Source organism: Notechis scutatus, chromosome 13, assembly GCF_049901735.1.
Source record: "Notechis scutatus isolate UNSWTSFEM ecotype Mainland chromosome 13, rNotScu1.2, whole genome shotgun sequence".
Classification (NCBI taxonomy): Eukaryota; Metazoa; Chordata; class Lepidosauria; order Squamata; family Elapidae; genus Notechis; species Notechis scutatus.
In genome coordinates, this window is record NC_142021.1 from 3,396,737 (window position 1) to 3,520,962 (window position 124,226).

Consider the following 124,226-nt stretch of genomic DNA (forward strand, 5'->3'; position numbering starts at 1 on the left):
GGCTTTCATGCCTAAGGCGGGACTAGAACTCACCATCTCCTGGAGCGAGAGAGACTTTTGGCTCCATGCAAGGAAAGCAGCAGAAGCCGCAGAAGTCTTTCTTTCTCTCCCCCAAACTCCGCCAGAAATGAGTCTTTGCCGGCGCAGCCTCTTGGAGCAGGAGGCCTTGCAGGGTCCCAAAAGACTCATTTCTGGCAGAGTTTGTGGAAGAGAAAGAAAGACTTTTGCTGCTTTCCTTGCGTGCAGCCAAAAGCAGAAGAAGGAAGAAGCGGAAAGAAGCAGCCCGATGACAAAGCAAAGCGAAGCAAAACAAAACGAATGGCTACAGGGAGGCAGTTTGAGGGTAAAGACTAACCTTTTTTCCATGTTTTTCTTGGGAGAAACTCTGTACATGCTTCCTGGTGGGCTAGGGATTAGGAGGGGAAGGATACCCACAATGTCTCTGTCTTAACGACTGCCACGGTTTTATCGATTCCTGTTCTAGCAACATAACACACAGTTCCCTGGGCGGCCGTTGTGACACAGAGCCATAAAAATTAAAATGCAACCATCAATCAGGGGGGAGGAAAAAATAATAATCACGCAGCATATAAATTGTAGCAGCAGGCAGTAAAACCAAGCCACCGAAGCCAAACTTCTTGGCCCAGAGCAGAAATAAAAGCAGTGGGAAACGAAGGAGGGGAAGAAAGAAGTTTGGCTGCTTAAAAACTAGAAGAGGTTTGAAGAGTACAGATAAGAAACAGTCAATCCAGGATTAAGGCCACTCGGGATGTAAGATTGACCCTGATTTAAAGCAAGCTCCTTCCCAATGATTCCTGATATTGAGTGGTTCACTTTCAATATCTATTTAACATGCTGTGTAAAATATTAACCGTTAGTTCGATACCCGTGCTTTGCTACGAAACTATGTGGTCGGGCTTAGTTTTGGGGGAGGAAAATAAGGGGAGAAAATTCTGCCTCTGCCTACCAGCATCCATCGGTATTCATCTCGCTAGCGTCCAGTCAGTGTGTGAGAGAGTTGAGGGCTGTTTGGAAAATGAAGGAGTATTTGCTGTGTGAGCAAGAAGGAGACAGCAAGGAGCCTGGGCATGGCTTAGCTCAACTGTTCTGTACTAAAGCTGCTTGGTGCTATGAAAGTAGAACTGAAACTGAAACTCCACTCCTCTGCTTGTGTTTTGCATTCGGAACAGATTTCTTTTCAGGTGGGTAGGGGGAGTCGAACTCCTTAGCATCAGAGCGTGTTAATAATAATATAGGAAATACTAAATGCTCTGATGGTCATTTCGAAAAATCCTTTCTTAGCCACTAGAAGCCAAGAGGATCATACGTGCCAAATTTCAAATTTGTTAGGCTTTACGGTTCTGGAGATTTTGTGATGATGCGTGAGTGGCATTTCGCTTTTATATATATATAAAAGATTTAATTAAAGGTAGATCTGATACAACCACTGTGGGATAGCAGGGTTAACACTGCCCTGGGTTAAAAATATAAACAAATGTTTTTCAAATTGGACCACTTTAGAATTAAAAGTTTCACTTGGAATTCTGCGATCGGTTTTGGTCAGCGCGATATAAAGAACATGTTGAGGCTCTAGAAAGAGTGCAGAGAAGAGCAAGAAAGAGGATTAGGGGGCTGTAGGCTAAAACATACCAAAAAAAAAAAGCTTGCAAGAATTGGGGATGTCTAGTTTAACGAGGAGAAGGACTAAGGGAGACATGACAACAGTGTTCCAATATTTGAGGGGCTGCCCCAAAGAAGAGGGAGACAACTTATTCCCCAAAGCACCTGAAGGCAGGACAAAAAAACAACGGATGGAAACTCATCAAGGAGAGAAGCAACCTGGGATTTAAGGAGAAGTTTGCTGACAGTGAGAACAATTAACCGGTGGGACTGCTTGCTACCAGAAGTTGTGGGTGCTCCATCACTGGAGGTTTTCAAGGAGAGATTGGGCAGCCTTTTCCCTGGAATGCTTGAGCAGGGGGGGTTGGAGTAGAAGACCCCTTTCCAACTCTGTCATTCTGTAACCTGTTTCTCACGTCACCCTTCTCTTACCTTGTACCTGCATGTTCAGCTTCTCGAGATCCACGCCCGTCATGTGAGAAAATCTGCAGTTGGAGCCAAAATCACAGTGGCCTGTAAGGAAGGGATCGAGGCAAGCATTAAAGCATTCATTAATTAATCAAGAGCCTCGGGGGGCGCAGTGGTGAGAGTGCAGTACTGCAGGCTACTTCTGCTGACTGCTGGCTGCCTGTAATTTGGCAGGTCGAATCTCACCAGGCTCAAGGTTGACTCAGCCTTCCCTCCTCCCGAGGTGGGTAAAACGAGGACCCAGATTGTTGGGGGCCAAGAGGCTGACTCTATAAACTGCTTAGAGAGGGGCTGTAAAGCACTATATAAGTCAAAGTGCTGTTGCTATTGCTATTAATCTACTGGGAGATTACCGGTAGAGTCAGAAAAAAAAACAAGCCATTATTATAAACAAGCCAGGATGGATAAATTCTCACGACCTTGCCAGGAATCAAAACATTCAACTGTTAACATGACATTAGCTTGTCCTGCATATCCCAAAGGTGCTCCCCCCCCCCCCCAAGAGGCAACTGGATTTCCTTGTTTTTCCTTTGAAGACGTTTCGCTTCTCCTCCAAGGAGCTTCTTCAGCTCTGACTGGACGGTGAGGAAGGGAAGGGTTTATGCTCCTTGCAGACAGCTGGTCATTTGCATCCTTTGAGAGGGTCGTTGAGACCACTTGGAGGTTTTAATCTATGTCCACAGACACTTGTTTGGCATACCTGTTTGCAAAAATTTCCGACAGGGTTTCTTTGTCTGTTCCTCCTGTAAGATGGTTGCAGCATCTGTAAAGAAAGAAAGAAAAAATCACCAACAGGAGGAGGAGGAAGAGCTGGGTTGTATTTTAAAAAGAGAACAGCTGTGATTCCAACAACAGGTTCTTTTGGTTTGCAAGCTGCCGCACTGCTCCCCCTTTCTCCCTTTCTGTTGGCAACTCTAAAAAGACCATAGAAATATTTTATGAGTTGACACTGGTGTCTGAAAGATATCGGCCTGGCCCCTCTCCAAGCCTGGTAAAGGTTTGTAATTGGGAACTATCGTGAAAGGCTGTTGGCCGGGAATTTGCTGGAGAGGAAATCCATTGTAAATCAAATAAAAGGGGTTGCTCGGGATGAGGACTCAACTTCGTGCTGTTGGGGGGAAACCTAGGTCAGAGCACTTACCTCGAAAGAGATCGTACCAGACTTTCTTGGATCTTAAATGCTGCACCCCATTCAAGTGCTTTTTCCTGTTGTGAAGATTGTCCTGGAACGTTCGGTCACAGTAATCGCAAAAGTACCGCTTCCCCATTCCGAATCTGCTAAAAAAAAAAACAAAAAAAATCCCTTGGGAAAAGCGTGCTTTTCAACCTCGGCAGCTTTTAAGATGCGTGTGGACTTCGATTCCCGGAAGTCAACATTTTAAATTCTCTCCCCCCCCCCCCCCATTTCCTATCTTTTTTTCCCTTCTTCTTGTACACTTTTATTTCAAAATTGTGATAGAAATGTGTGTTGTTGTTTTTTAAAAAAACTACACAAATACACGCAACTTTTGGCTTTGGCTGCCTAAGCTCGGAAATCATTAGCTAACACAAGGGCGATTGTGTGTTCCAATTTGTTGGGCTTCGATTGTAAATGGCAAGTTTGGGATTTGACGTGTAGGAACGCTGCTCCTAATTGAACTGCAGTGGTGCCTGCGGTTTGCAGAAAAGGGTTTCTCCAAACCACCTGCAGGGCTGAAAATTGAATCTGGAACTTCCTGCAGGCAAAACCAGAAGTTACCACTCTTTATCAGGATGACATTTTAACATCTAGTCCTCTGAAAGAAAGCCCTGTTTTGCTTTCTGAGCATTTATGTGCAGGTTAGCTGAGATGCGAAACAAGTACAACACATAGATTTGAATTATCATCATTGTTCTAATTGCATGGAGAATTTATTGTGTGTATTACAGCAGGCTAGATTTCAATTTCATGGATAAATAAATAAAATGGTGCATTTCGGTGCAGCATAGAATTGTACGTTCAGCCCTGGCGCTGCTTCTATTTAATAACGGCACCAAAGTGGGACTTGCAGAAATTAATACATATCGGGTTGTAAACAACCAGATCTGCAGGTCAAGAGTTCAATTAGCTATTTTATTGTTCATACCTATAGTACAGGAATCTTCTCAAGCTGACAGTTTGCTCCTGGGCCAGACTAGCTGAGCCCCGGGGAGTAGTCAAAGGAGGAATTAGCCTGGAATCTCTACGTAGGCATCGGAGGGAAACAAGCAACCTACAAGAAATTGCCAAAGAAGCCAAGAGAAAACAGCCCAACCAAAGAATCTCTAAGACCAACCTGCAACAACACTGACAGACAAGCCACTAGACTAGAATGTAAATGGAGAGCAAACCCCACTCCTTACTAACACTGATGATGTTACCTAGTTGGGTAATGAAACGTCTGCAAGAAAATCACCAAGCTCAGAGAGCACCAAGGACCCCACAGTCTTCTTCCTCTCCGCAAACCCCACTCCCTTCTAGCACTGATGATGTTACCTAGTTGGGTCATGAGACGTCTGCAATAAAACCAGCAAGCTCAGAGAGTACCAAGGACCCCACAGTCCTCCTAACTAGGACTGATGATGTTACCTAGCTGGATCATGAAACGCCTGCAAGAAAACAACCCAGCTAAAAGAGCACCAAGATCCCAACAACCCTCCTTCCCTTTCCTCCTCCTCCCCGCCAACCCCACTCCCTTCTAGCACTGATGGTGTTACCTAGCTGGGTCATGAGATGTCTGCAAAAAAACAACAACCCAGCTCAGAGAGCACCCAGCACCCTTCATTTCAACCCTGAGCTGCAAATATTCTCCTTTATTAATGATGGGAACTGTAGTACCTGCCCTACCTCTCGAGGACCCTGGATAACACACCAAGCGGGGTCCCTACTCAACCTCTCGCTCTGCGGTCCGGATGTCAGAATTGTCAGGATTCAGATCTCATTACTCCCAGAGGCCTCCACGGTCGGGCTTCGAGCCAACGAACGGCGGGGCATCTTGGGAAACGTGGTTCGGTTTCCCTTAAGGAAGAGCGCGCCCCCTGGGGGGGGCACCGGACTTCAAAGCCCAGAATTCAGCGCGGCACATTTTTTTTTTTTAAATATGCGGACGTTCCGGTCGCCTGCATTCCTGAAGGTAGCGGTGCACCTGCGCAGTAGCCTCAAGCGTCCAAGATGGCGTTCGCGCAGCAGCTGTACAATGTGGTGTTCCGTCGGACGTCCACGTTGGTTTTGACGGTCGTGGTGGGCGCCGTGATTTTCGAGCGGGGCTTCAACCAGGCCACGGAGGCGATTTTCTGCCGTCTCAACGAGGGGGTAAGTCAGCCAGGGTGGGCGCGCAGGCCCCAGCCGGGGACTTGCGTGAAAGGCGGCCGGAGTCAGTTGAAGGTCAGGCGGGCTGGCCTCCAACTCGAGGCCGCGGCTTCGGCCTATCGCGCTGCTTCTAGGTATCGGGCAGTGCACCTTTTGTGAAAGCAGGTGCTTCGCTGCCGCCTGCCTTTCTGGGGTGCCAGCTGTGCGCTTTCGGCTCCAGGTCTTCTGCAGCCTCATTGCAAACCTGCCGAAGCTGGGTGCCTTGGGAGTTTTTACCCGAACGCCATCACTCTGCTAAGCAAATAGTTCCCCAACACTGTCCAACTATTTACAAAGTCTGCACTACTATTACTATTAATCTTCTCATCACTCCTTATCACCCATTCTCTCCCACTTGTGACTGTATGACTGTAACTTTGTCACTTGTATCCTTACTATTTATATTGACTGCTTCCTAGTATGATTTGATTGCTTATTTGTACCCTATGACTATTATTAAGTGTTGTACCTGATGATTCCTGACTCTTGACGAATGCATATTTTCTTTTATGTACACTGAGAGCATTTGCACCAAAGACAGATTCCTTGTGTGCCCAATCACACTTGGCCAATCAAGAATTCTATCTTCTATTCTTATTGTACCCTGTGACTATTATTAAGTGTTGTACCTGATGATTCTTGACGAATGCATCTTTTCTTTTATGGACATTGAAAGGATATGAACCAAGACAAATCCTTTGTCTGTCCAATCACACTTGGCCAATAAAGAATTCTATTCTATTCTAACAGAGTTGGAAGGGACCTTGTAGGTCATCTAATCCAACCCCCCCCCCCCCAAGCAGGATGTTTTGTGAAGTTATAAGCAAGCATTTCCCAAATGTCATCCATATCTTAACTCCATGCTTGTTTTTGTGTCTCGCTGTGCAGAGACTGTGGAAAGACATCAAGCACAAATATGAAGTCAAGCAAGACTGAGGTACGGCAAGCAACCCTGGATTCCGGTCGGCTCCTCTGCCATCTTCACCAACAGCCCTTTGGTTTGTGGCCAGTTGTTCGTCCAGACGTTCATCCTTGTACGATGGCCCGGTGTACGCTACTCCCAAGTGATGAAAAGATTCAAATGACTTTTGGGATTTTTTCCTGAGAAAGCAGCTTAATAAAATGCACTCTCCAAGACAAGTGTATTTTGTACTATCTGTGTCACTTGGGAGTTTCTTGATTCTTGACGAATGTATTTTTTCTTTATGTACACTAAGAGCTTATGCACCAAAGACAAATTCCTTGTGTGTTCAGTCACACTTGGCCAATCAAGGATTCTATCTATCTTCTATTCTAATTCTATTCTTATTGTACCTTATGACTATCATTAAGTGTTCATTTTGTACCTTATGACTATCATTAAGTGTTCATATTGTACATTATGACTATCATTAAGCGTTGCTGATGATTCTTGACGAATGTATCTTTTCTTTTATGTACACTGAGAGTATTTGCACCAAGACAAATTCCTTGTGTGTCCAATCACACTTGGACAAGAAAAGAATTCCAATTCTAAATCAGTAAGTCACACCATTTTTGAGGAGCAGAACTTTGGCCCCCGGATTTTCTCTTAGGTTGCAGGAAAACGTCCACTGAAGCGAAGATTTCAGCTGAAGTGGATTGAATGCGATTTGCTTCTTTGGGAAGCAGTTTTGAGCCAATGGAAACAGTCCCCATCCCACTCGCAATCACACTTGAAATGTATTTATTTGCTGACCCATCTCGCCACGGGGCTTGCAAATTAAGACCACCAGAAGCCAACATTTTGCAGTGCAATGTCAAGTGGAGGTGGAAGTTTCACTCTGCTAGGAAAGACCCCCCAAAGGAAGAAACGTGATCCAGCAAGGCAGCTGGCTTCTCAGCAGGACTGGTGCTCTGCCATCAATCGGAGAAAGGAGAGGGAAATGGGTATACTTTTTATGATGCGAAATTGGGGAGGGGGGGGTTGACAGTTGAGGAAGAACAGAGGGGTTTAGAATCCAGTTCGTGTTGGCCTCCTGGCATCTTCAAGGCCCGTTTACCCTGCGTGGAATCTCACCAGCTCAAACACCAGCATTTCCCAAAACATCTCAGTGGTGCTGGATTGGCTACACAAGGGGAGGGGGGCTATGGGGGCAGGGTTAGGGGGAACACCAGGGGGTTCTGTCTGTCTGGGTGTGCAGGAACTTCAGGTTCTACCTGATTCTCCTGTAATCAGCATCTCTTAGTTAAAGTGCCCTTCCCCTTCAATCAAATGGGAGTCGAGGGTTTCACTTTCCTACGAGATCAGATTGAGGCAGCCCTGACAGAGGCAACCTATAGGACAACTCAAAACAGCAAAAGTTTCCGGAGGGACCGTTTAAAGAAAAGCATTTCTCAACAACGGACAATTTCCACAAGTTGCTCAACGCAGCCCTATTGCCAGGTCTGCAATCGCCTGTTATGTATGGATTTGTGCTTCCCGCCCTAGGAAAATAATCTTGCAAAAGGCAAGGTCTTCCTCTCTCTTTCTCCTGGGGGGGGCAGGGGGGGGACCTCCCTGAAAAAGGAGCAGTTCCAAACACGCCTCCCTGGCGCGCCACTGTTTCAAGACGGGATCATGCCTTTATTCCGCTTCCGGTCGGCCATTGCGCGTCTGTTGTGATTCGCCCTCGTCCCCTTGCTGGCTTCTTTCTTCCGTCGCTCCTGGACTGTCTCTCGGCTTTGGCCGCGGCCCTTGGCAACGCCCGTCGCAGCTACGGAGTTATCTGGCTTTTGCCTGCAAGAGAAAAAAAAAATGGACTGTTAACATCCACCAGCGAAATGTCACTGGGGTGACATGATATTTGGGTTCCGGCATCTCAGGGGCTGCCCCAAAGAAGAGGGAGTCAAGCTGTTCTCCAAAGCACCAGGAGGCAAGAGAAGAAGCAACGGATGGAAACTGAGGAGGAGAGAAGCAACGCAGCACAAAGGCGAAATTCCCTGATAGTGAGAAAAATTAACCAGTGGAACTGTTTGTCTCCAGAAGTTGTGGGCGCTCCATCACTGGAGGCCTTTAAGAAGAGACAGGACAACCATTTGTCTAAAATGGCACACAGCCTCCTGCTTGAGCAGGGGTTGGACTAGAAGACCTCCAAGGCCCCTTCCAGCCCTAGATCCTAAATACCTGGTGCCCTCTAATTGGGTGGGAACTGCTACCCCCAGACTACTAAGCCAGCTTGGCAAATCGCAATCCTAGGTTGGACGCCTGGAACTTGGCACAAAAATCAGGAGAAGGAGGAGGGCTTTGGGGTGGGGGATCCTTACCCTTTTCTTGCCAGGAAGGTCATCCGCCTGGCCTCGGCTCGCTCCCGCAGCACCGCTGGATCTTGAATGAAGTGATCCTGTTAGCCAAATGAGAAGAAAGATCTTTTTGAGAAGCAGGGATTCCATTCCTCCGCTGTCCCACGAAAACATCGGGAGCTTTTCCCCGACGTGGGACAGCAACGGGGACATAGGTGCGATCCTGAACAGGTGGAGAGGATAGAAACCTTTAGCACTTACAACTGAGAAATGGGTCATGGTGTGTATTTAACTTGATTGCGTATCTGGGCCTGGGTTCCAGGGATGGGGGGGCTGTAGAGGATGGGGGGGTACAGCAGCATCTTTCAGTTGGCTTTCTATATTTTAAGTGTAGTGTTTTTCGACCTCGGGAACTTGAAAACGGGTGGACTTCCACATCCCAGAATTCCCCAGCCAGCATTCTGGCTGAGGAATTCTGGGACTTGAAATCCACATAACTTCAAGCTCTGAGATTGACGAATTACTGGGTTACCATGATGACCGGAGATGCTTAAAATATATCCAGATATTTCATGTCCAGGGCAAAAAACAACCACCATATTACTAGTTTACTAACTGAGCCACGGTGGGCAGTGTTAAGAGTGCGGTACTGCAGGCTACTTCTGTTAACTGCCGTCTGACTGCAACTTGGCAGTTCGAATCTCACCAGGCTCAAGGTTGACTCCGCCTTCTGTCCTTCCGAGGTGGGTAAAACGAGGGCCCAGATTGTTGGAGGCAAGAGGCTGACTCCGTAAACTGCTTAGAGAGGGCTGGGAAGCACTGTGAAGTGGTATATGTCTAAGGGCCATTCCTAGTGCTATCCACCTTCCCTTCCCTCCCTCCCAAGTAGTTGGAATGCAGTATTGCAGGCTAACTTTGCCCACTGCCAACAGTCGAGTCTCACCGGCTCAAGGTTGACTAGCCTTCCATCCTTCCAAGGTAGGTAAAATGAAGACCCAGATTGTTGGGGAGGCAAGAGGCTGACTCTGTAAACCGCTTAGAGAGGGGCTGGAAAAGCACTGGGAAGTGGTATGTAAGTCTTAAGTGCTATTGCTATTATCAATTGCAGTGATTCACTTTAACGGGGGCAAGAAAGTTGATGAAATGGGGCAAAGCTCACTTAACAAATGTCTCACTTAGCGACAGAAAGCTTGGGCTCAATGGTTGAGGGCTACCTGTATATATATAAAACGCAAAGTTTCTTTTTCGTGTCTACCAGTTCCTCTAGAGACAAAGCAATCGGGGACTTCATAAAATGTTAAGTGCCAGCCTTTTGAGCGTCCACCATTAAATATTCTCCCTCCACGGACCAGAACTGTCAAACTTCATGGCATGTGGGCGCCGGACGCCAGGACTCAAGGGAGAAAGCTGTACAGCCACCCACTGGACCAGCTGCTTCGCGTCCTGAAAATCCAAACTTTTCCCCAGGCTGCTGGCAGCAGAGATTGTGTTCTGCAGGGATTGTGTTCTGCACCTTTCACAATTGCTTTGTCATGCTGGCCACCAGAGACAGGCAACCAGACACGGTGAACCTGGTCTTCCAACGCTCCTTCTTGTACGGTCAGAAAAGTTTCAGCCATGTCCCAGGGTATCTGCCTTACCGGGATCCAGCAAGGAGCTCATGCTGGAGCTAACTTAAGAGGCAGTGCTTGCCTAACAAGAGGGAAGGATAGGGCAAAAAATTCCTTGTCCCTGTCCTGTTCTGACCCAGGCTCCCCAAAATCGCGAAGCAGACCCCTCATTCCGACAAAAAAACCACAACCTTTTATTTAGGCTAATGTGAATTCTTCTCATTCGCATCCAGCAAAGTCCGGGCAAACAGTCTTTCAAGAGTGATTTACAACCACAGACCTTTATCAGGCTTGGAGAGTTGCCAGGCCGATAGCTTCCAAACGCCACGCTGCAGCAGACAATACTTGGCAAGGGGTCGGGCACAAATCTTCACCCTCATTAAATGAACTAATTGTCTCCCGCAAAGCCCCACTCCCCTTTTGCTCTTCTTTATTCCCTATGGGAGGAGCCATTCACCGTCTACTTGAGCCTTTGACCCTTGTTCCTTAACTGTTCCCTTCTCCTGGCAGCTCTGCGCATGTGCCCATTGGAAACAGGCTCCAGCTGTTCTTCTTCCCCACTGATCTCTGACTCTGAAGGCAGCTGATAACTGTCAGGCAGCCCTGGCCACATCTCTGCCTCTGACACGCAGAGCACTCATCCGAGCCTTCCCCAGACTCCAGGACTGGCCCATGTTCCTCCCCAACCTCCTCACTGTCTGAACCTGGGCCACATTTCCTCAGGTCGCCAAAGTTCTCACTCAAGATAACTTGGAGTAGCTGCCAACTTCTGATCTCGTCCGCTCTCTCAGGAGCTGCCTCTCCTTTCTCCTGTTCGGACCGCAGGATTGCTTCACCACCTCTTCCCTCCCTCCAGAATTCCAGGTGGCTCACCTTTGTTGCCTCTCTATCCTCCATCGCCTCTTCTTCATCCTCCTCCTCCTCCTGCTCCTCCTCTTCTTTGGGCCTCAGGACTTGAGGGATGGTGAACGGCCTTCAGGAAGATGGAACCACCACACGGTGAGACTCATCAAGAGTAGACAACTCGCCACAACCAATTGGCCCCAGCCAATTCACCACAAGCAACTCACACACACACCCCGCCATGGTGCAGGAGGCTGACTAGGCTACGCCCTCCAGCCAGGGGTGGGATTCAAATTTTTTAACAACCGGTTCTGTGGGTGTGGCTTAGTTGGTGGGCATGGCTTGGTGGTCATGTGACTGGGTGGACATGGCTTGGTGGTCATGTGACTGGCTGGATGTAGCCAACTCAACATCACTCATATCGAGGCATGCATCTCCTCGCCTGGCCTCTCATGACTGTGGGGATGCTGCAACAGTCGTAAGTGTGAAAAATGGCCATAAGTCCCTTTTTTCAGTGCCATTGCAACTTTGAATGGTCACTCCACACAAGCAAAGTACTAGCAAAGGAGGGGGAAAAAGCTCCAGAGACGTTCCAGAGACAGGAAGTCTAGTCCTGCCCAAGAATGTAATAAGGGTTAACGGAGAGGCAGTTTCTGTAAGCAACACCAGAATGTTTCCTTCCTGCCTTCCTTACAGGATTAGCCCAGTAATTTCTTCTAACAACCGGTTCTCCGAACTGCTTATAATGTTAACAACCGGTTCTAGCGAATAGGGGCGAACCGGTAGAATCCCATCCCTGCCCCCAGCCACCGGGCAGAGAACCCCTTGCTAAAATTTTTGAAGCCTACCTGGAATTAAGCACTGGCGCACATGGACACTGGCTTACCTTCTGCTGATCAGCTCGTCGTCTGAGTCAGCATCGTTTGCTCCCACCTGGTTGCCGTCATAGGTGTCGTCGTATTCGTCCTCGTAGTCTTCCTGGGAGAAGAGGCGATCCCCGCTCACCACGGGCACCTCCTCAACAATGACGGAGTATTGGTTGTAGCGTTCCCTCTGCTCCTGCACCAGGCGCTTGTCGTTCAGCAAGCTTTTCGTGGTGGCTTTGTCGCTCCTGCAACCATGGAGAGGAATACTGTTGTGGTTCGCCGGCAGGTGAGGAGGGCTGAGGTCTCGGAGAGGTGAGGACTCGGATGAGGGGCCTGCGTGGGATGCAGGGATGGGGCCAGGACCATCAGGGAGTGGAGTGCTGCCTTCGGAGATTGTGGGAGCTGGCAGCAGTGAGGAAGAGGCCCCCGAGGAGCCTGTGCCCAGTGTGCACGCACGCAGGGCTGCTCGAAGGAAAGAGCAGCTGCAGCAGGAAGGGCGACTCGGGAGTAAGGCTGCAAGGCAAGGGCCCCTCCCTTAAGGGATAAAAGCCAGCCCTCAGAGGTGGGATTCTTTGCAGGAAGCAAAGACGTTTTTGCACTCAAGTCTTGTGGACATTCGGAATACCTTGCTTGGTGTTTGGAGACTCTTTTGTCTTTGAAATCTTTCTTGGTAACTTTATCTAGTATTCTTGGCAGCCTTGCACAACCTTGGCAAGGCTCGTTCTTATCAGAGTCAATTAGTCTGAAACAGCCTTTTTAACCAAGAAGGAACGCAATTTGCAGAGAAACATTAAAGGTTTCGCTTTTATCTCTATTTGGTGTTTGTTTACTTGGAACAAGGTTTTGGTCAGAACAAATACAAACAAAACTCGGGTACACAACTTGAGGTCTTGGGGATGGGAAGGCTTCCTTTTAGTCGAACATTTGGCTTCTACCGATTGGAAAAGAAGAGCTCGGGGGGATGAACTGTGGGCTCCTTGGTGCTGTGGTGATGTTGGTTGCTTTCTTGCAGACCTGTCGTTACCCAAATTAGGTAACATCATCGGTGCTACGAGGGAGTGGGGTTTGTGGAGAGGAGGAGAAGGAAGAGGAGGAGAAGGAAGAGGAGGAGAAGGAAGAGGAGGAGGAGGAAAAGGAGAAAGAGGATTGTTGGGTACTTGGGGGTCTCTGAGCCTGACTGTTTTCTTGCAGATGTTTCATTACCCAACTAGGTAACATCATCAGTGCTAGAAGGCAGTGGGAAAGGAGAAGGAGGAGGAGGGCACTCTCTGAGCTTGGTAGTTTTCTTGAAGACTTCTCATTACCCAACTACGTAACATTATCAGTGCTAGGAGGGAGTGGGAGTTTTCCCTTTTCCCTGATGACGTTACCTAGTTGGGGATGAACTCGGGGTTCTGGCAGTTGAACTTCCCACACCTTTAAAGCTGCTACGGGGGAGGAACCCTGGATTGGAGGGGGAACAGCGCAAACTCACCGTTTGCCTTTCTGAATCCGAGAGACGTCCACCAGATCCTTGCTGAAAACATCAAACTCGTCATCTTGGAAAACGTTGCACCGAGAAGTGACAAGCGGAGTCAGGTCTGGTTTCACAGGCCTGGCAGGAACAGTTGTTTATTTTATTTATTTATTTTTTCTTAAAAGAACAGCAGCAATGAAAGTCTTCATTTCCGGAAATGCAAGACACAAATCTTTCGGGAAACACGCCCCCGTTTTTGGGCAGGAGTGTCATGAGGTGGTGGATCCCCCAGGAGGAAGCGGGGATGAGGCAACTCAGCTGAGATATCAGGTGTGAGAGAAAGGGGATGAAGAAGGTTCCTCCTTAACAGTTTCCGGAGTATATATTGTGGATATAGAGAGAAGAGTCGTCAAGTCTGGCAAGATTCTGTCTACCGGTGTGAATGATAAGGAACTCGGCTTGGAAGAATCACCCTGTGTCATTCTTGGCTTGGGACCTGAGATATGGTGACTGAGGAATCCCGGGAATTGAAGTCCACACAGGATAGGATGGCATGTATTAAGGAGGTGGGTCCTAGGAGGGAAGGGGTGTGTTCCAGAGGAGGAAGAGACAACTCAATCTGGATATTATGTGTGAGAGAAAGAGGGTGAGGGCAGCTCCTCCCTAAGAGTTCCCAATGTATACTGTAGATGCAGAGAATAGAATCCTCTTTCTGGCAAGATTCTGTCTACAGGTGTGAAATAAAGGGCCTGTTGATGAACACAACTACTAATCAGAAGACATGATGGAAACTCCTTTAATTTCACAACGCATCAACTGTAGTTTTCAACTGGGAAACTGTGATCATCTTAAATCAAACCAAGTCCAAAACCTTCAGAGAATTCCTTGAAGGCCTGGCATTCTAACAAATTGGCCATCAACAGGCATACAGAGATAAAGGACATCTCCATACTACTCAAAAGAGATTCACATAAAATAAAACAATATAATAATAGAATATATATATATATTGGTTTTGATAATATTTTTAGAATATTATATTAAGATAGATTTGGTATGATTTTACGATTTGTTATAAATTAACTAAATTATAGTTATCTCGCTTAAGCATGAATTAGTTAAATTATAGTCAAATGATTGTTTAATAAGGATATTAGGATATATAATTGTTGATTGATAATATGAGTTATTATGTAACATAATTATTATGATGACTATGAAATAGATGCACAAAAAGGAGTGATAAACCAACCGATACACTGTCTGTAAATTTATGAAGAATGACGATGTTCTTATGTTATGTTTTATGTTTTATGTATTTTTATTTGTTGTTAAAATCAATAAAACTTTTATAAAAAAAAAAAGAGATTCACATCCTGAATTTATTATATATATATATATATATATATATATATATATATATATATATATATATATATATATATATATATAAATGTATATATAAATGTATGTATGTGTGTTTTCATAGATGCCCAGCACACCAGCCCACACCACCAGTATTTACAGAGAGACGGCAGCTCCGATCACACACTGCTTGCACTGGCACGAAGCCGAAAGCACCAGCCTGAGGATGGCGAGTGGGACCTCGCTCAAATGTCACCAAGATACTCTTAATCTTACACTATAGACGAACACTATACAGAAGCCTGATGATGGCAGATGAGATTCTGCCGAAATGTTGCTACAACTTTAAAAGCACAACTATAATGACGTGGGAAAATACCCGAACAAAGCTGAATACCATACATATAAATACCAGCAAAAGCTTAAAAGAAATTATATGTGTGTGTGTGTATGTATGTATGTGTATGTATGTGTGTGTGTGTGTGTATATATGTATGTATGTATGTATGTATGTATGTATGTATGTATGTATGTTTTCTGAGGTTCTCGTGGGTATTTGTATGTGGATCTTTGGTTATTCGGGTTTTCTCCCGCGTAAGATTGGAAGTATCTAGGCAACGTTTCGATGAAGTCTCATTCATTATCTTCAGGCTTGTGTCTTCAGCTCTGTGCTTCTCAGAGTTGTAGCTCTGTGCTTCTCTGAGAAGCACAGAACTGAAGACACAAGCCTGAAGATGATGAATGAGACTTCATCGAAACGTTGCCTAGATACTTCCAATCTTACGTGTGAGAAAACCCGAATAACCAAAGATCCATACACACACACACACACACACACACACATACATCTCAATATAATCTCCTTCCAACTTTACCTAGGCATGGTTCTGTCAAGCATCTGTACGGAGGCCCCCAACTTGTCCTCTAGAAGGTTGTTGATGACATGCTCCACGTTGTAGTTGTACTCCTCCAAGCAGGCCAGGACAAAGCCTTCTCCAAGGTCAGGGAGCAGATCCTTCACCTGAGAGATCAGGGAATCCAGCTCTACTCCCGAGACGGGAGCTACAGGAGCTGCAGCTGCTCCAGCACACTAGACAGATCAAATCAATAAGCCATGTTAACATACACCAAGAGGATGAAAGAGTCCAACTGAGAGGCCCTCCACTGTGCCGCACGAATCTGCTGAGCCGAAAAAGGCAGGCATGTAGGACTGGGCGGGGGCAGCTGATCGTCACAGCTTAACCGGTCCAAACCGGCAGCATCCCACCTCTAAGAAGAGCCTAAATCAGCCACAAAGCTGCCATCTTGGCTGCAGGCTGCGGCTGTGCTCCAAACACTTACCTCCAGGTGATCCTGCTCCTCAAAGGGTTCCGTTTGTTCTGAGGCACTGGGGACTGTAACGGCCCCGGTTGCGGTTTCATAGACAGGTGGGCCTTGGACCGTTTTTCTCCTTCTACCTGTTTTGTCCCAGGCACTTTCCACAGCTTGCAAAATGTAAGATGTTCGGGTTTCGTCTCTGTCCAATGGTGTCAAGGGCAGATTCCCGATTCTCCATAGAGACAGAACGTTGGACAACGATAGTGCTTAGACTTATAGACCGCTTTATAGTGCTTTCCAGCCCCCTCTAAGTGGTTTACAGAGTCAGCCTCTTGCCTCCCAACAATCTGGGTCCTCATTTTAACGGCCTCGGAAGGACGGAAGGCTGAGTCAACTTTGAGCCAGTCAGGATCAAACTGCTGGCAGTGGGCAGAGTTTGCCTGCAATGCTGCATTCTAACCCCTGTGCTTCCGGGGGGGGGGGCGGGAGGGGGGCGGGAGGGAGGGAAGGAAGGAGGGAAGGAAGGAAGTAGAAGAATTGAAAGAGATAAAGAGAAAGATTATAAGGGAGAAAGGGAGGAAGGGGGAGGGAGGAAGGAAGGAAGGAAGGAAGGAAGGAAGGAAGGAAGGAAGGAAGGAAGGAAGGAAGGAAGGAAGGAAGGAAGGAAGGAAGGAAGGAAGGAAGGAAGAAGAAAGAAAGGAAGGAAGGAGAATTGAAAGAGATAAAAGAGAAAGATTATAAGGGAGGAAAGGAGGAAGGGAGAGAGAGGAAGGCAGGAAGGAGAAGAAAAAGAGAAAGAGAAAGATTATAAGAAAGAAAAGGAGGAAGGGAAGGAGAGGAAGGAAAGAAGAAGAATTGAAAGAGATAAAGAGAAAGATTATAAGGGAAGAAAGGTGGGAGGAAGGAAGGAAAGGAAGGATGAAGGAAGGAAAGGAAGGATGAAGGAAGGAAGGCAGAACAATAACAATAGCTTTTATATACCACTTCACGGTTCTTTCCAGCCCTCTCTAAAGCGGTTTACAGAGTCAGCCTCTTGCCCCCAACAATCTGAGTCCTCATTTTACCAACCTCGGAAGGAGGGAAGGCTGAGTCAACCTTGAGTGGGTCAGGATCAAACTGCTGGCAGTGGGCAGAGTTTGCCTGCAATGCTGCATTTTAACCACTGCGCCCCCAGGGCTGTAGCTCTGTTGCTACTGGTAGTTCTCGACGTACAAACAGTTCCTTTAGTGACGGAAGTGACAACAGCACAAAAGTGACGTAGGGCCGTTTTTTTCACCCCGGTGACCACTGTAGCATCCCCACAGTCCTGTGATGGAAAGGGGACAGAAGAACTGAGCATTCACACTGGTGCCAAAGGATACAGCACTGAAGAGGCTTGTTGGAGGAGGCTGACATCATCTGCCAGAGGGAAAAGCTCGTCGTAATCGCGGAGAAACCTGAAAACAGAGAGATGCAAATCCCATGATTTATAAGGATTAACAGAGTTGGAAGGGACCGTGGAAGGTCTTCTAGTCCACCTCCCTATGTCATTTCAGACGAATTGCGGTCCAGTCTCTTCTTAAAAACCTCCAGAATAGAATGGAATGGAATATAATAGAAATAGAAATAGAATACGAGTAGAGTAGAATAGAATAGAATAGAATAATAAAGAATAGAGTAGAGTAGAGTAGAGTAGAGTAGAGTAGAGTAGAGTAGAGTAGAGTAGAATAGAATAATAAAGAATAGAGTAGAATAGAATAATAAAGAGTAGAGTAGAGTAGAGTAGAGTAGAGTAGAGTAGAGTAGAATAGAATAGAATCTGGAAGGGACTTTGGAGGTCTTTTAGTCCAGCCCCCTGCTCAAACAGGAGAACCTATACCATCTCAAACAAGGGACTGTTCAGTCTCCTCTTAAAACCTTCCAGTGTTGGAGCATCCACAACTTCTGGTGGCAAGCAGTTCCACTGGTTAATCGTTCTCGCTGTCAGGAAATTCCTCCTTATTTCTAGGTTTCTTCTCTCCTTGATTAGTTTCCACCCGTTGCTTCCTGTCCTGCCTTCTGGTGCTTTGGAGAATAGCTTGACTCCCTCTCCCGTTTTATGAACCGAGCATTTTTTAATTCACTGGATTGCATACATTTCAGAAAAGGGGATTCATTGGATTTAAGGATGTGGCGTATATACGCAGCCTGAAACCCTGAAGCGTGGTAAAATTTGCAGATCACAACGTTCCAGAGTTGCGCCAAGCTCCCTCACCTGGTCTCCTGAAGCACGGAGGTGAAAATCTGCAGGAACTCTTCTATGTATGGCTGGATGTTGTCGCAGCTGCAAGAACAAGGTTAATTGTTGCAGATGATCTGTGGAAATGATACGGGCAGAAAATCCAGGTTTACCTATTTCTAAGGCTTTCAGGAAAGGGGGACACTAATTCTAAAATGGGGGTGAGTTCTGCTGCTGTTTTTCCCCCCGCCTAACTGCTAAACTGATCTATGAAGTCACTTCAGGCCGTGACTACAACTTCCAGAATCCCCAGCCGCACTGGAGGGAGAGGTTTGCTCTACTTATTTGGTTATAGTCAATATCCCAATTCTATATGGGAGAATTCTATTCTCCCATATAATTCTATTTGGGACACAAACGTAAGAACAGAATAATAGCACTGGAAGGGACCTTGGAGGTCTTCTAGTCCAACCCCCTCGTCAGGCAGGAAACCCTATACCATTTCAGGCAAGTGGTTGTCCAATCTCTTCTTGAAAACCTCCAACCCTAACCCTAACCCGTTCCACTGATTAATTGTTTTCACTGTCAGGAAATTCCTCCTTGGTTCTAGGTTGCTTCTCACCTTGATTAGTTTCCATCCGCTGTTTTCTTGTCCTGCCTTTGGAGAATAAATTGATGTCCGGTTCCTGTGGCAGCTCTTTTAAGTATTGGAAGACTGCTATGTCTCCCCTGAGGCTTCTCTTTTGGAGAATAAGTCAGTCCCTTCTTCTTTGGGGTAGAAGATGATATTGGAAGATTGCTATCATGTCATCCCTAGTCCTTCTCTTCATTAGGCTAAGCCGAGGGTCTTCACACTTGGCAATTTTAAGACCTGTGGACTTCAACTCCCAGAATTCCTGAGCTCACATGGACTGGAGGAGGAGGAATTCTGGGATTTGAAGTCCACAAGTTTTAAAGCTGTCCATGCTTGAAGACCTCTGGGCTAAACATTAACATTAGTTCCCCTTAGCCGTTCATGGCAGGATTTAGCCGTATCCTCTTTGTTGCTCTTTTCTGCGCTCTTTTTAGGGCCTCCATTATCTGTTTTGTATCATTTTTGTATTGTTGGCTTCAACCGGGAACGCAGCCCTCCTGAGGGGAGGGGCATTTCCCAACCTCTGGCCGAGGTTTGGCAAGGTGGGAAATACCTGCTTTCCAAAATGGGCTGAAGGCACAGCTGGTGGACCACCATATGGAACATCTCCACCATCTTCTTCCGAGAATGGCACAGCCTCCTCCATAAGTCCGACAGTACTCTAAAGGGCAGAAAGAGAATCCACACAGTCAGGGACATGACCACAAAAAGAACTTTGCGGCATTAAAGGGCAGGAGAACCTGATCAAAATGTGTGCCCACCACCACCACAGGGGTGGGACTCTACCGGTTTGGATGTTAAATTGGCATCTGGTTTGCCGAGCCGGTAGTTGAACTGACCAGCTGGCTGCGGAAGTACCGGAAGTTCAGAAACGGGCCTGTTTCTGGCTTCCGGAGGGCCTCCAGGGTCCGGGGGAGCCCGTTTTCGCCCTCCCAGAGGTCTGAGGGAAGCCTCCGGACTCTGGGGAAGGCAAAAAACAGCCCTCCCAGAAGTACCGAAATGGGCCGGTTTCTGGCTTCCGGAGGGCCTCCAGAGCCCGGGGGAGGCCGTTTTCGCCCTCCCAGAGGTCTGAGGGAAGCCTCTGGACCCTTGGGAGGGTGAAAAATGGCCCTTCTGGAAGTTTTGGTAGGCCACGCCCATCATGGCGATGCCCACCCAGCAGCTGGTCAATAAACCAGTTGCTGGGAGTTTTGAATCCGACCCCTGTCCCCCCCCCAAAAAAAAAAAAAACCCCAGCTGGCTCAAGCAGATTTTTGGTACCCTTCAAAGCCAGGCAGAGAAAAAAAAAAACGTCAGAAAGGACGAAAAACGAGGCCCTCGCTCCAAACCACAGACCTGCTATTTTCGGGGTGCCGTTTCTTGATAGCAGATTCCAACTCGGGGATCACCATCTCGTAAAAAGCAGCCAGCCTGCCAACCCAAGGAACAAAGGAGTGAGTGGGCTTTTGTGGAACAGCCAGTCCAAATGGCTGGAAGTAAGGAGTGGGTGGGGAGGAGAGAGAGAGTGGGGAAAATGTGAAGATGGATCTCGGAAGACGCTGGAAAAACTAAGAGCGCAGCCAGCTCTACAGGCAACGAAGTTCTAGGTATCTCCTCCTGAAGACACATCCCGGCAGGCAAAGAAGAGCAAGCTTCAGATCGGAGGTGTCCAACTTGGGCCACTTTAAAGACTTGTGGACTTCAACTGTCAGAATCCCCCCAACTTGAAGAACTTGTGGACTTCAACTCCCAGAATTCCCCACCAACTTTAAGAACTTGTGGACTTCAACTGTCAGAATGCCCAACTTGAAGAACTTGTGGACTTCAACTCCCAGAATTCCCCACCAACTTTAAGAACATGTGGACTTCCATTCCCAGAATTCCCCACCAACTTTAAGAACTTGTGGACTTCCATTCCCAGAATTCCCCACCAACTTTAAGAACTTGTGGACTTCAACTCCCAGAATTCCCAAATTTAAGAACTTGTGGACTTCCATTCCCAGAATTCCCCACCAAATTTAAGAACTTGTGGACTTCAACCCCCAGAATTCCCCACCATCTTTAAGACTTGTGGACTTCAACTCCCAGAATTCCCAAATTTAAGAACATGTGGACTTCCATTCCCAGAATTCCCTTCCAAATTTAAGAACTTGTGGCCGCCTTCCACTCCCAGAATTCCCCACCAATTTTTTAATGTCTATTCCTCCTCGAATGAAAACCTCCCCACCTTTAAAGGGGCTGCCTACGAAAAAGCTTTGGAAGGACCTCTGGGGAAACTCACAGCTTGGCTACGTTCTCAAGCACGCCCCTCGTACCGGATGCAAAACACCCCAGCGGCCTAAATGAATACCTGAAACAAAAATCGTGCTTCTGAAAAGTCTGGCAAGCCGAGGGAAAGATATCGAGGAAGGCAAACAGGGTGATGCAGCTGTCGCAGATGTACAGGACAATATCTTTCAGCTCCTGGGAGGAGAAAGAAAAGAGGCATTTCCAGAATTTGGGTTCCAAATATTGCCCTCTCCCATCTTTGGAAGAGCTTTATAGCTCCCACTACCTTAAGAAAGTTCAAAACATTCTCCACATTTAGGTAAAGGTTCCCCTTGCACCTAAGTGCCAGTCGTTTCCGGCTCTCGGGGGCGGTGCTCATCTCCAGCCAGTGCTGTCCGAAGACGTCTCCGTGGTCATGTGACTGGCATGACTAAATGCCGAAGGCACATGGAACGCTGTTCCCTTCCCACCAAAGGGGTCCCTATTTTTCTACTTGCATTTTTTACGTGCTTTTGAACAGCTAGGTTGGCAGAAGCCGGGACAAGCAACGGGAGCTCACTCCATGACGTGGCGGTAGGGATTCGAACCGCCGAACCGCCGACCTTTTCTGATCGACAAGCTCAGCGTCTTAGCCACTGGTCCCTGAGCCACATTTATAATGCCTGGGAATTTGGGAGGGGGGGGATTTCATGGAGAGATGGAAGGTTAGACTCAACAACATTCCTTTCTCAGAGAGTCAAGGACAACTTGCCCTGCACCTAGAGGGGAGTGACCGGAGGGATGTCCCCAGTTGGCATGAAGATTGGATTGGGCCATGTGATGGACTGATGGGTGCAGGGGATGGATCTTGGATTTCTCTTTTGGGAAGGAAAAACCTGGAACTCTCAGATTCGGGTTTTCCCAGAGGTGCCAATATGACAACTCTTAATAAAATGGAACTTGGAGGAACTGATTGTCTGAGTTTGTTGGTTTGGAGTTGGTTAGTTGGAATGCTGACAGACTTCCTCTGTTGCCTGTCTTGACATGCCAACCTCTTGAATCATCTCAAGCCCCCCACCCCATAAGATAACCACAGAGTTGAGACCCACTCAAAAACATGAAGGTTCCATTGTGGTTCTTTTCGTTTCCTTGGTGAGTTTGGTTTGTCCTCGTTTGTTCCCGTGAAATTGTCAAAAAGGAAAAAAAAAATATTGTGGTTCTTGTGGCTCATTCAGCGTTTCGGGCTCGCTCTTTGACCTCAAAGAAATCTTGTCTCTTTAACTTCTGAAACGCTCGCAGCCTGCGCCAACACGGCAAATCCTCTCCCTGTGCCTACCATTGCCGCCTTTCGTGCATCGTTCTGCGACGTGCGTTGGGAGCAAAACGACCCTTTTTTGCAAAGTCTTTCGATAAATCTGCACTATGCAGTGAGATCTTAGACGTGGACGGAGACCGGAATGGGAATCGTTTGGTTGAAGAAGAAAAAAACTGACTAAGCACATGTGATGGGGAGAAAATGCCTCACCCTTTGACTATATATAGGATAACAGAATTGGAAGGGACCTTGGAGGTCATCTAGTCCACCGTCCACCCCCGCCCAAGCAGGAGACCCTACACCGTTTCTGACAGATGGCAGTCCAGTCTCTTCTTGAAAGCCTCTGGTGATGAAGCTCCCAAAACCTCTGACCCAGTCACAGGATGGACAAGAGGAAGAATGACAAGTTGGGAGAGGGGGGAGAGGAAGACAGCCACCCTGCCGTTGGGGGGTCCTCACCTGCAAAGGTAGCCCCTTTGGAGTCATCCTGACCCATTCCTCCAGCTTCTGTGGACTACCTGAAGCCTCTTCGCCTTGCAAGCCACAGGCATGAAGGATGTTGCTGAAAACCTGGAAGGCAAAGGACAGACAGATAATGACAGAAGAGAATATTGGTAGCTGAGGGTTGAATTATGGGATCCTTGGTGGTCTCTGAGCTTGGTTCTTTTCTTGCAGGCGTTTCACTACCCTACTAGGTAACATCATCAGTGCTAGAAGGGAGTGTGGTTTGTGGAGAGGAGGAGGAGGAGCATAACTAGCAGGTATTATATATTGTCTCAGAGTAGCTCTCAAATATCCCCAGAGAAGCAAACTAACCTGAAGAATCGTAGGTATGGTTTCATCCAAATCACTGAAGTAACTTGACTGTTGGGTAAAGATGTTTCCTGAAGACAGGAAAGAGAGGAAAAAAAGAGAGAGAGAGAGAGAGAGAGAAAGAAAAGGCTAGTTAAATGATCAAAGGTTTCACATTAGCTATGAGCTGAAGTGGTTTCACGGAGCAAGGAATACCGAATACATATTCTGTGTAAGTATAACTTCTCAGAGCTGAAGAAGCTCCTTGGATGGGAAGCGAAATGCCTTCAAAGAAAAACTAGAAAGTCCAGTTGCCTCTTGAAAAAAAAAAAAAAGCACCTTTGGGACAACAATGACCTGGAGGACTGAGAACCTCCCTAGATATCTGGATTCTGTTGTGTGAACCCAATCAAGAGTTACTTACTCGCTAACAACTCAAGCACAATCACTGTTTAGCCGTGGTGAGTGAAGAGGCTGTTCTGGAGAAAGGTGTCAATAATTGAATCCAGCCAGGTCATGAGTTGAACCCATGAATACAGAATAACAAGAATTGGAAGGGACCTTGTAGGTCATCTAGTCCAACCCCCCCGTCCAAGCAGGCAACTCTACACTGTTTCTGACAGACGGCAGTCCAGTCTCTTCTTAAAAGCCTCCAATGATGAAACTTCTGAAGGCAAGCTGTCCCACTGAATAATAGAATAACAGAGTTGGAAACGACCTTGGCGGTCATCTAGTCCAACCCCCCGCACCCAAGCATGGGCGGCCTCTTTCAGAAATGGGGATTGATTGTTCCAAGGTCAAACATCCATCGATTTGGAGCAATGGGTTGTTGTTGTTTTTAACCAAATGCATCAATCAATGAGGAGAGTTCAGGCAAGGAACGTGGATTTAATTGAGTGACCTCCTGCCAAAAACCTACCCTTTCCTCATACCAAGATGTGGACTCTTGCATTTCAGAGACAAAGCAAAGCAAAATTAGAATCAGGTCATTTTCAAGATTGGCATTTAAACATAGCAAAAAAAAAAAAAAAACACCTCTATTTAAGTTTCTTGGGCTTGCTTGTTTGGTTGAAGAAGGAAGCACCTAAGCCTGCAGACTCCCGAGAGAGATGGAAGCAGACTTCCAAAAATGAGCAACATTATCTGATGTTTGACGCATGACTGAACAAATTTTTGAGCAGTACCTTGAAAATCCTGCTCAGCATTAATTCGTCTCAAGGTAGGGAGCTAAACAAATAATTGAAGGGACTAAGGTTGTTTCTTTAGTTCAGTGAGTGATATCCAAAATATTCGGTCCCGCTGAACTCAATAAATCATGCATTCCACTGAGCGATAGATTTTTGGGGTTGTTTTTTTAAATGATGGCTGGGTTTAATTTTCATCAGGATATTCCAGAAGGTGTACAAAACCCTTATTAAACTAAGCAAATGTATTCACTGGGCCAATATATTCCAGGCATGAAGCTGCCTTCCAGGATCAGTACAGATAGGTAAATTAAAAAAAAAAAATGTAATTACGCTCTTTTTAAAAAGCATCTCAATTTAGGGAGCCAAAAAAATAATTGAAAAGAGCAAGGTAGCTGCTTTAATTCAGTGAGGGATATTCAAATATTCAGTCTCACTGAACTAAATAAGCATGCATGCTTATCAAGCTGCAGACAATTTTTTATGTAGGCTATCTCCTTCCTGGACTTAAACCCGGCTACCACGCAGGCAGTAGCAAAATTCTGTGCAGCTGCAATGACCACAAGGAAAATTCAATTACAGAATTAAAAATGATGACATGTACCGAATTTTTTGTAACTCTAACAATTTTCAGAGAATTGATATTTACACACATGCTTACCAGCTCTCCCATCATGTAAACAAGGGCAAGAGCTACACTGTTTGATGCTATGAAGGACGACCAGAAGTCAAGGGGTGAGGTTCTCATTTTACCCACCTCGGAAGGACAGAAGGCTGAGTCAACCTTGAGCTAGTCAGGATTGAACTCCGGGCAGTTGGCAGTTAGCTTGCAATAGCACTTAGACTTATATGTCACTTCATTGTACTTTCCAGCCCTCTCTAAGTGGTTTATAGAGTCAGCCTCTTGCTCCCAACGATTTGGGTCTCCTTATTTTACCCACCTCAGAAGGAGGGAAGGCTGAGTCAACCTTGAATGCACACATTATGTCTTAATTTTAGCATAAAAGCCTTGTGTGCGTGTGTGTTTGTTGGTGTGTTCACTTGTTCCATAAAGACTGTTACTCACTGCTACGTCGTACAGGAGGATTTAAAGCTGCAAACTGCTTTGATAAACAAGGGGAGGGTTTAAAAAAAAAACATCTAGTATATTTCGGATAGATCAGAGATCTGTTTTAAGAGATGCTCCCCCCACCCCCCACCATCCTGTGAACTAACCAATCATCTTCTGGAGTAAGGAGCCATTGCCTTTTCCAAACAGCACGCACAGATCCAAGATCTTGGGAATGTCGAATAAGAAGTTATTGTAAAGGATCTCTCCAAATACTGATGGTGTGATGAAATGATCCTGCAGGAGAAAGGAAGGGAAGAGAGAGAGAGAGATTGGAAGACATTTATTGACAGCTGCCAAAATGGTCTCTCTTGTAGTGATGAGTGTAAGGACAATGTCTACTCAACAGAAAATAATATTTGCAGATTGAACTGTGGGGTCCTTGGTGCTACCTGAACTGGGTGGTTTTCTTTGCAGATGTTTCGTTACCCAGCTAGGTAACTCCATCAGTGCAAGGGAGAGTGGGGGTTTGCTCCTGAGCAATGTCTGCAAAACAACAGCCAAACTCAGAGAACACCAAGGGTTCCACAGAGTAAGAGAATATTGGTGGCTCAAGGTTGAACTGTGGAGTCGTTGGTGCTCTTTGGAGAATTTCTTGCAGGGATTTCATTACCCAATTAGATAACATCAGGAGGAGGAGGAGGAGGAGGAGGAGGAGGAGGAGGAGGAGGAGGAGGAGGAGGAGGAGGAGGAGGAGGAGGAGGAGGAGGTGATTGACTATGAGGTCCTTAGTGTTCTCTGAGCTTGCTTGTTTTCTTGTAGATGTTTTATTATACAAGAAGGCAACATATTCAGTGCTAGGTAATAGCACTGATGATGTTACCTAGTTGGGTAATGAAACATCTACAAGGGAACAAGCAAGTTCAGAGAGCAGCAATGGCCCCACAGCCATCTTCCTCCTCCTCTTCCTCCTCCTCCTCCTCCTCCTCCCACTGATGATGTTATCTAACAGGGTAATGAAACATCTATAAAAAAAAAGCAAGCTCAGAGAGCACCCACAGTCTTCCTCCTCCTAGCACTGATGATGTTAGCTAGTTGGGTGATGAAACAAGGCTGCCATTGTAGTCAGAAGAAGGAACATGTCTGTAAGGCACAAGGCCGGAGACCTCTCAAAGCATTCCATGAATCGGACGCCTCTTCTAAAACCAACCTTTTGATCAGAACAAAGCAATTTGAAGGACTCTTTGGGATTGATTACCGTGGAATTAGGAATTACATGCTTCCACATGTCTCTAAGAGAGCCCTCGGAGTGGTTGCGTGACTAATTCATAAAACAATAATTGACAGAAATGATCAAACATGCGAAGGGCCGGTCTTTGGGGAAAAGCCTTTGAACTTTTCCAAAACAAGGCTCAACACCCGAAGGAAGGTGTTGTTTTTTTTTCTCAGAAGGGTAAACAGAAAGCTGTCCTTCCTTCACCCCTTCTTTCTCCCCACACCGCCACCCCCTTATCCAAACAGAAACACGTCTAGGTTGTATGTTTTCAAGTTGTGTTTTTTTTTTAAAAAAAGGAGGAGGAGGGAGGGAGGGAGGGAGGGAGGGGAAGAAGGGCAAGAAGAAGAGGAGGAGGAGGAGAGGAAGAGGAGGAGGAACATACATTTGGAGCTCAATTGTGGTCGTAAGCCGAGGACTGGCAGTATAGTATTAATCATTGAATGATCACCCTAGTGAAGCTTCATCCTCCGTCACTTCCTTATTTGAGCATTATCCCAATTGTATCATATTTTTTGAGGAGGGGAAGGGGAAGGAGGAAGAGGAAGAGGAAGAGAAAGAAGAGGAAGAGGAAGAGGAAGGAGGAGGAGGAGGAGGAGGAGACAGGGAAGAGGAAGGAGAAGGAGAAGGAGAAGAAGAAGGGGAAGGAGGAAGGAGGAGAAGGAGAAGAAGAAGGGGAAGAAGGAGGAGGAGAAAGAGACGGGGAAGAGGAAGAAGGAGACGGGAAGGAGAAGGGGAAGGGAGAAGGAGGAGGAGAGAAGGAGAAGGAGGAGGAGGAGGAGGAGGAGGAGGAGGAGAAGAAGGAGAAGAAGAAGAAGAAGAAGAAGAAGCATTTACTTTGGATTCCTTGTGGGTGGACATCCGGAGGAAGGTTAGGAAAACGTTCCGGTGAAGATGCTTCTCGAGCTCCTTCACCTCGGCAGGGAGGTCCGTCCTGGTGTCGAACTGGCGGGGGGCGTGGCGCAGGTACGAATCCAGGCATTTCTGGAGCGACTCGTCAAAAATGACCTGGTGGGAGAAAGCAAAGGCTTCCTAGGTAACCCCATCAGCGCTAGGAGGGAGTGGGAGCTTTCCCTTCTAGCACTGATCATGTTACCTAGTTGGGTATGAACCAGGGGGAGGAAGAAGAGGAGAAAGAGAAGGAGGAGCACTGTGGGGTCCTTGGAGCGCTCTGAGCTGGCTTGTTTTCCTGGAGATCTTTTATGACCCAAACTAAGTGACATCATCAGTGCTAGGAGGAGGAGGAAGAGGAGGAGAGAAGAGGACGACGACTCTGGGGTCTTTGGTGCTCTCTAAGCTTCATGGGTGTCTCCCAGACATTTCATGACCCAACTAGGTAACACCATCAGTGTTACAAGGGAGTGGGGTTTGCGAGGAGGAAGAGGAGGAGGAGGAGGAGGAGGAGGAGGAGGAGGAGGAGGTCATCCTTGGTGCTCTCTGAGCTTGGTGCTTTTCTCACAGACATTTCATTACCAAACTGGACAACGTCATCAGTGCTAGAAGGGAGTGGGGTCTGCAAAAAGGGAGAAGAGGAGGTCTGTGGGGTGGGGGGTCATGAAACATCTGCAAGAAAACACAAAAGTTCAGAGGGCACCAAGGGATGTAAGTCTAAGTGCTCTTGCTAGAACAGTCCAGGCTTCCAAGAGGCCAGCCAGGAGTTGGCAAGGCTGGGAGAGAAAGTCTCCTATCGTTCTCTCTTTTCTTTCCACCTTTTCTCATTTACAACGACAAACAACCACCACCGCCGCCACAAACAGTACCTGGCACCAGAATTTATCATGGGGCAGAGACAGGAGCCAATCCAGATCACGTGCGATGAATCTGGCTCGTTCCGAAAACTCCTCCACCAGGGCCGGATCTTCGGTGCACGGGAGGGGCTTGTACACCACAAAAGACCGGTCTGTTTTATTTCGGGGTGCTGAAAGACAAAAATGGGGTGGGGGGTGAGGAGGGGAGGTCGGGAGCCCCAAGACAAAATGGCAGTCCTTGGGCCTGCTTTCTCGGTGGTCTCGGAGAGCATTTCATTGGCAAAGTCGTGTTTGCTCTTTTGGGGGGATGCTGGCCTGCTGCCTCTCTGCCAAAGGCCCTGCCGATGAGCATTTTAAGGTTACAGATGAACAGAGTTGGGAGGGACCTGGTAGGTCATCTAGTCCAACCCCCCACTGCCCAAGCAGGAGACCCTACACCGTTTCTGACAGATGGCAGTCCAGTCTTTTCTTGAAAGCCCCCCGGTAATAGAGCTCCCACAACTTCTGAAGGCAGGCTTGTCCTATTGAATATATAATAACAGAGTTGGAAGGGACCTTGAAGGTCATCCAGTCCAACCCGCCGCTCAAGCAGGAGAGCCTACACCAAGGGTCTTCAAACTTGGCAAGTTTAAGACCTGTAGACTTCAACTCCCAGAATTCCTGAGCTAACCTGTCTGGAGGAAGAGGGATTCTGGAAGTTGAAGTCTACAAGCCATAAAACTGTCAAGTTTGAAGACGCCTGCCCTACGCCATTGCTGACAGATGGCAGTCCAGTCTCTTCTCGAAAGCTTCTGGTGAGGGAGCTCCCACAACTTCTGAAGGCAAGCTGTCCCATTAAATACAGGATAACAGAATTGGAAGGGACCTTGGAGGTCATCGAGTCCAACTCAATGGGGGTGGGGGAGCCAGATTCACTTAACAACGGTGGTGAGAAAGGCTTCAATGTAGGGCAAATCTCCCTTAACAATTGAACAACGGAAATTGTTGGGCTACGCTGCAGTCGTAAGCCGAGGACTACCTGAGTTTACATCCGGGAATGTTCGCTCAAAACCCAAGAGAATTGAAGACTCCAATATTCCATGAGGGTTTACAAACTGGGAGCTGGCAACGGCGACTATGAATCCGTGTCCCTGGAAATACAGCTACCTGATTGTCCCTTCCTGGTATTTTTTAACTTGGTGGCTTCTGTTCAAATGGTTTTGGCAGCTCCCCCAATTTATGGCTGTCTCTGAGGCAGCCTGGAGGAGCCCCTTCTGAAGCCCCCCAGAGGCTAGAGAAGTCAACAGAACATACGGCAAATTGCCCTTTCGATGAATGGCCCCTCAGTCTGCAGCCTGCAAAACAACTTCGGCGAGGACACTGGAGTGTTTTCCAGGTTTGTAAGCAGTTTGTTTCACTTTTTCCTGAGCCTCATCCAGCACAAATGGACATCAGAGCCACAGAGACGATGCTTTGCACCTGGTCCTGTCCTGTTTTTGTTTTTTTCAAAAGCCGTGCCTAAGGAGGAGCGAAGTGGATTGCCATTTGTTTGACAGTATATCAAGAGTTGGAAGGGACCTTGGAGGTCCTCTAGTCCAACTCCCAGCTCGAGCAGGAGACTCCATATCATTTTGGACAAAAGGTGGCCCAATCTCCTCTTGAAAAACCTCGGACTTCTGGACACTTCTGATCCACGGATGAATTGTTCTGACTGTCAGGAAATTCTTCCTTAGTTCTAGGTTGCTTCTCTCCTTGGTTAGTTTCCATCTGTTGCTTCCTGTCCTGCATTCAGGGGCTTTGGAAAATAGGTTGATCACCTGCTCTTTGGGGTAGCCCCTCAAATATTGGAAGGCTGCTGTCATGTCACAACCCCCCCGAATCTTTTTTTGTTTCACTAGACTTGGCGCAAGACAGAATGACAGATAGATAAGATAGAGGCAGATGATTTAGATAGATGGATGGATGGAGGGAGGGAGGGAGAAAGAGAGATGATAGATAATTGGATGGATGGAGAGAGAAGATGGATGGATGGGTGGGTGGATGGAGAGAGATGATAGATAGATAGATAAATAGATAGATAGATAGATAGATAGATAGATAGATAGATAGATAGATAGATAGATAGATAGATAGATAGATAGATGATAGATAGATAGATAGAATTAGTTGGATGGATGGAGAGAGAGTTGATAGATAAGATGGATAGATAGATGGATGGATGGATGGATGGATGGATGGATGGATGGATGGATGGATGGATAGATAGATAGATAGACAGATATAGAAATTAGATAAATAGATGATAGATTAGATAGATTAGATGGATGGATGATAGATAGATAGATAGATAGATAGATAGATAGATAGATAGATGATAGATAGATAGATAGATATAATTAGATAGTTGGATGGATGGAGAGAGAAAGTTGATAGATAAGATGGATAGATAGATGGATGGATGGATAGATGGATGGATGGATAGATAGATAACTTCAAGATAGGTGGACTTCTCTGCCAGCTGGGGAATTCTGGGAGTTGAAGTCCACTGATCTTGATGTTGCCAAGGTTGGGAAACACCGCACTTGATGTGTGAAATTATAACTTTTCAAATTCTTCAATTAGAGGCCCTGTTGACTGGGAGATTCTGAGACGTGTAACGTGAACACCTATGAATAGTATAAGGTTGGGGACGGCCCCACTATACCAGGTCTTAAAAAAGCAATTTTCATTGAAAGGTTTTAAAAAACCCAGCTAATTGAAATAAAAAGAGAAGGCGAACATGGTGAAGAGGGTCTCACAGCCACACTGACATTTCAGCCACTGTGAGGCTGCTCCTAATTGCAAAGAGGCCCATCGTTAGAAGCCCCCCACCCCTGAACGGCTGAGCCGCAGGGCGTTAAACTCTGCTTACCAACGCTGGTAAAGTGTTTGTCTTCCCTGTCAGTGAATCTTTTTCCGTAAACTGGAGTTCATCCAGAGGCAAGACCGGCATGTTTCCAGGCTCTTTTCGTCTGAAAGGACACACACACACGCAAGGGTCACATCAGGAAGCGCTTCAGGAATTCATAGACTAAAACCCATGTTGATCCTGGTACAGTCGCCACACCTAGAAGTCTCCAAACTGTTTTTTGTACAAGAATGTGAGAGAAAAATAAAATTCTCAAGGATTTTTGGCACGAAGCTGGCATAGCAGAAGGTCAACCATCACAGCAGAATAGAGCATAGTATAGTATAGTAATATAGTAATCTCTCTCTCTCTCTCCCTCCTCTCTCTCTCTCCCTCCCCCTCCCTCCCCTCCATCCTCTCTTCTCTCTCCCTCCCTCCCTCCTCTTTTCCCTCCCTCCCTCTCTCCCTGCCTCCCCTCTCTCTCCCTCCCCCCCTCTCTCTCCTGTCCCTCCCCTCTCTCTCTCTCTCCCTCCCTCTCTCCTCTCCTCCCCCTCTCTTCTCTCTCCTTCCCTCCCTCTCCCTGCCTCCCCCTCTCTCCTTCTCCCTCTCTCCCTCCTCTCCCCCTCTCTCTGGAGTGGGCGGGATCTTAATTAGGGCTTATTTGGGGCACACATGTAAAAATCAAGCTAGGACTTTCAGGGTAGGTCGTATTTTCGGGGAAACAGCACACACACACACACACACACACACAGAGAGAGAGAGAGAGACAGCGTAGTATATCAACCTTGGAAGTTTGAAGATGTGTGGACTTCAACTCCCAGAATTCTCCAGCCAGCATAAAATTCTCAATTTTGGGAGGGCACGAAGCTTAAAGAGCAGAATAGCATCACAGTAGAACAGAGCAGAGCAGAATCTGGCTGGCTCGGCTTCAGAGGAAAATGGGTCTCTGCCTTCGTTCATGGGAACTGTAGTCCAACACTAATAGAGAAGCCCTCCTCGACCTCCTCTAACTGCCCTTCAAAAATCCAGAATTTCATAATTGGCTCCCCTCCCCAGAAAGGGAGAGCCAGTAAACCACGTCACCTCTCCAAAAACTGTCCCCTACACAACAACCCTGCAAGATGGACCAAGGAAGGGCCAGCTGGCATTCTCCCCCTTTAGCCCCGCCCGGACCACGCCCTCTCCCGCAGCCAACCAATCCCCTTCCTGAGCCGTGACGTCACCGCGCACCGGCCGGGCAGCTGAGCCACGTCGCGTCACAGCAGGCCCCGCCCTACATCCGGGTCTTCTTGCTTCCAGCCTCGTTTACTTATTCCAGGCCGAGTCCGGAGTCATGGAAGCCGAACCCGGGAGAGGGAGAGGCGGGACGTGCCACCGAGGCCCTCCAGAGCCCTGTAGTTTTTTTCCGCCGGTTCTTTTTCTTCCCGCTGGGCCACTCAAGAAATACCCCCGCAATTACCTGACACCGCCTTGGTGATAGCGTCCTGTAGGCCTCTCACTTCCGGTGCTGGGGACAGCACTTCCGGGTCGAGAAGGTCGTCAGTCCGCTCCCAGGCGCCCCCGGTTGCTTAGTTACGGGGGAGCTTGTTTGGGGGCCTATTTTATGAGTTATAGTTATTTTTCCTTTTTTATTAACTTTAACAATATTTATATTAGTATTTATATTATTAATATTTATTATATTTATTTTTATTATGATTATTACTATGTTACTGAAATGGTATAGGTTCTCCTGCTTGAACAGGGGGCTGGACTAGAAGACCTCTAAGGTCCCTTCCAGCTCTATTCTATTCCAAAAATATTCTACTTTATTCAGTCATCATTATTATTAGTGGCCAGGGCTACGGTTCTTCCTAGCCCTTTTTCCTGGCAGGGTGGGGGAAGAAGGGAGGCTGGGACTACAAGACCCATTGTTCCCAGCCCTTCTTAAGTTTCTTGATGAATTAGTCCTCTTTTCTTACTTTGGCACACCAAATTAAAAGGTAAAATTTTTTTAAACAGAATTTAAAGGTAAAAGAAGACAAAGCTATGTTTTTTCCCTTTTTAATTAAAGGAATAATAATTAAGAGGGCAATAGACATATAAGAATACCAATGAGATCCCAGGAGTTTATATCAAACCTCTGTTCTTTAAAGTTATATCTATATGAAATGCATTTTTACATACATCATTTCATAATATATAATAATTACAATATTTTATATTGTAATTAATTACAATATTGTAATTAATTACAATATTTTATATTTACAATATGTTGCATATTGTATGTACGTTTTATATGGACAGATAGATTGATCTCCATACAATATCCATGTATGTAAATATACAAATACATGCACATACAGGATTACTAATTATAAAATGAATAGCATTCTCCATTACTTGAGCTGCGTCAAATGATCTTTCCAAATAATCCCTTCCTTTGTAAGTAGGCAAAACAATGAGATAAAAAAACAAAGTTACAGAGAGAAAACAATGTTTCTGTCTCCCATATTTAAAATACACTTTACGTCTGTGACTAAGAATCCCCAAACCAGAAAGGCAGGTTCAGTCATTTCAACACTTTATTTATCTTTGGGCAGCATCAAGAGTAAATTCCCCACAGGAATTGTACATGTTGGAGTTTTATGCATCCTGTCCTTTAAGAACATCTCTGGCTAAACTTGCTTACTCTGCTGCTTCCTTTTTGTTTAATTCAAGCTGCTTGCTAGACACTTCTAATTACAATTTCCCCATTCCAATATCCCATCTAATTATCTCAATAAGTCATATGGATACCAATGTGGAGATGGCTGATTTAATTTTCAATTTCAAGTAATCCTCTGGTTCTGAAGCTCCATATTCTCCAAGTTAAGTTATATACAATGTGAGAACAAAGTTTGCTGGATGGATTTTAAAATAATGAAAACATTAAAGCTAATCCACCACAATATGCTTAAACTAGTCTTAATCCTAAAGTTGCAAATCTAGTGACTGCCTTACTACTGGTACATGCTCATTAACTTTTAACTTAAATTAATTTTTCTGAGATGTGCAAACCCATCTCACTTGGCTATTTTATGATACAGTGTAATGTGTGAGAGTTTAAAACTTAATTTAACCAAGTTAAGTGTTATGTGTAAATCCTAATTCTGTCTCACATTAATAGAAAAGAGAAAAAAGGTAATTAATAGTACAGAAAAATATATTTTTATTACTTCAGCATGGAGCAGGCTGTCGCTGAATGCAAAACTGTAACATTTATTATGCTATGAATAATCAAAAAGATGAGTATTTCTGCTCCTCTGAAGATGTATTGGTAGAGGAGATTATGTTGAGAGTTAAACATTAGTATATTAGAAAAAATATGTTCTCTGCCTAAGAATCTTAAGAGCAATTTATTTCATCCTACATCCACTTTTCAAATTTCCCCTATCCTTAATTTACACTTAAAAATCCTTAGTTTCAGAACATGCCTATTCCAAAAGGCATTTCTTATCATTTTCATTGACTCAATTTTAATCAAAATCAGTTTGCAGTTGACATATTATTATCACTTCTATTATCAGATAATACTGACCCTTGACTTTCTGTTGCTTTATTATTTTTCATGTTCCTAAAAGGCTGCCCTCTCAGAACTTCCTAACTTCAGCGGGATGTCTGGAATTCCAAAATGGTGAGGATATTTTGAACGTTGAGGGTGTGTGAAGTGTTGAAAAAAAATTGAGAACTAAGGGCGCGTTGCCTTTTTGTGTATGTGTGTGTGTGTGTGAAAAGCAGACCACAACCATTCTCTCTCATCATTCTGTGCTCTGTGGCCCTCAAACTTTGGGGCATCAGGGACCAGTTCCGTGAGGGAGGTTTTTCCATGGATTTGAGGGGGTCTGGTTTTGTTTGATGCCTGCATCCCTAAGATGGGACTTTCCTTGTTTGCATGGACCAGTTTCTGGCATGCTGTGCGGCCCAATGCCAGTCCACAGACTGAGGGATTGGAGACCCCTGCTCTAAGACCAACATGGTGGAATGGGGGGTCTCCTCAATCCATATCAACTTTCCTGATCTCTCCATATGAATTTCACAACCTGTAGACTGATAATACTCATCTATTCTATAGCATTGCTTTTCCATAAGGCGTGCAACTCTTGGTTGGAATTTTAAATGCAGTTGCTTAATCGCACAGGCCCACAAAGACTTGCCAACCATTCTAGATCTCTGCCTAGCTATTCATGAAGGCACGCACATGTAGTTTGATATGTATGTTGCCAGGCCTGATCTTATCATAAAATTGGATGCCACCTCAAAAGATGCAGCTACGGGATGCAGCAACAACTTCCCACTGTCCCTTATAAATCTTAGAATTAGCTTGTGTTTTGCCACCAGTGCAGGTGAGACAGATGTGGTCAAAGGAGACAAATGCAACTTCCTCAATTAACAAGAGATAAATTTCCATGATGGCAACAAACCAGTCTAGGAGCTTGGAAATGGAATGTCCGGGCGCCACCGTTCTCCAATCCCAAAGCAAACTGAATCCTTATTTGCAAATGGAATTGATAGAAAAACTCCCACTCCTATCTACAGATGAAAGTATTATTATGAAATACTAAATGATTTGAACCCCAGTGTGGCTAGCTTGCCCCAAGAAATGGCACAGAACCATTGTATAATTGTTCCAAAGGAATTCCTAACCCAATATTTGGAAGAAAATGTTGATGCATCTCATATTTGGGCATGAAGGAGACTTGGCTAGAATTTTAATAGAGTTTAAAGAAATGAACTATAGGCAATAGTGCAATTGATATCAAATCTCTTCTTGAGGAGAGAGAGGTTTTGGGAAGTTTTTGGGCACGACAAATGGCAACGCTTGAGTTGTTAGTCACCGTCTGCCAGTGAATGCTTCAGATAATGCCTCGGTGGGCAGGCTTTGACAGATGTACGCCACTAATCTTGGCTCTGTTTTAAGTGTTGGGAGAAACATCCTGACACAGCCGGTAACAGGGTACAAAGTGGCATTTTCCTTTCAAAGACAAGAGCAGAAACCCAGGACGGCAGATTTAAAGCCGGCATTTTACTTATGCTGATCTGCTAACGAAGAAAGTCCCCCAAAACATTCAAACTTTCTAGGCTGTTTCAAGTGTCAGAAGAGTCTTGCAAGGCTCATTTCCCTAATCTTAAGATATAAATCTTATTTTCTGTCCATGCAGAAAAGATTCTCTCTCTCTCTCTCTCTCTCTCTCTCTCTCTCTCTCTCTCTCTCTTTCTTTCTTTCTTTCTTTCTTTCTTTCTTTCTCTCTCTCTCTCCTCTGTTTCGGCCAACCTTGGTTGCGGTCAGATGACCTCTGTTCCTGAATGCACAGTAGCCACCATCCACTTGGCTCGCTTCTCCTGTTCCTCTTACTTTTATTTTCAAGGGAAATGACAAAGAAACGCTGGCAGAAGGAAGGGTTGTGAGTCATTGTGAGGCTTTGTCTCTTTTTTTTTCTCCCTTTTTTCTTTTCCACAAAGTAGGTCGAGGAACCTGGAAAGCATAAACAAGTCAAACTGTACATTCACTGGCAAGTTAGGTTATAAAACAGCACATTCAACAATGGAGGGGGACAAATTCCATGGAATTACAGAAGCTTTTCCATGGCTAGCTGGGCTTTTGCCAGCTGGGGTGGGGGAATCCCAGAGGGAAACCATTGGCCAAAGGCAGAGGTTGTTTTTGTTACTTTTCCAGTGACCCCCAAGGGGAAGGAAATTAACAGTGCTGCAGCTTTGGGGCTGCATAGTTTCTTGGTCTTTTTTCATTACACAGGTATGTGGGGTGGGGGTTGCATTCTCTGGCATTCCCCTGGCTTTGCAATAAGACTGTACCAGTGATGAAAGTTGTGTATGGGTGTTTATGGGTGTATATGAATAGGTACAAAAGACAGAGATAGTAGGGAATATCCTGTGTAGCAGGAAGGGGTTCCAATATTTGAAGGGCTGTCACAAAGAAAATGGGTGTGTGTGTGTGTGTGTGTCAAGCTATTCTCCAAAGCACCAGAAGGCAGGAGAAGAAACAATGGATGGAAACTAATCAAGGAGAGAAGCAACCTGGAATTAAGGAGAAACTTCCTAAGAGTGAGGACAATTAACCAGTGGAACAGCTTGCCACCAGAAGCTGTGTGTGACATTTATGAGTTGACATTGCACCTGCTCCATCCCTGGAGGATTTTAAGAGGAGATCGTACAACCACTTGACTGAAACAGTATAGGGTTGGACTAGAAGACCTCCAAGGTCCCTTCCAACTCTGTTGTTCTATTGTTCTGGGGATCAATTATACCCCTTTGTAATCTACTATGATTCATTTTAATGATAGATAACTGACAGCAGGAAAAGACCTAGTGATCCATGGAGTCTCCCCTTTGAGTATTTTTCTTTTTTCCTTTTAATGAATTATTTTTAATTATTGCCTTTACGTTTTATTATTTTTATTTTAGTTTTTGTCAGATGATGAACATGCTTATTTAAACTCAGTGACTGACAGTTGAGCCACCACCTCTGCTGGAAGTTGGTTCCAAGCTTAATGATTTGTGTGTGTGTGTAGTGTATATATAAAAATCAGAGGGAACAAAGCACAAAATACAATTTTGTAGTCCAGCACCATGAGTGCTTTGGGGTTAGCACATGAGCCACAGAAGATACTTTAGGAATGGATGAGGTTCCTCTTTAGCTAGCTCAGTAATTTTGCAATGAATATTGGACATATTCTCAAAATCCCAAACGTGCCAACCAGCAGAAAAGTATGGGAGGTTGCAGGTCTACTTGCACAAAACTTAAAAGCCTTACTTTTAATTTCTGAAAGAGTTCCTTATATTTTTCTGACGTGCCAATAGATGCCACCACCAGATCCTGCAACTGGAACTTCCCTGACCTCACAGACAGGATCACTCTTCAATCTCGTTTGGTTTCCTATCAAGCGTGGCCATTATTATCTCTTTGCAGAAATGCTTTTAGCAGAACCAGACTCGGGCCTCCTTTTGGCTCCTCACACCGGGCTTTTGAAATCTGTTCTTGCGATAATTCAAGTCCTCCTTGGGCAATCAGGATTGTGCTTTCCTTCCTGTTCCTTCTCTCTCTCTTCAGCCACTTCTAAAGAGCGGTGAATTTTAAAGAGTTTCCAGGTTGCTTGTTGAATCCAGGGGAGGTGGGCAGGGAGGCTGAAGGAGCAGGTTGGCTCCTACCTCAACTGCTTCTCGGAAGCAGCTTAACGCAGTGCTCTTCCAGCGGGAGGGACTTTTTCAGAAGGGACCGGACAACCAGTGGTCTAAAATGGGTCTCCTGTTTTGGCAGGGGGTTGGCCTAGAAGACCTCCAAGGTCCCTTTTGTAGAGTATCTTGGCCGTGCTGCCTTTTTGACTGAGGATACAAATCGGTATTGGGTATATAATTGGTGACGTAAAGCTTATTTCACTGGACTGGATGTTTTGTGTATGTTAATTGCGTATTATATTCTTGTCTTTGTGAACTGCTGGGCATCCTTTCAGACTGTAAATGGGATTAATAAATAAATCAGGACCCATCATTAACCAGGCAGTCTATTGCACGTATAACAGGTGATAAGTTCCATCTTGCTCTCATGCATATAACTTGGGAGTAAACACCAGCCTTATTTTTTCAATAAACCTTCAAAGGAAAAAACCAACGAGCAATCGAGTTAGGCATTAAATCAAAGAACAGGGACGGGCACTCCATCAATCCAGGATAAAATGTTAAATGTCATGTCAATTTCAAGTTGAGTTCAAGCATGTCCATGCAGTTTTCTTGGCAATGAGGCAGAAATATTGTCTTCTGGGGTGTGTTTTGGCTCCCCAGTCCTACCCTGGCAGTTTTCTGGAGGATTCCCATCAACTTGTAACTAGCTCTGATCCCGTTTAATATCTCATCACCAGAGAGAATCCAGTCAATGTTGCAATCTGCCGAGATTCAAAATAGGATAGGCATAGTTTAAAAAGCCTGGGAGAATAAAATGTTTGGTTAAAAAAAAAAATACCTCACCGATATCCCACAATACAGGATCTATGAGAGCTGAGACAAGCGAGGCAGGAACTAGAAGTTCCCAGAGCAGAAGAACCTCAACGGGTTATCCGTTCCCAAGATCAGTAGATGAGTCAGTTCAGAAAGACAGACAGACAGACCGACAGAAGGACAGACAGAGGGAGGAAGAAGCCTAGAGTTTAGAATGCAGAATAAGAGGAACAAAGAACATTAGAATAATACAGTTGGAAGGGATCTTGGAGGCCTTCTAGTCCAACCCCCCGCTGAAGCAGGAGACCTTATATTATTCCAGACAAAAGGCTAGTCCAGTATCTTCCAGAAGTCTCTGAATTTTGCAGCGCATTGGACAGTCAACTGTCCTGTTTCAGGCTTTGCTCATGCCAGCTCTAAGAATTGTGTTCTGGCTGAGCTGTGTCTGGGAATCTTATCACCTGTAGTCAAGAGCTAAACTAAGAATGGGTTTGGAAACCTTCACGGCAGTCCCAAGGTGACAGGGCCTGAGCCTGTAAACTGTAGGGAATAAAATAAATTTTGCTGGTCAGCGGGGGATCCTTGGTGCTCTCGGAGCTTGGTTGCTTTCTTGCAGACGTTTCATTACCAAACTGGGTAACATCATCAGTGCTAGTAAGGGAGTGGGGTTTGCAGGGAGGAGGATCCTTGGTGCTCTCGGAGCTTGGTTACTTTCTTGCAGATGTTTGTTTACCCAAACTGGGTCACATCATCAGCGCTAGTTATCTGCACTGATAACCAGCGCCGATGTTGTTACCCAGTTTGCACGCCATAACAAACCTCAAGGAAAAGTTGGAATAGACGATCACATCACTAACCCTGACGATGTTACCTAGTCAGGGTAGTGAAACATCTGCAAGAAAACCACCTAGCTCAGGGGGCACCAAGGACCTTAAATGACCCCCTAAAATTTTTTAAAAACATTTCCTTGACCTACTCATCAGGCAAACACACCTTTGCAGTCCTGGTGCACCACTAATTCATGGCCAGGATTTGCATCAAAGAAACCCCTTTCTGGCTTTTAAGACGGCTGTCTGCCTATTGCTGCAAACCTACCTCTCTCTTGGACAAATCTTTCAGCCTTGACCCAGGCCATTTCAGGACTGCTGCAATAAATCAGATTCCTGAAGGGAGATCATTTGTCTGGCTTAGCTGTGAGCTGTCAAGAGCCCGAAAGCAGAGCCAAGAATTCAGCCTGGAAAATATTATTGGTCAGGAAATCCCAGCCAGAAAGTCTTTTTTAACAATCCACCTTTTCCAAGTGGGCATCAATAGCCAGCCTGGATGAGTAGGGCTAGTCCAGCCCAAGGAATCGTTATCGGGGGGGCAGTTCCGATAGCAGATTGAAGGCCTGCATGGCAGTCCTTGATTTTACAACTGTTCGTTTAGTGACCGAAGTTAAAATGGTCCTGAAAAAAAGCGACTTGACTGTTTTGCAAACTTACAACCGACCATTGCAGCGTCCCCACCATTACATGATCAAAATGTGGACGCTTGCCGACTGACTCATATTTACGACGGGTTGCTGCTTCATGTTTATGAAGGTTGAAATGTCTCGTGGCAGAGGTGGTATTCAGGCGGTTCGGACCAGTTCTGGAGAACCGGTAGCGGAAATTTCGAGTAGTTCGGAGAACTGGCCAATACTGCTTCTGACTGGCCCCGCCAACCCCATCTCTTCTGTGCCTCCTGTCCCAGCTGATCAGCTGGGTCTTCTTTGGTTGCCCTGCACAGGAGAATGGAGCTGGAAAGCAGGTTAGTTGCCAGGATTCCGGCAGTTACCCCCAATTAAATCATGAGTCCCGAGCCAAACTTCCAAAACTTCAAAAGGATTTATTGGGAGTTAACATGTCCGGCACTGCCAGGGTGTATCGTAATTCATATTCTCCAATGAGACACATCCATAGCCCAGAGTCATCAATCATGCTCTCCAGTGAAGAATTTTGCTGTGGCAGAAACTTCAGTCACCTAGTTACTATCTTTGAAAAACTATTTATGGAATGCGCTTTCCTTTTCCAAGCTGCCGCACTGCTCCCCCCTCCCTTTCTGTTGGCAACTCAGACCAGAGAAATATTTTATGAGTTGACATTGGTGGGTTGGGGGAGGGGAGGGGATTTTGCAGTATCTTTCCCCTGCCATGCCCACCAAGTCATGCCCACCAAACCAAGCCACGCCCACAGAACCGATAGTAAATCTTTTTGAATCCCACCACTGTCTCGGGATCACGCAATTCCCTTTTTGCAACCTTCCAACAAGCCAAGTCAAGGGGGAAAATAGATTCACTTAATGCCCGTGTTACCGAGGTCAGAACTGCAGGTACCCCTGAAGGCAAGAAAGGTTGCAAGAGGAGGGAAAACTCCCCGAAGAGAAATTGTTGGCGAAAGACAAACAGGAGGTCGCAAAAGGAGATCCCGTGCCCTCAGGATACGGTAACCGTCATAGACACATGCCGGCAGCCAAGCGTCCGAATTTTGAGCACCTGTGGGGATGCTGCAACGGTCGTAAGTATGGGAAAAAAGGTCACATGTCCCTTTTCTCAGTGCCGTTCTAACTTGGAACAGCTGCTAAACAAATGATTGCAGATTATTCTCCAAAGCACCAGAAGGCAGGAGAAGAAACAATGGATGGAAACTAACCAAGGAGAGAAGCAACCTGGAATTAAGGAGCAACTTCCTAACAGGGAGGACAATGAACCAGTGGGACTGCTTGCCACCAGAAGCTGTAGGTGCTTCATCCCTGGAGGTTTTCAAGAAGAGACCGGACAGTCATTGGTCTGAAATGGTGTAGAGCTTCCTGTCTGAGCAAGAGGGTTGGACTAGAAGACCTCCAAGGTCCCTTCCAACCTTGTTCCTCTCCAAAACACCAGAGGGCAGGACAAGAAATAATGGTTGGGAATTAATCAAGGAGAGAAGCAACTTGGAATTAAGGAGAAACTTCAGGACAGTGAGGACAATTAACCAGTTGCCTCCAGAAGCCATGGGTGCTCCAACTCTGGAGGTTTTCAAGAAGAGATTGGACAACCATTTGTCTGAAGTGATATAGGGCTTCCTGCCTGAGCAGGGGGTTGGACTAGATGACCTACAGGGTCCCTTCCGACTCTGATCAATTGTACCCCTTTGTAGTCTACTATGATTCGTTTTAATTATCGAGAACTGACAGCAGGAAAAGACCCAGTGATCCATGGAGTCTCCCCTTTGAGTTTATTTGTATTTTTGTTTTTAATTATTTTTAACTATCGCTTTTACATTTTATTACTTTTTAATTTATTCTTGCCACCGGAAATCGTGGGTGCTTCATCCCTGGCGGCTTTCAAGAAGAGATTGGACAGCCATTGGTCTGGAACGGCCCAGGGTCTCCTGCTTGGGGTGGGTGAGTTGGACTAGATGACCTCCAGGGTCCCTTCCAGCTCCTATTCTGTTCTAAAGTCCGTAAAATTCATAATTACAGAAGAGATTACGACTGCAAGCCACGCCCCTCTCCCACCGCGCGCTCCCATTTGCCGGGACGGGTCCAGGCGCGCCCCGCCCACCAGCCGCCGGCCCCGCCCACCCGCCGCCGGCCCCGCCCTTCCCCGCCCCCGGCGTGAGTCCCGGCCGCCATGTTGTTTGGCTTGTGAGGGAGGCGGAGGCTGGGCGGGCATCGAGAAAGAGCGGCCGCCGCCGCCGCCACGGCCCGCCACGGAGGACCCCGCAGGGGCTGCCCAGCCGCCGACGGGACCGGAGGGCCGCCGTGCCATGGCCAGGAGCCGACGCCGACGCTGCCGGGTGAGCTTCCGACGGGCCGGGCCTGACGGCGGAGGGGGTGGTTGGTTGGTTGGGGAGGCCGCGCGGGCCTTGCGGGGGGATGGGAGGCAAGGAGTGGGGGTCTGGTCGCTCCGGGCGGGAGAGGGATGCTGGGGGCAGAGGGTTTGTGTGTGTGTGGGGTGGGGGTAAGAACTAACGAGGGTGAGCAGAACAAGCCCTTTTTGGCCCATTAAGGGTGATCTTAATCGCCCGGGGGGGGGTGGGGGGAGGAGGAGGATGGATGGAGGAGGAGGAAGAAGTCTCGTTCATTGATAGAACACAATGATAGAAGACGCTATAGAGAAGGGAACATAGGAGACAATATGGATAATAGAATAATATTGTCTTCTATGTTCTAGGATAGGGGAACCGAATATAGAGAATAGAACAAATATAGAAGACTAGTGAATAGATTATAGAAGACAACATAGGGAACATGGAATAATATTACAGACAATATAGAGAATAGAATAGAATATAGAGAATATAGAATATAGGACAATATAGAGGATATTGTAGAACACAGAAGACAGTATAGAGAATAGAATATAGAAGACTATATAGTGAATAGACTATAGCAGACAACATAGGGAACATAGAAGAATATAGCTGTCAATATAGAGAATAGAATAGAATGTAGAGAATATAGAATATAGGACAATATAGAGGATATTGTAGAACACAGAAGACAGTATAGAGAATAGAATATAGAAGACTATATAGTGAATAGACTATAGCAGACAACATAGGGAACATAGAAGAATATAGCTGTCAATATAGAGAATAGAATAGAATATAGAGAATATAGAATATAGGACAATATAGAGGATAGAATAGAACATAGAAGACAGTATAGAGAATAGAATAATATTGTCTTCTATGTTCTAGAATAGAGGAACAGAATATAGAGAATAGAATAGACTATAGAAGACTACATAGGGAATAGACTATAGAAGACAATTTAGAGAATAGAGTAGAATAGAAAATAGAATAGAATAACTTTATTATCACTTTGAATGCACACTAATCGGCATACATTAAAATGAAATTTTGTTGCATGCGGCTCTCAAAGGTTTATCACCTCCAATATACACTACATAACCATGACAGAATGAATAAATGCATAAATAAATACAAAATTATGCCTGTACTCACATATATTATTTTATGACACAGAGAAACAACACAGTCTAGTTCAGATGTATATTGCAATACCAGGTGATGCACGAATCGAAGAGAAATGATTAGGGGGAAAATAATGAAATACCACAATCTGCAAATTGAAGTTGAGCGATGGTGGAGGAAGAAACCAATGGTTGTATCAATAGAAATAGGAGGCCTTCCAGCAATATCCAAAGGGCTGCCTAGATACAGGGAAATTTTGAACCTATAGGATCTGAATATCCTGACTTTGGCAATAAACCACCTTATATATTTAGACATTACCTTAACAGCTCTTAGGTCCTTGGTTGGCACATGACCTGTTTAAGCTTTTACCTGTCCCAGACTGTGAATCGAATTGAAGATTACATCTTAATAATAATAATAATAAATCACCATCACTTCTGTCCATTAATAATTAGTCAGCGGAAGGAATAATATTCCCCCCTCCCATTTTGCCTTTGAATGAGAAGAGCCACCAGAAGGAAGAGGGTGGGGATGGAAGTCAGATGGATGCTGGTCTGCACCTGGGGAGGCAGAGAGGTGGGCAGAAAGGCTTGCGAGGGGGATCCACCCATCATTGGGGAGCATGGCGGCTGTACTGGAGGGGCCTAGGAAAAAGGGGGTGTGGGTTGTCCTGGAAAGGGGGTTACCAGCCCTGTGGACAGTCCAGGGAGGAAAGTCATGGGTTGGGGAGACGGGTGGGCTGATGGGGGCTGGAGTTGCGTAGCATCTGGGGGTCCTATCAGGTAGCTAAGCTCTGAAGAGAAACCCCTAAGGTCTTATGGGGGCTCATGCCCAGATTGGAGCACATAAGGTTGCTCCTTTCCAGCCCAGGCAAATGCACATTTGCTTAAACGTCCAATTTTAACCAGGAAGCAGGGATGCCACATCTGCTTTTGTGCTGCTTGTGTCTCTAGAAATTGGTAAGTAAAGAAGAGATGTAATTTTGCCTCTCCTAGACCGGTTGCAACCAGATTTGGGACCCGTGCTCCTTGCTTTCTTTCTCCCACACGATGCGTAGCAGCTTCTTTCTGTTTTGTTCCCCGGGTTTTGAGCGTTCTGTTTTTGTTTGTCTAGCTGGTCCTAACTCCAGCCAGTATTAACTAGCATTAAATCATCCTTGGGCTCAGTGGTGGTTAATTCAGAGTAACTCCCATCTCCCACTTCCTCGCTTCCATTCATCGTGCAGATTAGGCTACCTGGAAAAGGGTGTGGGGAGAATTCATCCTCCTTTGCCTCTCACTGTAATCTGGGCTGTGATTATTATGATTTAAGGGATTGGGGCAGGTTTGTAAAGTTTCTCTCCCCAAGTTGCATGTGAGGAAAAATAGCGCTGCGGCGTTGGAACAAAAGTCAGCTCCTAAAGTCTTACTGGCCACAAATGATTAAACACAAGTATCAGCACATTGGTTATTAAATACTGTGATAATTACAAGTAGTCCTTGAATTACGGCAACAATTGAGCCCAGGATTTACGTTGCTGAGTGAGAAATATGTTGAGGTTTGCTCCCGTTTTACGACTTTCCTTGCTGCATTTGTTAAGTGAATGACTGCAGTTGTTCAGTGAGGCACACCGTCGTATCTGGCTTGTCAGGAGGGCGCAAAAGGGGATCGCGTGACACTGCGACGGTCATAAATATGAGTCAGTTTGCAAGCATCTGGATTTTGATCACGTGACCACTGGGATGCCGCAACGGTCATAAGTGTGAAAAATGATCATTTAGTCCCTTTGTTCAAGGCCGTTGTAACTTATGACTTACGACCATTTTACACAGTTAATTATCATTGCAACATCCCCGTGGTCACGTGATCAACATTCAGATGCTTGCAAACTGACTCATGACCGTCGCAGTGTCCTGGGGTTGCGTGATCCCCTTTTGTGACCTTCTGACAAGCAAAGTCAGTCCATGGGGAAGCCAGATTCACTTTACGACAACCCTAGCAAGGAAGGTGGTAAAATGGGGCAAAACTCACGTACATTTCGCTTGGCAAGGGAAGTGGTCATAAGTCGAGGACTGTCGTTACTGCAGCCATGCAGGTTGACTGGTATTCCCTGTGGGAGACTGAATGCTTTGCTGTTTTTTTTTTATAAAAAGTTTTTTTTATTTTTAACAACAAACATAGACAAACATAAACATAAAACAACAAATAAACCTCCTTTCAGTTATACAGTGTGTCGGTTGGTACATATTTCTTGTGCACAATATCTATAGTCTTTTCCTCTTAGGTTTAAATTGACATTCATATTACATATTGCTGATGATTTTTGAAGTTGTGGAGTGCAGTTACCACATATTGTGCAGAGAGAAGACAGCTGATTTTTTTTATTCTGGCCTTCAATCGGCAATGACTTAAAAATGGGATGGTAGCTTGGGTTTGCACTCTTGTGCCATTTAATGGCAGAATATTGCCGATTTTGGTTATCTCTGAAGCTTCCATCTCATCCGTTCTGTACTGTAGTCTTTCCTTGCCTCTCTGCCTAATGGTCTCTTGTTACTGTTCAAAAATAGTCGCTTTAAAAGGAATCCTGGCTTGGGGGCCTGCAAGGTGGAACTGACTTTTGCAACTTAAGTCCAAACAAATGAGCACGTCTGGAATTGGCCTTTCAGCCAACAACGAGCAGTCCTTGGAAATGCCGTTTCTTATAGGAAATTCTCCAGTCTTTCCCGAGCGGCTTCCTTTCAGCTGACCGGAAGTATTGACAGAGGCTTAAATACTCAGTTCAGGTTCCTGGAGTTCTCCTTTTGCTGTTGCAAGCTGCTGGATTTTAATGGTCACTTGCTGTTTCTTTAGGTGGCTCCTTAAAAATCCAAAATGGAAAATTTGTAGGGGTTTTTGAAAACAGCAGAGAGATTCCAGAATTTTCAAAGAAGGGGAAGGAGAGGCTTGTGGCAGAGGTAGCGGCCTGGAAAAAAATGTGGCTAACAGTTGGAAAAAACAGCAGGAGAAGTAAGGATGTTTGGGGCAAGGTTTGAAGTCACCACCAACATCAAGGTTTTGAAGCGCTTCAGAGGACTGAATGCTCGGGCTAGCAAACTGCTGTGTCATTTCATGTGGCAGAAAGCAAAATATCTCTGGTGCCACATTGAGTTGTGCATTGCAATTATATAACTGCAGAGGTGTTAAAGAGGGAGGGAGGGAGGCAGAAAAAGAGCTAAGATGAATGCAAAAGGGATACTTTTTTTTTCTTTTTTGTTCAAGGGCAAAATTGCAGGTTGCTATTATGCTTATGGAACTGTGTAATGAAGTAAGAGGAAGTAAAGGCTCTCCTTTGATTTTTTTTTTTCAAATAAATTATACAGCTCGTTAAAGAGCAATTCCAGCTGGTTCTCATGTGATCTATCATGCTCATGTTGAAGTATTCAAAAAACAACAACCACCAGTCTTACTAGGTTTTGGATTTTTTGCAGGAGCCTGTTTGAATTAAACTGTTGGCACGTTTACTTTATGACTTCCTTAAAAGTCATTTTTGGGTCACAGATAGACATCTTTTCCCAGTTCTGCGGTAGGCATTATTTTGGGGAATGCTTTGCAGTTTGCTGGTTCTAGAACCAAGCTGTTCTAGAAAGAATATAGTTCTTTGCTACCCAGAGCCACCTGGTAGAGGAGATGGCTGGCATAAACATTTGATAAATAAAATAAATAGTTGGGTTTATAGAACATGCTACAGTTAGGCTGAAGTGTGTTTGGTTAGTTTGTGGATCATAGTTTTGTAGGAATCCAGCTAAGTGTCTTAACATACGGTAGGAACCACCATATAATATGGTGTGTTTCTCAACCTTGGTAAAGTTATGTGGCCTTCAATTCCCAGAATTCCCCAGCCAGACAGGGTTGACTGGGGAATGCTGGGAATCGAAGTCCACACTTAATGTTGCTAAGGTTGAGAAACATTAGTGTGAAAGTTAAAATGTTGGACTAAGTGTGAAGATCTGTTCCATTCTTAGTCACAGAAGCTGCCTGAGCGACTTTCTCTCTCAGCCCAGTTTGCCTCACCAGATTGTTGTTTCGGTGGGGAAAAAATTGGGAGAAGAGACTGCTGTGTGTATTGCTTTGAGCTCCCGAACAAACGGGATAAAGCATAGGCCTGATGAAAGCAATCAGGTCTGTGATTAATGGGAGGCAATAAAGCATAATGGGAACTTAGCCATGGTGGGGTTTTGAGGCTTGCGCTGTGCGAGCCCAGACACTCTGCCATTTCGATTTTACATTGCCTGTTTAGCATGTCAGACATGCCACAGACAAGCTTATTACCTCAAATGACTGACAGAAGTAGGCTAATGAAACAGTTTTAAATTAAAATGATATTTAAGGAATGTCAGCCTCCATAGAATGTAAATATTTCAAAACCCCCTCTGGGTATCAGATGCGCTTCCATGCCGCAGCCTTTGAAGGGGGGTGATGCAAAAGATGAACTGGAGAAGAACAGGAAGTAGTTCTGGTGACTTTATTGGAGAGGAGTGCAAGACCAACTTCCCTTCCCCTCCCTTTTTGGGGGAGGTTTAAGAATGGGAATGAAGGCCTCTGGGAGGCCTAGTATTTCTATCACACTCCTTAAAAAAAGATCCCAACTTCCTTAGTACAGGCATCCTCAGCTTAGTGACCATTCAAAGTTACAACGGTGAAAAGTAACTTACGGCTGTTTTTTCACACGGCCGTTGCAACAACCGCCTGGTCACAAGATCAAAATTCAGGCGCTTGGCAACTGACTCATATTTGTGACGGTTGCAGTGTTTCCCGTGGTCACCTAATCCCCTTTGGCGACCTTCTGACAAGCAAAGCCAATGGGGAAGCCAGATTCACTCAACAACCGTGTGGTTAACAACTTGCAGGGATTCACTTAACAAGGAAGGTTGAAAAACGGGGCAAAACTCGCGTAACGAATGTTATTTGGGGCTCAATCGTGGTCGTAAGACAAGGACTACCTGCATGGCTTGAAACATGCTGAAAATTGGCTTAAACTGGGGTATTGGGGATCCGCTAGTTGCCCATCCTAAGTGTGCCATCTTCCTTGGCATTCCTGGCACAGGAGTGAAGGGGGGGAAATGAAATAATTCTGGCATTACCTCTGCTTAGGTCATCCTTGACTTCTTCCTGCCTGCCTGCAGTGAGAGATGCTGAGGTTTCCCCCCCCCCAGGTTGCTGAGGCCTGTTTCAATTGAACAAACTCCCTTTCAGTGTGTTTATACAAACCAGAAGGTGTTTCCTCAGGATCCTAAATATACCAACATTGCTGGTGAAGAAAAGGAACTCTTCTTTCGTTCTTGGCTTCTGCTCTGAAGTGCGGTCCAGTGTTTGGGAATTTGTCTTCACTCCCTTCCGACCAGGTTTATGGCCGTCTCAGGACTGGGATGTCATTTTGATGTACAAGCCACCTTCCTACGTTTTTAGGTCACATATTTTACGTTTGCTACGGCTGCAGTGGTTCCCAGGGGGCGAGTTGGGTTGCAGTGTCTATTTATTTTCATTCTGTTCAGCACACTGATTTGTTTAAAATGTTGTCTTGTTTTGGTCTTAGTAACCTTTAAAATTGCCTATTAGGTTATATCTCAAAATAATTATTATTAAGCGATATTCATAAGAAGTGATTTAGAATGTGAGGACAGCTCTCTGAGGAAATATAAAGGAAACACCAGAGGGAAAAAAAGGCCATTTGAGTCAGAATAAATATTTATACACGTTCCTGTGTTAGGGCCACACAATATACCAGTATTGCTCATAAACCTAGTAGCAGTTCCTATTTGTTGAAGCTGTGATCAACTTGTCTTAACTTATTTATGCTCCAATTCCAATCTGGAGCATGTGGTTGTGTGTGTGTGTGTGTGTGTGTGTGTGTATGTGTGTGTAAAACCATCTTTTGCAAACCCTTCTGATAAGGTTGAGAAGTCCAAGAATCATTTGTTGCTATTTGGAAGACAGCAGTTAAAGGACCTTCAATTATTTCCCATTTCCCTACACTTTTCTGAGGTTGGAGAGCAGTGAGAACCAATCTTCTCACCCCTCCTAGTGTCATTGCCAGTCCATTTCCCTAAGGAATGTGAATTTAAGAAAAGTGTTGTATCGTATATTTTTTAAAGCAGAGGTAAACTTCTGAATTTGTCATTCCAAAGTCCTTTCTCCAAGAATCTCTGGGAAACCTGGCGCAAGATTTTAGGGAGGTTCACCAAAGACAGCTATGTCGGAAAAAAGGAAAGCCTTTCCTTCAAGGTATGTGTTTCCTGGAGATAAAAGATTCTCTTGCTAATGAAATTATTACACGCATTTAAAGGAGAAGGGCAATTAATAGCAACATTAATATGTTCAGCTTGAACATATTAATAGCAAACCTGTCTCGATTTAGTTTCCTCCAATGATAGGTTAAATTGGCTGTGGGAAACACGTATAAGCCATTTGCATGGATTAAAAATGCTAAGGGAATTTCCATACAGAGTTGATCGCTAATTGGTGGACTGGATGAAGGAACATGTATGAGGTAGGCTTGGTTCTTAGATGTTAAACATCTATCCTGACCATTGGACTAATTCTGCAGATCTCCCCTTTATTTAAAAAAAAAAAAAGCCTGTAGGGTGGTTTTGTCGTTCGGCGCTGTTATTAAACCCAGCCATTATATCTGAGCATGAGTGTATGAATCAGGCTATCACAGTTACACCATTGTGTGAGTTTATTGTCCATTGGGTCACAGAGAGCAAAACAGTTGAGTCAGCAAAGCTCCGTATTAATAGAAACTCCTTGATATTCAGCGAACATTGTGAATTGGACCGGCGGTCATTCTTCTAATTGCGTGGAATGGCATTCCCTGTTAAAGCTCAGGCTTTAAGGAGGAAGGCTTTTTCATAAGATTAATCCAGGGATTGGTGTGTGTTTTGAGACTCCCCCCCCACCCAAATTAAAAACAAAAGCCAATGTTTAGTTGTGTCTGGGGATCTGATTATCCAGGACATTGAATGCTTGGAAAATGCCTGGTGTCCATATCTTTCTTCCTTGCCTTTGCTCATATTTGCTTGGACATATCACTCACTTGTCTTACTTTTTCAGGAAATGGTGTTTAAAAAAAAACACCTGAATGTATGTACTTCATTTGTTATAGCTTCCTGCCTGTCCTTTCAAAATAATGTGAAGACAGGTTTGTGTTTATTTCTTCCAATGTTTGTCCCGTGTTTTTAGGCCTTCCATTGGAGAAAAGGGAAGTTTTTCATTCCCCCCCCTTCTCAAACATGAATTCTTCTTCTTGTTCTTCCCCTTTAATTCATTGTAGTTGAGATCTAAATTCCCCAGGATAGTCCTCGACTTACGAACACAGTTGAGCCCAACATTTCCGTTGCGAAGCAAGACAGTTTGTTAAGTGAATTTTGCCCCATTTTACCAGCAGGATGAATGTTGGAAGGTAGCAGCTATTACAAGATTGTCAGGTTTTAATGTGATTATTTCGCAGTAGACTGTCTTCCGTAGGATTGCTATTCTCCATCTGTTAGGATGGAAATGAGTCAGTGCTGACATCAGTTTGCAACAGGTAGAAAATTAATGTTATATAAAAAGCAAACCTTTAAAAACAGTGAGTATGCTTTTGGTAGGGAGTTCTATCCATAATTGATTTCCAGGATTTCCTGCTAATACAGGTGGCTGTGGATGAATCAAACTAGTATATTTCTTTATAGGCTGACACGGTACAAAGCTAAGCAGGAAGTTGCCAGTTCATTTTTTTAAAGCTGTTGTTTTTAGAGAACACTAATGATATTTCCCTATTAAGTGCAATATATTAGACTGTAACTAGACCACTTCTGGCGCCCTATGGGCTTATGGCATCCTTTCGAACTTTACCAAATGCATAAAATTTAACTGGAATTGTTTGTGGTAGAGATGATGTTCACTATCCGACCAAAGACAATCGTTCTGGACTTCGCAATAGCAGTGGAATAAAGTCTGTTGCATGCCGTCTTCTACTTAAAAGAGCACAACGTGGGGAAAATCCAGATATTCTGCTTCTGTCTTCGCTGTTCACAATCCCGGTAACAAGAATTTGCTGTGAACGGGGAACATTAAATTGTGGCTGGGTATTTAGCATGATCAAATTAGGTTCTTTTGTCTGTATGCAGCGAACCTTTCTACTTCTATTAGACAAGCTTTCACAGCAAGATAATGCCCTTTTCAGGTCGAACAGAATTTTGCTCCTGCCGCTGTTCATATTTAATTCTTTTGCTAAGTAATTTTTTTTTTAAATTTCTCACAATGTGCATTCCTGTAGGGATTGGGTTTGTGCATTCTGCCTGGAACACCAGATTGCTTTGCCCAGGAGCGCAGAGTAATTCAACTTTGGCTTCGCCTTGGAATCTCTTTCTGCCCTCACGTTTGAATGTCCTGGGATGCCTTGGGTTGCTTCCCGGCTCCTTGGTTTATGGTTTAAGAAACCCGATGCAGGTAGCCTTCAACTTACACCAGTTCACTTAAGTGACCAGTCCAAGTTACAACGGCGCTGAAAAAAAGTGACCAGTGACCGTTTCCCCACAACCGTGGCAGCCATCTAAATGCTTGGCCACTGACTCATACTTACGACGGTTGCTGCGTCCTAGGGATACGTCATCTTTTTGCAACTTTCTGATGAGCCAAGTCAATGGGGAAGCCGGATTCACTTAACAACGGTGTTACTAACAACAACTGCAGTGGTTCACTTAACAACTTATGGCATGGAAGATCATAAAATGGGGCAAAATTCACTTAACAGCAGAAATATTGGGCTCGATTGTGATCATTAGTCAAGGACTACCTGTATAAGAGAGATTAAAAATTCCATAGAAGTGAGCTTTGTAAACAGATGTAATAGCTATCTCGTTTATTCCATCCTTTAAAAAAAAGTCTATAGTTTTTCTGATGTGCCAGAAGTCTAGATAAGATGATTTATCTAATAATATTTTGATATTCACTTTGACTACAATATAATTAATCTTCTGTGAAAGATACATATACAAAACCACCTGGAACGATAGAAAATGTGCAGTACAGCCACTTCTCCATACCTTCATTTTGCCACCTATTTGCAGAGAAGAAAAGCAATCTATCCCGTAAAACTAGAAAGGTAGAGAATTGAAATCTACGGTTTGTCTTGCAACTGGGGAGAAGTTCAGTAGATTTTCGGATTGATCCTGCAGATTGACCCCTTAATCAAGAAATACGTTTAAAATGACTGTTTCTTTCTCAGAACCTCTGGCTGAACTCGAGAAACCCTTACCCGTCGATAAAATGAATGAATGCCTTTTGTCCATTTTCTTAATTAAATGTCTGCCTTGAATCTCATTTTCAAGCCGTCCTTCCACATTTTTCTGAAATGACGGCTGACTCTGGTTTGAATAATTACTGTGGATTGATTCAGTGGCACGCACACCCACCGACTACAGGCCCATGGACTTCTTAGGTAATGATTTTGGACAGCTTCTTCTGTATTTTTTGCTGAACTCTGTGTCTTTTCTTGACATCTCAATATCGCATTTCCTGATTGTTGTTTCTTGCTGATGTTCAGAATGTGTTTTAGGCCTGTCTCAAGCTGTACAGACCCACCTGTGACCATCTGTTGTTCAAGATCCCCACTTAATGGGGTGTGTCATGGGGGGGGGTGTTAAATGAACCAAGGTAACACTCCATCTCTCTCCCCCCATTCATCTTGCTCCCTTCCTCTCCATTTTGATGAATTTAAAACCCAAATTCCATGTTATTTGTTGTTTTAATGTTGTGTATTGGTTTCCATTCAGCTGACCTAACTCCACCCTGAATAAAGGGGTTAAAAGACTGTAAAAAAGAAAAGAAAAATCAGTGTTATTGATTGTAAGCCACCTAGAATCGCCTCCAGGGGAGATGGGAGGCACAGAATGAATGAATAAAAATGAATGAATAAAAATGAATGAATGAAAATGAATAAATGAATGAAATAGATACCATGACCATTTGCCCCCCTAGGATAATCAGTTCAAGTCAGAGATTTTTTACTTTTAACTTTACCCAAGTTAAAGTTACTCAGATTAGAGTATGGCCCTTTAAATTCCCATGCCCAATCCTTCTGAGGTGGATTAAAGCTGCCCATTTGTCCTAAAGAGCCCACCTGGCATAGTTTAGGGCATTATAAAATAACCAAGATTAGAAGGGGAAGGCTTATTTTTCCTCGGTGTTTACTTTATCGTACAGCGCAAGGCACTGTATTTTCTACCTAATGGACACCATCCTCAATTTGGGAAGAGCCCTCTTACTCCATTAAATTGCTGCACACTTGCGCCCAATGTTTGATCAGAAGGTTGGAAATTACAGAGCGCAACTGAAAATTGTTGATGTACCTCTTCAAGGTTTTGTTTGGGGAATTGCTGGAGAACGGGTGAATCTCTTTCCTGTTGATAGAAACGAGGTCAGTATAAATTGCCTGTGCTTTCTTCCTCGAAAGAGGAGCTGCCCCTAATTGTGTGATGATAAGTGTACATTTTGGAGCACTGCGAGCAAACCGTATCGGTGCCATTTTTAATAATATGGATAAAGGGCTCACTTAAAAAGAAGACAACTAAATATTGTGCCAAAAGGAAAAGAAAAGTTATCAGTGGAAGTTTTTCATGTGTTCCCAAATTCATGCCTTATGGTGTTTGTTTGTTTAATTTCTGTGTCGGCTATCTCACTTAAGTGACTCTGGGCAGTTTGAACACTATCATAAAGCCATTTAAATACACGAAGAAAGGTAACAGGTAATCCTCGACTTCCAAACCACAATTGAGCCCAAAGTTTCTGTTGTTAAGCGAGACAGCGGCTAAATGTTCATCAGCATTGAAAATCAACTTTGGGAGTTAAATCGTTTCTCTTCTTTCAAGCACAAATGTCTTTTTTGGGGAGCTCTGACTGTCAGATTTATTGATTTTATTGCAGAGTTTCTATTTTTGAAATTAGAGGGTTCTTCAAACAAAAACATTGTCCACTACTTTGATCCTAATCTGAGAAATCTGTTCTTTGGACTTTGTGTGGTCCTGAAGGCTGCAGCCATGGATGGGAAAAGAGATTGCTGAAATGCCTTTATGTGCTTCTCTTTGATGACATTTTAGGGATTGTGTGTGTGTGTGTGTATGTGTGTGTGTGTATTTCTTTTCCCAAGAAATCCTATCGTATCTAAAATTGGAAGTGGGGAAGAAACGTCTCAGAAGACGACAAGGGAAACCCATTTCCATACAGGTAGTCCTCGAATTACGACTACAACGAAGCCCAAAATTGCCATTGCTAAGCAAGACAGCTGTTGCATGAGTTTTGCTCCGTGTTATGACCTTTCTCGCCCCAGTCGTTAAGTGAATCATCACGGCACTTGCTAGTAACACGGGTGTTAAGTGAATCCGGCTTCCCCATTGATTTTGCTCATCGGGGGTTCGCCAAAGGGGAATGCTGCAACCATCATAAGTACATGCCAGTTGCCAAGCGTGCAAATTTGGATCGTGTGACCAGGAGCACGCTGCACCAGTTGTAGTTGTTTAAAACGCTCACTTTTTTTGAGCACCGTCGTAACGTCGAGCGATCACTAAGCAACTGAATATCTGTAGCTCGGGTGTATCATGAGGGTGGAGGTTTCGTTCTCCGAGCTTGTGGGTTGGTTTCCGAACGTTTTGTTAACCTGGCTAGGTGTCATCTTCAGCGGAGTGTAGGGGAGGTTGGTGTTCTTCTGTGGTTTTAATGCTTTGAAGTCCAGGATTTCCTGTATCGTTGCTCAGAAAACAAGATTAATTGGCCCGTGAAACCAAGTCACGTTCCACTTGAAGGAATTTCTCTTAAATTCTGATCGGAGCAGCACCTTTCAAGATGCCAGCTTGAATCAGCCAACTCACCGTGAAACGATTACACAACTCTTTTTACTGGCAGTCCTCAACGTACGACCCCAGTTGAGCCCAACCTTTATGTCGCTAAGTGTGACATTTCTGGAGGTTTTACCCCATTTTACGACTTTTCCTTGCCACGTCTGTTAAACGAATCACTGCAGCTGTTAAAATTAGTCACACGGTTGTTTTAGGGAGCCTGGCTTCCCCACGGACTTGGCTGGTCAAAAGGGAATCATGTGACCCCTGGGCACTACGACCGTTTCGTAAGTAGGAGTCAGTAAATCACCTGTGTAAAATGCTCGTAAGTCCCTTTTTTCAGTGGTGGTGTACCTTTGACTGGTCACTAAATGAGCTGTTGTAAGCAGAGGACTGTTTGTAGAAGATACACTTGGATTTGGAAGAGGAAAGGAGAAGACTCTGAGAACGTGTTGCTTTACACCGGGCTTAAGACTGTAGTGGATTACACACGTGTTATGTATAATCCGCTATATGTATACATGGAAAAACTGCTGGTGACCTCCTACCGCTGCACCAGACAGAGTATCTTAACTTACTGCACCTCTGTATGGTTTGCCAATTGCACCGTGGCAGATAGGACGATGCTCCAGAGGGTGAACGTCATTGCCCAGAAGATCATGGGTTGCCCTCTCCCCTTTTTGGAAGAACTTTATAGCTTCCTCTGCCTTAAGAAAGTTCAAAACATCCTCAAAGATCCATCTCATCTTGGGCACCCCCTTTTTTTTTTTGAACTATTACCATCTGGCAGACGGTACAGGATAATAAAAACCAGGACAAATAGGCTAAAAAACAGCTTCCATCCCAGGACAGGAACTCTATTGAATTCTACTGTATATAGTGCGATATGAATGCAACATCAGGGGTTTTCAATTCAATGTATGGAGTGTGAAGGATGTATGTTTGTGTTTATTTTCAGGGTCATGATGTGCACTAAAGATGGTGTTTGATTTCGTTGTACGAAGTGCAATGACAATAAACTAAACTAAACATGTATATCTGTACACAGGCACACCAGTTCAGGCTAGTCCCTTTTCATTGTTATGGTCCCTGGATTTCTGTTGCTCCAGAACCTAAGACATAAGTTTGAATGTGGGTGTACCGGATGTTTATTAATAGGCGAAGAAACTTATCAGAATCAGAGCAGGAGGGCACATGTTTTAACTTGTGTTATCACATGCTTCTGTTTGCTTGAGATACCGAAGAGGTTTGAGGCCGGCTTGATCTGCAACTCCAGGTTTGTTTACTCAGAAGTAAAGCCAGCCACACGCAGGGCGGGCGGCTTTTTGGCCAGATCGGCCGGCTTGGAGCTGGCATTTTTTTAAAAAAGGGAAGCTGGAATCTTTGTTGTTATCTGTAAGCAGATCGTATCTGCAAAGCTGGTTTCCAATCTGGAAAAGAGGGTAGGCCGAGAAGAAACACGATTTAAAAAATAAATAAATAAGGAGCAGATCTGAAAGGTAATTTGGATATCCAGCCTGTTGTTTCTTGAGCAGACTTTAGAAGGGATGCCGTAGGTTTTACATCTCTATTTCCATTTGATGCCTCTGTAAATGGAAGTCTTCCACAAACCTTCTTATATTCACTTGCAATAATCAGGTGCAGCTATCTGCCATTTAACAGTTGAGCCTGGAAGACCCAGAGCTCCAAGAACACATTCGCTGAAGGCGAAGACAGCTTTCGGGAAGGCAGAAACTTCCTCCAGAGTTGGGCAGCCTAGTCAGACCATTCCTTCATTTCCTGTCCATGGGGAGCTTTATCTGTTTTATTTTCATTTTTCCAGGGTGGGGGTGAGGAGGAAATTGGATTTTGTAAGGGAGAGATGTAGGTTAGGGTTGACTTGTAAAAGCCAGAAAACGTACTGGCAGGCTACCAGGAAAGATTTGACGGGAATGTAAGCACTGCCTCCTGACCTTGTCTGTCTTCTATACTGTCTCCCATCCTTGTTTTTAGCAAAAAAAAGTGGGGGGGGGGGGTGGAAATATCACATTTCTAGGATTGTCAGTTGAACACTTTAATTGTTCTGGATTGGTTTCCTGCATTCTGAGATTGCTGGAGTTTATGTCTAAAACAGATTCCCCGAGCTAATATTTGGAAGTTTCCCGACTTCCATTTCTTGCACTTAGCTCCTTTGTACCCACTTGGCAAACAGCAAGAACAATTCAGTCAAGAAATGAGGATCTCGGGGCTTTTGCCCGACCCAGAGATCTTAGCTTGTTGGGGAGCAACAAACCAGGGAGACCTTAGTTTGATTTAGCCCTGAGCTTTTGAGTAATTTGGGGTTTCCTAATATATAGACTTACCCTTTGCATGCACTTTGTCCTTGACATATGACTGAAATTGAGCCCCAAATTTCTGTGGATAAGCAAGGCACTTGTTTAAATGTGTTCTTTCCCGTTTTACGATCTTTTTTTGCCACGGTTGTTAAGCGACTCACTATAGTTGTTAAATGAATCCTGCAATCATTAAGGAAATCTGGCTTCCCGCATTAACCGCTTGTCAGAAGCTCCCAAGGATGGCTGCAAATGAGAATTCCCAGGACTCCGGGATGCTTGCAACCATTATTAATACACGCCAGTGCCAAGAACCTGAACTTTGATGCCGTCACTGTGGCAATGGTCATAAAGTGTGAGAACTGGTCATGAGTCACTTTTTTTCAGTGCCATTGTAACTTTGAACTGCCATTAATGGTTGTAAAATCGAGGATTACCTGTATTGACCAAGATTAGGAGAATAAGTTAGAAGCATTTTGCTTCGTTTTGCTGCTTAAATGTTGTTTTAGGATGAAGCTTATTCCCAATCAGTCGATGCAGTTTAATTACAGAATACTCTTTTTATCCTTTCAGCTGTCACTGTGAAATACCTGACAATCGTGAATCGCAACTGAAATCTGTCAAAGTGGTTTATTGTTGATTGGTAAGTTTACAGATCCTTAATGCCCAGCAGTTTTCCTTTTCCAGAATTGCTGGATTTTTTTTGTTTTTTTGTTTTAAATCCTGCTAATTATTTTGCATCATTTTGTAGCCAATCACTTACCTTGTTTAACTTTCTGTGTATTTATTATTAATTGTTTTGATTCTGCCTGTAGACAAGAGTGGAAGTATGCTGAAAGAGCACAATAATTTTGTTCTTTAACCTTTCAGATATTTGTGCTGAGTTGTTCAATGGTAGATAGCACTAGCATTTAGACTTCTGTACTGCTTCACAGTGGTTTTACAGCCCTCTCTAAGCAATTTACAGAGTCAGCCTCTTGCCCCCAACAATCTGGGTCCTCAATTTGTGGACCTCGGAAGGATGGAAGTCATTGCCATCATATTTTCAATCTCCCTCTCCTCCTTTTCTCCCAACACTTATTTATCCACAAATTGTGTGCTTTTTAGCATTAGGAAAGCCACAGTCTGGACCAGTGATTAATTTTCCTTTTTGCTCTTCAACCAAACCAGTTTTGTGTGGAGCCTTGATTTCATTAAGTCCTTAATTAGGAAAGATCCATATAGACTATGCATATAAATCTTTCTCTCCTTCCATCCTGTCTCTTAGTCAGCACCGACCTGAAGTTTTATCCGCCTTTATTATTTTTATACTCCTTCCTACTCCTGTTTTCCCCACAAGAACAACCTGTGAGGTGAGCTAGGCTGAGAGGGAAGGAATGGCCCAAAATTTCCAGCTGGCTTTCGTGCCTAAGGCAGGATTAGAACTCACTGCCTCCTGGAGATTGGCCTAAGTCACTCACCTGGCTTTTATGCCTATAAATGGCATCAGTTAGCCAGGACAGTGTAACATGCTGAGAGTTGTGGTTATTATATTTGTGATGCAACTTAGAATGTCACTGGGGAAGATTGAGTTTGCACTTCCAACATTCTCTTCCTAGCCAGAACCATAGCAGAAATGGCTGTAATAGATGCTTGACCTTCCCTGGTTTCTAAAATCCTACTTTCCTTGCATTTGGGACTCCATATATATCATGCTGAACGTACAGATCAGAGTATCTTGTCTAGATCTGTTTTACTGAACGCTCGCCTTCTTAAAAGGTGGTTCACATATCATACAAAGCCACGTTTTGTTCAATAATCTGCAGTTGGATAAGTTAACATAACCTACAAAAAACGTGATTTGCAAATGGCTGTGACAGATCTGCACGAAGCCCTAAGCCAAAATCCAACAAGCTACTTTTTACAGTTTACCATCTTCAGGAAATCAGACCAGAAACTTCAAAAAAAAAAAAAAAAAAGGGATTGTTATTGGAACTGATCCATTGACTGGAATATTAAGGAGACTTCTTAAGCTTGAAATATATAACTAATGGCCAACCTATAAAATGATTGGCTTAGGGTCGACTTTGCTTTCCGATGCCATTTTGAACAACAGTACCCATGATTCCCAGTTGTGGCTTTGCTGACTTATAGTTAAGATTCAGCAGTACTAGAGGACACTGGATCTCTACACCCACTTTAGAATTGTGATGTCAGCAACATAAAATTGAATTGAACATTACAGCAGTTGGACTTAATTAGGAAATAAATTGCCCAGAATCCAAGGAGCTGTTTTAGGCGTGCCCAGCAAATGAAATGCATTTTCTTTTTTACTTTTAGTCTTTGGCATTTGAACACCAAAAGGATTTAAAAGGGAATTAATTTGTAGCAGAAGAAACAGTTGAGAAACAGGTCAGATTTGTGGTTGACTATATTTATCATCATTAAATATATTATACAAGTCATTTTTTTCAGAACAGGTTCATTGAGTTGGATTCAAATTTGAACCCCAAGTGTTTTGAATTTTTGAAATTTTTTAACGTAGATTATATGTTAATTTCAAGAGTGTCTTACTCCTTTTGTTATACATAGCCACTTCAGTTAAGAGTTTTGAGTTGAAATGTAGTCTGTAAATATTTTAAGCAAAACATCATGCAATTAGTAATGCCTGCTTCTAAATTTTATCATATGTCCTTTTGGTCTGTGGGGTGATTCTAATATTTCTGATATTGTAATATTTCTTTGCAAATAATAACATATATTGCTCTCAGTATCCACCTTCTAATTTTGTCTTCCAGAGCTTTCCATGATATATAGTGCTGCGGAACTGGAAAGCAAGGGTGAAGGCCTTGCCTAGCAGCTGGGCTCTGTCATGGTACGTGCACAGATCCTTCCGAGTGGAGCACAAGGAAAACGAGAGCCAAAGCACAGGAACGCTGGGCATGGCAGCCCTTAGGTGTTGACAGCAATCTTGCAAAGTTTGATCATGCTAAACCAGTGTTTCTCAACCTTGGTAACCTGAAAGCTGGCTGAGGAATTCTGGGAGTTGAAGTCGTCTCTCCCCCCGTTTCAAATTACTACGGTGTCAGGGTTCCAGTGATTGCCCTAATTAAGTCATGACCATTAAATCATTGAAAAACTCTATGCTAAAGGATTATAACTCCTTCAGAAGATCGTTTTGACACTAGCAAAAATCAGTTAACTTCTGTCGGTTCTGTTGAGGACGTCATACAGACATTGAAAGAAGCAAGTTGAGGATTTAAGCTAGTCATTGGTATCCTTGGAAGCCTCATCCAGATGAAGCTGCTTCACCCCTTTTTTGGTTTTACCTGGACAGACAAAAAGACTGTTCTGTGTGCCTCTGTACCCTTGCTTCCAATTCACGGAGGGGAAAAAAAACAACAGGTGTTCAGCACAACAAGAGATGCTTCCAGAATTTCGGGTAGAAAAATAAATGACATCCTTAGTGCAGCTAAAGCCCTAGATTTGACTCGGTCTGCAGATTACACTAAGTTGTAGTTTAACCATTGTGTGTTGAGGAGACTGCCACTGGTTGAGGCTTAGTATCTCATGCTAAGGCTTAACCTGTGAATGTGTGTAGAAGCTTTTAGAGCAGGGGTGTCCAACCTAGGCAACTTTAAGACTTGGCAACTAGGCAACTTTAAGACTTTAAGACTCCCAGAATTCCCCAGCCGGCCTTTCTCTATCCCTGGAGGTTCTTGTCCGGAATGATATAGGGTCTCCCGCTTGAGCAGAAGATTGGACTAGAAGACCTCCAAGGTCCCTTCTAACCTTAACATTTTATGTTCTATGCTCTAAAGGGTTTGGTAGAGGAAGAGAGTTTCAGAATGTGGTGACTAAGAATGAATCTTTGTGATTATTCAGTTAGTAGAAGAAATGTGACTAGCATATACGAGTGTATTGACATGAACAGAATCATAAGTTTGGCTTCTAAACTTAATCATTCTCAGGATGAAGAGACTCATCATAGCCTTGAATGCATCCAAGCTAATCAGATCTTCCCCAGGAAGCAGCTAATCCGGGAGGACGAAAATCTCCAGGTCATCACTTGATTCTCCTTTGATCTTGCGGTGGGATCCAGGGGCTGTGTGGGATTTAGACTAGATCAGACAGCAGAACTTCAAGATGCTTGATTTGGTTTCGACCTGGAAGGTAAACGTTTTGGGTTGAAGCAGTGAGCTTGGTTGCAAAAATTCTGAATCTAGACAATCCTTGACTTAGCACTGGCCCCTTAGCTACCTTTCAAGGCTACGCCTGAAAAACAGGGGACTTACAACCGGGATTCAAAGGTCTGATGGTTGGGTCTTTCCACCATCAGGTTTCTGAACATGTTCTAAGGTAATGTTGCAGGATCCAATCTGGGTGGGGCACCGAGACCAAAGGTTTTGTCTTCAGGAGCTTGCAAGAACACAAGCGAGCGGTTAGACAAGGAGACCGGAACTCATGGGGAGCCTCACATTGCAATGAATGAAGACACGCATTCAATTTTGCAGCTTACTGAGTTTGTTGGCCGAGCAGGTACAAAAACAGCCAGGGAAATGATTGAAGTCCGGGAAACGGGCCAGTTAACAGGGGTGCTGAATTGCCGCCAGCTTATCAAATACTTTGGAGCCGAGTGCTTGGCGGCACAAGGAAACGATAGCCATCAACACACCAGTCAGCCAGTAGGAAGGCACCACATAAACACGGTTCACAGAACAACCCAAAGCACCTATTCCAGTAGAGAGGAATTCCCTGGAGATGGGCTCCAGCGTGAGTCCGAAAGCTCGGAAGGGTACATCTCTGGTCCCCGGCGACCGACCCAAATTTGATCTCACATCATTATCCTGGGACACGTACATTTGCCTCCCTTCACCACTCGTGTCTTCCCTGAAGCAGACATCCTTGGTCTTGGGAATACCACCTTCCCCCTGTAAAGTAAACAAATCTTTCCGCTGTCCCTGCAGGTCCCATTTCTCGAACTTCACGGGGAGAGCACCGAGTATGTCGGCCGAGCCGATGATGCCGTCATTGCCCTGTCCAACTACAGGCTTCACATCAAATTTAAGGAATCCGTGGTGAACGTAAGTTGTCTCTTCTGAACCAGAAATTTGGTGGTGAGGGAAGCTGCCAGTTCGGGTAGGCCTTCAGTCCGAAACGGGAAATATCTGGAAAGCCAGTGTGGTGGTGCTGGTTTTGCCTCCCTTGTAACATTTTGGGCAACATCTGTCATTGGTGGCATTTCAATTGCTTGCCCGTCAACTCTCGTGCCGCCTGGTTGTGGACGCCAGTGCAGAGAGGCGGGTGGAATTTTAAAGCGATCTCACAGGTTTTGATTCAAAACAGGTGATTGACAGCAAGGAGAGCATCCCTGTTTAATTATTACTACTGTATTATGTTAACCCTCGTGCATATTCTGCTGCAGAAACTTCCCTTGTCAAAGTCAACACCTCTCCTCCTCGCAGCTGCGCAGCCGCAAGAGTTTGGTCTTGTTTGGTCTCTCCCATCACCTCAGAGCAAGGACCCAGGGAGAAGAAATGTAATAGAATTAGAATTTATCCTGATCATGAACTCAGCCCGGGCCTTGATGCTAACCAATCCCCAACTTAGTTGTTCCGAGTGGAGCTGTTGGGACATTGTAAGCAGGCTGTGAGGTTCTGCCATGCAATGCTCAAAATCTCAAGCAGGGCGCAGCACCTGGGGAACCTTCCTTTATGGCAATAGCCCTTAGGCTTGTATACCGCTTCTCAGTGCTTTACATCTCGCTTGTAAGTGTTTTACAGAGTCAGCCTCTTGTCCCCAACAATCTGGGTCCTCATTTACCAACCTCAGAAGGATGGGAGGCTGAGTCAACCTTGAGCCAGTCAGGATCCTATTTGGATCCCTCCTCTTCCCTCTCCACCTGCAGCCCCCCCAGCTGCCATGTCATTTTTGAGTTGCTCGGCCTGTTCTCAAAGAATGTCCTAAACAGCATCAATATTCTTATTTTATTTTTCCCAGAATGCTCATTCTGTGGATGTGAGACTCGGAAGCCTTTTGGGGAATAAAACTGAAGTTGGAGATTGGTTCTTTGTAGCAGGCCTGGCAGCCATTTTTTGCTCTTCCACCTCCTACTTTTATCTACAAACGTAACTGTAAAATTGGCTGGGCTGAAAAAGAAGGTCACCCACCTGGCTTACATGCCTAAGGCAGGACTGGAACTCCCAGCCTCCTGGTTTCTAGTCTGGTTCCTTACCAAACTTACGCTAAACTGGCTCTGGTTTATATCTTAATATTAAGCCAGGTTTGGGCAGGTTTTTTTTTCCTAGGCCCCACCTTCCACAGCCTGCCTTCGCATGATCAGCCATAACCCAAAGTTAGCTGTAATCTCTTTCTTTTCCCCCTTCTTTTTTTTTAACAGGGCCCCAGTGCTAATCCATAATGTATAATTCTGTAATTGAACAGAATTATGTTCAGACTTGGCTGGATTGGTTTCTCTCTCTCTTTCCTTTGCAGCTGCGAGTTCGTTTTCATTTTAGCTGATTCTTGTGTTTGATGTGCAGCGAATCAGTTGCAAAGTTAACCTCCCAAAGAACAAAAACGTTGTTTGTATAGCAGTTGACAGCATTCTAAGTAAAGAATGCAGCTGCGACTGATATGAAATTGAGTTATTGCTCGGCTATGCGAGAGTGAGCGCTTGGAATGGGTACCGTCTCAGACGGTTATGTAATATTAGATGAATTTATACTCTTAATATCGCGTGGGGATTACTGCGATGAGAAAACCTCTGGCAACTACAGCAGAAGGTAGCAGCAGTTCAAGAGCTCCGGTTGTGAGCTGGTTTGTGCAACACACCAAACTCCCAACCTCGGTTCACAAACCATACAGTTGTAGTGTGCCTATAACACGGCGAGCCGAAAGCAAACCGTAAAATGGCGTTAATGTGGCCTGGTTTGCATAAAATACAAGGACAGCGGCTGGGTTCCCACAACATCTTGGACCCCTCCATTAAACCACCACAGTTTACACAGTGACAATCATTTTGGCTAGGCTAGCTCTTGGGCAAACACAGCCAACTAATTATTTGTTTGCAAGGGAAAGACCAGGGAGAGCTGCGATAGTTGCTTACCAAGAGCTGCGGTGTGGAAGAGAGATAACCACTAATAAAAGGAGAGTATTGGTAGTTCGGAGTTGAAATGAGGGGGGTCCTTGGTGCTCGTGGAGCTTGGTGGTTTTCGTGCAAGACATTTCATTACCCGAACTAGATAACACCGTCAGAGCACTGGGGATTTGACCTAGTTTGCAAGAAAACCACCAAGCTCAAGAGAGCACCAAGGACCCCCTCAGAGGTGGTAGCATTCTCTGCAGCAGTTGGGCAAGGCAAGGATGTGTGGGCTGAGATTTTGAGAAAGGAGGTTCAAATAGGAACCTTGAAATACGTGGCAACAAGGCCCGATCTGCAGGGCTGCCTTTCCCTCCGGACATCCACCTGACCTACCAGGTCTGCAGGCTCCTGGTCCCTTCCCCTAAATATTGCTACCTGATGGGGAGCTAGCCAGCCTCTTCCGTAGCAGCCCCTGCCCTATGGAAGACCCTGCCCCCTGAAACCCACCCACCCCTAGCCTTCCATAGAACTGTGAAGACCTGCTGGCTCCCCCCGCCCCCCAACCCAAGCTCTGGCTTAAGATTAGGTGACTGCACATCGGAAGGCTGGCTTGGCGCCAGGTCTGTGTTGTTTTTAATATGTCTAGTTTTGCAGTTCTGATATGGCTTTGATGCTCTTTTAACTTTTGATTGAGAGCCGCCCAGAGCTGGTTATAAGATGGGCGGCTATATAAATGTTTTAAGTAAACAAGGGAGGCAAAGAACCCTGGAAAACGGTCTTGAAGAGAAGACTCAGAAGCCGTGGAAGAAACCACAGCTCCTGGAAAGTGTCCTGCTCTAGCAGGGGGTTGGACTAGAAGACCTCCAAGGTCCCTTCCAGCTCTGTTATTCTGTAGTCTGTAAATCAGATAGCGTTGGGAAGTGGCTCGGGCAGATTCCTCTGTGGGGTAAAAGAAGGAGGGGACTTGCAATATTCTGTTACTCTGCCCTATCTTAGTATTTCTCAGACTTGGTCACTTTTAAGATGCGTGGACTTCAACTCCCAGAATCCCCCCAGCCACTTCTTAAAGTTGCTGAAATTGAGAACCCCTGGCCTATCTAGCCTTCCTGTGGAGTTACTGATTGGGTCTACCTCACAGGGGCGACGGATGAACATTCCAAGAAAAAAAAAATGGTTAGGAAATCAAACTGTCGGCCCAGAGCAGGAAGGAACTCTTCCCAGCTACAGTTTTTAAGTACTTAGTAGGTGTTTAAACGGGGCTGGAGATTTCATCTCGGAAAGATTCTTGCAGGGCGTCAGTTAAGATGATCTCTCTGGTCCCTTCTGACTCTCGCGTTCTGCAATTTTATAATGCTTTGATTCTTAAGTGGTGCGGCTGCAATTTTCAGTACTTTGGAGAGCTCTTCCCCCTCCCCCCCCTCTTTTTTTAGTATTTTTTTTTTATCAGTGGAGTTAACTGAACAAGTTCAATCCTTATATAGGCATTTCTATCTTGGTTAGCTTTTATCTCACAGCCTCATTGAAAATGGATCCCCTGTCTCTTTCCTTCTTGGTTAGATAGCGTCTCCAATGCAATGAACATGAATTTGTGTGAACTCCAGTTGATATTGGAGAACAGGGGAGCCTGGCGTGCTATGGGGTCTTGAAGAGTCGGTCGTGCCTCTGAATCACAAAAACAACTTTTCTTGTAACACTGGGTGGAACTTCTTGAGTTTTTGCTTCTGAACGTCTTGTCCAGGCGAAAATTAGTAGCCCAAAATTCACTTCAGTTTCACCAACTTTGCTTTAGCAGACTGCCATGGGAAAAACAGGTCTATACTTTGTGTCCTTCCGGGGATGCATCACTTGTCCTTCGTAAGCACAAAAGGTGTGAACTCCATGAAATACACAATCCCATTCTGCTTTAATAGACACCGCTTCCCTCCAATCAGAACATGCGGTTTAACGGGCCCAGTGTTCGGTTTGCATTTGTTAAGTTACTTAGCCAATGTAGGTTTATATCCCATCTTTGGTTTTTGCCTAATTTTGTTCTTTATTTGCAATTCATTAGAATGTCTGTAAGTTTGCCGCTTATGAGATCTCAGTAAGTAGAACATTGTTGTTCAGCATTTGTACTGCCGCACCTTTGCTTGGAATAGTGAACATGTGCTGACTGTGGCTTGCAACATAGGCAGGCATGCATGGATCATGTCAGAGCATGAAGTTGCCTCCCGTATAAATAAATACCTGAATAAAAGATTCAGTAGACCCAGTGGCCAACTCATGGAATGATGGCTTCTCTGACACACCCATCTCTTGAGAACAACTATATTCAACAACGATACCTTATGCATGCATGAAATGTAAGAGGCTTCTCTCTTGGTTGTCCAAATTCGGTTGCTCCCAAAAGTTATGCATTTGAACTGGGCTTGATCCTAAATAAGTCTTGGATAAGTTCACTCAGTTCCAAGGGTTCAGATTTGACGTTGAGTTACACCATAGTCTTTCTTCCCCCATTTGGTTTAATCTTGAAAAAAAATTAATTAATTCCCTTCCTGGTGGTGTATTTTTGCCAAAGTGACTCTTCCCAGCCACAGTACACAGCCAGTTCAGAAGCTTCTAATATCTTTAGGAGATTGTTTATTTAATTACAGGCAATCAACATTCCTAGAGATTATACTCTGTGAAATGCCAGGGGTAAGCTTGACTAGTTCTGCATGCTCATTCATAACCAGGAAGGTAATTGGTAATGTATGGACCAAACTCACTTTTGGAGGAAGCGACTTTATGAAGAGCACAGAAAAGGGGGCAGGAATAGCCGAGTCAAAGAAATTAAAGGGATAAGATAAGACAAAGAAAGGGAAATGGGACGAGATCTAATTTGCACCACGATCATTAACTATTTTTTTCTGTAGCCCTTTGCCAAATCTTCCTGACTTCTGCCACACCCATCATGCTTTTTTGTTCATTAATCCCACTTCTCAATTTTGGAAGACCTCGTCAGCTTCATGCAGGGGTGACTTTGGGAGGGGTCCTTGGTGGTCTCTGAGCTTAGTTGCTTTCCTGCAGATGTTTTATTACTTAAACCAGGGGTCCCCAACCTCAGAATTCCTCAGCCAGCCATGGGAGTTGAAGTACACAAGTCTTAAAAGTTACCAAGCTTGGAGACAACCTTTCACCCTTGCTACCTTCCTTCCTTTCTTTCTTTTGGAGGGGAGGGTAAGGTAGAGTTTCTCAATCTTTTGGGGCCACCTTGAGATCTGAAACCTACAAACCCCCTTTGTAGAAAAGTACATTTAAATGCACACACAAAAAAGAGTGAAGTTACAATTCTTTTTCCCCCATCCAATTTATGGACCTCCAATTTAGAGGAGCAATCCTACGATCCTTTTAGTTGCTGGGCGCAGATGCAATCTTCACGCTTATATTAAACACTCTTCCTACGCAAACCACACCCTTCTTCTCTAGTTACAGCATCTACACCTGCAGCCTATTACTTTCAATTTTCTCACAGTCCTGCTTTCCTTTTCCCCAATTTTTCTTGATCACGGACAATTAATAGCATCCATTTCAGTTCCACTCTTTGACATGTTCCTGTCATTTCCATTTAAATTTCTAAAATACTCCCTTCCTGCTCATTTTTATCCTGGCATACATTTTAAAATTGTTGTTGTTTTGCTTTTCTCCTTGGAAGTTTGTTCTTTTCCTATTTCCAAAGGGTTTACATTCCCCCCACCCTTCTAAACAGTTGATTCATTATTTTATTAAATATTGCATTTTGCTAAAAAAAAAAAAAATCAGCAAATCATTACTGGAGGCTGGCACTAATTATTGACCTGCATGGTATGTTTTGATTTGTGGTGATTTTCAGCATGGAGATTGCTCGGGGAATGGGATATATAATGGCAAAAAGGCAGAATCCAAAGGAGCATGAAATGCCTTTCCTAGGGAGTAAATATGCCATTTTTAATGGAGAGTAATGAAGTACATAAAGGAAATTGTTCAGAAGGAAGGAAAGCGGAACAGATGGAAAGAAGGAGCTGAAGAAGTGACAACCGAGGGGGCTGTAAGTGTCAAAGAGAAAACAGAGAGTCATTATTACGAGGAAGAAGTCAAGACAAGAATATTTAGTTCAGTGAAACATAACGAGGCCTTTGACTTCTAGATATCATTCACTTTTAAAGCCCTTCGTGGCTCTCTGGGGGACAGCCTTCTTCCCAAGACATCAGACTGGTCCATAAATTCTAACACAGGTAAATCCTCGACTTACAATAGTTTGCTTAATGACTGTTCAAAATTACAACAGCCTTGAAAAAAGGTGATTTGTGGCTGTTGTTCGAAGTTACGACAGTTGCAGTCTTTCCATGGTCATGTGATCAAAATTTGGACTCTTGGCAACAACATGATGACGTTCTCTCTCCCTCCCTCCCCAAAATTGGTTAATCCTTCAACCTGGGACCAGGATTTCTAAGACTTCTCTGTTCGATTACAGGTAGTCCTCAACTCAACGACCGTTTGTTTAACGGTTTGAAGTTATGACAGCTTCGGGGGGGGGGGTGAGTTATGACCATTGCACTACACACACACACACACGCACACCGTACACCTGTCACGTGATCACCAATTTGACAGTCACGGCAACCGTCCCCAACTGGCTTCCACCAAGCAACTTAGTTGGGGAAACCTGATTCACTTTAGTTCACTTAACGTCCATGGTGATTCACTTAATGACTGTGGGTAGGTATGGTTGTAAAATGGAGTCTGGACATGTGATAGCCCACTTAATGGCTGCAGAATCAGTTAATTGGTGCTCATCCTTGAAGCCATAGTTTAATGAAGCCACAATAACCTATGTGAGCCTGGGCACGCTTTTAAGTCTTTGGGGAAGTCCCATCACATGTCTTTGGAGAAGTCAAGCCAGACTTGGATATGGGGAAGTTTTGCAAGCACCTTCTCAATTTCTAAAACGCTGCGTCTCTTCCTTGTACGTAGTTAGGTTTTGTTAGAGCTCTCAGAGTAATTTTGAAAGTTAGTGAAGCAAGAGCTGTTGAAGAAAGATAGTTGTTGGTTGCGAAGGCACCTTCGACCCTCCTTGGATGAGATGTTTTCAAGGGGAAAAAAAAACAAAGAAAGTCCAGTTGCCTTTTGGAAAAGCACTTTTGGGACAACCTGGATGATTGAGAGTCTCCAAAGATGTTTGTGCGTCAACTGTCCTCATTCCTTATGGCCAAATTCAGAGACATGTACTAAAAGGTTGGGAGTAGAATTGAACTCAACCCCATTTCACCCAGGTGGATTTTAGATCAAATTGAGAAATGTGTCTACATGCCATGTTATGCCATCGCTTTACTTCATGATTTAACCTTTTATATAATGGGAGGGAAATGCTACCAGTAATTGCTGGTGTGAGTAATGTTTCATTCCAGGACTCCAGCGGTCTACTAAATCCTTGTGAGAAAATGGGTGTTAGCCTTTCGGAGTAAATCTATGTCACCTTTTCCGTCACAGGTTCCATTGCAGCTCATAGAAAGCGTGGAATGTCGGGATATTTTCCAGCTTCACTTGACTTGCAAAGATTGCAAAGTTATCAGGTGTGTATGGTCCCTGTACAGCACAGTCCTTATTTCGTGTTAGTTAATGCAAGTGTGGCCTTCCCTTCCTAAATGAAATACAATTGCCTTTTGAATCATTACAAATTACCCTTTAACTTTAACAGCTTTCCTCCTGACTCTAGACTTTGTGGTACCAGTAAAATACTGGCAGAATAATCTCAGAAAGTTTTAGTGTATTAGTGGATGGCAGTGCAATTTCAGAAATAATGGCTTGTTATTTATCCATCATTTTATCTATTATCTGCCGCCTATCTTGCCATGGGGTTACTCTAGGCAGCTTACAAGAATAAAATGAAAGAAAAAGAGGGGAAAACACAAGAGAAATAAAATAATAGAACAATAAAATAAGCCATGAAAAAGAAGAAGAATCCATCCATCATCCTCATCTTTGTTCTAGCCCCTGTCTATCCACTGCAGGATGAAGGCTGGGAGTTGGGAGTCCACAAGTCTTAAAAGTTGCCAACTTTGGAGACCCCTGACCTATCAGAAAATCAGCACATCATCATCATCATTATTATTATTATTATTATTAAAATAAGTTCTTCCTAAAGGTTAAGCCTCAATAGATAATTTCCTTCCGGTCTGCTCTGACCTTAGCCACCCATTTCATCCATCAGCTGAAAATTTGTGAAGGAAAGTTAAAACATTCCTTGCCTTTAATTGGCTTTACATGGGTTGTTGTTATTATTGTTATTTTTTGGCAGGTGCCAGTTCTCTACTTTTGAGCAGTGTCAAGAGTGGCTGAAGCGGCTGAACAACGCCATCCGGCCCCCTTCAAAGATAGAGGATGTTTTCTCTTTTGCTTACCATGCCTGGTGCCTGGAGGTCTACGCCAGTGAAAAGGAGCAACATGGGGATTTGTGCCGCCCAGGTACGATGGGTCTTTTGCTTGCACAGCAACAGGCTAGGACTAGGACAGGGTTATTGTTGTTTTTTACAACAACCATTACCTAGTACACTACAGGCGGTCCTTGAGTTACAACCATTTGTTTAGCGGCCATTCAGAGTTACAGCCACACTTAAAAACAAGTGAATTGTGTCTGGTGCTCACACTTACAACCATTGCAGCTTCCCCAACAGTCGCATGATCAAAATTCAAGTGCTTGGTGGTTGCACTATCTCACCATTAGCTCATGGCTGGCTGGCTGGGGAATTCTGGGAGTTGGAGTCCACAGGTTTTAAATAGCAATAAGCCCGTACAGTAGACTTATAGACCGCTTCCCAGTGCTTTACATCCTTTTCTGAGCGGTTCATAGAGTTGGCCTCTTGCCCCCAACAATCTGGGTCTCCTCATTTTGCATTCTAAACCACTGTGCCACCACGGCTCCTAAAGCCAAAGTTGCCAAGATTGGACACCCCTGGTATAGAGGAAGGTTTGACGTCCCACAGTGGAGTTGATGACTCTTCGAAGATAGGCTTGTGTGCAAGGTGAGGGTTTTGACCTTGTGGAGCACCTGGCTGGATGCAAAGTTAGCATTTGCATTGTACTTCCTACATGGCGCGATCCCATGCCAGGAATTGTTCTGCTTCTCTTCAAAGACCAGTGGAGCAAATAAGACTTTACAGCAGGGACATCCAGCTTCAACTCTCAGAATTCAGCTTAAGGTTGTCAAGGTTGGACATCTCTGCTTCACGGAACGTTGTGTTTGCTGTTAGGCAGGGATTAAGCAGCTTTTCAAAGTTCTGAATAGACTCAGGAGTGAAGATGAGTTCAGGAATGTTCTGCTGTTGTGTTCGGCCATGGGGAATATCTCACTCTACAAACACACGCACGGTTTCTGTTTGCTTCTCACTGTTCTTCCGATACCTAGGCGAGCACGTGGCGTCGAGATTCAAAAACGAAGTGGAACGGATGGGTTTTGACATGAACAATGCCTGGCGGATCTCCAACATCAATGAGAAGTACAAGTAAGCCCTTTAGACAGTCACAGAGGCTTACCCTTCAGAAGGCTACCTGCTCTGGTCAAAGCCCAACATTTCTGGGCATTTCAGCTATAGGTGGCCCTGGCTGTGATCGCAAGGCCAATACTGCTAATTATTTAAAGCAACTTTTGACATTTTGGGAACAGCTGTAATGTCTCCACAGACAGATCGAAGGAACCTGACATTCCATTGTCGGTGTTCTATCAAGCTTTCATAAGCTAATCAGCGAAAAGATGGACGCAACTATCACTGTCATCTTTCTGGTCTCAAAAAAGCTGGACTTTTGACACCAGCTACATCACAATGAGTCCGCCTTTGGCTTTTAGCCATCATGTGGTTTGTTTTGTTTCAATACATGCAGGAGCCCAGCAGTGAGTTTTGGCTTAGCCAGTTCTATTCAATAAATCCTGGATAAGAAGCTGTTATTGTACCACAGCGAAAAACAGTAATGATCACTGCTTTTCCCCAAATGGAAGCTGCCTGCCGAGACTGAGCAAATGAGGCTAGGAAGACTGTGTGGGATAGGAAAGAAAAGTTTGGAGTTTTATCTATTTATTGAGAAAGAGAAAGAACAAGTTTGGTCTAGCGGTTAAGACACAAGGCTAGAAACCAGGAGACGGTGAATTCTAGTCTCACCTTAGACATGAAAGCCAGGTGGCTGTCTGGACCAATCACGCCTTTGCTATGAAAGATAGTTGGGTGATCTTGGGCCAATCATCAGGAGACGATGAGTTCTAGTCCTGCATGAAAGCCAACTGGATGACTAGGCTAGTCAGAGTTTAGTTTTACTGTGTACCTGCATTTTCCCTTGCTGCTCTTTTCACGTGTGCAGCAGCGGGGAAGGAGAAACAGGATGTGCCTGCTCACACGTGGCTTGTCCCTTCCCTTCCACGTAGGCTCTGCAGTAGCTACCCTCAAGAACTCATTGTGCCTGTCTGGATAACGGACAAAGAGCTGGAAAGCGTGGCCAATTTCCGATCTTGGAAGCGCATCCCTGTCGTGGTTTACAGGTCAGGCCTTTCCGGAGGCGACTTTTTTTTTTGCGGGTCGGTTTGCTGAATCCCAGGATCTCCCGGATCTCGGAGAAAATTCTGGGAGATGCTTTTGGCTGTCAGAGTGAACATCCTTTGGGAATAGAAGGGGGAGGATTGATACACCTAGTCCTTGACTTAGCAACCATTTGTTAAATGACCGTTTGAAGTTACAACGGCATTGAAAAAAGTGACCGATGGTCGGTTTTTGTAGCTAACGACTGTTTGCAGTATTACCTGGTCACAGGGTCAGAATTTGGCCACTTGGAAACTGGTTCAGATTTATGACAGTTGCAATGTCCAAAGGTCACTGTGTATTAGTGTACATTTAAAGTGACAATAAAGTTTTTATTCTATCTATATTCCATTCCAATTCCTATTCTGTTTTTTAATTTATTCTGTTCTATCCTATCCATCTGACCCCCTTTTGTCACCTTCTGACAAGCAAGGTCATTGAGGAAGCCAGATTCACTTAACAACTGCAGTAATTCATTTAACAACTGTGGCAAGAAAGGTTGTAAAATGAGGCCAAGTTGACTTTAAAAACTCATTCTCAGCAATGGAAATGTTGGGCACAATTGTGGTCACAAGTCAAGGACTATCTGCATTCCTGTCAAGGCGAAAAGAAAAAGCTTTCGAACAGGCTGTTACCCGGTTAAAAATAAGGATAGTGTTATAATAAAAGCAGTAATGTGACACATAGCAAAAGTTAATTTCCACTTCTGTACGAAGAGCAGCTTTCCCCCTTTCCAAACAAGTTGGCATTTTTCAGGCTGTTCTGCTCTGGATTCCTCCTTCAAATCCAAGCTCAGAGAGGCAAGACTAAATGCGGTTTCATTTTGTAGAAATGGATGATTATCCTCTGCAGATTATCACCTACAGCAGAAGTCTGCAAGGGATCATTATAACGTTTCTCAGGTCTCGTTTGCTAACTTTGGACCCTCACAGGTTACATAAACGCTAGTCGAGTCCCTCGGTTCTCTCGTTTTTGAACAAAAGGCAAGTCCAAACTGCTGACGTGGCTACTCAGCATTAACCCAGCTACTGACGGCTGACCTCGAGTTCTAGATAGCTCTGGGTTATTTCACACTTCTCTGCAAAAGCTGATTCAGTCCTTAGTTTTTGTTTTTCTTTCTCTTTGCATACTTTTCAAATGTTTTGTGGGTGTGCTGTTCATTCCTAGTTGTTGTTTTTTCCCCAAAAAAACAAGCCAAACTCAGATCCTCCTAAGTACTCCGATATATTTAGATACGACCTCGCACCATGTTCCTTCGCCAGTGTCCACAAAACTTGTTTAAATCCCAGTGGACGTTCATGCTTTTTTATCACAACGGTGGCCAATATTGAGAGTTGTTCCACAGGCTATCAAGTTAAATAGACAAAGCCAAACTGCCTTTGGAATTCTCCAGAGAGCTTCCTAAGGCTCTTAAGTCAGTGGTCCCCCAACCTTTCTGGCTTTGCCAACTGGAGAGGGGGCCAGGAAGGGGGGGGTTGCATGAGTGGTGGGCAAGTGAGCACGCAGCTCCATTTGTGTGAGCCGTGCGTACACCCACCCACCGCTTGCACAAATGGAGCTGCACATACTTGCTGTGCCGCCCCTTCTGCAGCCCAGTTCCGAACAGTACCACGCCTGGTACTAGGCCACGGCCTGGAGGTTGGGGACCCTTCCTCTAAAGTGCTTGTTTGTCCTCTGTGGCAGTTAGTTCCTGTTACAATGGTGCTGGGTTGTTTCCATGCAGGCACCAGAACAACGGGGCGGTCATTTCTCGCTGTGGGCAGCCCGAGGTCAGCTGGTGGGGCTGGAGAAACGCTGACGACGAACATCTTGTCCAGTCGGTGGCCAAAGCCTGTGCCTCCGATTCCAAGTCGAGCAGCGGTAAACTGGTGAATGGGAACTGCTCGCGAGAGTTCTCCAATGGGGGAGACTTCTCCGACGCAGAGTTTGGTAAGCTCGACTTGGTAGCCTCGCTTTGTGTCCAAAAGGTTGGCTGTTTACGCAGTGCAAATGGCCAACATCCACTGAGGTCAGGTAGGCCAGACAGGGAGCGGGACCTGAGGAGCTATTTGGCAATAGCCCTGAGACTTATATATACTGCTTCACAGTGCTTTACAGCCCTCTCTAAGCGGTTTACAGAGTTAGTATATTGCCCCCAACCATCTGGGTTCTCCTTTTACTGACCTCGAAAGGATGAAAGGTTGAATCAGCCTTGAGCCGGTGAGGATCGAACAGCTGGAGGCCGGCAGTTGGCAGAATTAGCCTGTAATACTGCATTCTAACCTTGGCACCACCACGGCTCTTACTTTCTACTTTATTGTAAAGCTACATGAACAGAATCTTGTAAGTGCGAAGGTACAAATCTCCCACCATTCTTTTTGACAACCAGATAAACTGAAGAAGTTTCTTTCCAAATTAGCCTGTTGCACATCCATCGGGACACTCGCTCCCCTTGTTGTGCTCACTATGAATTCTGAAAATAGCAGCCCTGCACATCTGGAGGACTCCAGGTTGATATAAGGCAGTGTAACATTGCAACCGTGGCCATTTTAAATTGGGTGGACTTCAATTTCCAGTATTCCCCAGCCAGCCCAGGCATGGGTGGATTTCAGCTCCCAGAATTCCCTAGCCAGCTATGCTGGGGAATTCTGGGAGTTGAAGTCCACACATCTTCAAGTAGCTGAGATGGAGAAACACTGATAAAAATGGGTGAGCGTTAGGGAGAAGGAGGGCCGTTTGTGCTAGCTACCTTGTAATGATCTCTCCTGTTTTGCCTGTTCCTTCCCCAGATTCTTCCATTTCCAATGCTTCGGGAGCAGAAAGCTTAGCCATCCAGCCTCAGAAGCTTTTGATCTTAGATGCACGCTCCTATACAGCTGCAGTCGCCAACAGAGCCAAAGGAGGGGGCTGTGAATGTCCAGGTAAGTTTACATTTGTCTCTAGGTGCTTGTGCATTTATACACCTGAGGGGGCCGGCTTCAGAAAGGTAGGTAGTTCAGGAAGGAGGACAGTGCCATAAAAATATTGAGGATCTCCCCCCACCCCCAGCCCCACCCTCCACTCCTGTTGCAACTGATGCCAGAGAGGGCAGAGCTGGGATCCTCTCCAGTTAGCAGCTGCCGTGCTGACACCTTAACCGTTACTTCCCCGTTGTTATTTGCTCACAGTGCCAGCGAAGCCAGGAAGGCCTCCAAGTTCATTTGCTGGCAATCAGAAAGACTGGGTTTAGATCCCCTGTTATTGATGGTGCCCACTGCTCCAGGCCCAGGGCAGGGGGTAAACACGTGTTCCCTTTACATTGTGTTGGAACGATTCCCTTGTGTTGTCACCATCTCCTTTTAAACTCCCAAGAGGCGGGAGGCGGCTAAGTACGGGCCCCAGTTGGTTGCCAGCGTGTTTCTACAGTAAAGCTTGTAATTTAGTTCATCTCGGCCTCTTACCTGAGCCACTTTCTCTTCTCTGCTTTTGAACAGAGTATTATCCCAACTGCGAAGTGCTGTTCATGGGAATGGCTAACATCCACTCTATTCGGAAGAGTTTTCAGTCACTGAGGCTGCTCTGCACACAGATGCCGGACCCGGGAAAGTAAGTGGCCCCTACAGGCTCTTCCCCCACTCCTCTCCTCTTGGCCACTTGTAAGACCTGTGGACTTCAACTCCCAGAATTCCCCTACCAGCATAGTTGGCGGTGGGAATTCTGGGAGTTGAAGTCTGCAAGTAGCTGGCTGGGGAATTCTGGGAGTTGAAGTCCTCGACACAAGACCACAGTTGAGCTGGAAACCGCCGTTGCTAAGCAGGATAGTTAAGTGAGCTCTGCCCCACATTATGACGTTTCTTGCCACAGTTCTGAAGTGAAGTCCCCCACGGTTGTTAAGTTAGTCACATGGTTGTTAAATGAGTCCGGCTCTCCCCATTGACTTTGCTTGTCAGAGGGTCACAAAAAGGGATCACATGACCCCCGGGACACTGAAAGGGTCATAAATATGAGTCAGTTGCCAAGCACCTGAATTTTGGTCACGTGACCATGATGCTGCGGCAGTTGTAAGCCTGAAAAATGGCGATAAATCCCTTACTTCAGTGTTGCTGTAACTTGGAACGGTCACTAAATGAACTGTTGTTAAGTCAAAGACTACAATAAGCGTTTTCACCGCTCTCGCTCCTTTATCCCAGACTCCTTAGCGCCCCCCTCCCCCGAATCCAAGGCGAGCAGCGACCTTCCTTCCAGGAAAGGCACCTCTCGGTGCTTTAATGGCCCATCAGAGTCAGGTCGTCCTCTTGTCTGCCTCTGCAGCTGGCTGTCGGCTCTGGAGAGCACCAAGTGGCTCCAGCATCTCTCTGTGCTTCTGAAATCGGCCCTGCTGGTGGTTCACACGGTGGACAGAGACCAGCGGCCCGTCCTGGTCCACTGCTCCGACGGCTGGGATCGGACCCCGCAGATCGTGGCTCTGTCCAAGCTGTTGCTGGATCCGTATTACAGGACTGTTGAGGTTTGTCACTCCGGAACAGGTCTGGATCCGGGAACGCAATTCGGCTTTGGGTTGAGAAGAGGCTCTGAGCTAGAATGCGTGTGGTGGGGCTCACTGGATGGAGGGGCGGCAGAATAAGGGTGAAGGGTTTAGAGAGTACCGGGAGACACAGAGTTGTGTCCCAGGATGAGCGAAGCCGGTGGAGCCCTGAAGGGACTTAGATTAATGCTGGAGAAGGCCAAGTGACAGAGATCTGGCTCTTGGAGACATAACCAGAAGTGATTCACACACGCAGCCCTCTTTGTTGCACTAAAGCAGTCGTGGTGTGTTGACGCTTCCCCAGAGATTTCGTGGCGGTTTGATTCCATGTAGATCAGGGGTGTCCAACCGTGGCAAGTTTAAAACCTGTGGACTTCAACTCCCAAAATTCCCCAGCCAGCATGGGGAATTCTGGGAGTTGAAGTCCACAGGTCTTAAAAGTTGTGACGATCAAACTCCTCTGAAGCAGATTGTCAGATGCATGGAGGGTTACCGTTGTGTCAGAATGGCTTCGGTGGGATCCAGGAGCTGAAAAGAGGATGGGCTTGTTTCCCGCAGGGTTTCCAAGTGTTGGTGGAGATGGAATGGCTGGACTTCGGCCATAAGTTTGCAGACCGCTGTGGCCATGGCGAGAACTCGGATGACCTCAACGAACGCTGCCCCGTGTTTCTGCAGTGGCTCGACTGCGTCCATCAACTCCAGAGGCAGTTCCCCTGCTCCTTCGAGTTTAACGAAGCATTCCTTGTAAGTGGTTATTTTTCCCGCAAACAATTCCCGCGTCAACAGTTTTCATGTGCTGAATCTACACAATCTGGCTGAGTGTCCAGATCCTACTTTGGAGTAAAAGGAGGGCTTTCAGTTCATCTCTGACTCTGCTGTTTACTCTGGCAAAAAGAGTTTTGAGTGATGAATCGCCGTTCTCAGGCTCTTCTCTTAATCTTTGTCACAGTTTGTTCCATTGTTGTGGGTTGTACATTGTGTAAGAGGAAGCTGCACCCTCTGTCGGCAAAAATTTTGCAACTTGTGGGTTCCTTTGAGATATCCCCCAGCAAAAAAAAACTGTTAGAACAGCAGGTCTTGCAAATCAAGCTAAGTCTAACAGACAAAACTAGAGGACTTTGCAACCAGTTCTCAAACAGTTCGAATTCTCACAATTCTTTCTGTCACTGTATTTTAGACAGCTCCCCGTGAGACATTTTCATTTGAATAATTTATCATTCAATAATATTCTTAATATTGCAAGTGGGTGATGAGTTCTATTAAGCTGCAGCTTTGGGGTAGGTCCAATAACTTCAGTAAGACTTGACTATATAGAATTGTAGGTGTTGTGTACCAATTCCTAACACAAACTATCAGAATGAGGCACATCTTTAAAATAGAAGGATAACATTCCGGGGATTTTTGTATCTTTCCTTATCTTGTTTTCAACCACCTCTTGAACAGGAATGAGATAATTGTAGTTAACAGCGCACGGTTTCTTTTTCTTTCTTTGTACTTTTAAAAAAGTTTGTTTCGTCAAAGATGGAGAAGGCTGCCATGGGGCCAATGGTTGAATCCATTCATATGTGTATTTCCAGACCTTGAGGGGCTCCAAGTAAGAGTGAATATATAGTCTCTCCCTTGGGGTTCGACTCTGCCAGCCCAGGTCCCAGGACTGTCCTTTTTTGTAGGTCAAGCTAGTGCAACACACCTACTCCTGCCTCTTTGGTACATTCCTGTGCAACAATGCGAAGGAGAGAGGCGAGAAGCACACCCAAGAAAGGACTTGCTCGGTGTGGTCCCTGCTGCGAGGAGGAAACAAAGCCTTCAAAAACCTGCTTTACTCCTCCCAGTCCGAATCTGTATGTACTGGTTTTCATTCATTCTTTATTCTTTCTTCCAAGGGGCCTAAGCCACCCCCCCCTGCCCCCTTTTCCCTGTTTAACTGTCACAATTACCCTGTGAAGCAGGTTCAGCGGAGGATGCAGCTGCCTGTTAGGCCCCCAAGCCCAGACACAACGCAGTGAAACCCAGCCAGTCCTTTATTTCTGTGTGCCTAATGGGCAGAATCTTGCCAGACTAAAGCTATAACTTCTAACTTAATAGATAACAGTATGGCAAGCTAACTCGGCCCACTGCCAGCAGTTCGATCCTGACGGGCTCAAGGTTGAGCCTTCCATCCTTCTGAGGTCGGTAAAATGAGGACCCAGATTGTTTGGGGGGGGGGGAGGGGGCAAGAGGCCGTAAAATGCCCAGAGAGTGTTCTTGCTACACCCTGAGAGGTTCTAGAGCAGAGGTGGGCAACTATGGAAACTTTATGACCTGTGGACTTCAGCTCCCAGAATTCCTGAGCCAACCATGCTACAGTAGACCTGTTGAAGTCCACAGCTCATAAAAGTGGCCATAGTGGCTCACCCCTCCCCTGAACCTCATCCTTCCTCTCCCCTCCAGCTCGGAAATGTGCATTCTCCTAATTTGGTCTCCTCTCCAAAATGCACCGCCTCCTCCCTGGAAAACCATGGCGGTCCTGCCAGAATTACCTTCCCAGGGGCCCCATTCCTCCTCTTCCAGGTGCTCATTCCACCACACCAACTGAGGTCACCCAGGAAGCCCCATTATGGGTGGTTTCTTCTCGGGCCTCCTCCAGCCTTACCTAATTTGTTTTTCTGCATTGGTGCTTTATTGGCTATTTCTACCCTCTTTGGAGTTGTGGGGGGAATATCGCTTTACGCTTGTACCTGATTAGAGGAAGGCAGATATTTTATTTATGTCTAACATTTCTGTGCGCCTCTACACTCAACAGCTGAGAATTACACAGACAGAAAACGATCAACAATATCTGTCATACGGATATTGACCAGCAGGGGTCAGTGTCAAAACCTTAGCGTGCCTGAAATTTTCTTTCCCAAACTTTTGAGCCAGTTACTGGCTCAGGAAAGAAAAATATATAAATATAAAATATACATATATATAAAACCATAGAAATTACTGTTATTATATTTTATACGGAACCACTGGGAGACCTTTATAACTTTCCACCCCCAAATGAAGGGGTGCTTCTTTGCTTCTGATAATAATAAATTACAATTTACATAACCTCAACTTCGTAATGCTTTACATCACTGCAGTCTTAAATACAGGTAGTCCTCGACTTGAGCCCGAAATTTGTGTTGCTAAGTAAGAAATTTGTTAAGTGGATTTTTCCCCATTTTACAACTTTTGCCAGGTTTGTTAAGTGAATCGCTGCAGTTAGTCACACGGTTGCTAAGTGGACACTGTAACCATCGTAAATATGAGTCAGTTGTCAAGCATCCCAATATAAGTCACGTGACCCTGGGTATTCTGCAATGGCTATAAATGTGAAAAATGGTCATAGGTCACTTTTTTTCAGTGCTGCTTGAACAGTCATTAAACAAACGGTAAGTTTGGCTTGGGCTCAGTCTCTGGCCGTCTTTCTTAGGTGCTGTATCCTGTGTGCCACGTGCGCAACTTAATGCTGTGGAGTGCCGTGTACCTGCCTTGCTCCTCACCTTCCACCCCTGTGGATGACACCTGTGCCCCTTATCCCGTCCCAGGCTCCAACCCTGAGGATCAGCCTCTGAGCAGGTGAGCCCGGATATCAGGAGATCTGACGTGCCCCTTTCACTGTCCACACGTTGAACCAACAGCAACAGTGTATAAAATGTAAAAATGTACTGGTTTGTAGAAAAGCACCGCCTCCAACAACTCTCCTACAAAGTTCAACTTACGTGTGTGTATGTGTTTATTTTGTTTTGTCCTAAAAAGTAAAATACAAAACAGAAAAACAGACAAACAAAATGAAACAAAAGCATACATTCAACCCTAAAAAATAAAAATGGGGAAAAAATAGTGTATAAAGAAAAAAGAGGAAAAAGTGTTCAAGTAAATTTAACATTTAACAAGAACGATCTACCCTAGCTGGGTGGTGGGAAAAAAAGAAAGAAAACAGTAAATTCTCCTCCCCCTTTTTATGTGTGTGTGTATGTGTATGCCAACACACAGACACACACACACACATGTAAAAGGGGAGGAGAATTTGCATGCGCGCGCACACATATAAATTAGAGAACGGGCGTTACACCAACCTCCAAATCTTTCTGTTAACCCTCTCTCATTATATTTAGCGCGTAGAAAGTCCACCAACGGTTTCCAGCCTCTTATATAAGAGCTGTATAAGAAAGTTAAACTTATCTTCGATTGTTCTTGCTGTTCTTCTGCAGGCTACCAAAGACCAGGTCCTTTGACAATCTGACCACAGCCTGTGACAGCAGCATACCCACCACCAACCGGCGTAGCAGCGACCCCAGCCTCAACGAGAAATGGCAGGAACATCGCCGATCCCTGGAGCTCAGCAACCTCGGGAACCCGGGAGACGACCTCTTTGAGGGCGAAAGTTTGGGCAAACAAGGCAGGACTCTGATTGGAGCAGAGCTTTCGGTAGCGGTGGCCGAGGGGCAGATGGAAAACATCTTGCAAGAAGCCACCAAAGAAGAAGGGAGCCTTGAGGAGAATACGAGGTGTAATCAGGGAAGGGCGGGGAAGGAGGGTGAAGGGGATCTCCCGCTAGATAAGGAACACAGGACTGAATACCTGGCTGGTTCTGCTACTGTTTGTGAAAAGTCCAACCCGGATGCAGAAACCTTATTAGACAATCCAGTTTCTAATCAACAGGTGGTATCACAGGGTGCTTCTGAGCTCCAAGGGCCTGAGGAGGGTCACCCAGCTGTCCCTTGCACGGTCCAGAAGCCATCTCAGGGGGCAGAGCTGCCACTTGGCTTTTGGGACAATCCTGGAAATAGTGAAGTTTCAAGAGAGGAGGAGGAGGAGGAGGAGGAGGGTGTTAATACCAGTAGTAGTTCAGCAGAAGCAGAAAATGCTTCTAGTCCTGCCCATCCCATCCCACTGTTGCCTGTAGGACTTGAGGTGGCCACACCAAATATGGAGAGCTCGACCGAGACCTTAACAGAAACAGGAGCCAGGGCAGAAAGCGCACAGAAGGTGCCTTCCCATTGGCATCACCCCGCGGGAAACAGCGTCAGTGATCTTTCCCAGATGGTGGAGAATCGGCTGGAGAGGGAGGACTGGATGGATGCACACAAGTTGGCCGCAGCTCTAAATAGGACTCCTTACAGCAGCAACCCTTCCCTGTGTGCCTTGCCTTTAACGGACTATAAAGAGGTGGTGTGCAATGGAGACCTGGCATCCGAGAACAAGATGGCCGAGAGCCCAGCAGGGTTTGCTGCTCCTCAGAAATACTCCGCGCCCAATGGGCACTGCCTGAACGGCGAAGAAAGCAGGGTGAAGGTTCCCCCCGGCCGGCAGATCTCCACCCCACCGCATCTAAGGAACCTCCACCACAAATGGGTTCACGCCATCCCGGGTCGGCAGCAAACAGGAGGCAGCCCGGACCAGCCTGCCCGGAATCACCTAGATGACGACGGGATGCCCATCTACACCGACGTCATTCAGCAGCGCCTCCGACAGATTGAAAGCGGGCACCAGCAGGAGGTGGAGAGCTTGAAGAAGCAGGTGCAGGAGCTAAAGAGCCGGTTGGAAAGCCAGTATCTGAACAGCTCACTGCGCTTCAACGGGGAGTACGGGGATGAAGTGGTAAGTATGTACAAGCGTTTCTTCTTCTCGGCTCGGCTCGTGCCAACCGCACCATCCAGGGCAGAAATGCAGCACTGAGAACAGCCCCAAACCAAAGGCTGCATGGACACATGGAGCCCATCGGTGACTTATCACTGATTGATTTGGTTTATTTATTAAATTTATATGCTGCCCCTCGCTGTTGGAGCAACTCCGAGCGCCTTACAAAATGATGACAAGGTTTAAAAGAAAGATAGTATGAAACAATGGAGATTAAATGAGAAACTAAAAATTTAGAGGATAGGCGACATGGGAGGGGGGAGGGTAGAGATTTTGTCTACCCTGTCAGCCCCCCCAAGCATAGAGCACAGGGGTCTCCAGCACTGAAGGCCACCCAGCTGAAACAGCTCTCTGGTTTGGTCCTTTGGGATGAATTCTCAGTCATTTGGGGCATCTTCAGAGCTATTTAAAAGGCTAATTGCTTTATTTTGAAGGAGGTGTATGCGTTTCATCAGTAAATGTTTGGTTGGGGAAAGATATTGTTTTTAACAGTGGCTTCATTTAATTCTTTCATTTAGGGAAAGGGGTGTTTTTCTAGCTTGTTCAGTCTCTAACTGGTTCCTCCTGTTTGGTTAAGGCGAACTTCACCAAATCAGGTTTGTCAAATAAACTAGAAATTGGTTGAGCTGAACAGAGGATTCTGGGAATTGAAGTCTGCACGTCTTAAATTTTGTAAGGTTGAGAAACACTGATCTGCATTTATGTAACAAGTAAACTTGGATTAGAAAGCCAGCTGGCTGGTCTAACAAGTTAGATCAGAAACAACATTCTGTTGAGTCCTTTGCGTAAGACCATCATCTGACCAGGATCCGCTCCCTGCTGAATTCTTTGTCCAAGTTTTCTCAGTATACTTTCTGCTGAGGTTTATACAGATCTTCAAGACAGTTGTTTGCTTTTCGGATAGCGATGTGTATTTGGTTCACTGTAAGGTTTTTTTTAATAGGTGGATGGCTGGATAATAGATGACAGATGATGGATGGATCAATGGACAGACAAATAATAGATGATGGATAGACGGGTAATAAATAACATAGACAGACAGACAGTCGTGACAGACAGACATCAGTCTCAGTGTTCTGCAGGAGGCCGTGTTCCAGAGCTTGATAGGATCAGTTTTCCCACCCTGCTTTTCCCAACCTCTGATCTGATTGCTCCCCACAGCAGATGTAGAAGAGGCCCTGTTCTCAGCTGCTAACCCCTTCCGTGGACTGGGAGTAGGTTGTGCTCAGCTGTGTTTGTTTGCCAACAGACTTCAGTGCCCGACTCAGAAAGCAATCCGGATCACAACTGCTTGTCTCGCTGCAGTACAGAGATTTTCTCTGAAGCCAGCTGGGAGCAGGTGGATAAACAGGACACAGAGGTACAGGCCTCCATCCATCTCCGGAGCCCTCTCCTTGTCTAATCGGCACACAATATACTAACGATGCCGCTCTGTGATTCCCTCCCTCTGGTCCTAACACTGGTCTTGATAAGCTTTCCTCCTCAACTCTGCAGCTGTCTCAAAAACGTTTCCCCCTCTCTGCCCATGTCAAAGACTCGCTTACTTTCCACTCTGCATCTTTGGGAAGTGATGAAAGCCATTTTGGGATTTGGGCACTTGCCTGCGGAAGGGAGCGTGTGACGGCTTTCTCAGAGATCGAGTCACCTGGGTTTGGGGTTTCTCTGCCAGAAGAATCTTCAAGTGTTTCCTCCTCCTCTTCTTTCCTCCCTCCCATCTGCTGGAGCTTCTCAATCCGTTCATTTTTCGCTTTTGTCTCATTGCTTTGATGCTGACGTGTTGGTGTTACATTTGAAAGCAAGGGCTCTCTTGTCTTTGTAGGTGACACGGTGGCTTCCCGATCACCTGGCTGCACACTGTTACGGCTGTGACAGTGTCTTCTGGCTTGTCAGCAGAAAACACCACTGCAGGTATTGTGCTTCCCAATGCAGCCCGCCTTGGTGCCGCCAAGACAGCACTTTGCAATTCCCACTAGGCCTTTGGACCTCTGGCCAACATCCTTCCCTGTTAGTGCAACTCCCTAGCCAAACATCCAGCTGTTCAGCAAGTAGGACAGCAGGCAGATGTTGCTCTCCGGTGCTTTCACCACCCGCATCAGCAGCAGCTCTCCCGATAGTGAATAATTAGCTCTCGTCGCTTCCCTCATCTAATCTGTTTTTCTGGCTTATGAATAAAAGTGCAACCCTCTTCTGTTGATGGAGCATAGTTTCAAACGTTCAGGGTGTTTCTGTTGGAAATACTTTCAGATCCCTGCAGTAACAGATATCTGTATTTTACCTCCACATTGCAAGGGTGGCCTGAGGCTGAGAGTAGCTTGCCTGAAAGCAGCCTGTTTGTGGTTCATGGTCAAAGTGAAGGTTGAGCTAGAGCCTTCCTGGGTCTGTAGTTACTGATTAATTGGAAGATCATCTTCCTAGTCTGTCTCTTTGTATTTCTGTTTGCGCCCTGAGCAACAGCTCCCTTGTTGGGTTTGTTTGTCTGAATAATTTTGGCCAACATTTTCCACTAGTGACCTTAGCAACTGTTACGAGTGTCCAGGGCCTGGACTCCTTGGTGGATCTATAATGAGAATTTGCTGATTTAAAGCTCCCGAAGTCTTCTTAGACTTTGGATTGTGCAGGCTGGTTAAAGAACAGCCCTCACTGGGCACCACCTGTGTTTCTGCATGGGTTCTTGCCTCCAGACTGGAAATAGATGAGCTCAGAGTTGCTGCTATGTAGAGGTATAGCAGAGAGCCTCAACGGGTGGATAACATGGGTGCGTAAGAATCTTTGACCTGAACGTGTTCTCCAAAGCTCACCGCGCAGAGTATTTCCTTATAATGTACGATATGGAGAAGTGACCAGTTTCTTTCTAAAGACTGTATAATGCCAACTCTCAGGCAAGTTGGGAAGCCAAAGCCCTTCAGGCACCTCTGCATCCTTCATTATTGGTGATGCCGGCTGAGGTTTCCGGGACCTGAAGCTTGCAAGACCTGGAGAACCGCAAGTTCCCCACTCTAGGCTAAAAAACCCTCCAAAGGCATCAGTGGTACTTTTTAAACTTCTCTGGTTTAGTGCCTGCTCTGAGCTTTTTCTCCCCTCCCTGCAGGGATCCCGAACATGTTGATCAGAGTTGGTGAGCATTTGCATTGGCCTCTGTTGTCTTGTCCGCCTTTTTCCAGTCAGCTCTCCAGACTAACATTTGCCTCCCCCCCGCGCTTCCTTTTTCCCAGAAAGCATAAACCACAAGCAGCCGATAGGATGTGGAATCCACGGCTTTTTGTTTAACGTTGGGTGCTGCCATTGTCTTAACCCGTGAAATGTTTCCCTTGCAACAGCAGCTGGCTCATGTCCACTGCTCCATCAGCAGATTATTTTGGTCTTGGTCTTCTTGGTGTCATGGGGCAGCTGATGGTAGCTCACGGGTTCTGGAACAATCAGGCCCAAATCGAAAAGCAAATAAAAGAACTAAACAAACTTTAACACCAAGGGATAAAATTTAACTAAAACGTAATGGTTGGGAGATAAAGCAATAATGTCCAAAGGTTCCCCTTTGCTAGTCATGTGGATTATCAAGGACTCTGACTCCCTTCTATCAGTCCCAACAGCCAGTTTTAGGATTTGGGCAAAAGGATCAAGTTAGTGGGCCTGAGTCTTATTTGGAGGTAATATGATCTTTTTGAGATTTACTCAGGCAAGATTCCATTAACAGCCTTTGCTTCTCAAAATATCACAGAAATAGCAATGCTGATTTATTTAAGAAGAGAATAACTTTAGGATTGCTTTTGCTTGGGATGTTTTTCCTTCTCTTTTACCAAAGTTCCCCTCCTATTCGTTTTTTTTTTTTAAACTTTTCTTTGTAATAGCAGCACCTGTTTGAATCCATAAGAAGGCTCTGGTATAATTTATCCCAGCCTAATTTGTATTTCCTAGTAGAAAGATTTCAGCTCGATAATATATTTAAAGGCTCCCTTTGCTTGCAGTTAGATTATGGATAACATAAAACAAAATCACAGCCAAGTATTAAAATTTAAACCAAAGGTGCGGGGGTGGGGGAACACTTGTTCTGTTACATCCTTTTCTCCAGCATCACATCTCCCTAGGAATAAAACTTTGGGGCGAAACGCAAAAGGTCTTTTTTCAGTCCAGTTCGGTTTGAGAAAGTGGCGCCATAAGCAACGAAGGTGCATTGTCTCTGGTGACCCAGACCAGGTGCATGTGCTAGAATGGCCCTGCTGATTGACCACTGGCTAGTCCATTCAGCTGCTGCATCCATCGCTCACGACACGTGGACTGCATCTTGTTTTCCCTTGCAGCTTTCTGCGTGACTTTGCATGGCAGATTCACGTTTTCTGGTACTGAGGCCTCGGTGTGCTGCAGTCGACTCCCTCCGAGTCCTAACAACTTCTCCCAGGCAACGTGATTTGCTTGCCATCATCAGGATCGTTTGGTGCTGATGTTGGGGAGTCACCTGGAGGCAGAGTTCAAGTGTCCCACTGCAGCCAGCAGAGACACGTTGACGACCCAAAAGGGATTTCCTGCCTCCTGTTCACTCCTCCTGCTCGTGACCCTTGCATTGCAGGAATAGGCGCATCCCTGAGGGGAAGGAACTCAGGCCTCCACTCCTGGGGTTCTCCTCTCTCCAGGAAGACTCCGTTCTGCCTAATTTAAATCGGGCTTTTTCTTGTATGGAAATTGTGTTTCTGCGTTGCAAGCTCATGTTCGTGTTTTTTCTTCTTCTTCTTCTTCCCGTTTCTGACCAAAGGAATTGTGGAAATGTGTTTTGCTCCAGCTGCTGTAACCAGAAGGCGCCGGTCCCCAGCCAACAGCTCTTCGAACCCAGCCGGGTCTGCAAAACCTGCTACAGCAGCTTGCACCCCAGTAGTGCCAGCCTTGACCTCGAACTGGACAAACCCATTGCTGCCACCTCAAACTGAGGCTCCGGCCTGGAAGGAAAGCTGGGAGGAGACAAAGCTGCCTTTGTCCCTTGAGGAGACACACCGATTGCCGGTGGACTGAAGCTGGTAGGATTGGAGGAGCTATGCACTTTGAGCTGGAAGTACAGGTTACTGCTCAGAGAGAGAGAGAGAGAGAGACAGAGAGAGAGACAGAGAGAGGATGATGGTAGGTAGATTCCGACAGAGCAGTCCTTCCCCACTGTTACTTCCCATTCCCTTCCCATCCTTCTCATGTAAATTTAGTGTGGATTTTGCAGGAAGACTGTGAAATGGGTCTAGTGGGGGAGTCTCCCTGCCCTGCACCGCAGGCAGGCTGTTCTCCCTTTGCGAGAAGAGGGGAAGGTGAATTGCCAGAGAGATTGTGAATAGCTGTAGCATTAGGACTAGTGCTTTCAGTCACTCCTGTGACTTCTCAGCAGCCCCTTGCTGTTTGGAGAGTTGTTGCTGCTAGAAGAAACGGAAATGGCCTTCTCAAAAGGACTCTTTTCCCCTCTCTGTCCTCCAGGAGCGGGCTGGATTATTCTCGTTGCCCAAATGCAAGGGGTGGATTGCAGATCTCCACACTGGGCATTCCTGTGTGGCCGAGGGCTAAGAAGACGCCTGCTTGCTTTGAGAGGAAGCGAGAGGAGAAGGGGTGCCTTTAAGCCAGCACCCTCGATGTAAAATTCTGTACATCCATTTTTATTTTTATTTTGTAAAGGAATCGGTGCCTAGGCTTTGACGGTAGCTTTTGAAATGCCTCTCCTTGCCCACATTTTAAACCTAGTTTACACAGAAAGTAGAGCTGCTTCACTGCACTCAGTAGGCTATGTGCAAAGTCAGGTGGCCTAATGGCGTCGAGGTGTCCTTTTCACAAAACAACCCCATGAAGCAAGAGTGGGATGGTTTTACTTTGCTCTAGAGCTGGTTAGAAAAAGTAGGTTTGCTGGTGCCCCCAAAATGAGGCGTTAGGTAAAGACATGGCAATCTGAAGCTCTTTTCCTCCTGCTAACTTTGTCGTCCCGTCAGCAGAGTCCTCCTATTTTTCTAAATTTTGTATTTCCCCCCCTTCACTCTTTAAAATATGCTCAGTTTATGGTTTTGGAGTGGGAGGAAGAATTTTAATAGAGAATTTATAATCTGTGATAAGATGCTCGAATCCATCCGGAATCAGTTCTCTTCTTTTTGTCCTAGCCTGCTTTGTCTTAGAGAACTTAGATCAGTACATGCAGTTCCTTTCTTTCTGTGTCAGCACACTTCAAACATCTTCCATATACCTTCTCTGCAACATTTTCACACAGCGCAGATCTACACCCTGGCCTTGGGAGGTTCCCACACCCATAACTGCCATAAGCTCACGAAGCTCTGCAAGAGCCAAAAAGAGCAAGCTACACAACAACAGGCGTAAAAAGAACGAGAAACACAACACCTAAGCTATTCTAAGCGTTTGTGCGGCAATAACTGGACTGGCCTTCCAAAGGGAAACTGGTTTAGTGAGCCTGTTGCCAAGGAAGAAATATAAAAGTGAGGCTTGTCAAACAGTTTTAGTTTTCACACTGATTCCAAGAAGGAAGATGTTTGTCAGTCCGTTTCATTCTTGATGTTTCAGTTTTCCCGGGTTGGTTGTGAAGGATGCATGTCTTGCATTGAATAAAATAATGCAGGGAAGACATTTGAAAATAAGGATCCAAATTCCAGAGGCGCTGTCTCCTTAATGCAGGCAGGATGTCATTTCTTGGCACTCCTTGTCGTCTTCCAACTGGGAGGCCGGTACAAAATTTCAGTGTGGTTCCCCCCCCCCCTCCGCCCCAAAGGAAGAAAACGCTCTGAGAAAATCAGCAGAGATACACAGTTCCAGGTTGGGAATGTGGAAACAGGTTATTGAAATGACATACAGCTGGCTAATCTATGTTTTTCCAATGCAACTGGTGTGCAGCGAGACATTTTAAAACAAACAAACAAACAAGAATAAAGGGGAATGGTATTGTGTGACGCACTTAAGCCAGTGTTTTTATGGTACAAACAGATGGCGAAAAGAAGGTCTAACATTCAGCAGTTTGCAAGAGGTGCCAAGGGGTTCCAATACGGGTTTTGGGGGTCTGTGATGTAGTGTGAATAAACGCTTGCAGCTCTTAGTCTTTTGAATCAATGGAGCACTTTTTTATTCATATTTTCTCCCATTGGATGTGAAGCAGGAAACCCAGCTCGCTCGCTTACTCACTCTGTGTGTGTGTGTGTGTGTGTGTGTGTGTGAGAGAGAGAGAGAGAGAGAGAGAGAATTGCATAGATCTTCAAAAGAGGAGCAAAATTACTTTTATATTTTTTACTTTTTGTCAAATGTAGACTTCAATACTCTAGAATGCTTAAATATATATATATATGAAAAAATGAAATAAACTTTAGAGATTGCATACAGGAACAATTGTTGAGCTACTTCCTAATTTTTATATGTCCCAATCCTTGTATAGGTCAATCTGGAGGTTTCTGTCTTGCTCAAACTTCCCTTAATTTCAAGGCCATCACATTTAAAAACTAACCAGACAATTTTATTTTCCTAGATCGCTGTAAGGAATCCTCCTTTCATTGCTTGAAACTTAGACCAGATTCCCTTCATTTCTCATTTTGGAATAAGCTAGTAAATCTTCAATGGGGGTCTGTTATCTGTTCATGGTCCCTATTAATCTTCTTCCTTGCAAAGTTTGCGGGATTGAAAAATTTGGTGTCCTCCTTTGGGACTGAAGGCTGGGTGGGGGGAGGACTTGAATCAATTTCCTGAGAATTGTTGAACGTAGTTTGAAAAGACAAAGTTAAAAGCGCTACAATCCTCACTTGTGAAGAGACAATGGCATGTCCAGTATAACGACACCACAGCATCGCTCTTCTGTTTTCCCAGTTAATTGTGCTAACCACACCTTCCATAGTTGGGGTTTCTCAAGCGACACAATTCATATTAATAAACAAACTTTTTTTCTCTCCACCATTTGTACTATTTGGCAAATCTCACGTTGTTTAAAACCTTCCTTTGCTGCCTTCTCTGCTCAGCCGGTTCAGTGTACACACATAGGTGAGACTTCTTGTGAATGTGTGGGTCTGGCAAAGATTTGCATGCTGCAACTCTGCAGTCACTTGGAATTCCACAAAGAGGAATACAGTTAATATTTCCAGTTTCTCTGGATTTCCAATGATCAGGAATCCTACCTGGCTGAAAGGACGGTAAGTCATTGAAGTTTTTATGGAAATTTCTCCCAGGCCACTGAGCCAGCCAATCGGATTAGTTCTGTTGGGGAGGTGGACTTTGTTTGGGGGTGGGGTATTTTACTGGGACATCATGGGTTTCTCTTGTTATGATTGGGTGCCGATAGTTTTATACTTTGGTTCTGGTCACTGCGGTGAGAACCCAACAAGCCAGCCAGCTTCTGGACGAGTAAATGGCAATCAAAGGCTTCCATCTGAGAAAGAGGGTTTAATGAAAGACTGAACATCCACAGTAAAAGTTGTGCTTAATGCTGGCATATGACCTTTGTAACCCAATTTAACTTAAGGTCTTTTGTGTTAGTTGGTTGCTTTTAGCTGGTTTTTTTTTTTTTTGGAACATCCTTTTGGAAAAATTGTTCTTGGTGCTTTTTGTTTTCTTTATCAAAACATTGGAAAAGTGAAGCTGTTCTGCACTAGTCAGTTACGTTTTTGGGCAGCTGTACCTCCCATTTTTGTTCTTATACTTGGTGTCAGTAACTCAACCATTACAGCAGGTATCCATTGATATTTTGGGTGAATCTTATAACATCTAAACGGTACTAGCCCTTACTAAACAGAGGCATCCATTTCCCCTCAGCTCAGTAAACATTTAAAAGCAAGCTCCCTGCAAACAGAACTTAGATCCTCCACTATCCAGATCTGCAAATAATTCCAGTAATTTGGGACTTGCTTCATCAGCAACAGCTGACCACGGGAAGTATGACATTTAAATTTCTGGAAGTTTTCATGGTTGACGTCTAGATAAAAGGAATGCAGGAACTCAACTCAAAAGGAAATCAACAGTGGATCTTCATGAAAAAAATGTGGAATACAGTATAGCAGAAGAGTCAGAATAAAGTTTATTTTTATGGAAATTATATCCAAGAAAAGGTCCATTGCATCAAGTCCAGGATCAGCAAGTCCAATGATTTTTTTTTTTAAAGAGCAAAGGCACTACTATTTGGTATCCAGTTGTCTCCATTTGGTTACTGTAGTTCACATTCTTGTACCAATTAAAATAGTTTTTAAAAAATTAAAAAAATGGAACTGCTTTAAGTGCTTCATTACTCTCTGTTCTGTTAGTTGTAATGCTAAATAGAGGAGTTTCAAAGGCTGCCAGCAATTGGATTACTAATTATAGTAATAGCAATAGCACTTAGACTTATATACCACTTCACAGTGCTTTCCAGCCCTCTCTAAGTGGTTTACTGAGTCAGCCTCTGCCCCCCCCCCCAAACAATCTAGGCCCTCATTTCACCCACCTTGGAAGGACGGAAGGCTGAGTCAACCTTGAGCCTGGGGAGGTTCGAACTGCCAAATTGCAGGCAGCCGGCTGCAGCAGAAGTAGCTTGCAGTACTGCGCTCTAACCACTGTGCCACATCATTATGACAACTAAGTGCCAAATTCGTTGCTTGGAAGAAAAAAACTAGGGAAGGGATCCTGAACATATCTCGGTCTGAGCCTGGATTAATGGTTTGACAGTGTAGAGCAGGGGGGACAGCTTTAACGAAAAGGAAGATGAGGCACTACCAAAGCAAAGGCCAGATAAAATGGGCCTTGAGAAGGGGCCCCAAAAGGTAATGTGATAAAACATCTTGATCTAGTCCCTTCCTGGTTCACTCCAAGGGACGGGGAGGAGAAGCTTATTCAGATTTGCAAGATTCTGTTACTATAGCTTTACAATAATAGTAGCACTATCTTTCCAGGTCCAGACCCTTTCAGATGTGTTGTCCTTCAACTGCCATTGCCTAGTGGATAACCTGTTCTATGAGACATGAGAGTTGAAGTCCAGCAGATCCAGAGAGCAAGAAATGGGAAAGATTGCTTAAAATTATATATTTAAAGTAGAGCAATGACACTGTTTCTACCTTTAAAAATTATTTCAAAAATCAATTTGTGAGTTCAGAAGCCAACTGACCATTTAACGTACAATGGAGGTGCTTAATGTTAATGTGGGAACATTGTCTACATGGGTCCCTTCAAAACTTGTTTTGAAAAGAAAACTTGAGACTCGCGTATACGCATACATAATACAGACACACTTCTCACCCAGGTCATGTCTTTCACCAGATGGCTTCTTTCACACTCCTAATACTTTGCTACAGTTTTCCTCTCAGAGAAGAATACCCATCATAAACCAAAGATTTATCCAGGGAAACTGCTTCAGAGTTGTAAGAACCAGCCTTCTCTTCTCTGTCCACAAGGCAGACACCCTCCTGACACCACCTGTAGAAGAGAGAAGAAAGCCTTTTGTCTTCAAATTAAAACGGAATTTCTTAGTTTCAGACCCATCTACCTGAACGTTGCTTCCTGCTCCTATGATTGAAAGGTGATGGCACATCTTAACTACTGATGCAGGTCTGCGACAATCAACATTCAATAAGAATATAACACAAAGCTTTGATTAAGCCTTGAGCTTAATGACACATATATATCAAAAAATTGGAGAGAAAGGTTTTGGCTGAGCATTTTGAGTTGGTGTAAACAAATTATTGCATACCCGCTCATTAGGACAGAGGTGAATGATTTCCCCAGAACCCAGGAAGGGAACTTGTTCACACAACCAGTTAGAACAGAGTTTCCCAATGTTGCCGGCTTTCTGGACCGGGGCGGGGGAGTGGGGAGAGGGGATGTTCCATGCGAGCGGCCAGTGTGCACAAGCCCTTGCCGCTCACTTAAATGGCGTGTGCATATGCAAGTCAGGATGCGCGTTTCCCACGTTAGTGTGTGCAATCTTTTGGGTTTCTCCGTCTTGGCTTTGGTGTTAGATTTAATGAATACCTCTGAGCAGCGTAGATGTTTGTGTCTGATGCACCAGCCCTGGCGGCATGCTCCAGTAGAAGGACTCCTGTGGGAATTAAACACACAGTCTATGGACATGTCTGATCCATCATCCTAATGAGATCTATCCTGTAACCTGAATCAGCTCCACACTTGACCACATGGGGAATTCTCCACTGTGGGGAATAATTTGCAAGATCCTTTTAAAGTCTTCTGATTAATCCCCATTAATGGCATTCCAGGAACCCCTTTCTCCTAAAGAAAGGTCTTCCTGCTGCTTCTTTTGCCACTGCCAAGCTTGGATTTGGGGAGAACGGTTCACAGCATGAGCTATGGAATTAGGAAAGAATACTGAGCTTGTTAAATAGTCAGAAGTATGCCTAGGAAGGTGATGCAGCAGCTAAAGGTGACAAATAAGAGGCTTGGCTGAGCTCTTGACTTAAAACCCCAAGGGTTGCACTGCTTCAAATCCCATTTATAGAAGAGGAGACTAATTTTGCTGATGTCAAATTTAATCCCAGCTCAAAATCTGTGGGTTTTCCTGCCTCCTTGTAGAGTAGAGTAGGCAATTCTTTCATTACCTTCATAGGTCCATGCCAAAGTATAGGAAAAGTCTCTCGCTCCAAGCTGCCAGCCAGCTTCTCCCTTTGAGTCCATTCTTCGAACAAACTGCTTGAGTTTTTGCAGATTATTCTGAATTATTTGCACAGAAGCCTGCAGTTCGGACTGCTGAGTAGCTGCCTCCAACTTGGTCTGCAAGGAACCCCCAGAACAAACACACCTAATAACTCACAGTACGTCCGGCTAGCAAAAGAGGTTACTCGGCTGCTACTTCTCTGAAAATAGGATTCTCTATTTCCCCGCAAGATGGTTGCCAACAAAATAAGGATATGTTTCGTGGCACCTCAAAATGAGCTGGTGACCTAAGTACCTGTGGAGATCAGCGTCACAGCTTTGTTCAGGCTAAGGACCGTGCTGGTCTTTTGAGGGTTACCTACCCAAAATTTGTGGGTGGGCCTAGCAGGACTGATCTTAAATCATTGGCATTTAGCTCAGATTTACTTAATACAATGCCTCCCCAATCATATGTTATTTTTTTTTCTTCTGACACATTAAATGTTGCTGTGGAATTGTCATTTTTAGAAGTCTCTGGGTCTGCCTGTGCTTTAGATTTAAGACCCTTGGACTGGTTTCTACTATGGCAGATGAAGGTTATATTTTTCACCCTGACTGTAGGCAAAATACCATAAGTAGTGGCAGTAAATTTGGACTGTGCTACTTAAAAAACCAATTTCTCTCATAAACTAATTTCTGTTAACTATGAACAAGATGAAAGAGACTGCCAACTGCATCGAAGTGAGTTCTGAAGTGGCAATAGCAGCACATCAATGTCAACAAGGACCACCTCATTTTACATGAGGCTGACAGCCTATTGCTCCTACGAGGTGCATTTGAAATTTTAACATTTATAGTTAGTGTGAGAAACTCATTTATTGGTGCTTACCTGGGCAGTGGAGAAAAAGACATCCAGCACTTTTCCTCGGCTCTTGAAAATGCAGCGCAGAACATCCAGGCACAGGATGTTCGTGGTTCCCTCCCAGATTGATAGCGCCTGGCAGTGAAAGGGAAGCAGAGCTCAAGAAACAGATGCCAGAGCACCAACCTGGAGGGGTAAGTTGGGCTGACCAGGCATAACAGTCCCAAAGTTTCCCAATACTATTGTTTTTTTCAAAGGAAAATATTCATTATAAGCGACTGCATTCTTTAAGAAAGATCTTTCTGAGTATTCAGAGGCCTGAATTACTTTTCCCCCTTTTCTTCATGATCTCAGAACTTTGCGATAACAAGCTAATATCAGGAAGAAAAGGTGAAACAAAAGGAACTAAGGTGCAAGTTTCTCTTCCTGCTTTTTCTCCCTAAAATAGCACCAGGCTGCAAGAAAGAAGGAAGTAGAAGAAGCAAAAAAAAAAAGTCCAGTGCTTCTTTACCTGGATATCCCGAAGAACAACAGGCAGTTCTGTGTCTTCCATGAAGCCCTGTCCTCCGAAACACTCCAGGCCTTCTGAGGCCACAGCGATAGCCTGAAATACAAACTGACTTGTTTACACCCGACAAATATGCCAGGCTGGGAGAAGCACAAACAACAGCCCACCAGATACGTAAATGTTTGAATGTTTTTGTTTTGTGCATTTGATCTTTAAAGGCAGGAAAGACACGTCAGCCACGTTTACGTGAAGATTCAGGGGTCTGTCTGCTTATGGGCTTCAGCCAAACCAAATAACCAGGAACCCATTAGCTCCTCTTCTGACAAACCCATTTCATTCAAAGGCATCTGAATTCATGACTTTGTGACTAAAACTGATGCCTTTGAATAAATGTTAGGGGAAGAGGGGCTGACAATGATTCCCAATTCTTTGAACCAAGAGACTCAATGGCCAAACACCCGGTCAGAAATAGAACAGCCTGCGCAGATTTTTCCTCCCCTCAGCTCTCATGAACATCTGCCCTGTAGAGGTGCCCTCTTTGCCAGTCAGGGACACCACGGCTTATCCCATGGTATCAAACTGAGTGTGACCTGTTTTGCAGTATAAAGTTTAGCGAGAGGGATGAGCAGCCTCAGCATGTGCTTCTCCTGCTCCGTCGCCATCTTCGTTTCTTCCAGGCCAAGCAGTCTCGCCAGCTCCATCGCCAGCAGGAACGCTGCTTGGGTTTGCACCTGCACAAGTGGGAAGGCAGTTTGTCTAAGCAAGGCTGGCAACTTCCTCCTTTCCCCCTCCTGCTTCCTCCCTCTACAACCACCTGGAGCAATAATCACATGGTAAACTACAAAGCAGGAATTATGGGTGGCAATGGCAGTTTCCCTGTATGTGGCAAGTTCCTGGACAAATTCAGGACAACATGCTTGAATCTTTCCCAAGTACACCTGGACTCAAGAGTGCATGTGCTTACCTCCATTCGTGCCAGAGTTTGCATGTGCAAAGGGTGATCTTTAAGGGGTTTTCCAAAGGCTTCCCTTTTGGTGGCGTAATCCCGTGCCAGGTCAACAATTCTATGGATGGGAACAAAGCCAGCCACAGGAATTAAATGTTGCCTTTGCTCCTACTTCAAATGTATTTCTGCTATTTCCCAGAATTTAATTTCATTCTTTAATTAAGTCGTAACATCAGGGGAATCAGTATATAATATTATACACTGGAAGTCAACATATAATGTTATACACTGGAGGGGTATAACATTAATATAATAAAAATGCTAAGAACTTTTCCTCTTTATCAATGCAACTTCTAGGTAGCAAAATTATTTCCATTTCTCTTCATACAGACTACAGGAACAACCCCTCCACTCAGGAACATGCTGCCAATATTGGAGAACAAAATGGGTATTTTTCTTGGCATATTATTTTTGCTTAAAACAAAGTTCACAATTACATGTGGGAAGATGTTGAAATACTTAATACACCTGAGTATTCCTTTACTTCAGGTCTTACTGAAGACCTGAAGACCAACATTTTCAAGTGACGTCACATCTCCCATGGCCTTTATAATAGCCTTTAGGGACAAGAATTGTTTTAAAAATAAAAGCTAGCCCTTCTCTGTAAGAAAATGATTATCCCACACATAAATGAAGTCCAATTTATGGTCAAGTCCCAAATCCACTCACATCTGTAATATGCATAAATAAAACTGATCCACAAGCAGACTTTTATTTGGAAAAGTTAAAAGATGAAAAGTTAAAAAACTCCACAAGAGTATTCAAGTAGCAGTTTGGAAGTCAGGAGATTCCAAACTACATTTTCAAATTGATCATGCCAATTAAGCTTTGCCTAATTATCCTTCAGAACAGAACAGAATTGGTTCTAATTTTGCCCAGTCCTTCCTAGTTGCTTCCACTTTTCAGGGGGTGGATTGAAAATCACCTTCTCATATGATGACCTGCAAAGATGGTATTATAGATCCTAGTGATGTTCAACATGTTGGCAATACAAGCCATCCCCATGCCTTCTGCAGAGATCTGCAAACATAAACATTTAGTTAATAACCTAATCTTTTCCAATAAGCCGCACCAGACACTAGAGGTGAGGATCTTCCCCTGTGTAGCTTTTCCCCTCCTCAGAAGTGTTCACGCAGAGCCTGAACATCTGTCTGTTGTGAATGCTTCGACCTTTAATCCTTTCCTAGGCTAGTCTCTGTGCTCCTCTCAATGTACTGAATGGAGGAAATACTTTTCTCTGTGGTTCCTACCAGATGTGCTCGAGCTCCATCCAGCAACAGCTCTGCAGTTGGCAACGCCCTTGTGCCCAGCTTCTCTTTCAGCCTCTGTATTTTTATGCCATTCAGCTTCCCATCCTCATATGTTTTCAGGTAGAAGAGAGAGAGGCCTCTGGAGCCCTGCCACACAAAAGTTGCTGGCGTGAGACCAAATAAACGGAGCTGGAATTCGGACATTAGTAATCGCGCAACTACTTGCAAGCTACTGTTTCATATTCTTTGGGTTGACCTGTTGTATCTGCCCATCAGGGCCCACGATCCTTGCCAATGTCAGCGTCATGTCTGAATCAGCAGCTGATGTGAACCATTTGAAACCATGCAGACTGTAGGAGCCATCTGGAAGTTCCCGTGCAACAGTTTCTGTTCCACCTCCTGGGAATAAAAAACCACATTTTTGTGCTGGGAATTTTTCCCTAAAAGATGACCACTAATTGATTACTTAGGTTTTGATCCTGCCTTTCATTCAGGAATTTATGGTGACCTTCACAACTCCCTCTTCCAATTTTCCCCAGCGTACCCTGTGAGAAAAATAGCCTAAAATCTTTAAATGCAAATGCTGTTGAATAAGTCAGCCTACCCAAATACAGTATTATTCGCTAAACTGTATGGCTCCCACGTTGCACCCCCTTACCGACATCAGAGCCGCCTTTGCGTTCCGTCATCCATTGGCCAGAGATCCAGAAGGTCTTGGGGTCACTTGAGGTCAAATGAGCATAGGCTTCTTCCAGGGGTTTTGGGATACCTAAAGACTGGTGGAGTTGCAAGCAAGAGACAAAAGGCAGGTACTGTATATAGATGGGTGGAGAGATGAAGTATCTGTCAGCCCTGCCTTTAATTCCCATATGAGATGGGTTGACGCAAGCAAGAGGAATACAAGTACACGGTGGTCATCATCACCATCAGGCACCGTTGTGCATCTCTTGCACTGAAGACAGTCAGGAACCCCTGGCACAGCAGGACAGCTGCCAAACGGGGTCATGGCAACAGTCGCTGAGCGGCAAAGTTGGGCAAGGGAGCTTCTCCAAAGATACTACTCCCACAGGTCTCAAGGGTCATGGCCTAAAGCAAGCACAGTCACCAAGGCCTTTGTACTCTATAGGACACAGCAGAAAGAAACTAGGCCAGAATCAATATCTGCTAGCACACAAGACTCTGGGCTGGATTAACCCATGCAGCCACTCAGCCAGTGGCTTCCAATTAAAAGACCCAGAGGGGCCCCAATGCTTCCTTTTGAGACAGGGTGCCCTGGGTTGCTCTCCTGGGTGGCTCTTCGGGATTAAGAATGCCAGATGAATTGGGAGTAGGGAGCTGCAGCCCAGGCTATAAAACCTCTCTGGTGGAGGCCTGGAAGGGACCCTTGTAAGATGGCTTGACAATTGGGGGACCTTTTATCTGCAGAAATTCAACTGGAGCTCAGACCGGCCTGGCCTTTGACTTCTGGCCTTAGCAAATCAGCCATCAGCGGGCATAACTACACTTCTGCTGACTCCACCCACAGTAACAACAAATAGGCAGCAGTTGAAGGATGCTGTGGTCCAACCAGCTCTTCTACTCAGCAGCCAAATGTTCTCCTCTTCCCTGTCAAGACTATTTTCAGGATCTATTGTTAAATTGCATCATCAACTGGGGCTTATTTCATAGGCCCAATGTAGTTGTACGGGCTCTGGGAGTGACAGGACATGATTCATTATTTATACTTACTTAAGGAAATTTATATGGCCTCCCAATTCACTCTCAGTGATTCTGGGTGGCTTACAAAGTAAAATGATCTGGAATTGGAGCCAGACCCTGGGAGAGTATTATTGGGGGCCGGGGGGAGAATCCAACTGTCCTTTAGGGGAATTGTTTTGATGGTGTAGATGGAAAGAGCTATGATTATCCAACAGGTACAAAATGAATGTGACTTCCCAATTTGTTGGCATAACAAAGAAAGATAGGACAGAGAGATTTTTTACAAATATTACTAAGGACACCTGGGGGTTTTAAATAACAAAAACAGTCACTTAGTCCAGCAGTTCCCCCTTTGCATTAAAGACTTACCTCAATTACTTTTACTGCTCCATCAGTCATGGCTAGAGGGCATCCATAGCAAGCAGAAAAGGGCATAAAAAGATACACCTTGGCAATCTGACAAACACGGCTGTGAAAAGAAAAATACACGAAGGTGTACTTGGCATTCCTCCCCAAATGCCTATATGGCAGATTTGAAACACTGGAAACTGAAAAAGAAGGAAACTGAAAGGAAACCAAGGAAGCTGTTGGTGAATTGAAGAACAAAGAGAGCAGAGCCAAATATCCAAAAAGCAGTTACCAATTCAGTTTATTGTGGTAGTAGACCAGAAGAAGCACAGTGGGGTGTGTGTGTGTGAAATTTATCCTAGTAGATGATAAAAGAAAAAGTTAAAATAATAAAGGACCTAACATCTATAAGTGAGAAGAAGCAACACGGCCAGGTTTCTATCAATCTTTATTATGGTCACAGACCAGGACAAAAATTAAACGTTAAAATAAAACAGGACAGGACAGGACATTATGTAGTAATATATAGTATTACAACTGATGGATAAAATCATCAGTGGGTGATCAAGGACCGCTTAATTTTAAAGACAAGTGTAGCTTGGGTAAAGCAGACAGGTCCTGTTGACCAGAAAAGAAAGGACTATAAGGTTGGGTTATTAGGTTAAAATATATGTTGTTGTTTCTGATAACTCTTAATGGACTTTAATGAAATGGATTTAATCAGTTATTATTAAACAAAAACCCTACCAAACTTTAAGCCAAGCTAGGATTCAAGAATATGCAAGAGAGACCCAAACAGGTTCACATGGCTTTGCACAGCTCCCATAAATCTCAGCAGTACCTCCAACTGGAATATCTCCTTGTATAACCTTCAGCCACAAGGCTCTCCTCAGCACAGATGTCCTTCAGCCTCTTCCAGGCTGGGCAGGTGATCACTTGGTCCACACGCTGTCCCCAGGCATCAAAATGCAATAATCTAGGAGGGTTTAGGTCACACTCACGGCCCAAGAAGCCAATTTCATCTCTCAAACGAGCTCCAAACCGTTCCAGATCAATGTTCACCTCGGCAAACACCTACAAGGTCAATGCATGAATATGGAACGTGAAGAGGGGTAGGACAGGAACCAGAAGGTCATTTTGAAAGGAACAAAAGAAGCTAAGTTGAAGGGCTGCTGGTTTCTTTCTTATGTGGCCAGCAGTTTCATCCGGTGTGGCTTCTTCAAACAAGCTAAGTTTGTGGTTAGTTCTTAGAGCAACCAAGTTGCCTCTCAGTGTCTTTCCTAAAGAACGCTCAGAATGTATACGAGCTCAGTTTCAAGCTCAGTTCACTGTATTCCCATCATCCTTTCCTTGGGTAAAACAATTGATGAAAATACAGCATTGAAGAGGGATATAAGAATCTAAGTTTTTTGTGGTTCTCCCAAGGCTTCCAGAGCTTGTTTAGCTCTTTAGCCTGAGTGGGAATCTAATGCATGATTTGTCTTTGGGCAGCTGGAGGAAAAAACAAATATAAATGTACAGCTAGTTCTTGGCTTATAAGCATTTGTTTAACAACATTTCAAAGTTATGAAGGCCTTGGAAAAAGTGACTTATAACCTTTGAGCTGCTAGTGATATGGATGGTTTACTTGTGGTGGAATATTACAAAATGTGTGACATTTGCTGTACATAATGATTTAACAATTTTGAGGTTGCACTACATAAGGAAAAGGTGGTAGAAATTGTCACTCACTCAATGTGGCTGAGCCAGAAACTTCGAACAGCCTTAGCCACCATGGCTAATGGTGTGAACTGCAATATTAAAAGGACCACAGGTGCTTAACTTGTAGATGCTACAAGTTAAGATGTGTTTTTGTATAATTTGTTTGCAATGGTATTGTATCGTATTGAAACCCTATTGCTGTAATCTAATAAGTGAATTGGATCATTGCTGTTTTTTCAAGGCTGCAAATTTGTGTTTCCAGAATCAGGATGTTCATGTAAACATTCCATTCCATTCTCCTATTTATTAACTGCCCATCTCCCTCGGATAAGCAATGGTATGCAACATATAGGTATTTGCTTAAAGATTTTTCCTTTTGATAATATTGCATTACACAATTTGTCTGAATGAACAGCAGAGACAGCATATTCTAAAGGTAGTCCTCCCTTAATGAACAAGGACTTAATCAGTGAGTGTTCAAAATTATGACAGGGTCCCCAAAAATGGAAATATCAAAGTTTAAAACTACTTCAGGAAAAACATGATCCAACTCTGCCATCATAACTCAAGAGGAGATGGAGCTCTTCTCATGGAAACTCAACTTCCCCCTTCCCCAACATATGAAGTCCCTAATCAATTTCTACTGATTTAATATTCTTCTGCCAGTTTTCCTTCCTTCCCAGCATGATGTAAACTGTCCCGTCCTATTTTGTAACCTCACACCAGCTGGCTGGGGGAAGAGAAGTGTACAGTAGCACCCCTTTGAAGAAGGTTAGAGGGGACACTCTTACATAAGAGGCAGAGATCCAAGTTAAGGGAAACAGCCTCTCCTATGACTTAAGGCCCTGTCGGGAAGAGAGGAAGTTTTCTTCATCTTCAGCATTAAAAGGGTGCAAGCTGTGCTTGGAAGAGGAATGGGAGATGCTGGGGAGAAAGGCTATTCTGGCTGCTAAGGCAAGGGAGCACCTTTTGCTCTAGTCCCAGGAACAGGGAAGGGTCCGCCACTCCAGGTATTTTAATTTCTCCCTTTTTGCCTTACAACAGCAGGTGGGAAGTGCTCCAAAAATCTAAACTGCACAGAATTGGAGCTTTCCACCGCCCTTGGCTCTGCCACAGAACCATTAGAAGGAGCCTCCGAGGTCTTCTAGTCCATCCCCTTACCCAGCCGTGCGAGGGTTCCCAACCGGGTGCGCATCTCACCCTCCAGTCCCTGGCCGGTCAATGGACCTGGGCGGTGACAGGGAACGGAGGAGCAAAAGCGACGAGGAAGCGTCCACAGGCAGCAAAGGCGGCGAAAAAGCACCGAGCCAGCCCTGAGGCCCCCACCGCCGAGTCCCCGTCTGGCGCTCACGCACCTGGGCGGGCAGGTGGGCTCTCAGGTATCCCTGGAGCAAGGGGTCTTCCAGATAGAGGTTCCCCATCCGAGGCGCCTCCATGGTTGCACCCTCGAGCGCTCGGCAGTTTCCCGGTTCCCGCAAAGGCTCCCGCTGGAGAAGTGCGCCGGCGGCCGGGGCCAAGTTTTGCCCTCCTGCAGGTCGTTTCTACACGGGTTTGGGACAGGCGGGTGCCCCGGGATGTGGGGTGGGGAGGTTCTCACGGTTCAGGGAAGGCGCGAGTGCGAGAGAAAAGGATGGCGAGTTTTAAGGCAGCTCTTCCACCCCAGGGACGTTGCGAGAGCGGCTCTGGGCTGGGCCAAGAGAGGGGGCGGGGACGCCTAGCGATTTGCAGCTAACTCTTCGGGCTGTTCTTTGCTGCGGGGCGGCGGGAAGCCCCCCGACTCATCCTTCCCCATTGCAAAGGGGGGCAAAAGCCGGAGCCGGGCAATCTCTGCAGCGCCTCTGCAATCGCAGGGCCGGCTCCCCGAAGTCCGCCCAAGGAAGGAAGCGAAAGGAGGTAAGGCCACCCTTGGAATACTGCATCCATTTGGTCGCCACGGTGTTTTTTTTGTTTTTTTTTAAAGACGTTGAGCCTCTAGAAAGAGTGCAGAGAAGAGCAACAATGAGGATTAGGGGAAGCTAAAACATACGAAGAATGTTTGCAGGAAATGGGTATGTCAAATCTGATGAAAAGAAAGACTCAGGGATGACATGACAGGAGCCTTCTAAAATCTCGGGGGCTGCCCCAAAGAATAGGGCAGGGGTCGCCAAACTTGGCAACTTTAAGACTTGTGGACCTCAACTCCCAGAATTCCTCAGACAGCATAGCTGGCTGGAGAATTGTGGGAGTTGTAGTCCACAAGTCGTAAAGTTGCCAAGTTTGGAGACCTCTGGCATAGGGGGTCTGGAATGGGATAGGATTTCACTTCAAAGTAGACATACCCAGTTCCTGCATGTGCAAACAGCTTCTCCCCTGAGCTGGTTTCACATGAGGATCAAGGATGAGGAAGAGAAAAAAAAAACCCAGAATTTTACTAATTGGGCCACCTTTTTTCCTCCCCGATAAAATGAAAAGAGTTTTGATGTTCAAAAGAAAGAGAGACAAAAGCTTGCCCAGTCGGTAGCCAACTCCTATAGGAAAAAGAATAGGAAGGAAGAAATGCTTTTTGAGCTACAAAGATGTGGGGATGGCAGAGTGAGAGAAAGAGAGGAAAAAACAAAACAGAATTTTACTAATTGGGCCAATTTTTTCCTCCCAAATAAATTGAAAAGAGTTTTGATGCTCCAACGAAAGAAAGAAGCAGGCAGCCCAGTCAGTATACAGTTCCCTACAAGAAGAAATATTATTTTAGCTATTTTAATCTTTCTGTTGGGAGGCTTATGAGCTGGGGGAGAACAGAAAAGGCAATAAATAAGAGAAAAAGAAATAACGAGCTAAAAAGGTGCCTGAGAGGAGAGCTGCCCGGGCAGGGCTGGGGAGGAATGAGATGTCTGAGGCAAAAATGATGGGTGGATCAAAATGGCCTCCAAAATCACCTCAGAGCTCTTTGAAAAGTTAGTGTTATTTTCTTTATTTTATTATTTGTAATAGATAGACATTCAAAGGAGATACTTTTCTACGATTGCCTGCCCCTTATTGTTTTTAAAAAGTCCTTTCTTCTTCAGTTCTCTATTAAATTATTACCATAAAGTATATTTTCTCTTCAATTAGTTATTCCTTAACTTATTGAGGTTTTTTTTTAAATAACAGATCAGAAATGCAAAAGCGGGGTATAATCTGAAAGAAGAAGAAAAAATAATATTTTGTGTGCTTCACTCACTAAAAAATAGAATATTTTGCCTTTTCCCACCGAAATTTTTTATCTTGCTTCAGCTGAAAAGAGAGCTTCCTCTGAGGCATAACTAAACAGAAGTGGGGATGGCAGAGTGAGAGAGAGAGAGAGAGAAAAAACAGAATTTTACCAATTGGGCCACTTTTTGCCTCCCAAATAAAATGAAAAGAGCTTTGATGCTCCAAAGAAAGAGAGAAGCAGGCAACCCAGTCAGTACCCAACTCCTTACAGGAATAAAAGTTATTTTAGCTATTTTAATCTTTCTGTTGGGAGGCTTATAGGCTGCTCAGAGCCCAGGAGAGAATGTGAGAGGCAATAAATAGCAAGAAATAAAAGAAAAAGAAATAAAGAGCAAAAAGAGCGACTGAGAGCAGAACTGCCTAGGCAGAGATGGGGGGAGGGATGAGGCACCTGAGGGGAAATGATGGTGGACCAAGATGGCCTCCCTCTTCCCGCCAAAATCAGAGCATTTTGAAGTGTACTCTCATTTTTTTCCATTTTATTATTTGTAATAAATCAATATTCCGTTGCCTGCTCCTTAAATTATTGTCAAAAGGAGCCTTTCATTCTACAGCTCCCTATTTTTCAAATTATTGCTATAAAGTATATTTTCTCTTCAATTGGCTATTCCTTAAATTATTATGAAGCTTTTTCTTTTCCGTCACCTCCCCTTAAACTATTACTAAAAACATTTTTTTCTCCTCACTTGCTTTGATTTAAAAACAAATTAGGGCATAACATGCATTGATTTAAAAATCAATTTGAAAACATGTCAAATTATTTTCAATTAGATTTATTTTCACCCATAATGTCTTTTTTGTCTTTGTCTTCTTCTTTATTTTGCCCTTTAAATGTTTTTAAAGAAATGTTTAAACCTTTAAAACAATAATAAAAACAAACAATCCCCTCAAAACTGAGAGAGTCAGAATGTTCTGACAATTGTAACATTTTGTTTATTGACTCATGTTTTATATTCAAGCTACACAGTCCTTTTTTTTAAAACAAATTTTATTGATTTTAAAGACAAACAAACCATCATTAACCATTAATACATGAACCTCTTTCCATTATAAATTTTACAAGTCAAATAAAACATTATTTTATACAATATAATTCTATTTTAGACCATTTCCATATGAGCATACAAATATCTCTTATCCAATTTCTCTTTACTCTTATCCAATTTCACTATTATTATTTTTCTCTATATTTATCCAATTTATAATTATCATCTATTTCTCTCTGACTTGGTTACCAATTATTCTCATTCTATATTCCTGTAAGGTTTTATTAATTCTCCCACATACATAAATAAACACACAAAACACAAAAATATAAAAGATCTTTTAGGAAAGTAATTTGGCCCCAGAAACCTCTCTCTACATGGACTTCAATTATATTCATGCTCATCTTACATGCCATTGCCTATTTTATTTACCATTCTATATCTTCTAAATTAGCTTCTCCACACATTTCACTCTTCTTAATTCTATCTTATTTAATTCATTTTAATTTAAGTCATTATATTTGTATCTTTTGTCCATTCTTTATTATCCATTTGTCTCATTCCCTATAGTAAAAAGAAAAAAGAGTTTCTCCTGAAATCACTAATCAGAGTATGATGCCTTTCTATCATCCCCCTAAATTAACATTTAAAATAACACCTAATACCCAATCTGATTCTGCTTGGTACATTCTATCTACTAATTTTTAAAAAAGAAAAATAATAAATCCAAAATGATTAAATACATTACTAAACATTTCAATATTTTAATCTCTTATTAACTCTTAAACCATTCTAATTTTCTATTTCTAATACAAATGCTACAGTACCATCTTATGTACCTTGCAGAATCTTTTTTTTAAACAAATTATACATTACCCTTTGTCCCTAAAAAAAATTCCTCTTTTCCCATCTGGTTTCAAAGCTTTGTGGCTTTTCTCCACCTTTTCCCTTTCTTTCTTCTCCCACCAGGCCTTTCTACCCCCCCTTCTCCTAGCCTCTGCCTTGTTAGCTTCCCTTCTCTGTTGTGTTCCTTTTTTCTTTTGTTTTCTAGCATTATATTGATTTTGCATCTTATTTTTCTCTTTCTTGGGTGTTTTTTTAAATCCTTCATTTTCCTTCCTCTCTTTCTCCTCTCTTTCTTAATTAAATTTTGAGATTCATCAAAGATGGCTTCTTCTTCTGCTGCTGCTGCCTCCATCTGTTGTTGTGTTTGTTGATAAATAGCAAGCGCCATTTCTAAAAAGAGAAAAGCTTCCTTTACAGCGTCCTTGCCCTCTCTTTTTGTTTGTTCATATTCTTTTCTCAGTTCCTCAACGGAAAAAGCCATTATAAATCTTTTCTTTTCTTTTTTTCCTCTTTCTTCTTACAACAACCAAGATGTTTCAAAAGTTAGAACAGTCCCAAAATCCCAAAGTCACCACTCAGTCCAAGCCAAAACAAAGTTCTCACTTTCTCTTCCTGGGGTAATATAAATCAAAAAAACGACCAAATCTGTATTTTAAAGCCTTATTGCAATAAATTTCAGTCTTCAAATCCTTAAGGCATCTCCTCCAACAAGATCTTTATTTATTTATTTATTTATTTATATATATATATATATATATATATATATATATATATATATATATATATATATATATATATATATATATATATTGTCCTCTCCCTTCCCACTTATCACAGAAAGCAAGTTTTAACTTTCTATAAAAAGACAAGTTTCTCAATATCCATTTGTTGATTCCATAGGGAAGGAGAGTAAACTTTCCTTTCAGCACCTCAAAATTGCCGCTTATAGTCACAGTCCTTTCTTATTGTCTTCTGTTACATTTTATCCAGCCATTTTGTCCCTTAAATGTTTTAAAATAAAGATGTAAAAGTTTACAAAAAAGAGTTAAGGATGAAAAATGCAACAAAGACAGCAATGCATAAAATGCAGAGTTTGAAAGGAGAAAAAATTCCGAGATATTTCAGAGGCAGAATCAGAGGATGAAAGAAACTCGTATCCAGGAGGGTGCTGATGGCAATTTGTGCTCATCACCGATGAACAGATCAAAGGATAAGCACAAGCTGGATGCACGTTGCTTGAATGTAAAAATTATATCAAACATAGAACTGTCTCCTCTTCCTTTAGGTTGTGACCTAAAAGCCAGCTCTCTAAATTAATATGGCTACTGCCCAAATCGTGCATATCAGTCAGAAGCATAAAACCTTGAAGATATGAAACCCCCGATGAATAAAATGCTTAGGAAAGAAAATGGGCAATTTGCTTTTGAATTTGCTTTCTTAACAGATGTACAACTCCTTTTTGTCTGATGCAGGAAACGGCCCTCTTTCCAAGCCGAATTGCTTCTGAGCAAGAGTCCCTGATTCTGGTGAAAAGGCTGCTTGCAGTTTCCATTTCCTGCATCAGTTACCTGCGAGGTCTGTTCCCCGAAAGCTATTTAGAGGGTAACCATGTTTGCTGCCTTAACTGAGATTGCTCTGGCCACATCTCCCTTTTGGCAGCCTCCAGAGCTGTCTGCAATGTGGTGGCCTAAAGCTGTCTCACATAAAACAGCCAAAGAATTTTGAAGATCCAAAAATTGTTAGCATGTAAAAAAATAAAACAATGTACACCGGACTCCCAGCAAAGCATTGACAGCTGGTTGGGGCAGCTCTACGCAAAGGCAGAACTATAAATTATGTAGGTAGTAGTCCTTGCATATACGTAGCCCGTTTCTTGACTTCATTGTCCCACATATTCTGGCCCCAGGACCCCAAATGATCTTTAATGGCATCAAGAGAATCAATCATTAATAGAATGATTAGAATGGTAGAAAATAAGCTCGAACTACAACAATAATCCATCTGTCTTCATTTATTTGGGTTTAGTTGTTTAGCCCAAGATACCAGTATGTTGAATCAATTTCATAATATACAAGTGCAATGAGAGTTATGGAAAGGGGTAAACCAGGGAAAACCAGAGATAATATAGTTTGTAAATTATTAAGAAAATAACTATTAGCAAGCCAGACATTTCTTTATTCAAAGTATGCAGAGGCATAGAAATTCTTTTTTTAAATCTATCATTCATAAACAAAAATTTAGAAAAGGTTCTATGTAATTCTTGTTTAACACTTTTTAAAAAAGAAATCAGAATGGAACAGAAAAAGAAACATGAAATCCACATTGTTCTGAATCACGAAAGAAAATTTACAATCTAAAAGAGAAAGAAAAAAGTTTTAAACTTCCATATTCAATATTTCAAGACCTTTATCACAGGTGTCAGATAGCTACAGTGATATGTCCATCATGACATTATTGAACAAATTATGAAAACAATTTTAATTTCACACCCATTTATATAGATGGAAGTAATCTGTTAAAAATCACTTTTAATTGAGAAAATAAAACTTGCCAAGATCACTACAGGTAGTCAAATGGTAAAAATGAGAGTCAAATGGCATAATACTGAGCATCTGCAAGTACACTTTGGCTATAAAACATTACCCAAGGACTGTGGAAAGCCAGATATATTATCTTTCCTGTTAAATAATATGGATTTAATTTTGTATTCCTGTCCTTTATTTTTTTAGTGATCAGCTGTTAATTACTACAGTTTTCCTCTCAGAGAAGAATACCCATCATAAACCAAAGATTTATCCAGGGAAACTGCTTCAGAGTTGTAAGAACCAGCCTTCTCTTCTCTGTCCACAAGGCAGACACCCTCCTGACACCACCTGTAGAAGAGAGAAGAAAGCCTTTTGTCTTCAAATTAAAACGGGATTTCTTAGTTTCAGACCCATCTACCTGAACGTTGCTTCCTGCTCCTATGATTGAAAGGTGATGGCACATCTTAACTACTGATGCAGGTCTGCGACAATCAACATTCAATAAGAATATAACACAAAGCTTTGATTAAGCCTTGAGCTTAATGACACATATATATCAAAAAATTGGAGAGAAAGGTTTTGGCTGAGCATTTTGAGTTGGTGTAAACAAATTATTGCATACCCGCTCATTAGGACAGAGGTGAACGATTTCCCCAGAACCCAGGAAGGGAACTTGTTCACACAACCAGTTAGAACAGAGTTTCCCAATGTTGCCGGCTTTCTGGACCGGGGGGGGGGGGGGAGAGGGGATGTTCCATGCGAGCGGCCAGTGTGCACAAGCCCTTGCCGCTCACTTAAATGGCGTGTGCATATGCAAGTCAGGATGCGCGTTTCCCACGTTAGTGTGTGCAATCTTTTGGGTTTCTCGGTCTTGGCTTTGGTGTTAGATTTAATGAATACCTCTGAGCAGCGTAGATGTTTGTGTCTGATGCACCAGCCCTGGCGGCATGCTCCAGTAGAAGGACTCCTGTGGGAATTAAACACACAGTCTATGGACATGTCTGATCCATCATCCTAATGAGATCTATCCAGCTATGGGGCTTGGAATCAGTTTTGGTTTCCTGTCTGCTCCAACTTTACAACAAGAGCTTTTTGTGCTGGAAAATATTTGTCCTTTTATAAGCGCTGCATACAAACCCCGAATGCTGGGTTGTTTCAGAGTCTTTCTGAGCAACATTCAACCATTGGAGATGATTTTTGTGATAAGGAAGCACAAGATTTTGAGGCAATTCTTTCATTACCTTCATAGGTCCATGCCAAAGTATAGGAAAAGTCTCTCGCTGCAAGCTGCCAGCCAGCTTCTCCCTTTGAGTCCATTCTTCGAACAAACTGCTTGAGTTTTTGCAGATTATTCTGAATTATTTGCACAGAAGCCTGCAGTTCGGACTGCTGAGTAGCTGCCTCCAACTTGGTCTGCAAGGAACCCCCAGAACAAACACACCTAATAACTCACAGTACGTCCGGCTAGCAAAAGAGGTTACTCGGCTGCTACTTCTCTGAAAATAGGATTCTCTATTTCCCCGCAAGATGGTTGCCAACAAAATAAGGATATGTTTCGTGGCACCTCAAAATGAGCTGGTGACCTAAGTACCTGTGGAGATCAGCGTCACAGCTTTGTTCAGGCTAAGGACCGTGCTGGTCTTTTGAGGGTTACCTACCCAAAATTTGTAGGTGGGCCTAGCAGAACTGATCTTAAATCATTGGCATTTAGCTCAGATTTACTTAATACAATGCCTCCCCAATCATATGTTCTCACGCATTAAATAGCAGCACATCAACGTCAACAAGGACCACCACAGTTTTACATGAGGCCAACTGAGCCTGTTGCTCCTAACAAGCACATCTCAAATTTTAACATTTATAGGTGGTGTGAGAAACTCATTTATTGGTGCTTACCTGGGCAGTGGAGAAAAAGACATCCAGCACTTTTCCTTGGCTCTTGAAAATGCAGCGCAGAACATACAGGCACAGGATGTTCGTGGTTCCCTCCCAGATTGATAGCACCTGACAGTGAAAGGGAAGCAGAGCTCAAGAAACAGATGCCAGAGCACCAACCTGGAGGAGGAGTAAGTTGGGCTGACCAGGCATAACAGTCCCAAAGTTTCCCAATAGCTTCCATGGTTTTCTTGGGTTTTCCATTCCCAGTCTAGCACCAAAAAGACTCAAGAATAAGGAGGTTTTTTTTTACATATTTCTATGAATAAATGCTCTGCATTTCTATGTGTTATTCTCACTAGAATTGCTTAAAAGTAATAACAGCTGTCAGTCATGACTTTACAAATGTGCCTTTAAGCACTCCTTTGTAAGGGATTTGTTTCCAAATATTTGGAACACCTACCAAGCGTGACGGAATGCCACTGTTATTTTTTTCATAGACAAATGTTCAGTTTATTATATTCATTATAAGCAACTGCATTCCTTAAGAAAGATCTTTCTGAGTATTCAGAGGCCTGAATTACTTTCCCCCCTTTTCTTCATGATCTCAGAACTCTGCGATAACAAGCTAATGTCAGGAAGAAAAGGTGAAACAAAGGAACTAAGGTGCAAATTTCTCTTCCTGCTCCCCCCTAAAATAACACCAGGCTGCAAGAAAGAAGGAAGTAGAAGAAGCAAAAAAAAAAAAAAACAAGTCCAGTGCTTCTTCACCTGGGTATGCTGAAGAATGGCAGGCAGGCTTGTGTCTTCCATGTAGCCCTGTCCTCCAAAACACTCCAGGCCTTCTGAGGCCACAGCGATAGCCTGAAATACAAACTGGCTTGTTTACACACCCGACAAATATGCCAGGCTGGGAGAAGCACAAACAACAGCCCACCAGATACGTAAATGTTAATCCATTAGCTCCTCTTCTGACAAACCCATTTCATTCAAAGGCATCTGAATTCATGACTTTGTGACTAAAACTGATGCCTTTGAATAAATGTTAGGGGAAGAGGGGCTGACAATGATTCCCAATTCTTTGAACCAAGAGACTCAATGGCCAAACATCCAGTCAGAAAGGTAACAGCCTGCACAGATTTTGCCTCCCCTCAGCTCCCATGAACACCTGCCCTGTAGAGGTGCCCTCTTTGCCAGTCGAGGACATCACTTAGCCCAATGATGGATAACCTTTTGGGCATCAAGTGCCCAAAGCGCATGCGCATGTGTGCATCCCCCCATGCATGCATGTGCGTGCATGCACAGCACAGCTAAGGTTTGCCATCATGGTGCATCAAACTCAGTGTGACCTGCTTTGCAGTATAAAGTTTAGCGAGAGGGATGAGCAGCCTCAGCATGTGCTTCTCCTGCTCCGTCGCCATCTTCGTTTCTTCCAGGCCAAGCAGTCTCGCCAGCTCCATCGCCAACAGGAACGCTGCTTGGGTTTGCACCTGCACAAGTGGGAAGGCAGTTCGTCTGAGCAAGACCAGCACTTTGAGGCTGGCTACAACTTCCTCCCTTCCCGCTCCTGCTTCCTCCCTCTACAACCACCTGGAGTAAGTTTCCCTGTGTGTGGCAAATCCCTGGACAAATCCCTACAGTTGTCTTGGAAAGATTTTTGGAAGTGATTTGCCCTTGCCTGCTGGTTCTTCCTAGGGCTTAGAGAGCATGACTGGCCCAAGGTCACCCTGCTGGCTTTGGACTTAAGGTCGAACTCAAACTCCCAATTTCCCAGCCTTGTGCCCTCACTACGACAGCAAACTTCCTCTCCTTCTATAGTGGGTTAAGCTTTCTGAATCTTATATGCTTCATTCTGTTGTTAAAGTTCTCCAATTGTATGCTACTTTCCCTACACTGTCATCTGATTCCAAACAATAGTAGGAGAACATGCTTGAATCTTTCCCAAGTACACCTGGACTCAAGAGGGTGTGTGCTCACCTCCATTCGTGCCAGAGTTTGCATGTGCAAAGGGTGATCTTTAAGGGGTTTTCCAAAGGCTTCCCTTTTGGTGGCGTAATCCCGTGCCAGGTCAACAATTCTATGGATGGGAACAAAGCCAGCCACAGGGATTAAATGTTGCCTTTGCTCCTACTTAAAATGTATTTCTGCTATTTCCCAGAATTTAATTTCATTCTTTAATTAAGTCGTAACATCAGGGGAATCAGTATATAATATTATACACTGGAAGTCAACATATAATGTTATACACTGGAGGGGTATAACATTAATATAATAAAAATGCTAAGAACTTTTCCTCTTTATCAATGCAACTTCTAGGTAGCAAAATTATTTCCATTTCTCTTCATACAGACTACAGGAACAACCCCTCCACTCAGGAACATGCTGCCAATATTGGAGAACAAAATGGGTATTTTTCTTGGCATATTATTTTTGCTTAAAACAAAGTTCACAATTACATGTGGGAAGATGTTGAAATACTTAATACACCTGAGTATTCCTTTACTTCAGGTCTTACTGAAGACCTGAAGACCAACATTTTCAGGTGACGTCACATCTCCCATGGCCTTTATAATAGCCTTTAGGGACAAGAATTGTTTTAAAAATAAAAGCTAGCCCTTCTCTGTAAGAAAATGATTATCCCACACATAAATGAAGTCCAATTTATGGTCAAGTCCCAAATCCACTCACATCTGTAATATGCATAAATAAAACTGATCCACAAGCAGACTTTTATTTGGAAAAGTTAAAAGATGAAAAGTTAAAAAACTCCACAAGAGTATTCAAGTAGCAGTTTGGAAGTCAGGAGATTCCAAACTACATTTTCAAATTGATCATGCCAATTAAGCTTTGCCTAATTATCCTTCAGAACAGAACAGAATTGGTTCTAATTTTGCCCAGTCCTTCCTAGTTGCTTCCACTTCTCAGGGGGTGGATTGAAAATCACCTTCTCATATGATGACCTGCAAAGATGGTATTATAGATCCTAGTGATGTTCAACGTGTTGGCAATACAAGCCATCCCCATGCCTTCTGCAGAGATCTGCAAACATAAAGAAATAGCTTCAGACTACCATATCTGGTTCCCCTGAAAAACCTAGATGCAAGTAAACTAAATCATACATTTGCAAAAGTAAAAATACCATTTTCAGGATTTGTGAAAGAGAAGAGCAAGTAGCTTGTAGGAAAGCAAGCAAGCGAGTTTTATTCTAAAGACTGATCCTACAAACATTAAATTCAGTTTAAATAACTAAATCTATAAGTGCACAAAGTCTTGTAGAGCAGAGGGATAATGAAGCCGAGTTCCCAAAACAAGCAAAAGAATAATATTTTGGAGCCACGTGGAATGCTAAAACCATATTTTTCCTGGCTTCTGGAATATCATACTCCTCAAGATGACAGCTATCGCCACCTTCTTAGCTTTCCAGAAGGGTCTTAAACCTGGCTCTGCCAGTTGGCCAGGGACCCGTACGGGGGCTTGCCATTGTGGACATGGTTACTGAATATAAGATCCCACTGCCACTCTATGGTATAGCTAATTGTTAATTTTAATTTTTTTATATATTTATACACACACACACACACTCTTACTGCAGTTCTGACCTAGGCTTCCCCCAAGAGTCCTCGTCCCCATCAGTCCCTTTTATTTGATTTACAATGAATTTCCTCTCCAACAAAGTCCCGGCCAACAGTCTTTCACGATAGTTCCCAATTACAAACCTTTATCAGGCTTGGAGAGGGGCCAGGCCGATATCTTTCAGACACCGCAATACTTGGCAAGCATGCCGGAAGGAATTAATTGTCTCCTGCAAAGCCCCACTCCCCTTTTGCTCCACTTTTATTCTTTAGGGGAGGGGCCATTCAACGTCCATCTGTGGCTTTACTCCCAAGTCGGCCCTTTTTCCTCAGATGTTCCCTTCGTCTGGCAGCTCTGCGCATACACACACTGGGAACAGGCTCTAGCTGTTCTTCTTCACTGATGTCTGACTCTGAAGGCAGCTGATAACTGTCAGACGCCCCTGGCCCCATCTCTGCCCCTAACAACTGTAGCAATTAAGATAAATACTCCATCACAATTTGCTGATAGATGCACAAAAGAGAACTATTTTCCCTGCCCCTAGTTCCTAAGACTTTTGAGACATTGCTTGCAAATCTCAAGCTTTTTATTGTTGGTTCTTAACAACTTTAAAAACTAATATTTAGTTAATAACCTAATCTTTTCCAATAAGCCGCACCAGACACTAGAGGTGAGGATCTTCCCCTGTGTAGCTTTTCCCCTCCTCAGAAGTGTTCACGCAGAGCCTGAACATCTGTCTGTTGTGAATGCTTCGACCTTTAATCATTTCCTAGGCTAGTCTCTGTGCTCCTCTCAATGTACTGAATGGAGGAAATACTTTTCTCTGTGGTTCCTACCAGATGTGCTCGAGCTCCATCCAGCAACAGCTCTGCAGTTGGCAACGCCCTTGTGCCCAGCTTCTCTTTCAGCCTCTGTATTTTTATGCCATTCAGCTTCCCATCCTCATATGTTTTCAGGTAGAAGAGAGAGAGGCCTCTGGAGCCCTGCCACACAAAAGTTGCTGGCGTGAGACCAAATAAACGGAGCTGGAATTCGGACATTAGTAACCGCGCAACTACTTGCAAGCTACTGTTTCATATTCTTTGGGTTGACCTGTTGTATCTGCCCATCAGGGCCCACGATCCTTGCCAATGTCAGCGTCATGTCTGAATCAGCAGCTGATGTGAACCATTTGAAACCATGCAGACTGTAGGAGCCATCTGGAAGTTCCCGTGCAACAGTTTCTGTTCCACCTCCTGGGAATAAAAAACCACATTTTTGTGCTGGGAATTTTTCCCTAAAAGATGACCACTAATTGATTACTTAGGTTTTGATCCTGCCTTTCATTCAGGAATTTATGGTGACCTTCACAACTCCCTCTTCCAATTTTCCCCAGCGTACCCTGTGAGAAAAATAGCCTAACATCTTTAAATGCAAATGCTGTTGAATAAGTCCGCCTACCCAAATACAGTCTTATTCGCTAAACTGTATGGCTCCCACGTTGCACCCCCTTACCGACATCAGAGCCGCCTTTGCGTTCCGTCATCCATTGGCCAGAGATCCAGAAGGTCTTGGGGTCACTTGAGGTCAAATGAGCATAGGCTTCTTCCAGGGGTTTTGGGATACCTAAAGACTGGTGGAGTTGCAAGCAAGAGACAAAAGGCAGGTACTGTATATAGATGGGTGGAGAGATGAAGTATCTGTCAGCCCTGCCTTTAATTCCCATTAAAGGAATTAAAGGAACCCCTGGCACAGCAGGACAGCTGCCAAACGGGGTCATGGCAACAGTCGCTGAGCGGCAAAGTTGGGCAAGGGAGCTTCTCCAAAGATACTACTCCCACAGGTCTCAAGGGTCATGGCCTAAAGCAAGTACAGTCACCAAGGCCTTTGTACTCTATGGGACACAGCAGAAAGGAACTAGGCCAGAATCAATATCTGCTAGCACACAAGACTCTGGGCTGGATTAACCCATGCAGCCACTCAGCCAGTGGCCTCCAATTAAAAGACCCAGAGGGGCCCCAATGCTTCCTTTTGAGACAGGGTGCCCTGGGTTGCTCTCCTGGGTGGCTCTTCGGGATTAAGAATGCCAGATGAATTGGGAGTAGGGAGCTGCAGCCCAGGCTATAAAACCTCTCTGGTAGAGGCCTGGAAGGGACCCTTGTAAGATGGCTTGACAATTGGGGGACCTTTTATCTGCAGAAATTCAACTGGAGCTCAGACCGGCCTGGCCTTTGACTTCTGGCCTTAGCAAATCAGCCATCAGCGGGCATAACTACACTTCTGCTGACTCCACCCACAGTAACAACAAATAGGCAGCAGTTGAAGGATGCTGTGGTCCAACCAGCTCTTCTACTCAGCAGCCAAATGTTCTCCTCTTCCCTGTCAAGACTATTTTCAGGATCTATTGTTAAATTGCATCATCAACTGGGGCTTATTTCATAGGCCCAATGTAGTTGTACGGGCTCTGGGAGTGACAGGACATGATTTATTATTTATACTTACTTAAGGAAATTTATATGGCCGCCCAATTCACTCTCAGTGATTCTGGGTGGCTTACAAAGTAAAATGATCTGGAATTGGAGCCAGACCCTGGGAGAGTATTATTGGGGGCCGGGGGAGAATCCAACTGTCCTTTAGGGGAATTGTTTTGATGGTGTAGATGGAAAGAAATATGATTATCCAACAGGTACAAAATGAATGTGACTTCCCAATTTGTTGGCATAACAAAGAAAGATAGGACAGAGAGATTTTTTACAAATATTACTAAGGACACCTGGGGGTTTTAAATAGCAAAAACAGTCACTTAGTCCAGCAGTTCCCCCTTTGAAACATTAAAGACTTACTTCAATTACTTTTACTGCTCCATCAGTCATGGCTAGAGGGCATCCATAGCAAGCACAAATGGGCATAAAAAGATACAACTTGGCAATCTGATAAACACGGCTGTGAAAAGAAAAATACACGAAGGTGTACTTGGCATTCCTCCCCAAATGCCTTTATGGCAGATTTGAAACACTGGAAACTGAAAAAGAAGGAAACTGAAAGGAAACCAAGGAAGCTGTTGGTGAATTGAAGAACAAAGAGAGCAGAGCCAAATATCCAAAAAGCAGTTACCAATTCAGTTTAATGCGTAGTAGACCAGAAGAAGCACAGTGGGGTGTGTGTGTGTGTGTGTGTGTGAAATTTATCCTAGTAGATGATAAAAGAAAAAGTTAAAATAATAAAGGACCTAACATCTATAAGTGAGAAGAAGCAACACGGCCAGGTTTCTATCAATCTTTATTATGGTCACAGACCAGGACAAAAATTAAACGTTAAAATAAAACAGAACAGGACAGGACAGGACATTATGTAGTAATATACAGTATTACAACTGATGGATAAAATCATCAGTGGGTGATCAAGGACCGCTTAATTTTAAAGACAAGTGTAGCAAAACTTAGCTTCGTTCAGGGCTACCATATTATACCAATCCAATAATAGTAGTTGTACATAAAAGAGGCTGGAATTTCTGGGGTATTTAATCTGGTAAATAGGTCCTTATAGAGGGGGCAATACAACAGGACGTCAGCTATAGTTTCAGCTCATATGGAACTTTTTTACATTAGCCCTTCAGAACTGCTTGGGCAGAGGAATGCAGCATGCTAGGGTTAATACCCCCTGAAATCTAGAGATAGTTTTGTGCAGGGGGGCCTGCCTGCTCAGAAAAAAATGTACTTGGGTAAAGCAGACAGGTCCTGTTGACCAGAAAAGAAAGGACTATAAGGTTGGGTTATTAGGTTAAAATATATGTTGTTGTTTCTGATAACTCTTAATGGACTTTAATGAAATGGATTTAATCAGTTATTGTTAAACAAAAACCCTACCAAACTTTAAGCCATGCTAGGATTCAAGAATATGCAAGAGAGACCCAAACAGGTTCACATGGCTTTGCACAGCTCCCATAAATCTCAGCAGTACCTCCAACTGGAATATCTCCTTGTATAACCTTCAGCCACAAGGCTCTCCTCAGCACAGATGTCCTTCAGCCTCTTCCAGGCTGGGCAGGTGATCACTTGGTCCACACGCTGTCCCCAGGCATCAAAATGCAATAATCTAGGAGGGTTTAGCTCACACTCACGGCCCAAGAAGCCAATTTCATCTCTCAAACGAGCTCCAAACCGTTCCAGATCAATGTTCACCTCGGCAAACACCTACAAGGTCAATGCATGAATATGGAACGTGAAGAGGGGTAGGACAGGAACCAGAAGGTCATTTTGAAAGGAACAAAAGAAGCTAAGTTGAAGGGCTGCTGGTTTCTTTCTTATGTGGCCAGCAGTTTCATCCGGTGTGGCTTCTTCAAACAAGCTAAGTTTGTGGTTAGTTCTTAGAGCAACCAAGTTGCCTCTCAGTGTCTTTCCTAAAGAACGCTCAGAATGTATACGAGCTCAGTTTCAAGCTCAGTTCACTGTATTCCCATCATCCTTTCCTTGGGTAAAACAATTGATGAAAATACAGCATTGAAGAGGGATATAAGAATCTAAGTTTTTTGTGGTTCTCCCAAGGCTTCCAGAGCTTGTTTAGCTCTTTAGCCTGAGTGGGAATCTAATGCATGATTTGTCTTTGGGCAGCTGGAGGAAAAAACAAATATAAATGTACAGCTAGTTCTTGGCTTATAAGCATTTGTTTAACAACATTTCAAAGTTATGAAGGCCTTGGAAAAAGTGACTTATAACCTTTGAGCTGCTAGTGATATGGATGGTTTACTTGTGGTGGAATATTACAAAATGTGTGACATTTGCTGTACATAATGATTTAACAATTTTGAGGTTGCACTACATAAGGAAAAGGTGGTAGAAATTGTCACTCACTCAATGTGGCTGAGCCAGAAACTTCGAACAGCCTTAGCCACCATGGCTAATGGTGTGAACTGCAATATTAAAAAGGACCACAGGTGCTTAACTTGTAGATGCTACAAGTTAAGATGTGTTTTTGTATAATTTGTTTGCAATGGTATTGTATCGTATTGAAACCCTATTGCTGTAATCTAATAAGTGAATTGGATCATTGCTGTTTTTTTCAAGGCTGCAAATTTGTGTTTCCAGAATCAGGATGTTCATGTAAACATTCCATTCCATTCTCCTATTTATTAACTGCCCATCTCCCTCGGATAAGCAATGGTATGCAACATATAGGTATTTGCTTAAAGATTTTTCCTTTTGATAATATTGCATTACACAATTTGTCTGAATGAACAGCAGAGACAGCATATTCTAAAGGTAGTCCTCCCTTAATGAACAAGGACTTAATCAGTGAGTGTTCAAAATTATGACAGGGTCCCCAAAAATGGAAATATCAAAGTTTAAAACTACTTCAGGAAAAACATGATCCAACTCTGCCATCATAACTCAAGAGGAGATGGAGCTCTTCTCATGGAAACTCAACTTCCCCCTTCCCCAACATATGAAGTCCCTAATCAATTTCTACTGATTTAATATTCTTCTGCCAGTTTTCCTTCCTTCCCAGCATGATGTAAACTGTCCCGTCCTATTTTGTAACCTCACACCAGCTGGCTGGGGGAAGAGAAGTGTACAGTAGCACCCCTTTGAAGAAGGTTGGAGGGGACACTCTTACATAAGAGGCAGAGATCCAAGTTAAGGGAAACAGCCTCTCCTATGACTTAAGGCCCTGTCGGGAAGAGAGGAAGTTTTCTTCATCTTCAGCATTAAAAGGGTGCAAGCTGTGCTTGGAAGAGGAATGGGAGATGCTAGGGGGGAAAGGCTATTCTGGCTGCTAAGGCAAGGGAGCACCTTTTGCTCTAGTCCCAGGAACAGGGAAGGGTCCGCCACTCCAGGTATTTTAATTTCTCCCTTTTTGCCTTACAACAGCAGGTGGGAAGTGCTCCAAAAATCTAAACTGCACAGAATTGGAGCTTTCCACCGCCCTTGGCTCTGCCACAGAACCATTAGAAGGAGCCTCCGAGGTCTTCTAGTCCATCCCCTTACCCGGCCGTGCGAGGGTTCCCAACCGGGTGCGCATCTCACCCTCCAGTCCCTGGCCGGTCAATGGACCTGGGCGGTGACAGGGAACGGAGGAGCAAAAGCGACGAGGAAGCGTCCACAGGCAGCAAAGGCGGCGAAAAAGCACCGAGCCAGCCCTGAGGCCCCCACCGCCGAGTCCCCGTCTGGCGCTCACGCACCTGGGCGGGCAGGTGGGCTCTCAGGTATCCCTGGAGCAAGGGGTCTTCCAGATAGAGGTTCCCCATCCGAGGCGCCTCCATGGTTGCACCCTCGAGCGCTCGGCAGTTTCCCGGTTCCCGCAAAGGCTCCCGCTGGAGAAGTGCGCCGGCGGCCGGGGCCAAGTTTTGCCCTCCTGCAGGTCGTTTCTACACGGGTTTGGGACAGGCGGGTGCCCCGGGATGTGGGGTGGGGAGGTTCTCACGGTTCAGGGAAGGCGCGAGTGCGAGAGCAAAGGATGGCGAGTTTTAAGGCAGCTCTTCCACCCCCGGGACGTTGCGAGAGCGGCTCTGGGCTGGGCCAAGAGAGGGGGCGGGGACGCCTAGCGATTTGCAGCTAACTCTTCGGGCTGTTCTTTGCTGCGGGGCGGCGGGAAGCCCCCCGACTCATCCTTCCCCATTGCAAAGGGGGGCAAAAGCCGGAGCCGGGCAATCTCTGCAGCGCCTCTGCAATCGCAGGGCCGGCTCCCCGAAGTCCGCCCAAGGAAGGAAGCGAAAGGAGGTAAAGCCACCCTTGGAATACTGCATCCATTTGGTCGCCACGATGTTTTTTTTTTTTTTTAAAGACGTTGAGCCTCTAGAAAGAGTGCAGAGAAGAGCAACAAAGAGGATTAGGGGAAGCTAAAACATACGAAGAATGTTTGCAGGAAATGGGTATGTCAAATCTGATGAAAAGAAAGACTCAGGGATGACATGACAGGAGCCTTCTAAAATCTCGGGGGCTGCCCCAAAGAATAGGGCAGGGGTCGCCAAACTTGGCAACTTTAAGACTTGTGGACCTCAACTCCCAGAATTCCTCAGACAGCATAGCTGGCTGGAGAATTGTGGGAGTTGTAGTCCACAAGTCGTAAAGTTGCCAAGTTTGGAGACCTCTGGCATAGGGGGTCTGGAATGGGATAGGATTTCACTTCAAAGTAGACATACCCAGTTCCTGCATGTGCAAACAGCTTCTCCCCTGAGCTGGTTTCACATGAGGATCAAGGATGAGGAAGAGAAAAAAAAAACCCAGAATTTTACTAATTGGGCCACCTTTTTTCCTCCCTGATAAAATGAAAAGAGTTTTGATGTTCAAAAGAAAGAGAGATAACAGCTTGCCCAGTCGGTAGCCAACTCCTATAGGAAAAAGAATAGGAAGGAAGAAATGCTTTTTGAGCTACAAAGATGTGGGGATGGCAGAGTGAGAGAAAGAGAGGAAAAAACAAAACAGAATTTTACTAATTGGGCCAATTTTTCCTCCCAAATAAATTGAAAAGAGTTTTGATGCTCCAACGAAAGAAAGAAGCAGGCAGCCCAGTCAGTATACAGTTCCCTACAAGAAGAAATATTATTTTAGCTATTTTAATCTTTCTGTTGGGAGGCTTATGAGCTGGGGGAGAACAGAAAAGGCAATAAATAAGAGAAAAAGAAATAACGAGCTAAAAAGGTGCCTGAGAGGAGAGCTGCCCGGGCAGGGCTGAGGGAGGAATGAGATGTCTGAGGCAAAAATGATGGGTGGATCAAAATGGCCTCCAAAATCACCTCAGAGCTCTTTGAAAAGTTAGTGTTATTTTCTTTATTTTATTATTTGTAATAGATAGATATTCAAAGGAGATACTTTTCTACGATTGCCTGCCCCTTATTGTTTTTAAAAAGTCCTTTCTTCTTCAGTTCTCTATTAAATTATTACCATAAAGTATATTTTCTCTTCAATTAGTTATTCCTTAACTTATTGAGGTTTTTTTTTTATAATAACAGATCAGAAATGCAAAAGCAGGGTATAATCTGAAAGAAGAAGAAAAAATAATAATATTTTGTGTGCTTCATTCACTAAAAAAATAGAATATTTTGCCTTTTCCCACCGAAATTTTTTA

The 124,226-nt window shown here is 44.4% G+C and overlaps 6 protein-coding genes and 2 long non-coding RNA genes across 36 annotated transcripts in view; 3 read left to right on the forward strand and 5 right to left on the reverse strand.

Annotated features, from left to right (window-relative positions):
- ZMAT5 (zinc finger matrin-type 5) overlaps positions 1 to 5,228 on the reverse strand; it is an 8,987-nt gene extending 3,759 nt beyond the window's left edge. Inside the window, exons 1-5 of one of the 9 annotated variants that reach the window (XM_087942687.1) lie at positions 4,934 to 5,136; positions 4,194 to 4,319; positions 3,230 to 3,366; positions 2,789 to 2,851; positions 2,053 to 2,133 (exon numbers count right to left, since the gene is read on the reverse strand). In XM_087942687.1, the coding sequence (XP_087798813.1) occupies positions 2,053 to 2,133; positions 2,789 to 2,851; positions 3,230 to 3,356 (271 nt within the window). In that variant the 5' untranslated portion in view covers positions 3,357 to 3,366; positions 4,194 to 4,319; positions 4,934 to 5,136. Of the gene's footprint in view, positions 1 to 2,052; positions 2,134 to 2,788; positions 2,852 to 3,229; positions 3,367 to 4,193; positions 4,320 to 4,924 lie in introns of all 9 variants that reach the window. The other 8 variants (XM_087942688.1, XM_087942684.1, XM_087942689.1 and 5 more) reach the window with 8 other exon arrangements.
- Positions 5,229 to 5,257: 29 nt separating this feature from the next.
- Positions 5,258 to 6,568, forward strand: UQCR10 (ubiquinol-cytochrome c reductase, complex III subunit X). Its single transcript, XM_026691734.2, has 2 exons — positions 5,258 to 5,398; positions 6,323 to 6,568. The coding sequence occupies exons 1-2, from the start codon at positions 5,258 to 5,260 to the stop codon at positions 6,368 to 6,370; spliced, it is 189 nt and encodes a 62-aa protein (XP_026547519.1). The 3' UTR covers positions 6,371 to 6,568.
- Positions 6,569 to 6,676: 108 nt separating this feature from the next.
- Positions 6,677 to 6,850, reverse strand: LOC148129590 (uncharacterized). Its single transcript, XR_015745247.1, has 2 exons — positions 6,781 to 6,850; positions 6,677 to 6,748 (listed from the first exon to the last, which is right to left on the reverse strand). It is a non-coding gene; the product is annotated as an uncharacterized LOC148129590 (long non-coding RNA).
- A 1,147-nt stretch (positions 6,851 to 7,997) lies between these two features.
- Positions 7,998 to 32,570, reverse strand: ASCC2 (activating signal cointegrator 1 complex subunit 2). Of its 2 annotated transcripts, XM_087942694.1 has the most exons (18): positions 32,498 to 32,570; positions 31,439 to 31,538; positions 27,638 to 27,808; positions 25,695 to 25,824; positions 23,320 to 23,387; positions 22,963 to 23,073; positions 21,292 to 21,404; positions 20,298 to 20,372; positions 19,516 to 19,623; positions 18,365 to 18,433; positions 17,493 to 17,567; positions 16,156 to 16,330; positions 15,690 to 15,904; positions 13,468 to 13,587; positions 12,014 to 12,238; positions 11,158 to 11,257; positions 8,699 to 8,775; positions 7,998 to 8,171 (listed from the first exon to the last, which is right to left on the reverse strand). In XM_087942694.1, the coding sequence occupies exons 1-18, from the start codon at positions 32,560 to 32,562 to the stop codon at positions 8,000 to 8,002; spliced, it is 2,169 nt and encodes a 722-aa protein (XP_087798820.1). In that variant the 5' UTR covers positions 32,563 to 32,570; the 3' UTR covers positions 7,998 to 7,999. The 2 variants fall into 2 exon arrangements, with proteins under 2 accessions (XP_087798820.1, XP_087798818.1); XM_087942692.1 differs by lacking the exons at positions 31,439 to 31,538; positions 32,498 to 32,570 and adding an exon at positions 28,561 to 28,713.
- Positions 32,571 to 33,282: 712 nt separating this feature from the next.
- On the forward strand, positions 33,283 to 35,851 carry LOC148129591 (uncharacterized). Its single transcript, XR_015745248.1, has 3 exons — positions 33,283 to 33,396; positions 35,020 to 35,072; positions 35,777 to 35,851. It is a non-coding gene; the product is annotated as an uncharacterized LOC148129591 (long non-coding RNA).
- A 7,138-nt stretch (positions 35,852 to 42,989) lies between these two features.
- On the forward strand, positions 42,990 to 91,295 carry MTMR3 (myotubularin related protein 3). 20 transcript variants are annotated; one of them, XR_015745249.1, is made up of 23 exons: positions 42,992 to 43,185; positions 59,048 to 59,117; positions 61,252 to 61,328; positions 62,425 to 62,514; positions 63,421 to 63,537; positions 67,588 to 67,620; positions 71,025 to 71,107; positions 71,833 to 71,999; positions 72,940 to 73,036; positions 73,948 to 74,061; positions 75,822 to 76,027; positions 76,867 to 76,998; positions 77,551 to 77,662; positions 78,368 to 78,563; positions 79,140 to 79,325; positions 80,252 to 80,422; positions 82,021 to 82,166; positions 82,802 to 84,191; positions 85,480 to 85,590; positions 86,050 to 86,138; positions 87,319 to 87,345; positions 88,975 to 89,233; positions 89,673 to 91,295. XR_015745249.1 is itself a non-coding variant. In XM_087942695.1 (22 exons), the coding sequence occupies exons 3-22, from the start codon at positions 61,326 to 61,328 to the stop codon at positions 89,144 to 89,146; spliced, it is 3,642 nt and encodes a 1,213-aa protein (XP_087798821.1). In that variant the 5' UTR covers positions 42,992 to 43,185; positions 59,048 to 59,117; positions 61,252 to 61,325; the 3' UTR covers positions 89,147 to 91,295. The 20 variants fall into 20 exon arrangements, 17 of the variants coding, with proteins under 17 accessions (XP_087798827.1, XP_087798821.1, XP_087798824.1 ...); XR_015745250.1 differs by lacking the exon at positions 87,319 to 87,345; XM_087942695.1 differs by having other exon boundaries at positions 88,975 to 91,295.
- Positions 91,296 to 93,220: 1,925 nt separating this feature from the next.
- LOC113430444 (acyl-CoA dehydrogenase family member 11-like) lies at positions 93,221 to 105,004 on the reverse strand. Its single transcript, XM_087942713.1, has 14 exons — positions 104,506 to 105,004; positions 102,291 to 102,523; positions 101,471 to 101,570; positions 100,062 to 100,179; positions 99,660 to 99,802; positions 99,404 to 99,550; positions 99,079 to 99,173; positions 98,112 to 98,211; positions 97,738 to 97,878; positions 97,151 to 97,243; positions 96,667 to 96,774; positions 95,744 to 95,915; positions 95,163 to 95,229; positions 93,221 to 94,607 (listed from the first exon to the last, which is right to left on the reverse strand). Exons 1-14 carry the CDS (start codon positions 104,584 to 104,586, stop codon positions 94,481 to 94,483), a joined length of 1,725 nt encoding a protein of 574 aa, XP_087798839.1. The 5' UTR covers positions 104,587 to 105,004; the 3' UTR covers positions 93,221 to 94,480.
- A 5,358-nt stretch (positions 105,005 to 110,362) lies between these two features.
- On the reverse strand, positions 110,363 to 122,783 carry LOC113432198 (acyl-CoA dehydrogenase family member 11-like). Its single transcript, XM_087942712.1, has 14 exons — positions 122,341 to 122,783; positions 120,123 to 120,355; positions 119,006 to 119,105; positions 117,678 to 117,795; positions 117,276 to 117,418; positions 117,020 to 117,166; positions 115,555 to 115,649; positions 114,588 to 114,687; positions 113,960 to 114,100; positions 113,382 to 113,474; positions 112,632 to 112,739; positions 111,977 to 112,148; positions 111,636 to 111,702; positions 110,363 to 111,083 (listed from the first exon to the last, which is right to left on the reverse strand). The coding sequence occupies exons 1-14, from the start codon at positions 122,419 to 122,421 to the stop codon at positions 110,957 to 110,959; spliced, it is 1,725 nt and encodes a 574-aa protein (XP_087798838.1). The 5' UTR covers positions 122,422 to 122,783; the 3' UTR covers positions 110,363 to 110,956.
- Between the last annotated feature and the right edge of the window lie 1,443 nt (positions 122,784 to 124,226).

Coding starts and splice junctions, on each gene's coding strand:
- UQCR10 (XM_026691734.2), top strand. CDS start 5,258: ATGGCGTTCGCGCAGCAGCTGTACAATGTGGTGTTCCGTCGGACGTCC. Junction 5,399..6,322: donor TCTGCCGTCTCAACGAGGGG/GTAAGTCAGCCA, acceptor CTCGCTGTGCAG/AGACTGTGGAAAGACATCAA.
- ASCC2 (XM_087942694.1), bottom strand. CDS start 32,562: ATGCCAGCTGGCCCTTCCTTGGTCCATCTTGCAGGGTTGTTGTGTAGG. Junction 23,074..23,319: donor CCATACCTACGATTCTTCAG/GTTAGTTTGCTT, acceptor TTTGCCTTCCAG/GTTTTCAGCAACATCCTTCA. Junction 8,776..11,157: donor AGGATAGAGAGGCAACAAAG/GTGAGCCACCTG, acceptor TTTGGCTAACAG/GATCACTTCATTCAAGATCC.
- MTMR3 (XM_087942695.1), top strand. Junction 74,062..75,821: donor ATCCCTGTCGTGGTTTACAG/GTCAGGCCTTTC, acceptor GTTTCCATGCAG/GCACCAGAACAACGGGGCGG. Junction 87,346..88,974: donor GAACATGTTGATCAGAGTTG/GTGAGCATTTGC, acceptor TTCTGACCAAAG/GAATTGTGGAAATGTGTTTT.
- LOC113430444 (XM_087942713.1), bottom strand. CDS start 104,586: ATGGAGGCGCCTCGGATGGGGAACCTCTATCTGGAAGACCCCTTGCTC. Junction 97,879..98,111: donor AAACTCTGGCACGAATGGAG/GTAAGCACATGC, acceptor CCACTTGTGCAG/GTGCAAACCCAAGCAGCGTT. Junction 97,244..97,737: donor AACTTTATACTGCAAAACAG/GTCACACTCAGT, acceptor TTTGTATTTCAG/GCTATCGCTGTGGCCTCAGA.
- LOC113432198 (XM_087942712.1), bottom strand. CDS start 122,421: ATGGAGGCGCCTCGGATGGGGAACCTCTATCTGGAAGACCCCTTGCTC. Junction 113,475..113,959: donor AACTTTATACTGCAAAGCAG/GTCACACTGAGT, acceptor TTTGTATTTCAG/GCTATCGCTGTGGCCTCAGA. Junction 112,149..112,631: donor TCTTTTTCTCCACTGCCCAG/GTAAGCACCAAT, acceptor GGTTCCTTGCAG/ACCAAGTTGGAGGCAGCTAC.